Source organism: Zonotrichia leucophrys, chromosome 12, assembly GCF_028769735.1.
Source record: "Zonotrichia leucophrys gambelii isolate GWCS_2022_RI chromosome 12, RI_Zleu_2.0, whole genome shotgun sequence".
In the NCBI taxonomy this organism is placed as follows: Eukaryota; Metazoa; Chordata; class Aves; order Passeriformes; family Passerellidae; genus Zonotrichia; species Zonotrichia leucophrys.
The window spans coordinates 14,273,389-14,393,810 of NC_088182.1; the positions used below are offsets into that span (position 1 = coordinate 14,273,389).

Genomic DNA, 120,422 nt, shown 5'->3' on the forward strand with positions numbered 1-120,422 from the left:
TGGGTGCAGGAAAGGTGTGCAGGATTTTAGGAGATTCTTCTGCTCTGGAATTTGGTTAATTCACTCCGTTTTTCCTGGTGACTCTAATCAGAAGTGTGAGACCCTTTACTCACACACTGAGGTGTGTTGAGGGTTTAAAGGAGGGTTTAGAGGCAGATGTTGAGGGGGATCTGAGGGTCCTGGCAGCAAAGGGCTTGGCCTGTGCTCTGAGGGCATCCTGCCTGTCCTTAAGGGGATTTCTGTCCCAAAGGGACATCCTGCCCTGGATGGGACTCTTGTCCCACAGAGGCATTCTTATCCTGGAGCAGGGGATCCTGTTCCCAAGGATGCCCTGTCATGGATGGGTCCTGTTCCCAAAGAACACCCTGTCCTAAACTGAAGCCCTGTGCCTAAGGAACATCCTGTCCCCAAGGGTTATCCTGACCTGGGGGCACGTCCTCTCTCTGAAAGGGTTTCAGGTTCCATGGAGCAGCTTGTCTCCATGGGCTGCTCTTTCTCCATGTGTCCTGTGTGAGGATGGACTCCTGGCTGCCCAGCCCAGCTCCAAGGGATGTTTTCCACCTTGCTCACACCATGGCACAGCTGGGTATCCACGAACAGCCCTGGCCACCCAGCTTTCCCTAGGGGACCCCTGCTCACCCAGCCTCGCCCTCCCCACGGGCAGGGCTCCAGGTGCAGCTCACAGCTGGATTACAGCAATGCTTTGGGGCAGTAAAAAGGGGTCTTGGGCCACTCAGGGGAGCCCTGCTGGGGGACTGGCAGTCATTCTCAAACCTGGGGCTGTTAATTTGTTGTTGTGCAGTGAAAATAGGGCACTGAAGTGCATTTGGAGGTGAGCTGACACAGGTTTATTGGTGGTTGGGCCTCTTTGGGAGAGCATTTAAGTACTGCTAAAAGGATGCTGGGAGAGGGTTTCCAGCAGTGACATCTCTCATTTGTCCCTGAAGTACAGTGGGGGGCATGCAGCCCCCCTGGAAGGCAGCTGCCACTGCAGCAGCATTGCTGTTTAACCACAGCCTGAAGCCCCAGCCGTGTCCCCATCCCCTCCCATCTGCAGCTGGGTCCAGCATCCCTGCCTCTGACCCCTGTCCCTGCCACCAAGCAGCATTTCAGCACCCAAACTCAACAAAAAGAAGCTTTTTCCCAAAGACACCTTGGTCCTGGAGACCCAAGGGTGCTCCTGGGGACAGCATCCACCTCACCTGCCTCCCTGGAGAGGGAAAACCCCATGGCAGGGCTCAGGCATCGCCCCCAATCGGGCTCTATGTTTGTCATTATATTAATCTCTCATTTGAAATGGATACAAGGAGGGGGAGAGATAAATTAGTCCCATTCTTCTGGGAAGAATGAGGTGACCCTGCGAGGCGAGGGACGGCCGTGCCAGCCCCACCGGCCCAGGCAGAAATGCAAATTTCTCCTCTCCTCCACCAAAGCGGGAGTAAAAAATGCTAATGGGGCTGACGGCGGGCTGCAGATAAAAGTCTGTGTCTGCTCGTTCGCACACAGATGGGTTTGAGCGCCGCGATAAGCTGGCAAACAAGGTAATTAAAATAATTAAAATGCTAAACAAAGGGGAGGATGGAGACAAGCGGTACAAAGGGCTGGGAGAGACGAGCAGCTCCTGGGAAATGGGAACTGGGTGCGGGCAAGGAGGAGGGCAGAGGGATGGAGGTGGGTGGGCTGGGAAGGATGAAGGGCTGGGGGGTGCCCCAGGTAACCATCCCATCGGGGATCCCCATCCCTGGGCTGCAGCTGGCCCTGGCCACGGGGACATCTGCCTCCTCCATCCCCTGCCGGCCCCGGTGCCCCCAGTGAACCCAGGGGCACAGGCAAATTCCCTCTGCCTTGGCAAATTTTTCCAGTTCAAAACAAACTGCCCCCAAAACAGGCATGTTCTGCTGCTGGAAATTGCCATCTCAAAGTCTCCCTTTTATTAACAGCATCTATTAAAATCCAAAAGAAAAAAAAAAAGCGAGCTTGAAATTAAAATTAATTTTTGTTCCAGGCCATGAGAAACATTGGATATGAGTGAAGCAAACTTTTATTTAAAGCAAAGTCCTCAGGTGGCACAGAGCTTTCACGTACAAGGAGAGTTGGGGTCTGGAGCCAATCTAGGAACCTGTGTGCCATGCTGAGGCCACATCCCAGCATCACCAGCTGCAATTCCACACTGGTGCAGCACTCGGCAGGGATGTCACCACCTCGCAAGGGGCAGCATGGACTTGGGATGGCCGTGCCAGGTTCAGAATGCCCCGAGCCCGGCGCTCCTCCTTGCCCGTGGCTGTGCATCCATCCCTGGAACTGGAGCAAGGAGCCTGCCCGACATTTCCACAGGAGCCAGGAGGCTGGGGAGCAGCCGATGCCCTGTGAGATGCTCTGGGGGGTCGGGGCTGGGTCCCCCCTCCGAGCTTGCTGCTGTGGAGGAGCTGCAGCCAAAGCAGGCCGGGGGCTGGCAGCCTGCCCGCCGTGAGCTGAATCTCCGGCTGCAGTTTGAAGCTCGCAGACAGCTATTTAACACAAACAGCCAAGCTGTTATCTTTTCCCTTAGGGCCACCATCCCTTTCGCTTCTCAAATGCCAAATTACAGCCTACATTTAATTTCAATGCCACGGGGAGATGCATGTCAAGGGAGGGCAGCTTCGTTTAAAATTAGCCACATTAGATTAGTGGTGATACAGCCGGGGAGGAGGGTTCAGAGAGAGGAGAAGCATCCCCATGAACTTTGGGGGGATTCCTCCAGGAATGTTGAGGATTTGGGGTCCAGCAGAGCCAAGTCTGCCCCATCTGCTGCATCTCTGGCTCCACATGGATGCTGGTTCTGGCTGGGGATATCCCGTGTTTCACGGGGTCAGGGAAGGGATTTATGGTGTGGCTGGCACAGACAGCTACAGGGCACCAAGTGTGTTCCAGCCATCAGCCATGAATTATTTGACCAAGGGAAATTTATAAGGATCTTCAGTGAAAATAGTGTATTTTTTTCTGCACAGCACACTTGTGGGAGAAGGGTGTGAGGTGGTGTTGGCTTCCTGACCACAGCATTGGCATTGGTAGGATTTCTGTGAGTTTTTTGCCTGGATATGGGTTGAAGCAAGGGGGTAAAGACCAAAGAGCTCTGCTAGTGCACAGCTACATTCTGCTCTGGTCTGAGCCCCCAAAATGATATTTTTTGGTGGGGGGACAATCAGAGGAGCTTGAAACCAGCCACGCGCACATAGAAAGTGTCAGCCCAAATCCCAATTTCTTTTTCTTTACATTGAAATGCAGAAATGCTAAAATTGTGGGCAATGCTTTCATGGGGAATAGTGACAGCCAGGAAAAGAAGAGAGAGCCTGTAATTGCAGGCTTTCACTGACAGCAAAACAACCCTTTAATAATAACTAAATACAAGGAGCGCGCAGAGAGCAATCTTCTCAGAAAGAAACAAACACTGATTTTTCTTTTTTTTCTCCTCACCAGAAACATCTCTGCTACAAAAAGGCTGGCTGGCATCACCCACATCTCCTTCATCCCCAGGGATTCAGTCTGCCCCATCAAGGCTTTCCAGGCATGCTGGTGTGTGCAGGGCAGGATGAACCCTGGCAGTGCCCCTGTTCCCTCTAATCCAGTACCCAGCTGTTCATGGGGAGTATGATGGGTTCATGGCAGGGCCCAGCATCCCTGGGCTCTGGGAACCAACCTGTTAGTTTTAATAAAAGTGTTACAGCCTCAGAATCCCCTGGGGTAGAGCTACAAGGGATGGACACAGGCAGGCATTGGGAGTGAAGCAGAAGGAATATGGAGAAGGTCCCCAGCGAGTGGGGGAGTTGTGCCATGATCAATGCCAGCTGTGCTCCAGCTCCACACCCAGGGTCATTGGGCAGCCCTGTGGCACAGGGGAACTGCTGCACCTCCCCATGGCAGAGCTCCTTCTGTGTGTCCCCATCTCAGGGCTGCTCCTCTGGGGTGCTCCCACAGCCCTGGGGATCACTGGCTGCGTCTCTCTGGGCATTCACCTCACCCCAGGTGACACAGGGACAGGTGACACAGGGTGGCTTCAGCAGGGGCAGAGGAGATGTTGGTGGGTCTGTGGCTGGTCCTGTGTGGAATTCAGCCTCTCACATCAAGCCAGTCCTGCAGCACTCCCAGTTTCAATGGACCGCTCTGTCCTCCTCTGCCTCCCCAGACTCCCTGCCCTGTACAGCAAACCCAGCACCCTTGTTGTGGGCAGCTCTTCCCCACCCAAAGACCCCCCAAAACCCAGTTTGCCTTCCCATGCCCCCACTGAGCAGCTGTTTTTGCAGCAGGTGAGGCAGCGGCGGCGGGGAAGGGGGAGCAGGGCCGGGCAGAGCCGAGCCGAGCCGCAGGGATGCTCCATCAACATGCAGAGCCACGTGCCGCTTCCACGGCGGCCGGACAGCGTCTGGCTCATCCAGACACACTGCTGGGGGAGAGGTGGAGAGCCAGCCCCGGAAATAATGGTGGAGAAGGAATCCTCTCACCTGGAGCCCAGGACAATGGGCTGAACCCCACCTACAGGAACGGCCAGCGGGAGCCCTTTGTGGCCCTTAATGAGGCTGCAATTTAGGTGGTCGCTGCGTTCAGAGGAGCGAGGACAAATCTTGTACAGATCAGTGGAGTGCAGCCGGTGCTACCCCCCGTCCCCTCCCGCTGTCTCACGGGTGGGAGCTGCGATGCCAGGGCTGGGCTGGCCAAGCCGCCGGGGCCAGCCCTGGTACTCGGGAATCTGCCGCCTCGTGGGGCTTCAACTAATGTGACTTGCATCTGTAATTCACTTTTAAAAGGGGATTCTTGCTTTCTCTCTCTCTCTCTCCACACTGCCTGCTGGCTGCTCCTGGATTTTCCAAGCAAAGGGAAGGGGAAGAGGGGTATGAATAAAATATCATCATGACAGCTTTTATATATATATACATGAACCCGCTCTGTCAGGCTGCGAGCTTCATTTTTAAATAAGAAGCTCAGCTCCGTTCCCCAGAGGCCGGGAGAACGCAGCGGGCTTTTAAGGGAAGGGACCAAAACAGAAGAGCATTTTCCTCTTCCATCACATCAGACTGGAGCTGGGTTAATTACGCTTCTCTGTCCTGATTTAAGCACGGGAGCTTATTCAGTACAACTGTTCCTTTATTAATGAATTGCAACCCAATTTTAACTGGAGGAAGCTGGCGAGGAAGAAAAAAAAAAAATTGGAAACCCTTTTGCCAGCATGCTCTGTATGCCGCTGCCTTTCATTTACATAACTTCAAAGTGATGCATTTTTTAAACCAACCTATTTTCAGGTCTGGCTGGACTGCATGGGTGCATGGACATCCATGAGGATGTGGCATTTCTGCGTGTACGCCCACTGCTGCTGCGGGGTGCAACAGCTCCGGGGCAGGGCTGGGATCCGCCGTCCTGCTGGGCTGGGACACGGCTCTCCGCACGCTGCTGCTGGCTCTGGGGGAATGCCACCATGAGCTGATGACCTGGTGCCAGCCAGTCCCTGCAACATCTCCTGGCGTTCCCATCCTCCCTGGGATGGCCCAGGAGGCACAGGGAGGATCCCAGGGAGCAGGGATAGGTGCTGCTGCAGTCTGTGCTGGTCCTGCAGGCCATCCCTAGCACTGGGGGTCCCGTGTGCCTCCCCCAGCGCAGGGGGAGTCGCGGCATCGGCGCCGCCGCCACGCGCCGGGGATCCAGGCACATATGCTGCTTGTTCACGCCGAGGAAACACCACCTGCTCGGCTTCCTGCTCAGCCCCAGGCAGCGAGGGAGGGGAGCCCATCACCCCAGTGCCCCCCAGCACGTCCCCACGGCCTCCTGCGCCCAGCAGGGCTTGGCCTCTCCCTGCCAGCTGTGGGCACTCGTCAGTGGCGAGCTCTGGAGTGCCGTGGGATGGCACAGCTGATCCCCAGAGCTCTGCAAGCAGACAGAGCTGAGAGCTGAGAGCAGCTTCCCAGCCCTGAGCAGTGCCAGGACCAGCCCGGTGCCAGCACCCACCACTGCCCCCTCCATCACACGGGAGAGGTGCTGGGGCAGGGGGGAGCCTCATGGATATTCATGAGCAGAGGGTTTACTGATCAAAAGGCGCAATCCTGTTTTCCTTTATAATATATCTGGTTAATACAGACTTAATGAACAAATGAATAATAAATTAGACCAATTTTGTTTTCTTTCTTCTTGGAAAGGCAGGCACGAAGGGGGACTCTGTGCGGGTTTGATTGATAGCAGGGGCTTGCTGGGAGATCTGCTCCTCAAACCCTTATTAAATATGGAACAAATAATGGTGCAATTGGTTTAATCTTGTTGCAGTGGTGGACGCTGGCTGGGCAGGGAGAAGAGGAGGATGATGGGGAGGAAGAGGGATTTTCAACTGCCTTCACCCCACACCAAGGCGGAGTTCAAGTGTCTGGGCAGGGTGCTGGGCACCTTGGTGGTGGCTGCACCATTAACCAGAGCACAGTGTGGGCACAAGCTACAGGAGCAGCCAGCACTGCATGGCACCGGGGTGATGCAAAGGCATCCTCAGGGAATGGAGCAACACCATTGCCCCAGCTGGATCCACACAGGGGCTCCTGGGCTCAGCAGCTGATGTGTGAGGAGCTGCCACCAGAAGAGGATGAGATGATGAGCTCCATCAGGGAGGTGAGTTGTGGCCACGCTGTGATGGCCGCGAGCCTGGGATGGCGGGGGCTGTGGGTCCCTGCATGGCAGCACAGTCACTGATCACTGCCACGGCTCACTGCAGCCTCCAGGGTCCTGTCACCTTCCACTGCTGGTGTGAAGCACTGGGAGGAGGTGATGAGCCACTGGAGCATCCTCCACCTGGCAGGGCTGGGGGGAGCCCAGGGTGTTTCCCTAGGGAGCACTGGGGCTGGCATGCAGGTCTCCAGAAACACAAATCCCTTCAGAAACACCCTCCCGGCCTTCAACAGGCTCCAGGGTCTGGGCTTCATCCTGATCTGTCTCCACAATGTCCCACTGAGGTGCATGAACCTCCTGGACTCCCTGCAGAGGCAGTGAAGGGAGCATCCTCCTGCCCTAGGATGGACGTGGGTGTCATGGGTGGCTTTCCATGCCCAGCACCCCTGCGCCCTGCCAGGCAGCGAGGGACTCCAGGTGGGTGCCAGCACCCCAAACCCCCTCAGCACACACAGGTCCAGCAGTGCAGCAGGTGCTTCTTGTGGAAGCTGCTCCTCTCCAGGTAGCTTCCCCCTGCCATCATTTCAATGGAAAAAGAGAAGGAATTCCCAGCTGCTGTGAGCTTAGCGCCGCTCCAGCTGCCTTGGCCCAGCCTCCCTGCTTTTCTTTGAGCTCAGAGCCCCTCACTGGAGTCCTGGCCGTGGTGGAAAGCTGGGCTGGGGATAAAAGTGCCGCTTACCTGCTTACTTCTGCTCCAGCGCCCAACGAGCAGCAACACATGGATTACCAAAAATAATTCCCCCTAGAAAAGGAGGGAGGGAAGAGGGAGGGGGGAAAAGAAAAAAAAAAAAAAGAAAAGAAAGCCTGTGCTGTGGGAACAGCCAGCTAACCTCGAAAGCCTCTTACCTGGCTAGATTTAACTGCCTTTGTTGCTGCATCAGCCTGAAAAATCCCCTCTTGCACGGTGTCAGTGCTGCTGGCAGCTCGGAGCCGCTTCCCGGCCCTTTGTAATGAAAGGCGGCTCTGTGCTCGGCGCTCCGTGCTCGGTGCTGTGTACTCTGTGCTCGGTGCTCGGTGCTCGGTGCTCCGTGCTCGGCGCGGCAGCCGCGGCCCCGCTCTCCCCGCTCCGCCGGTTCTCCCGAGGGACCCAGCCCAGCCCGGCCAGGCGCTGCTCGTTTTCACGGGCTCGGTGTGCTCGGGGCTCCAGAATGGCCTGGGCAGGAATTGCCTGTATTAAACACTGGCCCTGGTATTAACTTATCTTCTGCCTCCTTGAACCTGCTTATCGCTGTGATCCCAATTGCAGCGCTTACATCTTGCTCCAAAGTGGGCATTTCTGAGCCGTATCTCCGATCTACTAATTAATGGCTTCATTAATGCTAGAGGAATGGCATGGCTTGGGACAGGGGGCATGAGAAGCAGGGGAGTTTGGGTGAATCAGGCTGCTACGGTAGAGCCTGAAGCTGTCCCAGGGAATTGGTCCTGGTGGGACACAGCTCCCACACACTGCCATCCCCTCCTTTTCCTGGGCAAGCCCCAGGGCCACCTCTACCACCGTGGTTCAGAGCCTGGCATCTGTGCCACGCTCCAGCCAGCAGCACTGTGGGGCTGGGAGTGAGCAGGGGATGAATGGGACCAAGCCTGGGTGACATCTGCACTTTCCCCTTGGATTTCTCTGCCACCTTGGTGCCAGCCCTCAGAGATAAAGAGGGAGCCAAACCAGAGGCGAGGCATCAAAAGGGGTTGTGTGTATGTGGATGGGGTGCAACACCATATCCCCCAATGTCCCCTTTGAGTTGATGCCACCAAGGACGGTGGGTGACAGCCACCTTGCCCAGGAGCGTTTGGCAGGGGTGGCAGTAGCCAGCTGGAGGACACAGAGGGGTGTTCATGTTTGTGTGGTTTGTGGGACTGAGTGCATGTTGGGGCCCAGAGCTGCATCACCAGCGCAGCATGCACCTGCAGCACCCCACTGCCATGTGTGTGGGGACAGTCACAGCCCTTCCCTGCACCTGCCACTGCTCAGAGGGAAGCCAGCGGGAAAGAGGACGGTGGCGATGCTCCATCCTGCCCGAGATGTTTGGTCTGTCTCCCAGGGTGGGCAGCCCTGCCCCGGGCTCCCTCTGCCCACATGTGTGCCGTGACCTCCATGGCGGGCCGTGTCCCCATCCCGGGCCGGGCTCCCCCTGCGCTCGCTCGGAGCCCGTGGGGGTCCCGAGGGGCTGTCGGGCAGCGGAGGCTGCGGAGGGGGCGGGGAGCCCCGGCCGGGCTGGGGGCCGGTGCCGGGCAGGGCCGGGGGCGGGGAGGGGGCGCTCGCCCCCCCTCCCGCTGCCCGCCCCCGCGGCAGCGCGAGTCGGCGGCGGCTGCAGACGGGGACGGCGGCGCCGCGCAGGTAGGACCGGCACCGGCAGCGGCAGCGCGGCCGCTCCAGGGGAGGGAGCTCGGAGCGGGGCAGGAGCGGGCGGCGGGGCAGGTGCGCCAGCCCCGGCTCGGCGGGAGCGGCGCCGGGGGCTGCCCGGCGGTACCGGGCCGGGGATGGGAGCGGCGCGGGGGTGTTCCCGCTGCTGCCGCTGCCCGGGGGCGCTGGGCCGGAGCCGGGGCTGGATCCTGCCGGGAGGGAGGCGGCTGCCTGGCCGGCCCGGGCGGAAAGGCTCCGGGATGGAGGATCGGTGGTCTTGGGGACGGCCCGGGGTGATGGGGCTCCTCGGGTGCCCGCGGGGAGTGAGGCCGGGGGATGGCGGGGGCTGGCGTGGGCGTGGGTCGGGCTCCGGCTGCCTGGCGGCAGGTGGATCCGGGGCAGGGACACCTCGGGGGGACCCCTGGGCCGCTCGCTGTGGCCCCCATTTCCCCAGCGGTCACTGCTCTGGCCACCCCGGTGGGGCCGGGGGCGCCTGGGGGAGAGCCCACGGGAGCGGGGACACCCTGGGAGGCAGGAGTCGTGTCCGGAGGGGCCGAGCCCTTGTCTGCTCTCCCCGCAGAGCCCCGGCCCGCGAGAGACTCCCTGTAGGTTCCCTGCATCGTCCCGGGTGGCCTCGGTGGGCTGCCGGGGTGGCCGGTGGCTCTCAGAGGATGTGATACATGTGACACGGCTGAGCTCCCTGCTCCTTTCCCGGCTGCCGCCTCTTCCCTCTGCAATTTTTCATCCTCCCATCTCCACGTCTACCTCTGCAGCCTCTGGTTTCTTTTTTATCCTTCCCTCTTGTTTCAAGATCCGTGGGTTTGTGTGGACTTTTTTTTTTTTCCAGCCCACTCTCCCCCCCTCCCTCTCCTGTTTTCTCATCCGTGCTCTCGCTCGCTGGAACCCTCGTCTTTGTTTCAGCAGGGAAAAAAAAAAAAATTGCTTCCCTTGTAAAGTTGGCCGTGGCAGAGCGAGCCCCTGGAGAGCGATGCTGCCCGGGTGGCGCGGGAGCCAATGGCAGCCCCTGCCGCCCCGGAGCCGCGGTGCCCAGCGCGGGGGGACAGCCCCGATAAATGCCTGCCACCTCCCGGTGTCGGGATGGCCCGCGGCTGGGGGCACTGCCGGTCTGACACAGGTACCTCCACGCAGCTGCTTTCCCCAGGGTGGGCTTTTCTCCCGGCATGATTTCGGTCACGGGCCCCGTGTCTCGGTTTGGGCATCTCTGTCACTCAGGTCTGTGTGTGCTGCTGGTCCCCGGCGGTCCCGTGGGGCTGGGGGCCTCTCAGCCGGCCTGGCCTCGCAGGGGGCTTGGGGTCTCAGGGGCTTGTGTTTCAGGTGTGTGCTGCTATGCCCAGGTTTGCCTTTGTTTGGAGCAGGGACCGGGATGAGGGACGCGGGGGGGCTGGTCTTTTATTTTCCCTTTTGCATGAGTCTTTGATACCGTCCCCAGGCGGGGATCCCATTTCCCCGAGCCGCCTTTGCTCTGCGTGGCTCCTCCTGCGCTGCCGGGATTCACAGCAGCCCCAGGTGAAGGGAGAAGCCGGGGCTGCTCCTGCCCGAGCCGCGGGCAGGCAGCCGGATCCGGCTGCGATCCCGGCATGGAGCCGCTTTGTGGCTGCCTTCGGCCTCGCCGGCTCGGGTATCGCCTGCCGGATGCTGGCGGCAGAATCTGGCCCCTTGTTTATAAGCGAGGGAGTAGTTTTGTCCTTATCTCCATCTGCTACGGAGGCCGGAGCTAAAATTTCAGTGGGATGCCGTGGATCACCCCGGGCGGCAGCCGGCGTGGGTGCTGCGCCCGGGGGAAGGTGTGGGCACCCCGAGGGGGCAGAGCGGCGGTGGGCTCTGCTCAGCCCGGAGCTGGACTCTTGAGGACCATAGGTTTAGCCATGGATTTATTGTCTGGCGTCTGTGTCTCCCCTCTGCTCTGTCTGGTTCCTTCTCCATGGCTAGGCTGGCTCTGGCGGGCAGGGAGGAGGTGACGCTCGGTGGGCAGCACACAGAGGGCATGCGGGGCTTTTCGGGGTGCGCACACAAAGCGCCCCCTCCCTTGTCCCCAGGAAGTTCTTACAGGATGCTGCCGTGGCTTTGGGCCCCCGATGGCTTTGCTCAGCTGGATGAACCCGGGCGGAGCGGGAGCCGAGTGTGGGGCTCCGAGCCCCGTGGGGAGGGAGCGCTGGCCGGGCCCCGCCGGCTCCACGGGCTGTGTTTGGAGCAATGATGTGTGCGGTGACGGCAGGGAGGGCAGCAGGGCACGGTCAGGCACTGGCCGCATCCCGGGGCTCGCGTGGACACGCACAGCCCGAGCAGAGCGTGGGGAGGGGGATGAACAAGGCATGGCGTCTCCTGTGCTCGGCCCTCGGCGCTGCCGAGCCCTGCCTGCCCCTGCCTGCCCTCTCCGAGCCGCTTGGACTCGGCCACACGGAAAGAAGGCCGGGCGTAGGGTTTCCTCCCACCTCCCCCCTTTTTTTGTGTGTGTGCTTTTAAACATGAGACATTCCTGAGTGGATATTCGTTGCCGGGGCTGGAACGCCTCCTGCCAGACAAAACTCATGAGAAATAGGGGAACTGGTTTGGGATTTTTTCTCTGGTGTCTTGACCCTTTGAGTTATTGAAAAGCCAGCTGCAGCTCAGCCCTGCACGGCGATTCCCATGTCTCCAGCCAGTCATTTTGGCTCTGTAGGTGGCCTGCAGAGAAGTCCTTGTGAGTACAGGAGCAGCAGCTCACACTGTTGTGGTTTCTGTGGCAGGTTACGCGGTTTTGTCTCTATTTCCATCCCCAGTTCAGATGTGTAACAATCAGAATCATCAAAATGTAAATTACAAAACAAAAAGCTGCTGTGACATAATTATAACTCTGCCCTCAGAAAGGTCAGCCTTTGGAGCTGGGAGGCCCAGAGGAGCACTGTGCCACTGTCCCATCTGCTGGCCACCATCCCATCACCCACCTGGCCACTGGCAGGGGACGGAGAGGGGAGATGTCTGTCAGGCAGGGAGTGGGTGACCTTGTGAGGTCCCCTTCGTCCTGCTCTACTCCACCACCTCTCGTTTTTGTCCAGGCACTCACTGTAGACATCTCTGAAAGCTCTAATCTGCAAAGCCCTGGGGGGCTCCACACTGCGCTGACTGCTATTATCCCCGAGACAAAGAGGGACAGGCAGGCAGATTACCTTGGCCTTTATTTTTTCAGCTGGGAGCAAAGAAAAGCCTTAAATGAGCTTGCTGCCAGGGCGGGATTGACGGGGCAGAGCCCCCAGTGCCCTGCACTCCTTCCTGTCCCCAGCTGCCGGGACCCCATTGCCCATCCCTCGGTCACTCCCTGCTCTGCTGCCCAGCCCCAGGGCAAGGCAAGGCTTTTCCTCAAGGCTGGACTCCTCTGTGGCTCCCCTGCAGTGTCTCAGGCCGTGTCACACCTGGGGCTGGCGTGGCCATGACCAAACCGGCGCTCACACCCACCTGGTGCCCACCATCTCTGTGCCCCTGGTCTCATTGCCAGGCTGGAGGGGCGGTGGCTCCCAGGGTCCCATCCCGGGCTCGGGGCTGTGTCCCACCCGGCCTGGCCCCGAGCCAGGGCCAGCTCCCCTCCATATGGTGCCCCTGGCCGGCTCCCAGCGCGGGGCAGGTGCTCCTGTCGGGACCACACAAAACCCCATTGTCGCCTTCCCCGAGCCTTTCCCTCCCGGGCAGGGCCCGTGCCAGCCCCAGCCCTGCCGGGAAAGGCTCAGCCAGCCGGGCACACCACCTCCTGCTCTGGGTGCCCTGCAGAGGATGCTCCCCGTGTCCCCCTGCGTCCCCAGCCCTGCTGGGTGGGCTGTGTCACCCGGCCGCTCAAGTGCTGATGGTTTTATGCCCAGCACTTCATTATTCCCCGAGTGCCAGGGCCATGTGCTGGCGAGCGGCGCTGGCTGTGACCCGCCGAGCCCAACGCCGCCGCCGCAGCCTGGGGAGCTAATGGCAGAAGCACACCACACGTGGAGTTTAATTATTGGCTTTCTTCCTCAACAGAGTACATTGGCTGACCTTAATGCAATTAATTACGGCTTAATCAACTTCTGGTGGCTCAGCACAGCACACAGCGATTCCTGCCTTTCCAGGAGGGTTTATAAGAGGTTAAAGCAGTAAAGGGGAGGGTGTGGTGTTGTTTGTGGGGCTGTGTTGATAAGTCGAGTTAAGTTAGTCAGGTATTGGGGTAGACTTTGTGTCCTCCCAGGCTGGGCTTGTTGCTGGATATTCTGGTATAGGCAGGGGAGAGGTGAGCTGGACTCAAAAGCTGTGTCTGAAGTGATGCCTCAGCACAGAAGTGCTTGTGTTGCTTGTTTTTGGCATCACACTGAGCTCAGGGGTGGTGGGACTGTGGCTGGGTTGTGCATCCAGCAGCTGCTGGTGGGTGGCTCTTAGGTTTGCACCCAGAGTGCTGGAGGGGATGTGTGGGGAGCCCTTTGCTTCCTTGAGCAGCTGACACAAGAAGTTGTTGGTCACTGAGTGTTCCTGGGCAAGAGGGAGGCTCATCCCCTCCCTGCCCTGCAGCATTTAAAAATTAACAGCTCTCGTGAATATAACAGAGTGTCGCCAGCACCCTGGCATGGGCCCTTGGCCTGCGCCCCATGGCTCCTCTTGGTTTGCCTGCTGGGTGCCCCAAAAGCTTTTGGAGCCCCTAAAAGGGGATTAGACACAGATGTCCAACACAAAGACTTATTTGCACACCTTGTGTTTCCAAGCCAGCAGGCACCTGTTGGCACAGCTGGTGATGGGTGCCCTGCCCTTGGGCTGCTGGGATGAAGTGACTCAGCCTTGGCCTTGCAGAAAGCCCTGGCAGGGGAGGTGGCCCTGTGCAAGTGGTGGCATGTCCTGGTGATGGTGGCAGAAACCACAGCATGTCCTGCTATGTACCCTCACATCCTGCATGCTTTGCATCCTCCCTGTGCCATCATCCCAGAGCAGTTCCTGTCCCACAGTGGCATGTGCCCCCTCTGCTGCTGTTTCTTTGGGTCCCCACGTCCCTGGCTCTGCCACCAAGCCCCTCGTGCAGGCTGCCCAGTGCTGGGACTGGGATGTGGCAGTAGGAGCTGTGCCAGGCACTGTTACTGCCTTGTTTGCTTCTGTGCCAAGTCATTAATATCAAAAAGCTAATTAGGATTCCACAGCCCTTCCCACCCAGGCCTTTCCTTTGGAGGCTGGAGGATCCTTGTCTGCAGGATTTTGCTGCAGCCCTGCGTTCAAAGGAGTCAGTTCTGCTCTGTCCCATCCCGGTGCTTTGTGTCCCTCCCTCTGTTCCTGGCTAATCCATGTGGCTAAAGCCCCTCCAAGCCTGGCAAATGGGAACTGATATTTGCCAATAATCCCTGTGCTCTCCTGGGCAGGCTTCTCATATTACAGGTTTATTAAAAAAAACAGAACCCAGGCAGCAATAACCGTGGCCCCAGGGAGAGCCTGAGCACAGATTGTTCCTGGTCAAACCCCACCTAAGAGGAGAGTGCAGGCCCGGCCCCATCTCCTGGAGCATCTCTGGGCAGAGCCCAGCCCCTCTTGCAAGCACAGGAGGAGTGAGCCACAATCCTCTTTCTCCCTTGGGAACAAGCAGGATTCCCATGAGTCACAGCCTAAATCCAATTTCTCCCTCAAAGGCTGTGGGATAAACCCTGCTATTGCTCACCAGGGCTCCCCAGTCCAGTGCCAGCACCCCCTGGCCTTGGCATCTTCCCCACTGCTCCTGCACTGGCATCTTGCAGGGACAGGACAGAGCCAGCTCCACCTGCCTGGCACCTGCTGGGACAAACAGACTCTACTACTGGTTTTTTGCAAAGCTTTTGAGGAAACTTGCCCAGAATCAGGGATGCTGTTTGCTGTTTCTTCCAGAACAGTAGTAGTGATGTTGCTCCATCCTTTCCCAAAGTCTTGCCTCCTTGAGAATGGGTTTTTCCTGTGGGAAATTCAAACCGCTAAATATGTGTAGCTGGGGGTGGGGTTTTTTTGTTTTTTTCCTGCAAAAAATATCAATTTCCCTGCAAGGAGTCTCACTTCAGCTCGAAACATTTCATTGCATGGACTGGGGGTTTCCTTCTGGTTTTAAGTCAACATTTCCCCTCAAAATGTCACTCAGGGAAAGCTGCTTTTTTTTACAGCAAAAGTCTGTGATGACATTTTAAGTGGAGAAGAAAATTGCTGCTTCGTTTCAAAATGTCAACTTTGAGTGGGGTGGGCTTAGAGTTTTGTTGTTTTTTTCTTTTTTTTTTCATGCTGGTGTTTCCCAGGGGAAAAGCAAAGCGGTTTCATTAGACTGAGTTACTGTTGCTCCCCCATCGTCTCCAAAATAAATCTGTTTGGCTTTTTTTTTTTAACCTGTTTGCATTTTTGTAGCAGGGAAACTTTTGCCGAGAGAAGTTGTGCTCCGGTGGGATGCTGCCTTGGGAAGGGACAACCCTGCTGCATCCAAACGGAGCCCTCTATGGCAAATTCTCTGCCACCAAACTCCAGTGAGGACCTGTGGGAGAGACTCCACTTTGGTTCCTGTGGGAAGGATTAACAGCACATCCAGGTTTTGAAGCTCTCCTCTCCCTGCTTTCCCTCTGCCTTGTGCTCCTGCTTTTATTTCATACAGCTCTCCTCGAAAATCGCTTGTTCTAGATTAGGCTAGAGACTGGAGTTATCTTCCTTTTATTTATTAGGGTAATTATACCTAATGATTCACATGCTCGGGGAGAGTAATTGCTCCCAAATACAGCGCTGGCAGTGTTCGTACCCAGCCGGGGTGCGGTGATTCACAAACGCATCTTTTCCTACAATTCATCAGCTGATGATCCCGTAATTGCCGACTCGCTCTGGAGCAGTGAAGGAGCGATCGGGACCCGGCGCTGCCCTCCGGTGTTGGGTCCCTGGGAGTGTCCCTTCCCTGCCACCCCAATGCCCGGCACCGTTCCGTTCCTGTCTGGGTTTTGCTGGGGATTTTGGCTGGGCCAAGCCCCTCAAACTGTGGGATTTGTGCTTTTGAAAGAGTCACGGTGCCTAATGTGGCAAATTCCGTGGCACAGCCTGGCCGAGGGAAAGCCAGGGCTGTCCCCCTCTCCATCCTCTCCATCCTCCCAAAAAGTGGCACAGATGTGGTTTGATGCTCACCTCTTCACAGCTCTTGGTGACAGCCTTGGAATTCTGACGTGGAAAGCCAAACCCCCCAGGTTTTGCACTGATAAAAGCTTCTGTGGGGATGGATCCCCCTTCCTTGGGGTCTGGCAGCCCTCTGCCTACACTGCCCAGGGAGGGGACATGTGGAGAGCCTTGCCTCAGGACTCTGCCCATCCAGTGTGGGCAGGGACATCCCACGAGGGATGATGGTCAGAGCCCACCCTTCTGCACAGCCCCAGCCCCTGGAGAAACCTGGGCACTGGGGTGGAGGAAGGCTTCTGGCAGTGTTTTGAAGAGTGTGGATGTTCCCAGTGCTATCCTGTGGCATGGAAAGGCAGTCTGAGGCTTGGAATTCCTCCTGCTGGCTTAAGGGGAGCCCGGGGTGATGGTTCTGGGATGGCTCAGCCCCTCTGGAGCTGCTTAAGACAACACCATAGTGCTCAGCTGGAGGCTGCTGGCTGGCTGTGCTATCTTGGGCCAGCAAAAAGAGTTTTTTAGTGCTGTGTGGCAACCAGAGAGTGTATTGCCACTTTGCTGGGGGGGTTTTGTTGTTCGGTTTTTTTTGCGGGGGAGGTTGGTGTGGAGTTTTTATTTGTCTGTCTTGGTTTTGTTTGTTGGGTTTTTTTGTTTGGTTTGGGTTTTTTTTTTCTTTTTTTTTTTTTTTTTTTTTTTAGCTAGAAGACCCTTCCCTTCTCAGTCTGGGCTGCACTGCATGAGCCTGCACCCAGCACCCATTCTCTCCTGCCCCAGGCACTGCTCCAGCTCTGCCATCCCGTGGATGCCAGAATCGCTGCTGGGATGTGAGCAGAAAGGCAGGGGGAGAGGAGGTGGCACAAACAGCCCTTTCTGCTGGCCACCCTTGGCTTCATCCCCAGCACTGCCTGGGTGGGCTCCCTGCCCTGGTTGTGCCAGTGCTGCTCTCTGAGTGTTCACTGAGGAACAGCTCCCTGCTTTCCCTCCACCCACATCCACCTCCTTAGAGGAGGATCCATGTTAGTGCCTGGTCCCCTGTCAAGAGCTCCTGCAGGCAGCCAGGAGCTGCTCCTAATGGGCTGCCAGGGGATTTGGGATCTGACAGCTGGGTGCTGACAGCTCCCTGCAACTGCTCGCTCCAGCTGCTGGGCTCCTCTCCCTGGTAAGATGGAGAAGGATGCTCTGACTGCCACAGGGAGGAGGCTGGCTCCTTTTTCTCCCCTCACCAGGTGTTTGTGATGGTGCTGGAGGGTTGTGGTGCCCACTGCCTTGGTGGGACTGGAGGGTTGTGGTACCCACTGCCTTGGTGGGGCTGGAGGGTTGCGGTGCCCACTGCCTTGGTGGTGCTGGTAAAGCCTTGGGGGACAGTGGTGGTACAAGCAGAGGGTTCCCAGCTGGAGGAGCTCCTGCAGGGTGGTGCTCCCACATGGGCACTGTGAGAGGGAAGGAGGTCTGGGTGCTGCACAGAGCAAGTCTTGTCGCAGCCCCTATCAGGGAGTTGGGATGGGAGGCCCTTCTTAGCTGGGAGAGCTGGGAGCAAGTGCTGGCACCTCCTGGGGCTCCCTCTGCAGCAGCTTTGGGGCCTCCCAAGCCTTCTCCTGGCTGACACATCGCCTCTCTCCTCTGCTTGATGCAGGGCTCCTGTGTGTCCCCACAGACCCCATGCAGGGGCTGGGGGGATCCTGGGGCTCCCTGGGGTCCGGCTCCATCCCAGCAGGGCCGTGGCAGCCCGGGCAGAGGGACTGTCCCATCATCCTCCAGCACGGAGCATCTCCCAGCCTGCTGTCTTGTATGGCTTTTTATTCCTATGTGATTATACATCCCACTTCATATAGGGATTGAAGCCGTGCACTACGCCGGGCTCCTGCGGCAGAGAGCAGCCCCTGTGCCACGGGAGCCGGCCTCAGAGGAGCCACCAGAGCTGTCCTCAGGGGCTGGAGGGGGACTGCTGGCCTCAGCCTGAGCTCATCCTGCACCCCAGGCTCTCCAGCACTCTTGGGATGCAGATGAGGGGTGCCAGGCTGCTTTGGGGTGAGGCCGGCACAAGCCCACTCCTTGCACTGCAGCCCCTTGCAAGGGTGGGCCTGGTTCTGCACCACATCTGCTGTGGAGAGCCCCAGTGACTGCACTGGTGGGCTGATCCCTGGGGAATCTGCTGCTCTGCTTTTGTCCCCGACTGTCCTGGGACATGCAGGCACTGCCAGCAGCACAGGGGAGGAGGAAGAGGAAAAAGATGCTGAGGAATGGCCACGACAGCAAGGGCTGCCCCAGGCACGATGCTCTTCAAGGTTTCTCAAGAGGCCTCAGCCACTCTTTCAAGGTTTGTGTTATATCTGTCACATTAGCGAAAATGGTGAAAATTGTGGCTTGTGGAGGAGATGAAAGGCAGCCCCTTCCAATGCCTCCATAAAGGAAGGGCCCCATTAACACCTAGTGAATTATTGGCCATTAATCAGGCTCTGTGCAAAATAAAACCATCCACATTTATCATTATTGGATCCTTAATGAAGTGATAATGGGAATGCTGGGGAGCTGTGATATTAATGTCTTCTAAGAGGCAAGAGCAGAGCCAAGGGCGGCAGCCAAGATTTTTAATTTACTGCCAGAAGCTCGTGCTGTTAATAACGCTGTTACTTCCCCCGGCCGTTAGCCCTGTTTGGCTACGAGCTGCCGACCTGGGAGAGCAAATCAACCCTGAACACACCCAGACTTTGTTCACCTGCTCCCCACACAGCATCTGAGCACGTTTTCCCCACCCACAGTCCCCTGCCCATGTGTAGGGATATGGCTGGGGAGCTGCTGGCTATCTTCACCCACCTGGCTCCTTCCTGAAGGCTGGCTGGTGTAGAAAGTTTTGCTTTTCTGATAAAAAGGGAAGGGACTGTGAGCATCAAGTCCCTGTGTCTGTTACTGTCCTCACTCTCTCTGTGACTTTTCTCCTTAGGCACAAGCACCAGAGCCAGGGTGGCACAGAGCTGGTCCCAGCACAGCCCACACACTGGGGCTGCTCAGTGTGACTGCAGCCACACTCTGGTGTCTTCATTTGCACAGCTTTACTCTCATGAGGGCAATATCCCATCCAGGACAAGCTGCAAAGCCTGCTCAGCTGTGGTGACTCACTTGAGTTCCCAATGGGAAAGTCATTGCTCCTGCCAAGCCCTGCCAGCCCAGAGGCAAATCATTACCAGGCAGGTAAGCGATGCTCTCTCTCGTGTCTTAAGATTTGTGTTATCTCACAAATCCTGTTAAACCTGGCCAGTGGGGCCCAAAGGTATGTTGGCTCATGCATGGGGCCTTTTGACCTTTTGTGAAGGCACTGCAGGTCAGAGGGAGCTGGCCTTGGGCTGGAGTGATAGCAGACAATTCCCTGCTGAGCACTGTCCAGAGGAATAAGATGCTGCTTTGTCTGGGAGGGCTGAGCACACTCCAGTGCTCCTTTTGTCCCTAGGCAGAAGTTGCACAGGGTCCACTAAAGCAACTCCTTGGAAATGGAGCTTTGAGTTATCCAGGCAGAAGCATCAGAGAAGTATTTCTGTAGCCTGGGTGTTCTTGCTGAACCTCCCCCTGGCCTGTCATCTCCTCATTAGGAAAGAAAGGACAAGAACAAAAATCCATATATGGCAGCCAAGCAAAGGTAGATGGGAAATGCACTTCAAACAGCTCCATCCTTTCAACAAAGCTTTTATTAGACTTCTCTCCTCCCCAACACACACTCTTTAATCGTTATGAAAAGCCACCATTCAGGAAGCAAGGACACTGCTGGGGCTACCTGGAGCAGGCATTTCCCAGGAGAAGCCAGCCAGCACTAGCCCAAGGTCCTCTGGAATTGACTGGGAGGCAGCACAAGCAGCAGCTCCAAGTCCAGGGTGGTGTTCAGCAGTGTGGCAGAGCTGTGGGCAGGGGGTTGTGGTGGCCCTGTGGCAGTGGTGGCAGTGTGCCCAGGCTGGCACACTGGTCTGCTGCTGAAGTGACCCTTCTGCCAGGCACCCCAGCCTGAAAGGGAGTCGCTCTGCATTCTGCTGGAGCAGAATGGCCCAGGGAGCACCCAGCAGTGTGGAGCCAGCAGAGTGGCCCAGGGAGCACCCAGCAGTGTGGAGCCAGCAGAATGGCCCAGGGAGCACCCAGCAGTGTGGAGCCAGCAGAATGGCCCAGGGAGCACCCAGCAGTGTGGAGCCAGCCTCACCCAGCTGTCCTGGCTGCAGCCCACACCTGTGGCTGTGTGGCTGCCCGTGTTAGTGCCCCGTGGAGCTGCCCTGCTGGGCACGGAGCAGGCGACCTGCCAGCGACCTCTGGAGAAAAACACAGGGCACAAAGCAGCTTCTCCTGCACAACCACCCCTGACATTACAGGGGGCACAGTGAGCTCTGTAATGCTTGGCAGATTTTCCCCAGCAGATCTCAGAGCTGTTTGCCACTGTGAGCAAGTTCAGGCATGTTACAAAAGACCTTCAGACTCTGAGGACAAATGAGATGCATGGATGAGTTTAAACCACCGGGCAAGAGTGGGGTTTTGAAATTCCCAGGGTTGTGCCTTATTCTGAGCCTGGGCTGTAGCCCAGAATGTCCAGCTGCCAGCCTGGCATCGACAGCAGGCCCCACGATGGTCCTGCTGATATCCCTACTTGTTAGATACTGGCTTCAAAACCAAAATAGGAGGTTTTGCATCCTCCACAAAACCCCACCCTCTGATCCACCTTGAAGTGGGGTGCAGAACAAGTGACTGTTCAGTGAGACACCACAGGCTGTTGGCACAAGGGTGTATTTATGTCACGAGATGAGATCAGGCACACGGAGTAGGTCGGGCTGTCTGGAAAGAGTCTGAGTCAAGCGTGTCCTATTACATTAGAGCTGGATTTTCAAAGGAGCTCAGCTCCCACTTAGGCTCTGTAACAAACAGACGGATATTCAAAAGGAGTTGGACGTGCTGGGTCATCCTGGCTGCTGAGCTAAAGCCCTTTGAATACCCAGCCAAACCGTCAGTGTGCCTGTTGCTGCAGGCAAAGCCCTCCTGAAATCCAGCCCCACTGTGAGCTCCCTGTCCTGGGAAACCGAGCTCATCTCTGCTCTCCCGCATACCACACTGCAGTAGGTGACAAAAACTGTGTCCTCGTGCATGTGGGGGGAGCAGCTTCCTGTCAGAGCACAGCTCTGGCAGATCTGCCCTTTGATCAGCTCAGCAGTATGGGTCAGGAGAGCTGAGCACGAAGGTTTCCTTGTCTTTTGTTCTGTGGAATTAGCAGAGTTAATCAGAATGACAGCAACTTCTGCCTCAGTGCAGAGGAAAGGTCAGTGGCTCAGGCTGGATGCACGACAGTTTTCTACAGCTGGAAAACAACACCATGAAAGCTCATAGCATACAAGCTGCTGGCACACAGGCTCTCCCAACAGGGACCAGCAGGGAAGATGTTGCTGTGGAGGAAAGGAGGCTGGAGGAGGACTCCACACAGATGGCTTGTCACTGCGCTTCATTCATCCCCATCCTTACACTGTACAGTGAAGGTATGTCGTCCTCTTTGTCACTGTGCACTGCTTGTGTCACCCAGCCAGTATCAAGAACTTCTCTGTGCCAATGTGCTTCTTAGCCACACTCCTGCTGTGCATCCTGCTGGGCCTGGGGTCTCTTGTCATCTCAGTACCCTGCTGTGGGAAGAGCTGCAGGGCACTGTGCTGGCTTGTGGAGCAGGTGCTGGGTGTCCCCTTCCCAGCACATCCCCCCAGCAGCTCCATGCTTCATGTGAGCAGGCCTTGCTGTAATTTGCTCCAGTCGACCCCTAAAACCCCACTGCTGAGCTGCTCTTAGCTGGGAGCACCACAAGTGCAACAGTGCAGCAAGGGCTCTCCATGGTAGCCCTGCAAATGGCCTCAACTTCCCTACATCTCTTAAATTAACCATAGCTGGAGCAGTCACAAGCCTTAAATCCAGTTTCCTTGTCTGTAATGTGACCTCTTACCTTCCTCTGATCCCACCAATTACAAGTGCTTGTTTTTGCTGTGGATGTCCACTGATGTATCTAATTAGTGGATTCTTTCTGTCAAAGACACTGGCAGCCTCAACAGTGAGCCCTAATTTAAGTAGTTTGCATTTGTCCACAGCATTGGTGCTTTCATTTACTCCTGCTCCTAATTAAGTGCATCTGGGTGTCTGCAGAGGGAGCTCTCATGATCTCTCCGTGGCTCTAATTAAAATGGCCTGGATGTCCATGACATTGGTGCCTGTCAAGCCTGTCACCAGGAGGTGATGCCCACCTTGAAACTGGCTGAAGAACGTGTAGGAGTCGTTGTTCCTGAGAAAGGCCTCCACATCCAGGCCCTCCTGAAGTGCCTCAGCCACCAGCCCTGGGCTGCAGAAGGCTCCTGCTGCCTCCGTTGGCCCATCCTGCCCGTCTGTTCCCCCACTGAGGAAGAGGATCTCACACCTCCCTTGGGGGCTGCTGGCTCCTGTGGCCTGGGCCCTGTGCAGCCCCAGCCCCACACGCAGGGCCAGCTCCTGGTTTCTCCCTCCCTTTCCTGTTCCTTGGAGCTGGACTGTGGTTTCTCCACCAGCCAGGATGCAGACTGGTCTGTCGGGCCCCAATCCTCTCAGGGCCTGTAGGAACTCCTCCAGGTGCAAGCCTGGGATCTGCAGCTCTGCTGCCAGCTGCAGGAGATTGCCCCTCAGCTCGTCCCCCAGGGGCCCTTCTGCGAGGCTGCTGAAGCCCAGGCAGAGCAGCTGGATCAGCTGGCAGTACAGGGTGGCAACATGGCCCACTTCCCCCTGCACTGCTGCACTCAGCACCAGGGCTGCATAGCCCAGGCCCTCAGCCTGGCGCCTGGCCTCCTCCAGAGCCAGCCTGTTGGAGCCAAGGATGATGTTGGAAACGTGGGAGTAGTTTTCTGGAGCAGTGGGCTTGGTGGGAGAGCTGGAGAGAACCATTTCCACTGACTTGGGCAGGCTGTGCAGCAGGTTGTATTTGGTGAGTATCTGAAGGCAGTCTTGGACACTGTGGGAGCTGGGAGCAGTGGGCCCACTCGCTATGATGTCCAGGGGGTCACCTATCACATCAGACAGGATGAGACTCACCACCTGTGGAAAGAAATGCCCACAGATTATTGCAGGAGGCAAAGACAGGTGACCACAAATGAGCCATGGCATAAGCACTGCTCTGAGTTCCATCCCCACATCAAAGCAGATGGAAACAGGGTAGGTCTTCACCCATTGTCAATTTATGGACCTGTGAGTGTCACCTTGCCCTTCTCAAACCCACAGATTTACAGTCCCCTTTGAAGCTGGACTGTCATGCTGGAAGATGTAACCTGTGACACTGCACTTGTCAGGCCCAACCTCGTGTGGTTCAGCAATGGGACACGCTGAGAACAGCTCCCAGGGGAGCCAAGGGTCAGGGCCAGCCTTGAAAGCACTGTGCTGAAGCACCAACACTTGGAAGTGCCTGCTGGCTGTGGACTGGGGTCTGCAGAGTGGCATGATGGGATGGCTGATGTTTCCCAAGTCTGAATTCCCACTCTCCCAGCTCTGTCTCCCTGAGAGTTTTGGTCCAAAGTGAAATCTCAGCCAGGGAGCCCCAAAACAGTGTGCAAAGCTGTTCACTCAGTATGGACAAAAACCTGGCAAGCTGATTTAAACCTCTGTTTTGAGGGTAGATGGGTGATGTCTGGGCAGACAGGGGCTTTCCCTTGGTTACCCGAGCAGGATGTGCCAGCTGGGCCAGCCCTCCACCCTTCAGCACAGACAGAGTCTTCCGGACGATGTTCAGCTCCTGTATGGCAGCTCCTCGGGAAGCCAACAGCTTTGTGAGCTTCTCCTTCTCCTCCAGCAGGATGGGAGGGATGGGAGCAGGCAGGAGGGCTGATCCACCCCCTAGGATGCAGAAGAGATGGCAAGGACATCAGGATAGCAGGAGAAGGAGGACAAAGGAGAGCAAGGCTTTAGCCTTTTCCCTCACAGGTGTCTGGAGGGAAGGCAGAGGCGGTTGGGGACCTAAGCTAACACCTCTGGGGAATTCAGTCATCCTCAATGGTGGGTTTGAATCACTGCTGTGCTGCACTCTCTGCAGTCAGCTACACTTCACCCAGGCAGTGTGAGCCTGGCTGCATGGGGGCACCACAGGCCTGCAGTGTGGTGGGGGTGACAGAAGAGAGACAGCACCCACCCTCACCTCTGCACTGGGCTGCAGCTGGCTCCTCAGACTGATACTCAGGGGTCACCTGGCTGGGTGAGCATGGAGCCATGGCCTCCATGGCTCACACAGCAGCCAGTGCTGGCCACATGGGGACACACATGCCTGCTTTAGTGCTCCATTTATCCAGGACAGTGTGTAAAAACACTGGCTAGGGATGCAGCAAGATTGGAAACTGCTGAACTGCACTCATCTAGGCCTGGGAGGAGAGAAAAGGGGGGACAGTAATGCAAAGGACAAAGAACACTCTGAGTCCAGGGTGATAGCTTCACTGCTGGGAATTCTGTCTGACACAAGCAGGCATTGGAAATGTGGAAAAGAAGGAAAGGTTCTAATGGAAAAGTGGAATGGATTGAAAATACAGAGGAGAAAAGAGTGAGGTCTGTGCACAGAGTGAACGTGCACAGAAGTACAGCTGAATGCTACTGTCAAAATGCAAAGCCTGCTCAGAGGTTTGAGACAAATCAGCATCAATAAAACATGATGAGCAAGAAAAACAAATGCAAATGCCTGTGTTTCAGTCAATAGCCAGGGATCTAGCTGAGAGGCAGGAGCAGTTGGGGACCGGCTGCTGTGTGGGAGTGCACATGCACAGGGAGTCACAGCCACGGGGAGATCCTGTTCAGGCTCCTTGAAGGGCTGAGGAGTCTCTTGGAGATCCCTGGAGCCAAAAGACAGGAGGAAGCCCAGGGGAATCCCCAGAAAGCACAGCTAGCTTCCAGTCACTTGGGTGTTTGCCTAATGGCACTGCTCTCTCTGTACTGGATCAGGCTGCAACATCCACAGAGGAATAAACACTGAGCAGAGGAGAACAAGGCCTTTCTGCAGAGCTGCTCCAAGCCCCTGCATGCTTCTGCCACTGAGCTCAAGATGAGGTGATGTCACTGCATCCCTCTGATGCATCTTCTTGCACAGCCCTGGATCTGGGGACAGCCTGGGGGCCACCAGCCAGCCCTGGGGGTGTGCAGGGCTGCCCCTGCAAGGCATGCAGCTTACTGTGTGCTACCTGGAGGCCTCATTTCCACTAGCTGGGAAGGAGCCAAGCCCTGGGAAAGGTCAGTCCCAGAGCTCAGCTTTCAGACTCACGCTCCTGCACAAAGGCGGAGCATGCAAATCTACCAGGTGCTTGCTTCTCCAAGTCTGCGTCCCCAAAGGTAAGGAGGGGGCAGGAAGAAAGTGTCTCCTTGCCAAGAGGTGGGAACAGCTGCCAGGCTGTGCTCAGAGGTGCCACTTCTCTGTGGTGGCACAGCTGCAGGACCCAGCCTGTGCAGCTCAGCCTCTTTCCAGTGCTGGGAGTGAGCAGCAGGAAGCCCTGTGCTCTCCCTTGCTGCGTGCCTGGAGGAAGGACGGCAGAAGGCAGAGGGAAAATCAGAGGTGCAAGTGTCTGTGCTGAAGGGGCTGGCACAGCACAGCACTCCCTTGCTGCAGGGTCAGGGGTGGGCAGGCAGCTGGGGGCCTCAGCAGATCCCACTCCCTGGGATCCCCACACTACCTGAGATGAGCACAAGGAGCAGGTCATCTGCAGTCAGACCCTCAGCCAGCTCCTGGATGGCAACTGCTCCCTTCAGAGCCTCTGCATCTGGGAGGTTGTTCTTGGCACCTTCGATGACCTGGATTCTGCTGTGTGGCTTCAGCAGCATCTCCCTGGTGAGGTAAGAGAGGCAATTACACCACGGATCTGTGCACCCACACAGGCAGCCAGGCTGTCACCTGCAGGTGCCTGGGGTACCAGTGGCATACAGGGAGTGACCAGGACACAAAGCCTTTGCTGAGTGTCTCTTCCCCACAGCCAGAGAGGCAGCACACCCAGCACAAGAGGTGAGCTGCATTACTGGTGTCACTGGGATGTGATGGTGGTTGAAGATGAGAACAGTGGGGTGGATGGGGTGGGCAGCTCAGAAGGACTTAAGATGTTCATAGCAATATCCCACAGAGAAAAATATCGCAGCTTATACCCCTCCTCCCTGCTCCCCAAAACTGCCCAGAAACAGTCCTTACTGCATTCCTGCTCGCTGCAGGCTCTCCTGGATCCCCAGTGGCACATTGATAATCCCCCGAGTGAGGTGCTCTCCCAGGATCTCTTCTGCTGCTGCAGCCATCCCCAGCACAGCTTTTCCAAAACCCACCAGGTACAGGTGGTCCCTCTTCAGTGGAAAGGCCTGGCCCTTGACCAGCAGCTGAGGGCTCCCATCTCCCTGGAGCTTCAGAGCCCTCCTCAGCATGGGAGCGGGGCGGACGGTGCCCAGGGCGCCGCGGAACAGGGACAGCGCGTGCTCGCGGAGGGACATGGGGCACAGGCTGCCAGGGCTGAGCCCCTCTGCCTTGTGGGGTGGGCTTCTGCACTCCTGCCACCGCTGGCAAGGCACCAAGGGCTGAAACAGCCAGCAGCCTCCGACCTGCAAGGGAAAGTGAACACTTTGGCTAGTAGAAGAGACAGGGCTGTCACAGAAAGAACAGAGAGGTCAAAACATGAACTGTGGAACTCTAGCTCCTGTTTCTCCTAGATTAAGGTGTCATACAAGCAGCATTTTCTAACTTTTCCCCAGGCAGGAGGAAGGGAAGGACAGTGTCACATTCAAACTATCTGTCAGCTTGTGATTCCCCTGCAATCTCATCACCTCCTGCAGGGAAGGTGAGCTCTGCCAGCCAGCTCCTCCATCACTGTAGATTTGCCACTGGCAAGCCATCATTTCTATTTGTTTAGCGTTTGACACATTTCCAAACTGTGGAAGCTGCTCTCTGTCCTGGAGAGAGCAGGGCATCTGGGTGGAACAGCTTTTCACTACATTAACTCCCTTCCCCATGCCAGCCAAATGCTGATGTCATCCTCTGGCTGTGCATTGCCCCATGTGTCCCTGCAGCATCAGACACGGACTGAGGAGAAACAACAGCCTTGCTGGCTGCCCCATCCCTTGCTGCTGGTGGCCACACAGAGACCAGTAATGAGGTTTCCTCACCAAACAGCAAATTAACACAAGGCTTAATTTACCTTTCTCTTTTACTCCTCATTATCCATTAAAATCACATTTAGAGCCCAAATAAGAGTTCATATCCAGGCAAAGTGTCTGTGAAAGCTGTGTCTGTGAAAGCCCATTTGAGCTGCTCTCCACTGAGCATTAGCATTATCTGCAACAGATCTGTGCATGGACCAAAAAATCTCAGCTGCTCAAGGGCAGATACTTGTCTTGACAGAGGAAAGGTGGCCCCTGCCAGCACACACACATCTATTCCCTCCCAGCATTTCTCCTTCCTTCTGTTAACTGGCAGCAAGTTCACTGCTGGTTTCTGAGGATCAAAGATCCTTGTGATCTGCATCTCTCCTGCTCATGGCATTTAAGGCAGGGTGCCAGGAGGCTGAAGCAGCCAGGGCAACACACTTGATCACAGACCCATTGAAATTCCCTGAGAGTGAGTTAATCCTCTCTCACAAGTAAAGGGATGTGTTTTGTGCAAGGGCTTCTTTTAGGAGAGCTCAGGAGTCCAGAGGTCTCTTTGTCCTGACACTCCCTAGCATTGCAAGGTGTTAATCATTAAGCTGGACAAGCTTTTCAACAGTTCCTCTGGGTCTAAATCTGCCTTACTTTGCTGCAGGGACCCAAAAGATCTACAGAGAAAACCTCTATACACCTTCTCAGGCATTGAAACCTGGGAACACTCTGAAATATTGGGACAAGGGACTTGTAGGTAAGGCTGTAAAGAGAATCAAAAGTTTGTCAGAGAAAGAACCCCAGGAAGTGGGGAAAGACCCTTAAGAACAAGGCTAGCAGTAAACGATTCATTGCTTAGGAGAACAGATTTTAAAGCCAAAAGCCAAGGCAGATTAACTACCTTTGTGTACTCCCTTTAGGTGCTGTCAGGACTGGCTTTTCAACCACGAGGAGACAGGAGAACAAAAGACAGGGTGCCCTGACCACTTTGTTACTAGATTCTTAAACTTCATGGCAGCTGATGCTGCCAGCAGTTGAAACCACTGACCCCACTCCAGTGAGGGCCAGAGTAACTGTGCTGGCTGCAGGGAGGTCAGCCCTGCACCTCTCAGGAACTGAGACAAGCATCTCTGCTCCCAGCAGGTCTCTGATTCACCTGGCCGCGGGCACTGTGCAATCAGAGGAAGGTGCTACAAAGCAGAGGTGCATCACACCCCAGGTCACCTCGTCTAAGCTGCAATACAGGTTTGCAGGAAAGGCTGGAGAACAAAAGCTTAAAGGGAGGCAGGGGAGTTTAAGAAAATAAAGCCCCAAAGTTTTTAACAGGCTTTGTCTCTGCCTTGATGTCTCTGCGCGCCGCTGACCCTGAAGCCCAGGGAAATGGAGCACAAGCAGACCTGCAGGGGAAACGGAGCACAAGCAGACCTGCAGGGGAAATACAGCACATGCAGACCTGCAGCCGTGGCTCTGTCACACGTGCCCTCCTGGCAGCTCCAGCTCCAGACACCACACAGCAGGCAGGAGTTCTTTAAAGGCAGTCCTCTCCTACTGGAGGTGGAAAAACTAAATGCCAGCTTAATTCATCTGGCACTTGTGTACATACTGCTAATGCTTACTCTGGAAAGCATTTCAGTACAATAGCAGGCATGTAATCTGTTTTCTGCACTCTGAACTCAGATTATATTTTAACCATCGAGGCCTGATCCAGAGCCTGTGGAAGCCAGCAAGTGCCTTTCTACTGCATCTCAGGATTTTGGAGTTCACTGCCTGGCACTGATCTCAGAGCACAGGTGTAAAGGCAGAGTAAATACAGTGTAAAACCCCCTAGTGCTCTGAGGTTATCCAACGTTATACCAGTGCAACAGAGAGCTGTATTTGGCACAGATCCATTTGCTTTGGATGTCTCAGTGTGTGACTCTGCTCCTTGTCAGCTCTGATTAGACACACAGGCTCACTGGAGACTCCCCTTGGAATGGGGGTGCTGCTAATGATACCACAAATCCCTTTTTATGTAATTTATTTATACAGTCTGAGGCACTGGGTACTAAATGTCATCAGGGAACAGCTATAAATCAGTGCTATGAAATCCACTGTAGATATTAACAAAAAATAAAACTCCTACTCATTTTACTAAGGCTTTAAAAACAAGATCAAGAGAACTGAATATCACCCCAAAACACAGGCAGTAGTGGAAAGAAAAATAACCCAAATGGCAGCTCTCATGCTCCCTCCCCAGATGGTGGGTTTAGAAGTGGTGTAATTGCCTGTTAACTGCTACATATTGCACGAGGGGAAATTACACCCTCACATCCCTGCCTTTTCCTCTTCCCACTGCTGGCTGTGAGGAATCTGGGCTGGGAGAAGGGGCTGATGATGTGACTCATATTACTTCATGCACTAATCTTAGTTTCCCAGTTTCTCAGGAAAATCACTTAAGGATGAATGAGCCCTCTTCTGTATGGATATAAGGTGACAAGCTACAGGCACAAGGTTCAGGTTTCACACCTTCTCTTTGTCCCAAGCTGGGATAATGTGGAGTTGGGATATAGTCTTTTGAAAAGTTTTCTGTAAGTTTGTACTAAGCTTAGGATGAAAATGATGCTAAGAATTGCCTGTTCCAAAGAGAGCTGGAGGATTGTAAGGGGTTTAGATTAATCCCCTTTAAATGAAAACTTCCTCAGCTTTCATTCATGAATAATCTACGCACTTATAATAATCTACACACACCATTATAAGCCCTTTCTTCAGAGGGCTCCTCCTAAGCCTGTAGAAATTTCCACTGTTAGCTCTCACACCAAAATGCAGCAAAACCCCAGCTTCTCATTTTCACCTTCTCTGGGAAAGAGGGAGGGGAAGGAGCTGGACTGTGATAAAATACAGGCAAAACGCTCGTTTGCATTACCTTTCATTAACTTTTTAATTAAAGCAATTCTGCAGGCAAGGAGCCAAAGTCAGAGGGAGACAGAAAGAATCCAGCAGTAGGGGCAGAAATGTGGTAAAGCTGCCAAGTAAATTGGATGGTGGCAAGAGACCAAAAGCATGGACATAGCAGGGCAGAGTCTGAGCCATAAACTTGGAGGCACACTGGGGAAGAAAACAGTGAACAAATGAGCTGGCCATGCCCATGCAGTGAGAAAAATGAGCCAGCACCTCACTCCATGGCAGGTACTTGAAAGCTAGAAAAATACTCCTTTACTCCTTTCTAGGGGCCAGTCTGCCATCACTGGGCAGAGCTGAGCTGTTCCAGGTGCTGTGGTTGGAGGTTTGTTCAAGGATTTGCATCTTGGGCTTGTGGTTTTTTTGAACTTGGGGCAATTGAGCTTATTGCAGGCCAACCCAACCACACAGACATCCTGCGCATTTCAGGTGCTGTGAGATCAGAGGATGCTGTGCCAGAATACATGATTTAACTGAGAACAGGGACCTAAGTTACTTTAGTTTCAATGCTGTCAGGATGCCTCTGGATTTCCTCCAGGACTGGTGGCTGGCACACCTTCTACAGGGTCAGCTTCAAAATCTCCGAGGGGCTAGGAAAATATTTGAGATAGCACTGGATCAAACCCCAGTTGTTGGAGGATAATTTTGAGCTCAAGCTTTAAGAGACAGATTACAGCAGTAAACTCCCAGACACAGCAAGTTTTAGCAGTGTCTCTTGTTCCTCGTTTTTCTTGCTGCGTGACTTTTTTCTGGCCTCTCAGCATGTAAATTACTGACAGGCTCACCAAGGCTCCCTGCTTCCATTCCTCCTGCATCACCAGGGGAATTTACCTATGAAGTACAACAAAGTGGAGATTTTACTGCCTTAAACTCCCCCGTTCCCACTTACTGACACATCTCCTCTATCATTTGATATATCAACTTTAATTCGCCTGGTGAGCCCTGCTCAAACCCAGGCTTGCTGCTCCACATGGTCCCAAAAGCATTACAAGAAAATTTTCCAGGAGATGCACTAAACCCAGGAGGGAAACAACGCACTGAAGGCTTGTTCCAAGTGACTATTCTGGGAGGATTAGATGGGGGATTTTTCAAGACTAATCTCTTTAAATGAAAATTTCAGAATTTGATTAATTTTTTAATCTGCACATGGATTTGCATAAAATTACTGCACTGCCTCATTCACATCTGGCAAAAGAGAAAATGTCTGCAGCAAGGATGGGCAGCTATGAAGGGTCCAGTGCACGAGTGGGTGTGCAGGGACGGGGTGAGGGGCCCTTTGCCCCCTCTCACTGCATCCAAAAGTGGGAAAAAGTATCAGGGTGGTCAGCAGCAGTATGATGAGTCCACAGGGTTTGCTAGGCAGGCAAGGGAGAAGGTAGGATGGAGCCTGGATACCTTTGTTTTAAGAATATGCTGAGCTCTGGGAAAGCCAGGAGTCCTAGTTTCCAGTACATGGCTTTCTATATGTTGCTTGGAAAAGAAATATGTTGCTCTCATGACTGATTTACTCACCAGGAAAGTGTCAACAGGGTCTCTCTGCCTTTGATGGGGAATGTGGCTTAAGGCCAAACACAGGGAAGATAAGTGTTCTATTCAGCATTTTATATATATAGATCAGTATCATTAGCAAAAAAAAATTAACTGGATTTGACATATGCATCTTACTAGTTTTTCTAGGTCACACTCCCTTCACTCCCTATATATCTTTTGGAAATGATTTTCCCATGCTCTGGGGATTGCAAGGAAGAAAAATTTTTCACTAAAAATTCTTCTGTAGCTCAACACAGAACACTACTACCCTGAAGCCAAGCCCATGCCAAGTTTACTTCCTTTCATGCTGTAATTTCTCAAGCTCCCTATTCTGAGTCAACTTGCCATCAAAGATGAGAGTCATTTAAAATCCAGGGAAGGATCACAGTATTCTAGAGAAGATGAAAAGCTGCGAGCCTTGAGGACTGGAATAGTAGAAAGGGGTTGAAATTCAGTGCTGCGAAATACAAGGTCATGGTCTTTGGGATTAATAGCAGAAAATTATGAGCTCCTCAGCTGGAAATAACATAAGAGGAGAAAGAGCCAGGAATCTTAATCAGTCACAGGATGACAATTACAGCTGCCCTCTGGGCTGAGACAAGAGGCTGTGGGGAAGGTGGAAAGCAGCAGATGTGAACTGCCTGGACTTTGCTGGGGTTTTTGACATCATTCAGTGAGCATGCTGGAGGGTGGGCTGGGCAATCACAGCTGGACCCCAGCCTGACCACGGGCTCAGAGGGCAGAAAGCATGGCTTGGGGTCCAGCTGACAGCTGGTCATCAACTGGGGCTCTGCTGGTGCTTGTGCTGCCCCACGGCTTCATTAGGGACCCAGAGAGCAGCACAGAGTTTGGGGAGCTGCTTATGGAGGCACCTTCCAGAGGAGCTGGGATAAACTCAAGGTCGGGGCCCACAGAAAGCTCAGGGCCCTCAGCAGGGAGAAGTGTGAATTTTTGCTGCTGAGCAAGCACAAGTGCCTGTATTGTGCAGGTTCCCTGGTATCTAATACAGAAATGCATAGGTAGAATAACTGCATTTGATCGATATTACTCAAGCAGCAATTAAACGTTTTTTCCATTAACTAATTTTGCAGGGGCATTATCCATAATTCCTACTTAATATGACATTTTTCTAGGAGATCCAATTATCCTGCCAGCTAAATTCCAGCTTGGTATAAACTGACAAACTAAGTTCCAACGATTAGGAAGAAAGGCAGAAGAATAAAAAGGAAGTGACAAAATATCAAATCAACAACCCACGGTGTTATACAACTCTAAAACTTAGCTAAGTATTGTAGGTGTTTTGAAGTAAATTGTCTTATGATGTTATTGGTGAGTCACCTCCGGGCCTGCAGGAGATAATCCAGGCTCTGATCCTGCAATTTAGGGTGTGCAGGAGGCACGACATTCCCAGCTTTTCTAAACCTCTTATCACAGGAAAATAAATCAGTTGTGGGTTTTGAACAGGCCTAACAAAGGGGCAGCTGACCCCAGACCCTCGGGAGGAATGCAGGCGTGTTCTGGTATCCCTGGACTCCCCTGTGAAAGTCTTGACTTTGTTTCAAAGTAAAAAAGGTAAAACATTCTGAGAGCCAAACTCACAGCAGTGTGAGAGGATGAGATCTTCAAACATGTAAGTGGGAGCTCCAGCGAGCAAACAGCGAGGGCAAGGACTCTGAGAAAAGAAACAATTCACTAAATCAGACAAAAATAAATGCACACAAAATAATTGAGCCCGCTTGAAGGACGTGCAGAGCTTTAACAGTCCTTGGACTTGCTGAGGTTTGACCACAGGAGGGCAACAGGATCCAAAAGCAAAATCAAACTCTATTCTGGACACCTTGAGAGAAAATGCAATTAACGTTCAGGAAGGCATCTACAGTTTATTTTTTTTTCTTTTGATTGTGTTTCTGGGGGATCAAAGTGACAAGATCTGCTGGTTTCTAAATTTAAAATAGCAGCAAACTTCGTGGGGTGAAATTTTCACAGCTACTCATAGTCCAAGAGCAGCTTTTTAAGGTAAGAAATACACAAAAACATGCACACTGAGCCTGTCATCAGGATTTGTGATAGAAAAAAGCAGTTCCAAGGTGTGTGTACTGCAGCAGCATCCTCAAAAGCCACGGTGTGTTTCTCAAAGGCTTAAGTGTGTGCTACCCACCTTTACCTGAGAGCCCACGAGGTGTGGGAGCACGGTGCTACAGCTGTGGTGTTGCTGTAATATTGCCAACAAGTTTTTAGAGGAATAAAGATTACTGGGAAATAAAAATGTGCTGAAAATTTTTAGAGGAATAAAGATTACTAGGAAATAAAAATGTGCTGACTGCTGGACTGAAAGTGGGAGGGGAAGGGTGAGAAAGTGATCACAGTGTGTTTCAAAGGAGAGGGAGCTGACTGACACTCCCTGGCCACCTGGGCTGCCCTGAGGCTGTTCCTGCCGCTCCCCAATCTGACGCTGGGCTGCCCTGAGGCTGTTCCTGCCGCTCCCCAATCTGACGCTGGGCTGCCCTGAGGCTGTTCCTGCCGGGCTCTGCCGAGATGCCAGCACAGCCCAAAATCCCCTGTGTTGGAAAAGAACCCTGAGACACCGAGTCCAACCCATGGCTCAGCACCACCGTGCCACCCTGACCCCCTATGGCCACAGCCAGCCTTTCCTGGAACACCTCCATGGACAGTGACCCCACATCCCCCCGTGCAGCCCATTCCAGCGCCTAAGCACCCTTGCTATGAAGAAATTCTTCTTCGTGTCCAACGTAAAACTTCCCTGGCACAGATTGAGGCGGTGTCCTCTCATCCTGTCAGTGGTTAGCTGGCCAAGGCCCACCCGGCTACAAGCTCCTTTGGGGGAGCTGTAGAGAGCATAAGGTCACCCCTGAGCCTCCTTTTCTCCAGGGTAAACACCCACAGCTCTCTCAGCCGCTCCTCACATGATGGTGCTCCACACCCTTCCCCAGCTCTGCTGCCCTTCTCTGGACCTGCTCCAGTATTTCAAAGTCCTTTCTGAACTGAGGAGCCCAGAACTGGACACTGCACTCAAAGAGTGCCCTCACCAGTGCCCAGGACAGGGAGACAATCACTGCCCTGCTCCTGCCTGCCACACTATGGCTGGTAGAGGCCAGGTGCCACTGACTCTCTAGGCCACCCGGGCACGCCTGGGCTCATGTTCAGCCTGCTGCCGACCAGTGTGTTTCTCTCTAGTTTCCACTGGAAACCCCGTAAAACTCCTCAAATCGCCATCACGCGGGGCTGTCCCGCACAGGGCGCGGCCGTCCCGCGCTGCCCGCGGCCCCTCACGGCCCGCGGCCCGCCCTGCCCCGCACCGGAAGTGACGCGCTCCCGCCGGGGCGAAGCCATTGCCCGTTTTACGGGATGACGTCATGCCCTCAACCCGGCCCCCAACGCCTCAATCGGCACGGGCGGGTGCGTGGGTGGATGGGTAAATAACGGATAACGAACCCCGGCCCCGCCATAGCCGCTCGACCCTGCCCTGCGCCGCCCTTCCCACCTCAGACCCCAGGAGCGGCGGGGACGGTGACAGATGCTGGCAATCGCGGCCGGCCGGGAGCGCGCGGGCCTCTCTGCTCTTCCTGCCACACTCAATATGGCCGCCGGCCACCCTGCCCTCCCCCGTCCCAGCAGCCCCCGCGCCCGCCCCCTCAGCACCCCCCCGTTCCCAGCGTGTCCCGCGCGGCCCCGCCGGAGCCGCAAGATGGCGGACACAATGAGGGGGAGCCGCCTCTCCGCGGCCTGACCGCGCCGAGCCCGCCGCCCTCCGCCGGCCCCGCGGCCCCTGAGCGCCCCTCACCGCCGCTGAGCGCCCCGCCCCGCCCGGCCCGGCCGTTCCCGCCGCCGCCCGCAGCCCCGCCCGGCTGCCCTCAGCGCCGCCGCCCTCGCTCAGTGCGGCCCGGCGGGCGGGATGAAGCTGACGGACAACGTGCTGCGGAGCTTCCGCGTGGCCAAGGTCTTCCGCGAGAACTCGGACAAGATCAACTGCTTCGACTTCAGCCCCAACGGCGAGACCGTCATTTCCAGCAGCGACGATGACTCCATCGTTCTCTACGACTGCCAGGAGGGCAAGTGAGTGGCGGGGCTGCGGCCGCGGCCTTCGGGGGCTGGGGCAGTGTCTGGGGCACGGGGTGTGAGGGGCCCTGGCGACTGCCCACGGTGGCCTCTGGGGACAAGCTGTGCCCGCACATCTGGCCCCTGAGCTTCAGCTTGAGCTTCTCTATAATTGATTTTCAGCGTAGGTTTCTGAGTAGAGTCCCAGCGGCAGGGATGGCAGCGGCGTGGGGATGCTGCTCTACGGGTGTACTTGTTATCGTTAGGCTGGAGACAGTGGTGATAATTTCCTCAGTGTAAGCGAAAGTTCACTTCTGTGAGAGCTGAACTGTTGCTAAGCCTAAAGGGTTCAGTCTGGTCACATTTGCAGGGTTGCTGCAAGTATGGAACTGACTTCTCGGGCTTCTCTCTCTCGGGCTCACGTCTCGCTAATTAGTGGAGATGTGGTTGTTGTGAGCAATGTGCAGATGTGCCCTTTTAATGCCTCATTTGAATGTAACTTCGTTGCTAAATGCTTTAAGCCAAAAGGTGCAGATAATGTGACTAAACTAAAACAAGAAAAACCTGGTGGTGTTTTCCGTAAAACCCAGTTCCTAAGTGGTGTCTTGGATCGCTGCAGGCAAACGTGGTCCTCTGTGCTTTGAATAATTTTCTCTAGTTGTGTCCTTATCTGTAAAGATCCGTGTGAATTGCCTGTGTCTTTGAACACTGTCTGTTTGGGTGTAATCGATCAGGGTGTTGATTGATTTCTGTTACCTGAGGGTAATGAGTTGAGGGTGTGTTTCTGTTTCTCATTTAACTGTCCGGGTTTATCTTTGTTCTACAATTGATCACATGCTGCTCATCTCGATTTTCGGATAAACCCTCAGAAATCTGCAGAGCACTTGAGATCTGGTGCTCCTGTTCAGCAGACGGAAACCTGCACCAAGGAAGGGCGTTTGTAGTCGGTGAGAGTTGGAACAATTTGAGCCAAACGGTGTCATTATGCCATTAAAGTCTTTCTCTGTACTTTCTCACACTCTGTACAAGTGTGCATTTGTCTGCTTTAAATTCCTGCAGGTTTTAAGTTTTACATGTGCTTATTGGTGTAGAGATATAGTTCTGAGGTTGTTGGTTGTTCTTGGTTTTTTTGTAAAGTCAGGGCTGGGAAGCATCACATCCACACAGAACGTGAAAGGAGGTGTGTGTGTGACAGGGCAGGGAATAGAAAGGTCAGGGTAGTGCAGGAATGAAAAAGAAATGGCTTGGGAGTGTCAGGAGAGAGATATGTCAGTGTTATATATATTTTCTAGTAATTTTTAGTAAAATTAGGTATTCCTAACCCTCCTGCTTTTCCAAGCAGGCCAAGACATCATACTTGCAGGGAGGAAAGATTTCCTCCTACATATTCTCTTTATTTGTGGCACACCTTTTATATATTATTTTAGACTTCTGTGTAGTTTGATTGCTTTACACATTAAAATTGTTGGTGTTCCCCATCTGGTAGAATGAGCTCTGACATAAAAATATTTAATTTTGATTTCTGTAAGAACAGGTAACTCTATACATATGGATTGTGCCATGGATTGTATCCCAGATCTTAATTATAGACAGTAGTAGCAGGGCTGAGTGATGTTAATGCAGATGGTATTGATTGCTCTTCCCCTTTCAAACATGTAAGGAATGGTTTGATGGGTTGGAAGCCATTTGGCCCTTTCATTCCTATCTCCATCTAATCCTGATGTGCTTTATAGTCAGAGGCTTTGCTTTAATTAAGTTAAATGTAGATCAGTGGTCTTCTACTGCAGTGCTGCATGGCAGTGAGAGTGGTTTCAAGGTAACTTCTGTGTCAGGATGCAGTTCTCTGGTGGTTATAAAATTTTAAAATTATTTGAAAGCTTCTCATGCACTATCAGCTGGCTTAAAAGTGTAGCTGTGATTTTTAGAGGTGGCTAAGGATGCAGGACACACTTGTTTTCTAACCTGGACAGTTTTACTTTGAATTACTTTGTCACTTGAAATTCATGTGAGGATGATATTTCAGGTCTCTGAGTGATCATTGTTGTGGCAGTTTCAGGCTTATAGTTGGTTTGTTTTTCCTTGTAAATCACAATTTCAAGAGCCTGGAACTCTCACCTGCTTAGATAGAATGGCTAGGTGGAAATGAAATGTGGTTCAGTGTAGGATACCCTGCTTCATCAAATGGCTGAAAATTAATGCCTTTCTCTGTGTAAAAGTGGGAAAATCTGATATGTCCTCTGTCAATGAGCAGTTCTGCTGGTAGAATTAAAATGCAGCTGTTTGTACTTTAGGAATATTCTCACCTGGTTTGCTTTGTTTTGCCACACCAGAATGAGTTGTTCAGCTCTATGAGAATGTGCCCAGCCCCATCTTGTGGGGTTGGGCACATTCTTCACTTGTGACAGTGTCAGGACAGTTGGGACAGTGCTGTGTAGCCAAGGGCTGACAGGACAGGATTATCTCCTTATCATGTATTGTTCTGGGCTGAGGCAGCTGACAGGAGCATCCAATGATTTTGGTCCTGAAATTCCATTTCTATTTCAAAGTGTGCAAACAACTCAATTGTTACTGAATTTGTAACCCATCCTGCATCACCGCCTCAGCAGGCTGGCACAGGGGCACAAGAGGCTCCCTGGTGTCTGTTTGGGCTTGAGGAAGGATTGTGAGAGCTGCTGTGTGTTGGGTGTTCAGCAGTCCCTGAGGCTGGGAACAGCCTGGCTGCTCATTGGTGACCCTGCAGTGGTAGAGAGGTGCTCCAGAAAGGCTTGGCTTGTGTTTTGGTGTCTCTCGGTTGTGTGTTATTGAAACAAATAAAGTGGCAGATCTGGACTCCTGCTTTACTGTGCTGTTTGCTGGGCACACCCACATTCCTGGTTGTGGTGATGTTTTACCCACAGCAGCAGTGATTCAAACCAAGGCATGAATGATGTTACAGACCTTGCCTGTGTTTTGTTTCATCGTTGTAGCAAATTTGCCCGAGATCTTGTATTTTTCTTTGTCAATATTGTTTTTTTGTAGGTGGGCTGCATAGATTGACCTTGACTTTGGAATTGTTTTAGTGATTGTGATTTGTTGTTTAAAAGTACTTAGTTTTCTTGTTTGTGTTTAAAATAGTTGACTGGCAACAGGTCTTGTGTGCAGTGGCACACTTTTGTTTGTATCAGTTTACATGAAAACTTCACCTTTTGTAGAATACAGAACTCTTTTGCCTTCTTTTTGTCTGTCTGTTGATCTTTATTGTCTCTCTCTATGTTAATTCATTCTAAATAGATCTTCTGAGGTTTAAACTTGTAATAGTAAAGGAAAGGCCAAACTAGGCATGGGAGAATCTAATACATATAATTATTTTGAGATTGGGGTTTTTTTTCTTGGTTTGTTGTTGGGTTTTATTCCCACCAGACTGGTCAACATCAGGTAACTTCAGAAAGCAGTGTGGGGAAATATATCACACATAATGTTAGAGTGTGTCAGAATTTAAATTAGGTGTTCTTTTTCAATGTGTGGCATGTTTGGATCTGAAGAATGATTTTAAAAAGTGCTGAGTAACTGGGGAAGAATCAGTTGAGATTTGCTCTGTGGTACAGGTGGTGTGTGGCTTTTCACTGCCCTTGCTGGATTGGCTTTCCCTTCATGGGAACTTGTCCCCAGCAAATTTGTTTGAAGTCAAAGCCCTCTGGCTTCTGGTGTTTGAGAATTGATATTCAAGAATTAATATCTTGGTTTTGTTTTGATATGTAAAGTCTCCAACTTGTGCTCTTGTTTGGGTGTGTCAGGTTGAGGCTAATGAAGAAGGAAAAAGTCCAGTGTAATAGAAATACCTTGTCTGAGGTGTAGTCTGACAAACTTTTCTCTTGGCAGCAGTTTTGGTTTTGAGTGCTCCTGCTGTTTGTTTCTGTTCCCATGCTGTTTGTCTTTGGCTGTGTGGGTAAAATATTTTGTGGGCCTCTGTAATAACCAGAGTTATGAGTTTGGAATAAAAATAGCTCCCAGAAGAGATGGCATTTCTGGTGTTGATCAGTGCCCTCACTGCTGCACTGCCCAGCTCTGAAACCTTCGTGCTCCCTCAGCTGGGGATGAAAGGGGAAGGAGGCTGCTGGAGACCTTGCACTGCTCAGGCAGGCACCGCTGCTCTGAGATCCCCTTATGAGGCAGCTGCTTCCAGGCTTACTCTGCAGTTTGAATTTCTAGTGCTAATTTACCTGCTTACCAGACCCCCAGAGATCCAGTTCTGTAGGTTGTGTTTGCTCTCACTAGTATTTTTCATTCTGTTGGAAAATGTTCAATTTCTTTCCCTAAGATTGGATGCAAGTATGATTCTGCAGTGGTTTGGAGAAGTCCCTCTGTTACTCTGTCTGTTAGAGATGGCTGGTGCATAGATGTGTTGGGGTTGGTACCCCATGAACGAGACACCCTGTTCTAGTGTTTGAACTAACAGAGAACAAAGACAAATTATACTCAGCTAAAATAAGCAGCAGATGAATGGGAGATTTGAATGGGCAAGGGCACAGTAAGGCAGGGCTGCTTGCTGTGCTCATTATGGTCGCTCCTCCTTCTCTTTTGGCAGTAGACGTCATAGGAAAAGGACTTTTGGAGGAGACACATGCATTTAGCAGGTGTTACAGAGAGCTCCTCAAGCCTAGGGATGGTTTTGGAGAAGCAACAAGATCCTTGTTTGCAAATAAAATACAAAAGCTTTTCTTTCTTTATATAAAAACATCTGACTTCTTGAAACAGTCATGTAATGCCTCAGTGGGAACAGGCCTTGTTGATGAGAGTTTTGTTTTGAGATTTTTGTTGCAGAGAGTGCAATTATTTCTGCTTCCTCCTGACAGACCAAAGAGGACCCTGTACAGTAAGAAGTATGGAGTGGACCTCATCAGATACACACATGCTGCCAACACTGTTGTGTACAGCTCCAACAAAATAGATGGTAAGTGATGCACTGGAGTGGAGCATATTAATCTCCTTACCCTGCATGTCTGGATAATTAGAGCTAAAGATTTGGGAAAAAGTTATAACAGCTCTTCAGTGATGAGAGCTCTGTCAGAGGCAGAGGAGGGAATTAATGTCCAACACTCATGCCCAGCTTGGGGCTAGTCCCTTGAGCTTCCTTACATGTTCATTCACTGCAGTAACTGAGGGGTTAAACATTGTCAGGGAGATAAAACTCAGGTTCTCCATTGGGCTCTTCACTTGGTGTTGGTGTCAGTGCTGTCATCGGCCTCTGCCCCTTCATTTCCTACGTGAGTGAGGTGGGAGCAGCAGCTGGGCCCGGTGCTGCAGCTGTGCCTGGTGCACACAGCTCAGCTGCAGAGGAAGGAGGGCAGAGCTTCAGGCAGCTCAGCACATCACAGCCCAGCCTGGAGGAGCTCACAGAGCTCAGTCCTGCTTTTGTTCATGCAGTTGATGTCTGAGGATTTTGCAGTGACCACATCTCTTAGCACAGCACTTCACAAATGGATTTTAACACTCTGCTTGTAGACTCATAATTTCTGTAGTAGAGGTTTTGGTTTGGTTTTTCCTTTGCGCAGATGAAACTTAACAGTAGAGATGCTGGTGCCTTGTGATGTGTGCTGGGCTACTAAAGGAAATGCAAAGGCTGTGAATTTAGAGAAGATGGAAGTTAAGAGTTAGGAGGTTGGGTTAAACTAGAGCAAGCTGGGCCTGAAACTAGAGGAACAAGGAAGTCTCCCAGAATTGGATTTAATGGTGTAAAAGGTTTAAAAATGTCACAGGAAGCACATGCCTTTTTAGTCTGTTTCAGAACCTACTTATTTTTTAAATTATATTATTACTATATGTCACATTTTTAATTTGGCTGTTATTAAATTTACAATAAGTAGTAATTAACAATCTAATGAAGCATTTTAATGCCATTTTGAATACTGAGTTTTTGTTTCTAAGCCATGGTAAGCCTTAAGACTTAAATCTTCCTGCTGCAGGGTAGCATTATGGTGAACACTTAATTAGAAGAAAAGAAAAAGAGACAATGTGAGAATGTTTGTTGTTGTTACAAATTGTAACCTTAATAAAACCAGCAGTGTGTTCTGTAGGAGTCCAGGAACTCTGTAGTCCCTAATGCATGTGGTCATGGCAAGGTGCATTGTATTAACCTGTTTTGCAGGTATTGGGAGGGAAAATTACCTCAGGAACATTCTATAGGAATGCTGGTGCTTGTTTGCAAGCTTTTTTCTGTTGAATGTTTTGTTGCTACCAATCTACTTGTGAAGATTTCCTCAAGACCTCTGGAGTTAACTCGTGTTGCCTGATTCCAGGCTGAGGTAGTAGTTTGTACAGTTTGAGGGTCTATGATACCACCCGGTACAGGAGATAACTGTACAGGCCACTGCCTTGCCTGGGACAGAGCCCTGCCAGCAGTGACATCGCAGGGAGCACAACTGCCCTGTGCTTCCTTGTAGCATGGAGCATGGAATTCTGCATGGATACTTCAGGTAATGACACTTCTTGCAGGAAACTGGAGATGAGCCCTAATAGCAGCTTTGGAGCATGTTGGTTCTATCCAGTGTGGGATGTGACGCTGGTGTTAGGGATTTCTATTTTGGATAATCACCTCAGGTCGCTTAGAGCTTTTCAGAACTGTCACCAGTACCACATTTCCAGTTCATTCAGGCAGCTTCAGTTTGCTTCTCAAACATTGGAAGGTAGTTTAGACCTCTGATTTCAGCTTGATGAGCAACCTCAGGCAACAATGAGAACTTGACAGTTTTTTCACAGACAGAAACTTTTGCTGAATGAGCCTTTCAAAACATTCTGAACACAGTAGCCCCTCTGACTGTCCAAACACCCAGTTCATGTTGCATCCTCTTGGCACATGTTCTTCTCAGTCAAAAGTAAAATGTCCTTGACCCTCAGCAGGACTGGTTGTTCCAGCAGTACAGAGTCTGCACATAAAGATTAAAAAGTAGCTTCTGTCTTGTAATAATTGTTTCCTCTTAGAAGGATTCTTTTAATTTTGGGGAGGAAGTCTCAACAGCATGTTCCAGAATCGTGAGCCACTCTTGGTATGTTCACTTATACTCAGGATAAAATTGGCACTTAAAAAATGTTATGCTACTGCTCTCATCTATTCAATTTATGTTTAAGGGTGCTTGAAGTGCACTGAGCTTTAGACTACTCTGTCCTCTTTTAGAGCTTAGTGCAGAGAAAGTGTGAAGTTGTTGATTGTCAGATTAAACAAAAAGAAGAGAGATTTGCTAATTTTTAATTATCTGATCCTGACTTCAAAGTTATGGTTTTATCATTAGCTGAGTGCCAGAATTTGTACATTTCCTGTGTACAAATGTGTATGTAGGAAAGAGAGCAATATTCATGCTGCAAAGCAATACAAAGTGGTATCAACTCTGTAAATTTGATACTCTCTGTTTCGTGAGAGCAATGGAATAAAACCTGCTGCTACTTAAATTTTAGCACCTTTGAAATTACCTTGCATAAATCACATGACAGTTATTTTTAAAATGTAACATGACTTCAGACTGTGAGAAGTATCTTTTCCTGTTGCCTAATTTTCAGTTCTGCTTAAGAACTGAGTTGGTTTATGTCTGTTTCAACTTGATTCTCTTTCCAAGTCTTACGTGAAATTAAATTACCAGACTTAAGCACTGTGGTGAGATTACTATTGCTCTTGGGAGCAAGTTGCTATGTGATCTCTTTCAGATAACCTTGGGCTGGTGATATAATGAAGCTTTTGGATTGTTTATGTTTCAGACACAATCCGATACCTCTCCCTGCATGACAACAAATACATTCGCTATTTCCCGGGGCACACAAAAAGGTGAGCTGTGGCTTGGGGACAGGCCAGGAGGAATTGAAATGAGAATGGTGGTGGGCTTGAGTTCATTACAGTTGCTTCATGCTGCTTTTGCTTAGTTCAGTTATGGGTTTTTACACACCTGTTGGGGTGGGTGTTGCTGCATTCACTTCTTTGGTTTGTCTCTGATGCTTGTGGGCTTCTGTATTGCAGGGTGGTTGCTCTTTCAATGTCTCCAGTGGATGATACTTTTATTTCTGGATCTCTGGATAAAACTATTCGTCTCTGGGATCTCCGCTCTCCAAATTGCCAGGTAGGTTATAAAATTCATGTGCACAATGTGTTGAATTTTCAGTTGAAAGAATAAGAAATGGATGTGTGTTTGTAACAAACTAAAAACACTGCCAGAAGCGTGTGCTGCTGATTTAGTGTTGACACGTTCCTGAAGGAGCCCGGGTCAGGAATCTCTGTGCAGAGTGTGTGTGTGTCACATTGTGTAACAGCACTTGCTCTCACCTGTGTCTGCTGGGGAGGGCAAGAAATAACACCCACAGCTGATGAAACAGGAGAAGGGCTGGGTGTCATCAGCTTGTTCATCAGGCTGCTACCTTATGCAGAGAGTGTTCTCTCAGGGTTGGCATCCCTCCTGTGTTGAGAATCCATCTTATCTGAGTGTTTGTGTGTCTAAAATTGGTGCCTTGATGCAATTAACTTTGATGAAGAAACTGGTGATCTAAAGTAACACAGCAGCCATATGGTCTGCCACCTCCTTGCATCACCTCTGTTGTTGATCAGAGCTGTTTGTGAGCAGGTTTGACTCTATAGCAAGACAGCAAAACTGTTTTTGTTTACTTATTTTTGTAAAATGCTTTACTCTTCTTAGTGGAAGCAGGCTCGTAAGAGCTGAGAAAAATACAAGAACTGGCAGCAGTGGCAAGAATAAAAGTTTAGAAGTAGAATCTCTACCTTTAGTGGTGCTGAGTTGTTTTGTCCTGGTATCTGGGTACACAGTGTTGTGCTCTCATATTTCCCCATCTCTCTGGGACTGTTTTGTTTATGAGAGAGGGCTCCTTGCTTGTTCCAGATGATGGAACTGTTATGAAAGAGAAAGAAAAAAGTTACATTTCTTACCAAATATTTTATCATTGTTCAAACCAAGCCTTTTCTTAATTTTTTCTTAATTCTGCTTTTTTTTGGGAGTATGCCTTTAACTCCAGCAGGTATGTTTCCCTTGGGATGAATCTCCATCTCCAAGTTGCTGCACATGAGACAGGGTTGTAAGTGCAGTAGCCATTCTGTGACTTATGCTAATGCCTGAACTTGTAAGAATGGTAAAACTGGGACTTGTAACTGGAAGCTGCATCCAGCCAAGTTTGGGAAACAGGTGGAGGAAGTGTTACTTGTAGTTTTCAGTTGGTCCGTGAGATGGCAGCCACACTGCCTGGAAATATTCCCGGGAAAGCAGAGCTGGCCCACTCACCAGGGCCCTGAGCACTGGCTGAGCTCTCTGCCTCACCTTCAGAGAGCACAGGGAAAACTGACCTGTGAGGGAAAGAAGAGAAGCAGTAAAATCTCCAGATTTAACTAAAGGGGAATGCAGAAAGAAATAGAAATGCAGAAACTTGTTAAATGTGTTGTGGATTTAATCAAAGATGGGTTCTTGTTTATGTGCATACAGTTTGTGAAAATGTTTGACATGCACAGACTGGTAGTCAGGATACAGAAGATTACATATTTTGTTGGCTTTTAACAAACTTTCTCAAGTGTTTTCTATGATGTGATTTAAGGAAAAGGTAACATTAAAAATAAGCACTGGTAGTAACCTATCAATTTTAATATGTGTGAAAAACACCATTCACTTTTAGTTAAAATTTTAGAAGTTTAATAGTAATGAAAATAGTAATAAAAATTAGGACTATAAGAGACAATAAAAAGCAAAGAATTATGGATGTCCATGTGCCTGGCACTCTACCACAAAGCACATCTTGCTAATAAAGGATAACTCCTTAAAAGCTATAGCCTATTGCATATTCATATATCTCATACATGATTCAAACATTCCTTTCAAACCAGGGTGTTTTTGCTTAATTTTGGCTTCCCTCCCCCTTATTGTAAATCAATCTTCTTGGTTCCTCGAAGTCTGAGATTTCCTGATAAGGAAGCAATAATTCTTCTCTTGGGATCTTGGTGTCTGTTGCTGTTATCTCTATCCAGATAGGACAATGTGAAGAATTTCTTGATTCTTTTCCATTCCTTGAGCTAGTTACAAAAAGTATCTTACATCACAGTTTCTTTTTTAATATTATGCTATAGCCTAAAAACTATGCTTACCACACTACTTAAAGAGATTAATACAGCACTACTTACAAGAGATTAATACAGCATAACTGTCCAACATAACACATAGAGTATTCATTTTAATATTTGCAAAGAGCCAATATTATAATATGTATCTGTAACATATGTAAGGTCTGTTGGCTTCCAGCAGGTATGAGGTTTCATTAAACAGGCATGTAAAGCTCAGCAGTGATATTCCCTTGCTTTCAAAGTACTTTTTTCCCCCTTTTGCAGCCATAAGTGGTGGAGCATTGCTGTTGATGCCAGCAGCAGTGTTTTGTGGTGCTGCCTGGTGTGGTTCTTAACACACCCATATGAGCCTCCCTTCTCCAGGGACTTTTGGAGTGCATGACACCTTGAATGGGTTTTTGATTTGTTTTGGTGTGAACTTTGTCACTGAAGCAAATTGGAAGCCCTATATGATGGCCTAAAGTTGAGAAAGCTGAGTTCTGAACCCTTGTAAAACCTCAGTATTTACAATTCAAATTAATTTGTTCCATGCCTAGTGTGCTGTCTTGCTCACAGTGGACTCAAGGGGGTGTGGTAGAAATGTGAGCATCAATCTTGGAAAATAATTCTGGCTATTTCTATTTCTAGGGTTTAATGCATCTCCAAGGGAAGCCAGTGTGTTCTTTTGACCCAGAAGGGTTGATTTTTGCTGCTGGAGTCAATTCTGAAATGGTGAAGCTTTATGATCTCCGTTCTTTTGACAAGGTGAGGTAGCCTGACTTCACTTTTTACAGCTTTGATCTTGCAAGAAGTAATCTAAGCTCAGTGCTCAGAGGCTGGATTTGTGTCCTTGAGTTTGCTGTCTGGGTGCCTCCTTGGCATCCAGAGAGTTCTCATTATGCACACATTTAATGGACAGAGGCACAAATCCTGAGGTACACTTAACCCATGTTCAAGTGCTAACTCTTGAACCTGCTCCAGACTGCAGTTCAGGCTCTTTGTTGTATGGTTTTGGCCTTTCTTTCCTTGCTGCCTGTTCTGGAAGAACACTGGCAAAGGTTGAGCCAGGATTGTCAGAAGGGATGGAAATTTCAAAGGAAACTGTACTGGTGTGGTCAGCTGAACTGAATAAAACCTGAGCATAGTTAGGTCCATGGTTCTCAAAACTCAGATGATGATTACACTGGCTCAAATTCTTTCTCTAACTTCAATAGCAGCCTTGTTCAAAAACCTGTTCCTACCTTAATTTAATTTGTGCTGTTGATTGTGGTGAATATGAAACTGTTGGATTGAAACAGCCTATTGCTCTCTTTTTTTGTTTTGGAAACTAGATTCATATATTGAAACTTACACATGGAGAGTCACGTTTGACTTAACACTGTCTTTTGGTATCTTGAGGCTAAGGATTTTCTTTTAAAAAATCTGAGCTGTTTTCCTGCACTAAGGTGAAAAGCAGATTCTTGTTAACAGCAGTATGAACAAACAGGCTCCATGTTTCCCATTTTCTGTCTGCAGGGGCCATTTGCCACGTTTAAGATGCAGTATGACCGAACGTGTGAGTGGACAGGCCTGAAGTTCAGCAATGATGGCAAACTCATCCTCATCTCCACCAACGGCGGCTTCATCCGGCTCATCGATGCCTTCAAAGGAGCTGTCTTGCACACGTTTGGGGTGAGCCTGCTGCCTCTGGTAGCTGCTGGAAAACCTGCTGTTAGTTTGGGGTGCCCTTGGGTTGTGAGATTGCTGTGGACACACTCTCTACTACATGTTCTCCTGTTTTGTGCCATAGGGTTATAACAATAGTAAGGCTGTCACGCTGGAGGCATCATTCACACCAGACTCTCAGTTCATCATGATAGGTAAGATAATTCTTGGCAAGAATTTCAGTGCTCTGAAATGAGCTGTGTTATGTAGGGCTAAAGCTGTGTCTGTTGGGAAACAGAAGGTATTTAAATAATACAATGCAGCTGTAAGCTTTCTTTGCACTGACAGTGTTCTGTTTTGTTAGATTGCTCAGTGTTGTCTAGACTGAAATATAAAAAAGCCTGCAAGAAGTCTTTTCTTCTTTTCCTATATATAAATGCTGTTCCAAAATAGATAAGAAACCAGGGAACTGTTGTAGTGTGGGAAAACTGGTCACACAGTTTGTTAGTGGTCCTCTCCCTGTGGCTAGGGCACCCTCATGCGCTGCCTCACAGCATTTTGTGGCTGTGTTGTGGCCATCCCCTGATGACCAAAGCACATATTTGTGCTTGGGAGACTGGTCTTGTAGCTTGGTACATTTGTACAGGGCTGCTCTCACTGGTGACATTCTGGGGCTGCTGCAGTTTGTTCATGTGGCTCTTGTAAACCCCCATGTCTGTGGAACAAGTTCTTAACCCTTGATGGAAGCTGTAGGCATCAGTCTGGTGGCTCCCAGTGTATGATTCACCTGGCCCTCTGCAAGTTGGACTCCTGAGGGAGGCAGGTGGCAAAAATCAGCATGAAACTCCTGCACAGGCTGGTGCTGCACCTTGGGCACCCCACAATGAGCACTTCAGTCCCCTGCTGCACAGCCGGACCTTTGGACACAAGTCAGATGAGTCTGTATGGTGCTGCCCCATCCTAGAACTTTATCTTATTTCTGTGGCTGATATATCAAATATGTTTAACCTAGTGGCAATTTGATATCCAGATCCTCATTTTTCCTGTATGAGTGATGGTCTTGGCAAAAGTCCCTTTCTTTTGTTCTGGCTGAGAACTTCCTGATTGCAGAGAAGACGGGTGGGGTTTTTGTTTAGTTTGTCTCTGGAGAGCACTTTATTGCACATATTTACCTTCCTGTTGTGCTCTTCCAAATTAAAGCAGTAGTAGAAGTTCCAAACCACTTATTCCTGTTCAGTTTTTACATATGGTTAAGTTGCAACTTGTGCTTCTTAATTTTTTCCTGAAAGGCTACAGACATAAATACAGAAGGAGAAGAAAATGCTTTGCATTTTTATTAGGAATCCTATTTAAAATGAGTCTAAAGCAGAACTGAATTTAAAATTTCTAAGTTCTCAGCCTCAGAGTTTGAAAAATGTAATTTTAAAGTGAAAAACTTGTTCCATTATAGTAATGTGGAGAGTCGATATCTCCATGGGAGCTTCTGATATTTGGCTTAGTGCATTGAAATCTGGTTCCCTTCCATGGTGAAAGCTTAGGCTTGATTCTGTGCCCACTGAGTGAGACACTTACCTGTGTCTGAACTGAGAACTTGTGTGAACAATGACTCTTTCCCCAGCACTTGGCCTCTGCACATTGGTGCAGGTTGGCCAGGGTCTCTCCTCTGCAGCTGGAGGTGTCAGGTCTCCTTTCCTACTGGGTGACAGTAGTTAACATCTTTGCCTGAAGAGTGTTTCAACTCTCTGATGTTTTGTACCTGCCCTTGTGGCACTTGGAGAACTCTAAAGGTTGTATTATGAAGTTGGGACCTGCCTGTTCCTAAAGTTCTGACAGAAAAAAAAAAGTTCTTTCTTTCCTCTGCTGACATCTCCAGTGCATCTTGCATATCTTGTTTTCCGCTCCTACCTTCAGGTTCAGAGGATGGGAAGATCCATGTTTGGAATGGAGAAAGTGGGATGAAGGTGGCTGTCCTAGATGGAAAACACACAGGTCCTATAACCTGTCTGCAGTTCAATCCAAAATTCATGACTTTTGCTAGTGCATGTTCCAATATGGTAAGGAAATGGGCATTAACTTCCTCTGAGCTCCATGAGGTGCTGACCCTTCAGAGATGAATCTGAGAAGGCTCAGTGCCTCTCGTGTGTGCTTGCAGAAGGTGGCAGCTCCTACAGGATGCTGTAGGAGAGATTTGTGTTCTGCTATCAAAAGATGTTTCTTTCCTCCTCTCTAGGCATTTTGGTTGCCAACTATTGACGATTAACTCCTGCACTGCGGCCGCTGTGGATGGCTCCGTACTGCTAACAGCAGCACGTCACTGCAAGCATAGTTCTGGAATTGCCTCCATCTCCTAGACTGTTCCTGCTCCTGTGTATTTTCCATGTCTTACCTTTATCTACAGCATTCCGTTGGGAGGACTGCTCCTCTTGGCCTCCTGGCACGCTCCAGAAGCAGTATGCTACAAGTTCTTACCTTCCAGGCCCAGCAGGCTTTAGCCTAAGATGGAACTGACACAGTGTCATTTCTTAGAGCCCTGAAGTCTGTTTTATCTACAAAATGTTTGTGGCATTTTTTAAAGCTGTAATTATGTGTTTTCCTGCTGTAAATGCACAAGGCTATTGATGTTCCAATGTGGAGCGTGCAGTTCCTTTCCATAAGTGCATGTTTTTAACGTCTGGGATCTCTGGTTTCACTGCAGTCCACAGATGCAAATACTTCTGTGCCAAATGTGAACACTGACAGTTTTCAACGGCAGATGCTGGATTCTCTTGCAGTGGAACATGCACCAGAAGTGTGGGTAGCTGTGAACGTACCTCATACGTCTTCTCATCCTTTGTTTTTGGCTATTTAGTGTGCAGCTGCACAGGTTTCATCCACTGTCAGAGATTGCCAAAGCCTCACTGCTGTTTGCTGTGTCAACATCCTGGAGGTGCAGACAGCACTGCTGAGGTCCAGCCAGTGTCCTGAGCAATAAAGGAGTCTGTCAGCAGAAGATGGAGAAACCACACTGAGACTGAAAGCACAGTCTGCCTGTGTATCTTCCTTATGTACCATCTTGGCTGATCCTACTTGTAAATATCATGGGGTGGGTGGGCAGTGGGAATGGGCCATATTTTTTTACTTTTAGATATAAAAGAATATTATGTGGGCCAGTAATGTGAGGTGTCTAGGCTGTTTACTTTCACCGATGCAGTTTTCCGCCCCTGGTTTGTAAATAAGCTCCATGAAATTCATCCCACAGCAGGCTTAGACTGGTATCCCTTTGTTGGTAAAACTGATGCAGGTATTCCATCACACAGCTTGGCACTGGTCTGCAGGTTTTTGGTGATAGCTCCAAAAGAGCCATGCATCCTTTGTCATATGGTGTCTTCAGAAATGAATTTTAAAATCTTAGGCATGACTGTGCTGACTCTGCTTTGCTGTGGCCCTGCTCCAAGGAATGCCCCTGCAGAGTGATGGGGAGGGACATGATCTCCTGCCTCAGGGGCTTGTAGCACTGAAAAGCTGGCTGGCTGGTCTTCAAGCCCAGTTCCAGGATTTTTTTCCTGAAATGCTGCTTCAATGGAATGCATTCACCAGCAAGCTGGGACAGGCTTGGCAAAAATGTAGTGTTCACTGTATTTTTGCCTTTCCAAACACACTTGGGGTTGTGCTTGAGAAGTCTGTTCTTTCCCTTGCCCAGCCACATGTGCTTCCCTGCTCATAAATATGAAAAGCTGGCAAGGTGACAAGGCAGTAACAAGCGTGTTCTCTCTGCTCTCCAGGGCCACTCCATACTGGCAAACCATGCTGGAGCATTTTCCTTAGGTCAGTTTCCTGATGTTCCCCTGTTACAGCAAAGTTCATCTCAGCTGTATACGGTTCACATCATGACTCCCTGGAAAAGTAAATGCCTTGTAGAACAGCTGCTTCTGGTTTGCTGTTTCTTGCCTTTGTTTTTGCCCAGGGAAAGGTGCTGTGCTAAGAGCTGGGGACAGGCACTGAGCATTTCTGTGCTGCTGGGTGGGTTCAGGTTGCAGCACTTGGCTGTGGCAGTGCAGGAGCTGTGCCCACACGGGGCAGGCTCACACTGTCTGTGCTGTGGTTGTGGCTCTGCTGCTGCTGCTGCCACACAGGGCATTTCTAAGCACAGCTGTGCCGTGTGAGTTGGCCATCCTCCAGCAGGGTGATGGATGCTTTCCCTCTGCCACACAGGCCTGCTGCTGGAGATGCAGATGAGAGGTTCATGCCACCCCTCTCCTGTGCTGTCCCACCGTTGCCTATAAATAAAACTGGCCTGTGCAAAGGGAGGTGGTTTTGTCGGGCCTCAGTCACTTTAACTCAGCAGTGTTGCATTTCAGGCTGTTTGGTGCTATTTTACCTTCGTTGGTATTTGCAGTGCTTTGTAAAATACAAATATTTGGGGTTTGTAGTGTGTTTTAACGGTCAAACTTGAGCGTCCAGTAGTAAATTATCTTTGAGGTTTTTCAAGTCTTTTGCCTGAGGAAGTGAACAGATACCCTCTGGCCATATTCCTTGTTACTTTTGACAGGGAAGCATTTGCAAGTCTTTTATTCTATAAAAGCTCTCTGTTAATGTGGTTTTGAGCGCTTGTCTAGAGGTTGTTGTTCAGCTCTCTTCTGCTTGCAGTGTTGTAAAACATGGTGTGTTGTGGCATGGAATGTTGAAGGAAAAGGGAACCAGAGGAGTGGTTTAGGAGGATGCACAGCAAGCACATCGTGGCTTTCTGGAGTGAAGAGGGATGTTCAGGCTCATGCAGTAGTTCTCCATTCAGGGTGGCAGCTGAGCACCTTCCCAGGGCCCACTGCCACCCAGGGAGGCAGAGACAGCTCTGTTGATGTAGCATGGAGTGCTTTCCATCTGGCTTTAAAAGAGGGGAATGTGCCAAGTGTTGTCAGGGAACATGAGGATTGTGTGTTTCAGACAGTTGGACAGGAAAGGTGAATAAGCTTTTAGCTTTCAGCTTCTACATGCTTCTCTAGGAGTCCCAGGGCTGCAGTTCCTGTGTTCTTTAGGGCTGCCAGCTAATGAGAAACAGATCTGATGGAAAACAGCCTTCCCAGGTCTGACAAAGTGGCCAAACAGCAAACAGCATTCCCCCTCCAAATCTGACATGTAAATCCTCCCCATGTTCTTTGGGATGAATTAAGGAGCTTTCTTCAGAACAAGGGGGAAATGAGACTCAAGAGCCCACCTCTAAGTGAGCAGTGTGGTGGCTGAGCACATCTGCCTGGGCTGTAGGAGATTTCAGGTGGAATTCTCCAAGTCAGTCTTGAAAGATTTTTTTATTCCTTTATTGAAGCTCGCAGGTCCTGGATTTGTGCCCCAGTCCCTTTGTGCTTTGGAGAGTGCAGGAGCGATTGAGTGACACATTTGGAAGCAGCAGGGTATTTTTTTCCAATGCCTCTTGGCTATTTTAGCACTTTAAGAGACTTCACCTTGGTTTTGGGTCAGGGGCAGGAACCTGGTGAGCCTTTCACAAACTGGTCTCTGTGGTCGTGAGCTGCTCTAGGGAGTTGGACTCCTCGGTGGTATCTGCCAGTGAGTGTAAATACATAAAGTCAAATTATGCTTTGTCACAAAATACTACCTATGTGGAGAATTCAATGTTGTGGCTGTGACCAATAAATATTTTGTAGAGAGACCACTTGAGTGCTGTAAATTCTGCGTTTGTCCAGTCTGATACAACTTGCTGGTTTCTTAGAGGGGGAATGTTAAACCCATCCATTTTTTTTAAATCTCCCTTTGTTTTGCAAAGTCAGAAACTCTTTAGTGGAAATTGTGGTTCTTTGAAGTTACCCCTCCATAAATTGCCCATTTTAAGAGGGTTTTTTTGCCTATGAATGTATCAGCATAGGGAAGCCTTGTGACAGCTACTTATGGAGCTATGGTGCCTTAGGTAAAGAGGTGTTCACAGCAGCCTGTGGTCTGAGCTCTTTCTCAGCAAGGTGAGAAAATAACTTCCTGAATTTGGGTGACAGGAATCTTGGGTAATTACAGTTAGTGCATATAAATGTGTTACAGCTACTGGAGGGAGGACAGCAGCCAGTATCATTACCATGGCTGAATCCTCATGTGCATTGTTTTCAGGTCAAAGTTAAGAGGAGGGAAGGAGAAAAATGTTTTTTATTCTACCCCTTGCCTAAATCATGAGCAGATAACTAAGAAGGCTGGCCCATTCCTGGGGGGAATTTCCTCCCACTGCTGGAAATAATCTTTCAACACCAAGCCCTGGCAGCAGTTCTAGTCAGGGGATGCTTCTGGTGACAAGCAAAGACAAATTAAAAGCAAGAACTCCCCAGTGATTTTCTGAGGCTGTTTTCCTCCAGCCCAGATCTATGTAAAACCCCCAGCAGGAATAACACTACAGTAAGATGCATGGGATAAAAACAAAGTACTTTTATTTGGACTTTCATCCTTGCAGAAACTTAAACACACACTGGAGTTTGGCTGCTTCTCTAGGGAATCCTGGAACCTGTGTAATGAATAATGAAACTTGGGGAGGTGGGAAGCTTGTCCAGACCTGAATTTGCCTGGCTAATAAACAGGTTAGGAAGCAGATCCTCAGAGTTTAAGACAACTCTGGCATGTCTGCTGCACTGTGTTTCTGCTGGAATAAGTGCTTGAAATTCAGCACTGCAGACAAATTGCAACAAACTGGTTTTATTTTACTTGGAGCTCTTCTACTTAATCAGCTGATGCACTGAACACCTTGGTTCTCATGAGTGCTACTGCTACAAAACCTACTTTGCTATCAGAAATTACCTGATTAGAGAAAGTGTCAGCAAGTGTGGAATAAGGTTTGTTAGAAATCTGTACACTGTGTTACTAACACACTTCAGTGTTCTTAAATAAGAGTAAGGCACACATCTTTGCACAGGAGCCTTCTGTACCCCAGGGTGAAGCTTCACCTGGCTACATCCTCTGGGTTTGAGGTGCTGCCTACAAATGGCAGCTGTCTCAAGGGCTCTGGGCTACTGCTCCAGCATTCCCATGCCACAGGCAGGGCTGTGCCCAGTGCTGTCTTGGCAGCAGCTCCCAGGTTTTCAGCACATCTCACATTACAGCAAATGGATACGAGAGATGCTTTAGCTTATGCATCCAGTTCAGCTTAGTTCAAGTCTGATTAAAAGCCAGCTCTTCAGACTGGCTGGATCTCAATTGATCCTTATTGTTCAGTGTTAAAAAGGGAGAGGGATCAGTAGAAACATGGATCTGAGTGTCACTGTACCGCAAAGATCTTAGGAAAAGTGCCCTTTGGTGTGCATGGCCCCCTTTGCAGGTTCTCCTTGGTCCAGCAATGAGAAAGGGGAGTCATTTGTTTCCCACTGTGCTTCTCTTGCATGTTGTTAAGGAGCTAATCTTGTTCATCCTGTGCCAAGTGGTGGCTGTGCAGTTCAGGTCCCACTGCAAATGGGTTTGCTGGAAGAGCAGCAGAAGTTCCTCAGTCTCTAGAGGCTGATGCAGAATGGCACCAGAGTAAGGGAACACAGAGATGCTGTGTCATCCTGACAGTCAGTCCTCTTCCCTGTTGTGTAGTGGGATGACAAATACAGAGATGTCATCGTAGGATGCCTCGTGGCTGTCATCCAGCATCCACTGGTGGCCTCTCTTCTTTCCCCTTGCCCTGCAGACCAAGCACTTGGCCAGTTCTGAAAACCTGGGAGTAGAAAAATGCAAGGGCTAATATAGCAACTATTCCCCTTAAGTTGCTGATGAGAGATGTGCTTTATGTTGTCAAAATAACAGGGGTTTTTAAGACATCAGCTTTGTAATTGTTACTTTAGGATGGGAACAGATTATAGGCAGTTTGCAAAGTCACAGAAAAGTGGTCATGCCAGAGCTGACCTGGAAGCACTGGGGTCTCAGCCTGCTTTAGGTCTGACCAGGTTCTTTGGAAGGGAAAACAAAGGCAAAGCTGGTATTACCTTTGAGGATCTGTCCTGTTTTCCACAAGGAAGCTCCTGACCACATGGGCCACCTCATCATTGCACAGAACATCCCAAAGGCCATCAGTTGCCATGATGAGGACATCATCTTCCTTAATGTCATGCACAGCAAAGTCAAATACATTCACCTGAAAAGCAGAACAGTAAATCTGTGACAATTCCTGCAATGTAACAGGGGTCAGGGAGATGGGACTGCCCCTGAGAGATGACACACTGGGACCAGGGTGCTTGGAGAAATGCTAAGACCTGCCAGGTCTTTAAAAGGTGCATCCTTCAGAGGAGCAGCTTGTTCAATTCCACCCTCCAATTCCCATGTGCTGTGACTGACCTTAGGGATGCAGGAGAGGAAGGGTTTGACTTCAATGTTGGTGTCAATGACCTTGAGCTGATGATCCCCCAGGCCTCGAGAGACAGCCAGAGTGCCCAGCAGGCGAGCCTGGCCCCAAACAGCAAAACAGGATTGAAATGTCAGGGTGTGGGGCCTTCCAAGGCTGGTGTGTGGCTTGTCCTGACTGATCTATGTGTTGCTTCAGGACCTTCCTCCAAGCCTCACCCAGAACAGCCTCTGGAGGCTTTGGAGATGGAGGAATGATCAGAAGCAATGTCCTGATGGGAGTGTGGAAGCAGCCTGACAGTGAATGTGGCCCATGGTGTGCTCTGGAGTTAGTACATGTGCTCTGGGTAATGCTGCAGACCTCAGGAGGCCCATGGTGGCATCTGCTCTTGGTTTGAGGTGGCAGGAAAGACAGTTGGGCTGGTTTGGGGGTGTCTGTTCTGGCAAAGAGGGTTCTGCACTGGCTAAAGGGAGTGGCACATGGGTTGTAGTGCTGGGGGAGTGATGGGACTTCCTGCAGGCAGATGCTGGATGGGTGCAGTCACTGCCTCTCCCTGCCTCCTCCTTCCCTCTCCAGGCTCATTGCTCAGCCTCTCCTCGAGGAGGACAGTTTGTGGGAAAGGCACTAGAGCTAAAGGAGACAGTCCCAAGTGGGAGCTGATGAAGTTCTCATCTGAATCGAGTTCTATGTGCAAGCCCTCAGGGCTGCCCTCTGCTCTGCTGTACTCTGGAGGAGGGAGCTCCAGAGGGCTCTGGGTTACACCAGCCAGGCAGCAAAGGAAGCTGCTGTACCCAGGCTGTGGGACTGTGCTGTGCTGGAGAACAGAGCTCCAGGTCTGCTCTAGTGCCCCAGAGTGTGACATGAGTGACACTGAGGACCCCCAGAAGACTTGCCTGTGCCTTCCCAAGGTGTAAAGCATTAAGCTACCTGCTTCCCATGACCATGGACCAGAGGATACTTGAGGTCAGCCTTCTCCACCGTCTTGTACCCCCTGGAACAGAGAATTCACTGTTGATTTGGGATTTGTCTGCCTTGATAGTACAACCCAGCCAGAGCATTTTGACTCTGATTGACTCTTGTGGTATCCCCATGCACAGGCAGCTCACTGAGGATGGGGCAAGGTGATCCTCACTCTCCCTCCCCAGCTTCTACCTGCATCAGCTTGGGACTGCCTGCAGCAGCCCCGTACCCATGGATGCCAGAAGGACCATCCTGACTGTTTCCTAACCACCCTGCCAGGGCCAGGGTCCCTTGGAGGGAGCTGCTCACAGCTTCCCTACCATCGTGCTGCTGCTCTCACTGGCAGGATGTGCCCCTTGTCCCCTCACTCCCCCATGGGTGTGAGCAGATGAAGCTGCCCTGGCTGCAGTCCTGCAGGGCAGGAGGGACTCACCAGCCCTCCATGAAGTAATCCCGGTACAGCACTTTGTGGCCCACATCATCTCCCTTCAGCCTCCGAGGAAACTCAAAGCGGGTGAATTCACCATCCAGGAGCTTGGGGAAAAGGAAAGCCTGGAGGAGGGAATGGAGAGCTGAGCATGGACCTGTTCTGCTTCAGTGGAGTAGGGCATCAGAGCTGCTTCTGCCTCAGGACTGGCACTCCCAGAAGCAGAATGGGGACCAGAATTGGGAAAGCACATTCCAGTGAGGACATGAACATCTCCCAAACTAAAGACTGTTGGCTGAATTTCTACCCCAGCCCTCCATGGGTGGTTCCAGCTGACATTATGGCCACACAGTGGCTTTCAAGGAAAGCTGGAGGTCCTCTTGCCACAAGCCCTGTCTGGCCCAGTGGGATGCCTGCAGCTGGATTGTGTGGAAGGAGTCACTCACCAAGTGCTGGATTCGCTGCCTCTCTGACTCGGGGGTGAACTCACTGCTCATGGGCACAATGCTGTCCTTCAGGACAAGAATTGCCCTACAAGGGGGAAGAGGCAAAGCTCAGCTGTGCCAGAGAATAGCTGTGCACCCAAAACTGTTAAAAATACCAGTGTATTTCAAATAACTCCATTGCAGTTGCACTGTTGCAGCAGAGAACTGTGCTTGCCTGGTTTGACAGTGATCAAGCTCGCTGTTAGAGGAATGGGGGGCCACAGCCAAGTGAGGGAAATCACCCTTCACTTTGAAACACCTGCCAGGCTGAGTGGGCTGCTGCATTACCACCCCAAGGCTGTGTCTGGGCAGCTTTAGTCCCTTGAAATCCCCAAACTGTTCCAGAAGGCACGAGAGCCTTTCTTCCAACAGGTCCCGTGCCCGGCAGGAGGGGGATGGCTGGGCTGCACATTTACTGTCTGTAGGATTAAATCAGAGCTGTGCTTTAACCTGGCAGCTAAACACCACACAGCCACTCACTCACTCACTCCTCCACACCCAGTGGGATGGGGCAGGTAACTGGGAAAAAGGAAAGTAAAATCTGTCAGTTGAGAGAAGAAAAGTTTATTAGGACAGGAATGGAGGCAAAATCATAATGAGAAAAGGATTAGAATATAGAAAAAACCAGTTACACAGTGCAGTTACTCACCACCTTCTGACTGATACCCAGCCACTTCCCCAGCAGTGGCCCCAGGCCACCTTTTCCCTGAGTTCACACACTCAGCATGGTGCCATGTGGTCTGGAACATCCCTTGGGGTCAGCTGTCCTACCTGTGTCCCCTCCCAGCTTCTTGTGCCCCCAAACCTCCTTGCTGGTGGGGTGAGAAGCTGAAAAGTCCCTGACTGTGAGCAGCTGCTGAGCAGTGCTTTCACAACTCAGACATCAGTGGGTGTTCAACAGTGTTCTCTAGAACTCTGTCCCAGCTGAAACCAGGACAGAAAGATGCTGGAAACCTTGCTAAACTCCCAGCTCTCATCCCCAGCAACTTCCCCCTTTATTATGACTCACCTGCTGTCCCCAGCATTGGCCACATAGAGCTTTCCCTGGAAATAAAGGGCAGCCAGAGCAGTGCAACCTCCTGTCTGGTTTGTAGCTTCCATCTCCTGGCCAATGACTTCATCCTGTTGGTTTCAACAAGTTTGGAGACTGGTGTGATCTGGGCTGCTGCTTTCTACAGTCTCATCCCTCCCAGCAGAAATCCAGAACCAAAACTGACTGTGGATGGGCCACAGGAAGCCAGCAAAGTAACAGGCAATGTTGCTTCTGTACAGCCTACACAGCTGCTGCTCCTGCACTATGGGTGCTTTGGGAGGGTGATGGGGAGAGCTCAGACTTGTAGATGCTCTATGAGTGTGACACCAGCCTCCTGCCTGCCCTACAGAATTGTTCAGAACTACTGCAGCTTTGCTCTGGGTCAGCTCTGCCAACACACAACCCTGACACAGGCCCTGGGCTCTGACCCAGTGTGATCCCAGCACATTTAAAGGTTTGGCCCAATGCTCCAGCCTACTCAGTGAGCAGAACAGCAGACCCTGCCCTTGCAAGGCTCAGGGAGGATCAGGCTGTGGCCAGCAGGAGTGGTGCCCTGCATGGGTACTCACACATTCCTGGAAGGCATTCTCCAGGGCTCCCACCACCAGGTCTGCAGCGTGGATGTGCTTCTCCTCCACGAACTGGGGGTCACTGTCACAAACGCAGCGCCCGCTGAGGTGCATGGGGGGCTGGGCCTCGGTGATGCCTCCCACAACCTCCTCCAGCTTCTGCTTGATGCAGTAGTGCAGATAGTTGGAGGCGATGATGGCAGCGTCTGGGCCGCCGTGGCCATCAAACAGCGCCCAGTAGTGACCAGTCAGGAACTGAGGAACAGGGACAGGACAGGGGCTGAAGGGCCTGTACAGATGGCAGGCTCAGAGCCAGCATGCCACTGCATGTGTTTTGTTTGATTTTCCACCCCAGCTTCCCTTCCCTGCCACTGGTGAATCTCCTCAAACTCAAGTGATGCCCACGTGCTGCTCTGCCTGACCCATCATTTGAGCATCTGGATTTGCACCATACCCCTCATGGGCTGTATTAGGGGAGATGGGGCCATTTCACCAGAAGTGCAGCACAGCCTGGTGAGAGCATCCCGTGTGCCCAGCTCATGCTGCTGGGCAACACACACTGGTGCTTGAAAGCACAGGGAGGACAGGAAAGGTGAGGGCACCAAGAGCTTGGATGACCTCAAATGCTGCAAGTCATGGGCCACAGAAGTAGAAATGGTATTTACAGAGCTATGTATTTGCTGGCCATAGGGTACACAGGTCCCCTAAATACATCCAAGGAAGGGTTTCAGCACTTGGGCACGTAGGACTGATGGAGCAATCTGTGTTTCCTGAACTTGCATCCCTGGGTGGCAGCAAGAGGCTGGCAGCAGGGTGAGCACAGTCTGCCTGGGGGCAATACCTGTGTGGAGCACAGGATCAGCCATTCCTCATCCTCCTCCAGGCCTGGCTCTCTCCTCCGGACAGAGATCTGACAGCAGGCTGCCTGGTCCTCATTGAACTCCGACTTCTCGGCATTGATAACCCTGCAAACGCTCAGGTAAGGTGTGGGGACACACTGCACCTCTGCTGCTCCCAGCCAGCTGTGCTGGCTGCTCTGCAGCCCCTGCAAACAGCTGCACCTGGCCCCTCCTTTCCAGCCCCAGCTCCCTGCTGAAGGATCAAACTCAAGGATCTCTCTGCTGATGACTGAAATATTAAGTCATTTATGTGCAACAGGGGAAAGCCCAGCTGGGGACACAGAGACCTGCACCCTGGCCTCAGGCAGCCCTGTCAGCAGCCCACACCGTGCCATTTCCTTGTTGACACAGTGCATTGCAGAGCCACCACCCTTGCTTTTCCTTCCAGCCTCGGTGATGTTTGTCCCTGGGTGGGAGCGGGCTCTCCTGGCATTTCACGCTGTGCCATCCCAGCACCGCGGGGTCATGTCGCTCTGGCCAGGACGTGGGGACAGCTCCTGCCTGATCCATCCCTCCGCCACTTAAAACAGCAAACCAAGAGGTTTCTAAAATCGTGGCCATGCCCTTCCTTCGCTTTAAAGCCACTGTGCCAGGAGCGGTGCTGCTCTCGGGGCTCTCCCGGCCACTGTCCCAGCGCTGGAGCCGGCACGGGGCTGGCAGGGGGTGGCCAGGGCTGTCCCCGCCGGCCCCGGCAGGACGGAGAGGGGCCGGAGGATTCACCGCCCCGCCAAGCCTGCTCTGGGGCACAAAGCCGCTCTCTGCTGGCCCGCAGATGCTGCAGGAGGGCGAGCTGTGCCTGCGGGCGGCCCCTCCGGCCCGGGGCGGCTGCAGCCGAGGGGCGCAGCCAGGGCAGGTGGGGAGCGACCGCCCGGGCACCCCTCCAGGAGCCCCCCAAGCCTCCCCCGCTCCCTCCACCCCCTAAACCTGCCCTATTCCCCGGTACCGGCCCCGGCAGCGCCCCCCGCCCGCCCGGAGCCCTCCCGGAGCTGCCGGCTGCACTCACTCGGCGTATCCCGCGCCCCAGGGCAGCGGCCGCTCGGGCGCGGCTCCGCGCACGGCCCGCCCGCCCCGCGGGGCCTCCTCGCTGCCGCCGGGCACGAACTTGGGCCGGCGGTAGCGCAGGGCGGGGGGCGGCGGGCCCGGGCCAGGGCCCGGTGCCGGGGCTCCGCTGGGCCGCTCCGCGGGGCCGCCCCGCCGCCAGCGCCGCAGCCACTCGCCCGACATGGCGGGGCAGGTGCGGCTCCTCCCGGCCCGGCCGCGGTCCCGCCCCGGGGCGGCGCGGAGCGGAGCGGCCCCGCGCTCCGGAACGGGCGGTGCTGCCTGCCCAGCCGTTTCCTGCCCGGGACGCGGCGGAGCGGAGCCGAGCGGAGCGGAGCCGAGCGGAGCCATGACTCACCAGACCGGCATCCACGGTGAGCGGCGCCCGCCCAGCGCTCGGGTCCCCCGGCCCGTCCCGGAGCTGCCCCCGCCGCTCGGCCCCCGCCCGGGCCGGGCTGCCCCGCCGCGCCCCCGGCAGCGGCACCCCCGGACCGCGCCCCGCGCATCCCCGGCCCCGCCGCGGCGGCTGCGGGCGCTGTCGCGACAGCGGCGGCGATGGGGGCGATAAAATGAAGCTTCGGGTTCATCGGTTCTCCGGTGGAAGCCCCGCAGGCGGGTTTCCTGCGGTTGGCGGGGGAGGGGGACACTGAGTCAGGCTCGGAGGGAGCGTTTGGGTGCCGGCAGGAGGGGCGGGAGGGGCTCAGCCCCGGGGTGCCGCCGGTGCGGGGCTCTCCCGCATCCTTTGTCTGGGCTGATGCTCAGCACCCGCCGCGACGTGCTCGGACAGATGTGTCACGCTCGTCTGCCTGGCCACGGCCCCGGCCACCGCTCCCTTGCCCACGGGGATGCTCGGCCCCAGTTGCTCCCCAGCCCGGGGGAGCGCCCGAGTGAATTCCTGCTTCCCGATTTCTCCGCCCGCTCCCCACAGGACCCAGCCAGCACCCCGACACGGCGGCTTCTGCATTTCTGAGTGTGCTTGGTGCATGACTGACTGTGTGTCCTCACGGTATTTCCCTCCTGCCCCTCGCCTCGCCAGCTCAATTAGCAATATTAATCAGGAGTAGAGGTGCTGCATAATTTATGTAACCGAATCAATATGCGAGCAGGGATGTGAGAGCCGCTGCCCTGGAGCCCTGCTCTGTGCGGTCGGGTGTGAATGCAGCCCGCAGCGTGTCCCGGGAGGGAGCTGGCACAGTGGCCCCGCAGATCCCTCTGGCCAGCACCTTTGTGCCGGGGTGGGAATTTGTATGTGCTGGTCCTTCCTGGCAAGAGCATCCTCGTTCCTTCAGCATGGTCGAGAACATCCTTCCCCTCCAGTTGCTTCTGGAGGGGCTGTAGCTGAGAAGTGGCCAGTGTTGATGCTTAGATGTTCCTCCTGCTTGTGCTCAGGAGAGCTGGTGGTCGTTGATGGTGTTTGGGTTCTGGTTCATTGCTTCTGGCTTAAACTGAGATCCTGAAGCACATGCTCTAATTAAATCTTCCTTGTTTTGTAAAAATATAACAATAATTTTAAAAAGTCAAAAATCAGCAGGATGGAGCCCTGCACCCACCTGAGCTCTGGGGGTGCTGACCCCATCTGCAGAGCTGTCCATGGGCTTTGGGCAGGCAGGGCCCGTTGCACAGTGTGCCCCCGGAGATGCTGCCTGTTGCTCTCTGGCCATGCCCTGCTGCTCCTGTGCTGCTGGTGCTGTCCTTCGTGGCACCCCGCAGCTGCCAGGGAGGGAGATGTGCCAGCTTGGCTCCCTCTGAGAGCCCTGCCCTTGGCTGACCTTGGTTGCCCACTGTGCCCAGTGCTGGGAGTCACCGTGGGATGTGACGTGCCCTGTCAGCGGCAAAGGGGAAGGGACTCCACTTCCCCCAGGGAGCTGCAGTGCAGGGAGGGGATGGACCTCATGACTCTGCCCTGGCAGCAGATTCCTGGGCTGGGGTGGTGTAAAATCCCCCCTGTGGTTGTGGAAAGTAGCTTGTGTTGGGTGGTCTGGCTGTCCCAGCATCCTGGACGTGTCTGGGCTCTCTCTCCGTGCCCTGTTGCGCCGTCTCTCTTCCCGGAAGCTGCTGTTTCCTCTCTGAATGCAAATCTGCCCCTCCAACACCTGTGATGCACAACTGGGGTGCCCCAGGCTTTAAGGGAACGCCCCCTTCGAGGTGGATTTGGGATATTTCAGTCTGCCCCACCCCGTCATGGTGATTGAATTTTTCTGTTTGCTCAGCAAAGAGCAGATTCCATACCGAATGAGGAAGAGCAATCCCACTGCTACTTTCATCCCCTCTGCTGAGGCACTGAGGTCTCTTGTTTGCTGGGAGGAGGAATTATGCACTTCTTCCTGGTTTCTGGGGCTTCGCTATGTTTGTGTGCACCCAGCATTTTCTGTTTCTTCATTCCCATTTCTCCCCCATTTTCAGGAAGACATCTGCTCCCAGGGGAGTTGTGATCAGGTTCTGCAGCTGCCTTAGGGGAGGTTGCAGACAAGCTGGGAGGGATTTTGCTTGACACAGAGCTAGATCTGTGTGAGGCAGGGTGACGTGGTGGTGGGGAACCCCCGAGCTGAGACGCTCCCACGTCATCCCTCCATCCATCCTCATTCAGCTTTTGGGGAGAAACAGGTGCAGGGGAAGCTCTGGCAGGGAGAGCTGGGGGGTCAGGGAGTGCAGTCAAGCCTGAGCCTTTCATGCAGGGGCAAGAGGCTAATTATTGTTTTTTTAGGTATCTCAGGCAGCTCTCTTGAAGGTGCTGGCAAGAAAACCAGGCTGCCATGGAGACTGCCGGGCTGGGGAGGCGGTTGGAAGCTCTCAAAGGGTGCTGTGGGCTTCCTGGGGCTGGAAACCTGCTTTTTAGCTGCTGCTGGGAGGACTCATTGAGTGGTTTTGTGGTTCCTATTTTGCTCTGAGAGCATTAGCATTAGATTGGAACAGCATTTGCTGCCTGAGCTCAGAACCTTGGGCAGGCAGTGCTGAACCGGGCTTTGATGCTGGTGGGAGGTCATCTGCTTTCAGCTGCTTCTGGGAGCTCTTTCAAGACCACTGGGTAGAGAGAAAAAGTCTCTTAGAGGGTATTTTTTCATCTAGAAAGTGGAGAAATCAAATGCATTTTGTTTCTTTAACCTAAAAATAGAGTTTGGTGCCTGCTCTTTCTGGGGGAGGTGGTGAGATCTGGGGGTAGGGGAGAACCTTTGTTCCCATCCTCAGCTGAGCTGCCACTTTGCCCCAGGATCTTGGTTTGGGAATGCATCTGGTAGGAGTGGATGTTTGCTTCAGGAGGAGCATAACCATGGTGCACATGAGCAGGAATGCTGTCAGATGAGTAGAAAAGGAGCATAAGGTGGGACCCAGGAGCTGCTGGGTCTGCCAAAGTCTTGGTGGAAAGCAGGCAGATTCCTGTCTCTCTAGTGAGAAGAAGGAAGGAGCTTCTCTGCCCATCAGCACACCATTAGCCCCTCTCCTCTGGCTGTGCTGGGAGGCAGCACTGGCTCCTGAGGCACCTGGGTGCACAAATTTGGGGGGCAGCTTTGGAATGCTGGAGGCACCCCCTAAGCAGAGACATGCCACAAGGTGCCATCAGTGAAGGAGGAGAAGGAGAAGGGATGGCTGGTTCATGGCCCCTTTTGTCCATGGGAACAGAGGGCACTGGGCTGCTGTAAGGATATTTTTGGGAAGCCAGACCCAGTCTCTTTTCTGGGGCCACCTTGGAGGTTGATGTCCCCTGGGAGTATGGCCCATATCCAAGGGGCAGGCATGTCAGGATGGCCAGGGCAGCAGCACTGGTGGCAGACCAGATAAATGAGATGTCAAACCCCTTGAAGCAGTGATGGGATGGAGGAAATCCTTTGGGAAGTGTGCAGTGAGACTAAATGCAGTGAGGTCATGGTCAGGGTCTGTCCCTGGGTGCCTGTGCACAAACCAGTGCTGCACTGGTGGCTTGACTGGGCGGAGAAAAGGAGCAGCAGCAGCTTCTGCAGGCCAGGACAGACCATGTGTGCTGCACCACCACTGTGCCCCAGGATCCAGCTGATGCTGCCTGCAGGGTCAGTGCTGCCTGCCCTGGAGCAAGGGAAGGGATGAGTAACTCCAATCCAAGGTGGCAAAGTGCAGACAACACAGGTCCTGGGCACACGTGGAAAATCAGGTGTTGAGAAGCAATTGTCTGGTGTCAGGCAGGTGGCTCCAAGTCTCTGGGTGGGATTTGCACCAAGGACCAGGAGCTGTCCATGTGAAATCCTGCAGGAATACAGTCTAGCCCCACAGAAAATTGGGAGAAAAGCAAAGCTTTTCTGCTCTCTTGCTCCCTTTCCCCCCTGCCCCACTCCCTTCTCTCTCTTTTCTTCTGACATCTGTAGCTTTTTTCCTCAGAAAAGATTCCCTGCAAGGACATATTTATTTTTTCCATGGTGAGGAATAAAATCCTCTTACTGCTTAAACTGGCCAACCGTGTCCATCGGCAGCAAAGCTCCCTGCAGCAGCGAGTTGAGCAGGCACTGCCTAAAGGAGTTACACTGGGATAGACTGAAAAGAAGGAATGTTAGCAGCAGCAAAAGCTATTTTGTGCCTGTTGCAGTTGTATCCCTTCCTGGCTGCCCAGACCAGGAGCTGGGCAGGGAGAGTGTGGGTAATGCAGGTATAACCATGTTTTATTCATCACCGTCCTGACTTCTGTCTGGCCACGCATCCCTGGAATTTGGACAAGTTTTGCCTGGGTTTGTGGCTGGATTTTTGGCTGAGTTTCCCTGTTACATCCCAGGCAGGCTGTGCCCCAGACAGTGAAAGGGAAGCAGTTGCATTGAGTTGAAGAAGATGCCCAGGGAATGAAAGATTGATGGCCCGGGGCTCGGGTTTCCCGCTGGGAGGGCAGGGAGACTGCGTGTATTGGGAGAGGCATCTGTTTCAGGGAGCATCTATTATTGATCGGGGAGCTGCGTGGGGCCACGGGGAAGGGTCAAAGCAGCAGGAACCTGCTGTGCCCCAACACGTGGGCAAGGGGCTGCAGGAGGGGGGGATGCTGTGGCTGTCACCTCCATCCCCGTTCCGTGGTGCTTCCCAGGCATTGCACGGGTGGCAATCCCTGGGAGAGAGGGGCCCTTGCTGTGGCCACGGTGTCACCAGTGCCTCTGTGCCCCCCTGCAGCCCCTCTGTGCTCACAGAAGCTCCCTGGGGCTGTAAACAGCAGGAAAAGGTCAGTCTGGGGCAGCTTTTGGCAGGGTGGTACCCACAAGCAGCATCGTTCAGCAGCTTCAATAAGAGCTGTGCTTCAGGCTCTGGAATCTCCTGGGGACTGATCCAAAGGGGCCCATCCCAGCACAGGGCACCCTCTGGCTGCCAGCAGTGTCTGTCCTGGTGACATCCCTCTGTCTGCCAGGAGGTGCCAGGGTCTGGCTGCCCTGCTGCTGCCTGGGCTGGGGGAATGCAGGCTTTGCTCTGAATGCACCTTGTGGTCAGTGCTGCCCCAGGGCTGGCTCTGTCCTGCCCTCCTCCCACAGCTCCAGTTCTCCTCTGGCACTTTGCCTGCAGGGTCAGGGCCACCTGAGGGCCACTGCTGGCCAGCCACCACCTCACTGTCGCACCTGAGCTGCCACCCCAGCCTGGGTGCCATCAGCTGGCTCTGCTCAGCCCTCCACCCCAAATGGAGGTGCCACTGAGCTGGAGGCTGTGTGGGACCTGGGACATGCTCTTATCAGCTTCTAAAGGCTGTTTGTGCCCAGGGGACAGCTCACTGCAGCCTACAAACAGGTGGGACAGGGAGGAGCTGCAGGCTCAGTGGCTGAAGGTGATTTTGGACAGGGGTGTGTGTGCCCACCAGGTCTGCCATGGGGGTCAGCAGCAGGGCTGCCCTCTAGAAGGGCCAGAAGGTTCCTCAGGTGCCTCTGGGCTCACACTGCCTCAAAGCAGCAACATCCATTTTTCAGGGCAAGAATGGAGTCATGCTGTCCTTCCCAGGGTTTGGGCACCCTCATCATGAGCTTTCCCAAGCACCACAGTGGGTCTTGATGTTCCTGGCTGGAAAACCAGTACAGACTGTTCATGATTTTTATTCTGTTCCTGGGCTGACCAGGTGCAGCTCCTGCAGGCTGTGCCCCCTGGCCCAGGTGCTGTGTGTGCTGTGCCTGGCTCCTTGCACGATGCTGGGTGTGCTGTTGGTGCTGTGCCTGCAGCCTTGGCAGCGCCAGATAACGTGGTCCTGCTCTTGTTTGTGCCTGCAGCAGTGTGAAGTGACTAACCTGGACTTGGCTTGTCACCCACCTCTCTCTGGAGCTGCTGGACCCTGCCCTGTCTGGTCCTTTCTCCAGTTATGGTACTTTGCCTTCTATTGAGTTTCATCCTGTTTCTTTTCTTCCCAGCCCATTTCTCCAGTCTCCTGAGAGAACGCTGAGTTTTTCTGCAGTGCACACTTGCACCTCCTGTAGCTTCCCACCTTACAGCTGCAGGAAGCACTGCTGCAGCTGCCAGAAGTGTTCATGGAGATGTGGATAAAGCTGCACCCACCCCAGGTGCCCAGGACACTGCTCCATCCCAGCTCTGGTCCCTCCCTGAGTGAGTTACCCATGCAGTGCTGTGTCTGTGCCATGGAGGCTCAGCACTCCCGTGTTCCCAAGCTGGCATCTGACACTTGGAGACACTTAGAAGCTGAGCTGAGAGCCCTGAAGCCCACAGGGGTCTGGCTGTGCTGAGGGAAGCATGAGGGATCTCATGCATCTTGGCCTCAGCAGATCCACACTGGCTGTAGCCCAGCTGGGATTTGTTTCTGGATTATTTGTTCCAGGATTTTCCAGGAGCCCATGTCTGGAGGGTGAGTTGGATCTGTGGGTCCCTTTCAGTCCTGTTGCTCCTCCCTCTCCCTTGGTTTTTATGGGTTTTCAGCTCTGGAGTTGTGTCCTGGAGGCTCCCTGGCAGGGGATGCCATGAGGCACCATCTCCTCCAGCTCTTCCTCCAGAGCCAACTGTGGACTTCTCTATTAATATTTCAGGCACACAAGCCATCTCATCAAGTCTGCTGTGCCAATTAAGTGGTAATCATGCCCTAATGAAGCAGTGCTGAGCTCGTGCTCAAACCTTCCCTGGTTTATTCCTCTGCCTCCTCGCTGGCTCTTGGCTCTGCGTTGTGAGAGGCAGAAGGAGACATTGGAGACACTCTGGTTTTTATGTAAATGAAATTTGCTTTAAAAAAAACCCTCCAAACCAGCAGAATTAAATTTTGCAAGCCTCCTGTGGGGTTTTTTGAAAGCTTTGCTGCTGTCTCCTCTGGAAATGTTCTCCCTCCTTGGAAGACCTTGTGGTATTTCCTGTGCTTGGCTTCTCTGGCAGCATCCAGGCTTTTCCTGGGATCCCTTCAACCCCTGGGTACCTACACAGACCCCAGTGCTTGGCTGTCATTGTCAGCCACTCACCTGCCAATCATCCTGGCTGTCAATCTGCAGGGCACTCCCAGCATTTCCAACTGGGCTGCAGGGTTGCATTTGCCCAGACTCCTGATTTTCCAGTTCTGGGAAGGATGGGGTCACACTGGAGGGATTTGCAAGCAGGTTAGTGCTGCAGAGCTTTCCTATTTCTTCCCTGAAGTTGATGCTGTAGAAACATCCAAGAGTGGTGTTATTCTCTCATAGTTTTGCAGTGTGATAGGAGTTGGTGAAACTTGATGCTTATTAAGAGTTTTGTCTCCTGCATGAGGTTTCCTGGGTGTTTAAATGTCTTTTTCTCTTCCTCTTCCGCCTCGTGTGTGTGCAATAACCACAGATGCTGCCAGGAGGAAACTGCCACTCTCAACAGGGAAAGGGGCTAAAAATACCAGAGTATCCTTGGCTGGGCACAGCAGGAGCAGGCTGAGCTCCCAGCTGGCACTGGGTGAAGGTCTGCCCTGGGAGCTGGGAGAGCTGCATGCCCTGATGCTGCTGGAGGGAGCCTGCTTGTGGTGTGATGGGATTACACCAGCAAACCTTCTGTTTGTCCCCTGACGTGCCATTGAGGAGTGGCATCCCTCTGCAGGGGTGTCTCTGTGCCCATCCCTGCAGGCTCCTGTCAGGAGGGCATCTCTGGGTCAGTGTGGGAGCTGCTCTCCCTGCTGTGTGCCTCTCCTGTCCGCGGGAGAGAATTCAGCATCCCCTGATCGGGGCAGGCTGAGCTGGGCACCGTCACCGAGCATCCCTGTGGGCACAGGCAGGAGAGCCTGGGAGCTCCCCAGGGATCCCTCCTGTCCCAGAGCTCTGGAATGCCCCAGCCCGGCTCTGCCTGCACTGAGGGCAGCACTCAGGGACAGTCAGGGCTGTCCTTGTCCCTTGAGCAGTGCTGGGGACACCAGGGCTCCTCTGGGGCTGTGCCAGGGGTGGCATCCCGTGCTGGAGGGCCTGAGGGATGGACATGGCCCTTGTGGGGATGGCTGCCTCTGCCATGTGCCTCTGCTGTGGGTGCAGTCGGGCTCCAGGCTCCTCCCTCTGCTGGCTCAGCAAAGCCCCAGGAATGGAGGGGCTGCTGATGGAGATTCCAAGCCCAGATCCTGATGTAGGCTAAGGGATGTCTGCCCAGGTCTCTGATCTTTGCAACATCAGTTCCTTGAGTATTTCTAGCAGCTTTTGAAGCCACAGGCCCCCTTTGCTGTATCCAGGAAAGGGCTTGGGTGGCTTTAGGGGGAGCCAGGCCAGGAGACGATCCTTGTTGGGGGTTGGCCTCTGGCAGCCACATCTCCTGGGCTTTGCCTTCACACGGAGCCTGTCCCGGGTGGCACGGGGAGCTCTGGGCCAGTGCTGCTTCAGGGAGGGCACATGAAGCCTCCAGTGCCGGCTGGGGCTGCTCCTTCCCTGTCCAGTGCCTCCAGCTGCCTCCTGTAGGATGCTGCCATTGCCTGCTGCTCAGGGAGCGGGATGACTCCTCAATGCCCCCAAAACTCTTCCCAAAGCCTTCTGCAATCCAGGCCCCGCCAGCTCCAGAGCAGAACCCTGGGACTGTTCCTTTCCCTTGCCCACGGGCTCAGCCCCACCAGCCTGCCCAGTGTGGAGCTGTGCAGATTCCCAGCCGCTGGGAGCAGCATCCTGCCGTGTGTCACCAGCCTGTCAGGGCAGCACAGCCTGCAGGACATCCTGCAGCCACCCCTGCTGCTCTGCAAAGCCAATCAACTTGTCACTTGAGCTCTCCCTGCCTGCCCTGGCCAAGCCATCGTCTAAATTTGGGTGATTATGTTCACCCAGGCCAAGTATCAGGTTCTCTGGGTCACATGTGCTCCCTCCCAGCTGCTATTTAACTCTCTGCCGCAGGGAGACGCGGCACTTCTCTCCCAGCTTTGGGGTTTTCTGTTATTGTTATTTTTTTTATTAGAATTTTTTGGCACCAGAGATTTAATATATATTTTTTTTTAAGTTTTAAAATTCTATCCTGCCAAGTTGGTCCCCTTTCTGGTCAGCTACTGAGCAACCCAGCACCTACTTTGATTGCTGAATCTGATCACGATGTTTTTGGTTCTTTCAGCCACCACAGAATTGAGGGACTTTTTTGCCAAAGCCCGAAATGGTTCAGTCCGGCTCATCAAGGTCATCATTGAGGACGGTAAGTCCCATTTTTGAGTGCTTTGATTTACACTCTGTGTGTTCTCTGTTTCCTCTCCTCCTTTCTTCCTCACCACTGCGGTGCCAGCTTGTGTTCTTGTCAACCTCTAGGAAAATGCTGCTGGGGCTTGTGGCAAGCCAGACCTGAAACACAAGCCCAAACTTTGGCTGTGCTGGTGAGCAGCTGGTGAGCCCCAGGCCAGCTGCAGGGGGGAGCAGTGACTTTGCCAGCAGAGCAACACCAGCCTGGGGTCGGTGCACTGTGGGGACTTCTGCTGCTGCTGTGTCATGGTTTATTATGGGATCCCTGAGGCAGGCTGCTGCAGGGACCCTGGGACCTTTGGGATGTGCCATCCCACAGCTGGCAAGGGGATGCTCGGGGCAGGGGGTGCTCGTGGCTCAAGGCCTGCAGTGGCATTCTGTGAGGAATGCCACACTCTGAGACCCATCCCATCCCATCCCATCCCATCCCATCCCATCCCATCCCATCCCATCCCATCCCAGGGCTGCCCCTAGCCCAGGATACAGGCTGGCACCAGCCTGGCCCGTGTTTGTGCCGTGGAATGGGTCCTTTGGGTGGCCTCTGCATGTGTGAAGCAAGTGAGCAGAGCTGGGCACTGATTGCATGTCCCAGGGGCGGGGAGCTGCCCTGGTGTAGGTTTTCCATCACCTCACACTCGTACAATTGCATATGAATGACTTGTTTCTCCAGCAGCAGCAGCAGGGACATTGCTGCCCTGCCAAGCTGCTGTCACCACCTGCCCTGGGTGGGCCACCAGTGCAATCACCGAGGTGGATGGGGTTGTGAGGAGCCTGTGGTCATAAGGAGCCCACCTGACCTTTGGAGAGGCCACAACGTCCTGTTCAGAAGAGCAGCGTGACTGGAAATGCATGGGACACACCAGTGGAACTGCAACAGGGCTCAGCAGTGTTGGCTTTGGCCTTGGCAAGGTCCCCACTGTTGGGGGGTGAAACACCCACATGGTTTCTCTGGAGTGTCTTTGACAACAATTTTGTGCTCTCAGCTCCTTTTGGTTTTCAAAAGTGGAGTCAGGTTTGTGTTAGGATAATCATGCCTGTCCCTAAGCCTGGACTTGGGATGCTTAGGGTTTGTTCTGCTGGTTTTGGGTTGTGGCTGCTGATGCCAACAAGGGAGACTTCTTATCACCAATGGAAAACATTTCCCACCATTTGTGCTGTGGCTGAAAGGGCTTTTTTATCTGTGCATTGCCAGCAGCAGGGCCAGCACTGTGCTGTCACACAGGGGACACCAGCCTGTGGTACCCAGCAGAGAAGGACCCTTGGGCACTCAGAGTGGCCAGGCAGGTGTGACAGACAGACAGACAGATGCTCACCCTGGGGAGGACATGCCAGCTGCCCTGCGTGGACAGGGGATGTGCAAGGGGAGCCTCCCTCTCTGCTGGGTGGCTGCAGCACCTTTTGCCTTGTGGAGAATTTGTCTTGGGGCATTTTGGAGCAGGCAGCAGTGAGTAGAAGAGGAAGATGGTGCAAGGAGCCTCATGGCAGATGCTCTGTGTCCAGGCAGCTCCAAGGCACCATTGTGCAATTTGAGAGGTTGTTTTTCCTTTGGAGAGCTATTGGGAAGAGCTGAGGTTGGATGGAGGAGGGAGTAGGGGAGCAGGATGTGCACCAAGGCTCAGCAGCAGTTTCCCAGCTTGTGCCCCAGCTGTTTTTAGATGATGCTCTGCTCCTCACTGCCAGGAGGATCTGGGACAAGATTGGCTTTATGGACTCCCTGTTGGACGCATTTCTTCACTCACAGGTGATGGTGTGCCCTGAGTTTTGCAGTTGGCACCCAGCAGAGCTGCAGGCAGGGCTGCAGAGGCGTTTCAGAGCAGGGCAGGAGTGCTGGGGGCACCTCGAGGGCCAGAAACGCTCCCGGCTCTGCTTTTCCAGCAGCAGCTCCTGGGACAAACAGAGCCCGACCCAGCCAGTGTAACTCTGTGTCACTCTGCTGAAGGGCGTCTGCTCTGAGTTTCCCCTTTCTGACACTGCCCAGGGAAGAGAGTTTGTCCCTGAATGGATTGAGCAAACTGCAGAGAGCTCGGGGAAAGGTGAGGGCTGCCAGCTCCCACCGGGGTCCGGCTGAGTCACAGCCCGGAATAGCCCGGGTGACTCAGCGCTGATTGCTGTGTGAGAGGTGTTGGTTTGTTTTACAGAGATACCCTCGAGCTGCCAGTGGGCTTGGCTCTGTGAAATCCCCCTGCAGTTTCTTCTTTGTGATGCCCAAATCCATTCGCAGAGCTTTGTGTTTATTTTAGGAGTACACAGAGGTTTTTGTGCTTCCCTTGCTCCAAACAGGTAGTTTTGCAAAAGGTAAAGTATTTCAAGCACCAGTAACTGGATTGAGCAGTGGTGGCAGATGCCAGGGCAGTGCTGGGCACGGGAGGGCATTGCTGTCACAGGGCATGTCCTGCCTGGGTGGGAACAAGGGGTGGGTAATTCCCCCCAAACCCTTCATTCCTCAGCTATTTTCCTTAAAAGCTTTCCTGCCCTGAGATCTGGAGCTGCTGAGCTGAATGGGTTGGGAGGGAGAGGCTTCTGCCCCAGCCAGGGGGCTCCCAGTGGGCAGAGGTCCTGGCAGGCCATGCCCTCAAGTGCTAATTGCCCAAAGCCCCAAAACATTTTGCTTTGGCTCCCCCAGAATTTCCTACATCTTGTTCTGAGTGCTGTAATCTCCCCCCAGACCTTTCTGCAGCTACAGATGGAGTCAAAATACAGGCTGTTTTCCAGCACCCCCACTTTTCCACCCAGCCATCCCAAAGCTTGACTTGGCCCTTGCCAGGGTGTGGATTCATGTCTGTAGGATGCCTGCACCAGTGTTAAATCCCAGCTGAGCAATGCCCAGCTCACAGGGCTCCTCCTGCCACTGAAAATGATGCCCTGAGGTGTGCGTGGAATGCACAGGTTGCTTCCAGAGGCTGGGGCTCTCCTGCAACATGGTCCCCTCCAGGCTGGGGACTTTGGGACATCCCTGCTGCCCTCAGCCATGGACTTTGGATATCAGCTCTGATTTTGACCCCTGTGAGGTCACAGGGAATCCAGTGAGAGCAGCTTTGGCTCATCACCCTGGTTTCTGCTGAGACCATTACTGTTCTCAGCATGTTGGTGGTTCTCTGTGTCCCTGCTGAGGTGTTCTAGAGACTCCAGGGTTTGTCCAGATGGGGTAGGGGAGCCTTTGTGCTCCCCTGTGAGCGAGGAGGGGTGGGTGGGACTGCAGAGCTGGAGGGAGCAGAAGGGAAGGAAGCCACAGGTGATCGCCAGAGAGACTTTGCTGGTGAGAAACACAGGAGAGGAAGAGATGGTTGACAGGAAGCTGGCAGAAAACCAGCCCTACAAACAGCCACAGCCCCACGGTCTCTCCTGGTGGGAATGTACACTCCTGCACGTGGCTTGAGGTCACAATTTGTTCTTGTGCAGTACAGATCACTGTTGGTGGTGGAGCTGCAATGAACCACCACCTGGTCCTGGAGATGAGCCTTGCTTTGGTGTGACACCCCCTTTGCTGTGTTCTCCTTGCAGAGCAGCTCCTGCTTTGGTCTGACACCCCCTTTGCTGTGTTCTCCTTGCAGAGCAGCTCGTGCTGGGAGCCCACAAGGAGCTGTCCCGGCGCTGGGACACCGACTATGACACCCTGGTGCTGCCACTGCTGGATGAGCAGCAGCCCTGCTACGTCCTGTACCGCCTGGACAGCCAGAACGCCCAGGGCTACGAGTGGCTCTTCATCTCCTGGTCCCCAGACAGCTCCCCGGTGAGCCCCGGGCACCCACCTGGGGACAGGGACAGGGACAGGGGGTGCTGGCCAAGGGAACTGTGTGTGCCCTGGGGCTGGGGAGGAGCGTTCACACCCTGGTGTTGAGAAATGGAGGCTTCTGTGGGCATGGGGAATTTTTAAGACACAAAGAAATGCACTGGGACTGTGTCTCTGTCCTGTTTCAGTGCTAGTGAGGAGGTGGAGGAGCTGGGATGTGGAGGGGGAATGGTGTGGACCATGAGGCCAGGATGGACACATCCCACCATGGCTCTGGCCATTGCTGGGAAGAGCTGACACTGGCACTGATTTACCTCCAGCCTGGCCCTGCTCTGCCTGAGCCAGGTGCAGAATGGCTGCCAGCCCTTCTCCAGGCCTTGCTCCAAAATCACAAATCAGCTGCTGGAGAGTGACACAAAAGGGCTGGTTGGAGGGGGAGCAGGTTTAGAGGATATCAGTGATGATACAGCTTGGAAAATATTTGTGTGTGTATATATATATATATATATATATGTGTGTGTGTGTGTATATGTATATATATACTTACATATATCTATATATACATGTATACATATATATGTATACAGTGTAAATATATATGTATTCCTATGTATTTATTTGTTATATATTTATTGTAATCTATAAGCTAGATAGATTTACTGCCACATTAATACATGCACTGGTCACATATATAAAAATATAAAAAAATATGCATAAAGGATAGGAAAAGTGAGGCCAATACCACAAGCAAGCATTTGCTTTAAGTAATGAAAACAACTAAATTACAAAAGGCTAAATTACAAAAGTGTATATAAGTGCACCAGTGTATATAAGTGCACCACACATATAAAAATATGTATACAAGTGATATATATGCAATTTTATATGCATGTGCACATTTGTGCATGTGTACATGTACATATACAGGTGTATATGTAATAATATATTTTTTTAAATATGTAAATCTTTCAACAAACCACAGAGGCTCTCACTGCAGAAGCACAGTGTGCCCAGGAGCACTTGCCAGAGCTCTTCCCTGCATTTTGCAGAAGGATGCAATAGAAGTGCCAAAGGCAAAAGTCACTTTTGAGTGGGTCTGTGGTATTTGTGCCTCCTCTAACCCAGGTGCTGGTGGGAAATGGTGCTCTGGAGCTCAGGGACTGGAAAGCAAAGCATGGAATAAACTGTTGGGTTGTGGGCAGCTCTTGGCAAGGCTGCAGCCCCAGAAATAGTGCTGGTGGGTTTTCCCAGCTGATCCCTGCCCAGGGATGCTGCCATTAAAACTCAGACCCAGCCAGGAGCTTGGTGGGTGCTGCCAGGAGAGGCTGAGGTGTGTGGAGCCTGTGGTGGGGTGGTGGCTGTGAGCACTGGGTCCCCTCTGGTTCCCTGTGTGCCAGCAGTGTCCCCTGTGTGCCAGCAGTATCCCTCTGTGTGACAGCAGTGCCCCCCTGTGTGCCAGCAGTGCCCCCCTGTGTGCCAGCAGTGCCCCCCTGTGTGCCAGCAGTGTGCCCTGTGTGACAGCAGTGTCCCCTGTCCCGGCAGGTCCGGCTGAAGATGCTCTATGCTGCCACCAGAGCCACGGTGAAGAAGGAGTTTGGCGGGGGGCACATAAAGGACGAGATGTTTGGCACAGTGAAGGTACCGTGCTGGCTCTGGGCAGCCCTGGGGTCTGACTGAGCTCAGTGTGAGCCTGCTGGGTGTGGGGTGCTGGTGTGTGCTGAGGGAGCAGCAGGGTGCTGGTGCTCCACACTGCTCCCTGCGTGGCCAGTGCTGCTCTCTGCCTGCACTGCCTGGTCTGTGACAGAGAGCTGGGAAAGGTGGGAGGGAGGCTGTGAGATGTGGAGCTTTGTGCTGAATGGCAGAAGTGGTGCCAGGTGGTGGCAGTGTCACTCCAGCAGCCAGAGCTGCTCCACACCAGGGTTAGCCCTGCCTTGCATGGAGGTTTCTCCTCCCCTTCCATGGGCAGAGGGAGCTGCACAGCCAGGGCATCAGTGCTGGTGGGAGCCAGGGAGCATTCCTGCTCTTCTCCAAAGCCCCTCTGCTGCTCCTGGGCTATGGGCTCTGCCTTTCCCTCTCACTTCCATGCTCATGAGCCTCATGAAACAGCCAGAGGAGCCCACTGCCACAGCCATGGGTGACTGGGGAGGGGCAAGGGGGGTCAGAACAGACAAAGGGAGTGTGGGATTTGCATGGAGCAATCCGAGAGCCTCACGGTTGGTCCTCCAGGTCAGGAGGGAGCCTGAGACTCTCTGGGTCGCTGAGACTCAGCTGAAGGCTGGGGGCACAGCCAGCCCTGCAGCAGTGACCCCTGTGACACTGCCCTGTGCCCTGTCTGCAGGAGGACGTTTCCCTGAGCGGGTACCAGAAGCACGTGTCCTCCTGCTCTGCCCCCGCCCCGCTGACCGCAGCCGAGCAGGAGCTGCAGCAGATCCGCATCAACGAGGTGGGTGTGCTGCAGGGTGTCCAACAAGGATGGGTGTGCTGCAGGGTGGCCAGCAGGGATGTGTGTGCTGCAGGGTGGCCAACAGGGATGGATGTGCTGCAGGGTGGCCAACAGGGATGGATGTGCTGCAGGGTGGCCAACAGGGCTGGGTGTGCTGCAGGGTGGCCAGCAGGGATGGGTGTGCTGCAGGGATGGTGTCCAACAAGGATGGGTGTGCTGCAGATGGTGTTCAACAGCTGGGGTGGGTGGTGTACTGCAGGGTGTGCTGCAGGGATGGGTGTCCAGCAGAGGCGGATGTCCAGCAGGTTGTCCATCAGGATGGGTGTCCAACAGCCCTGGGTGTCCAGCAGCCCTGGGAGAGGAGCCTGAGGCCCTCTGGGCACAAAGGGATGGAGGATGGAGGGAGTGAGCATTCAGCTAAAAGGGATGGCTCATTTTTACTTCACTCTCTGGCATTTAAACCATTCCTTCTCAAGGTGGATGAGCACCCTCACAGTCAGACTGGTAGCATAAAGAGGAATTTACACTTTTATTTTTTTCCTCTTGCTTGGACATGAGCTCAGGACTGTGTTTTGCTGACAGTCACAAGTGATTTGGGGCTGAAAGCAGGTCTCTAACCTGTATTGGGTATTGGAGTAAAAGCAGAGCTGAGTTTGAGGATAGGGAAGGCAGGAAGAATTGAGGCTTATCTCTGGACTGCAGCAGCATCCTCTCCCATACACTTCCTTTATCTCTATGAGGGGTGCTGTCCCAAGAAATACAGATCTTAGCCTGTATTTGGGGGTTATGTGCTGGAAGGATGTGGAAGTGGCACAGGGTAGGGCTGGGGGCACACAAGGCTGTGTCACCATTGCTCCCTGCCGGCCTTTCACAGCCTCTGGGGTGCTGTGACACACTGAGGCACAAAATGGGGTGTGCTCACTGTTGGGGAGACCACTTGGAAGCAGCATTTTGTTTTGGGATGGGGGAATTTCCCTTTCATCTCTAGAGGAGCATCCCTGTCCTGTGCCTGTGCTGGGGCTGTGGCTCTCAGGGTGGCTCAGGACATTGTGTGAGGTGTGAAGCCAACCAGCCCCATGGCATTCATTGATAGCACAGGTGAGGCAGGAGGTTTCTGCCCGTGCAAGCAGCTCTGGGGGTGATCTCCACCTGCCAGAGCAGGTCTGCAAGGGGCAAAGTTGAGGGACATTTGGGAGATGCCACCAAGGGGTGCTCTCCACCAGGTGGGTCTTAGGGGAGTTATCCCAGCTCCCAGCCGGGAGAGCAGGATTTGTTCTGCAGGATCCAAGGAGATGCTCATGGAGAAGAGAGAGGTGCTGATGGTGACTGTGGGGTTTGTTTGGCACCTTGGGACATCTGAAATTAATGATCCTTGAGGGTCCCTTTGGACTCAGCTGATTCTGTGGTCTGCCATCCCCTGGTCTGGCCTGTGCTGCAGGATTGAGTAGTTTGGGGGGCTGCTGGGTGTGTCCTACAGGGCTGTATGGCCCAGGTAAGTGGTGCTTGTGGTGCTCATTGATCTGCCTCATTCTCCTTCCCTCCCACCCTTGCCTTTGGGAGGTGCAGCTCCTGGATGGAGGTGCTGCTGCTGTTGGGGTTTGTTGGGGGTTATTTTAAGGGTACATGGGTACATGGTCCCCTGTGTCAGCCTGGGCCACAGGGAGGAGTCACTGACACTGAGAAAGAGATGAAAATGGACATATTTTTGCCTGTGGGTTTAAAGGTGGGAAGCAGGCACGTGCTGGGTGTGCTGAGGGGTCTCTGTGATGGTGTCACAGCTTGGGCAGACTTGCAGCCTTCACCCCGCTCATGGCTGTGTTTCTGGTCAGGAGCAGCTGCCTGGGCTCCTCCCCAGCCACCAGGTGAGTGTGGAGAGGGCATGGGAAGGGCAGGACAGCCCAAAGGGAAGGTGAGGGTAGCAGAGTGGCCTTTGACACTGAGCAAGGAAGGACTAAGGTTGGCACATCCCCAGGGAGCTGCCCAGCCTTTGGCACAGCAGGTTTGAGGACTGGATGGACACAGGTGATGCCATGAGTTACCCCCTTTCTGATAGCTGGGTGGGAGCTCATGGAAATTTGCCACTGCTATATATAAGTGTGTATATTTTTACTAGCTGGAAAATGCCAGCATCACTGAGCTGATGGTTGTCACAGACCGTGGGCTAAGAAACAGCTTTGGGCTTGGCACTGAGCTCAACACCCACGCCTGGGGGGGCTTTGTACAAGCGGTGCAGGTTCAGAAATGGCACATCCCACTGGTGTGCCCGTGGGGCAGAGGAAGGCAGCCTTGGGGCTGGGGAGGAGGCAGGAGAATTGAGGAGAAACAAAGCTGGGGGTGCCATTGCAGTGTGTCCTTCACAGCTGCCCCACAGTGCTGCTGGTGCTTCACCAGAACCCTCCCGTGAGGAATTTGCCATAACACCGAGAAATGCTCCTCAGGCAGGGTCAGCACCACACCAGGGAGGAGGGAAGAGGAGGAGAAAATCTCACCTAAAGAAAGGGAGATAAAATAACCTCCAGGCAAGCTGCTGGCAAGGTTGGGAGGCTGGGATGTGGCACATGCTCAGCTGTCCCATGCACTGCTCCCAGGCTGTGCCCTGGGGAGTGCCCAGGCAGCCAGAGTTTAATGTTTCTGAAAAGGGAAGGAGTAGAAAATGCAGAGATATGTGGGGGAGTTGATGTTGCTGGTACAAATTTTTATTTCCTGGTGTTTTCGGACTTCAGTGGGCTTTGTGTCAGAGCTGAGGTCTCTGTGGTCCCACTGTAGCTCTCCTGGCCTTCCTGCATTTATGGGAGACAGAGCTGGTGTTCTGGAGGTGCTGGCAGTGATAACATCCTTGTGCTGCACCTCTGCACAGGGTGGGACCAGGGGAACTCGTGTGTGTCCTGACCCCCTGAAGGGGTGCTTGCCTCAGGCCCTGCTGGTGCCAGGGCACCTGGGGGATGGAGGTCAGCTGGACTTGGTGCCCACCTGAGCAATCATTTCCCTTTCCTGAGAGCTGCACATCAACACCCTGCTCATCCTCCAGGATGCTTGGCATGGATAGAGGCCTGGGCATGTTTTTCCAGCACAAACCTTCCCTATATGCTCCTTAGTGGAGGATAACCCAAAAGCTATTGCTGCAAGTGCTGGAACTCCTCCAGACCCTGGAGTGAGGCCAGCCTGAGTGGGGATGGGGCAGGGATGGGCTGTGCACAGGGGTGTTCCTGGAGACCCTGCATGCCAGGCTCGGGGCTGCCCTGGCATCTCCTGTGTTGTTTTTGCTGCTGTCCCTGGCCACACGGCTGGGCTCAGCCTGGCCTGTGCTCCAGCAGGGGTGCTGCTGCTCCCTGCTCCTGGCACATCGGCGTGTCCCTCCCCTGCTGCTGTCACACCCCCTCCTGTGCCATTGACAGTGTGTCTCCTCTCCCCACGCTCCCTCAGGATTCCTGCTCCCAAGGCTCGAGCACTGAGATGGTAGGCAGCTCTGCCCTGCTCTGCTCTGCTCTGCTCTGCTGGCTTGTGCCCGGTCTCTCCCCTTCCTGGCAGTGTTTTCCTGCATGCTCTGCCCCGGGCACACATCTGGCTCCCTCCTGTCCCCAGGGTGTGGGGCTGTGTGGGGCTGTGGTGACAGAGGGCAGCCTGTAACAGGAGCCACCTTGGTGCTGCCCAGTGGTTTGGAGATGTCAGCTCCAGCTCTTGTGTTTCTCTTGGCATGCCTTGACTTCTCCTTTTCTCTATCAGGGGGAGGGAAATGAAGAAAGAAAAAAACCCCATAAAGGTTGGACTCTATCCAAAATCCCCAGAACTGATCCCAAAGGAAAGGGAGCCACGCTCACTGCAGAGCACTGGGATAGTGTTGTGGAGTGCTTCCCTGGGAGGGGTTCTGGAGGTGGGAGGGCTCCTCTGCCGTGGGGTGACCCCGTGTCCCTGTATTCTGTGGCAGATGGTGGGGGGCTGTTGCTGCTGCCCATCGCTGGTAGAGTACCCCGACCCCGAGGAGGTATGGTGTGCCCCCGTGTCTGCCCTGCTCCCCACCCTGCCTGGAGCCACCTGCAGCCACTCAATGTCTCTGCAATCTCCTTCTCTCCCCTCTCTGAAGTGGGGTTTGGTCTCCGGACGAGGGCTTTGCTGGGGATATGGCTGGCAGGCTCTGCCTTGTAGGGGTTGTGGGGAAAACAGCGGCTGGGCTCTTTGTGAGCTGTGGATCTCAAATCCCCAGCTCTGGCGTTGGAGGGATGTCTGTCTGCTGCAGTACAGCCCACTGAGGAGGGTGGGGTGCCCAGCTGAGGGCTGTGACTCCAGGGCTTCCCCTGTCACCCACAGGCTGCAGTTGGAGATGATCAGAGAGGAGGTATGCTGGTCACAGCATCCCTGCAGGGATTCCCTGGGGAAAGTTGGTTTTGAGCTGGCGTTTGCTGAGAGTGAAGCAGGAGCTGTGGGGGTGCATGGCTGGGCTGGGTGATGTCCTGGAGAGGTGGGATGGTGACAGGCACCGCCATCCTGAGCCTGGCTGACTCCCATGGTTTAATGCCATGATCCCTGTGGGACAGGTGTCAGACACCTCCTTGGAAGAGAAGCCTTTAGCTGCAGAACCAGCTGGTTTTCCTGTTCCTCCCTTCCCCACCCTTTCTCACTGTGCCCTGACGCTGGAGGTGTCTCCATCCCCAGGTGAAGACGGAGATCAGCGTGGAGAGCAAGCACCAGACGCTGCAGGGCCTGGCCTTCCCCCTGCAGCTGGACGCCCAGCAAGCCATCCAGGCTCTCAAGCAGAAGAAAATCAACTACATCCAGCTGGTAGGTCCCTCACATGGCTTCTCTGTGCCCCACTCCCCACGTCCTGCTGCTGCTGTCTCTCACTGCCACCTGCTCCCTGTCCCCTGTGTCCATCAGAAGCTGGATCTGGAGCGGGAGACCATCGACCTGGTGCACACGAGCCCCACGGAGATCTCTGACCTGCCCAAGAGGATCCCCCAGGACTCTGCTCGCTACCATTTCTTCCTGTACAAGCACTCACACGAGGGAGATTACCTGGAGTCTGTTGGTGAGACCCGCAGCACTGGGAAAGGCCACTTGGAGCCTGTGCCAATCCCTGTTTTCCCTGGATCACTGGTTGCATGGGGAGCGAGCAGGGATGGGGATAGGGATGGTGCATAGGGAGCCTCGAGTCAGTACCCTCTCATGGTGGGTGCTGCAAACCCTTTGGTGCCATGTGCAGGGCAGGTCTCTGGGTGCTCCAGGGCACTTGGTGGTGGTGGTTTGGTTTCCTCCAGTGTTGCCAGGGTGTGATGGTGTTCACAGGGGTCCCAGGATGAGGAAAGAGACGAGGATCTGACTTCATGTTTCAGAAGGCTGATTTATTATTTTATGATATATATTACATTAAAACTATACTAAAAGAATAGAAGAAAGGATTTCATCAGAAGGCTAGCTAAGAATAGAACAGGAAGGAATGATAACAAAGGTTTGTGGCTTGGACTCTCTGCCTGAGCCAGCTGGGCTGTGATTGGCCATTAATTACAAACATCTAACATGGGCTAATCAAAGATCTACTTGTTGCATTCCACTTCAGCAGATAATCAATTTTTACATTTTGTCCTTGAGGCCTCTCAGCTTCTCAAGAAGAAAAATCCTAAAGAAAGGATTTTCTATAAAAGATGTCTGCGACACAGGGGCACCAGGGGAGATTTGGGAGGGGTGATGGATGGGATGGCTCGCCCTCTCTTTCTGGATGTTGTCTGGCACTCTGGGCTGGAGGAGCTGTGAGCAGGGTGGGATGCAGCCAGTGCTCCCTGGCCATGGGCCTGGGCAGTGCCACAAGCCCTGCTCTGTTTTTGCAGTCTTTATCTACTCCATGCCCGGGTACAAGTGCAGCATCAAGGAGCGCATGCTCTACTCCAGCTGCAAGAGCCGGTTGCTGGACACGGTGGAGCAGGAGTTCTGCTTGGAGATAGCCAAGAAGGTGAGAGTAACCCCCCCAGAGGTGATGGGGCTGGGCACTGCCAAGGAGCTGTGCTGCAGCCTTGGTCCAGCCCCTCGGATGGGCCTGGGGGGGAGCTGGGTGCCCCAAAGTGGTGTCTGTGCCTGTGTTCACAGGGGTCGGAGGATGAGGGAAGAGATGAGGATCTGACTCCATGTTTCGGAAGGCTTGATTTATTATTTTATTATATACATTATCATATTAAAACTATACTGAAAGAATAGAAGAAAGGATTTAATCAGAAGGCTAGAAAAGAATAGCAAAAGAAAGAATGATAACAAAGGCTTGTGGCTCAGACAGAGTCTGAGCCAGCTCACTGTGATTGGCCATTAATTAGAAACAACCACATAACACCAATAACGAATCCACCTGTTGCATTCCACAGCAGCAGATAATCATTGTTTACATTTTGTTCCTGAGGCCCCTCAGCTTCTCAGGAGGAAAAATCCTAAGAAAAGGATTTTTCACGAAAGATGTCTGTGACATGTGTGGAAGCCCAAGGGAGCTGCTGAGCCCCGTTTGGTTTCCCATGCAGATCGAGATCGATGACGGGGCAGAGCTGACGGCGGAGTTCCTGTACGAGGAGGTGCACCCCAAGCAGCACGCCTTCAAGCAGGCCTTCGCCAAGCCCCGGGGGCCCGTGGGCAAGCGGGGACAGAAGCGACTGATCAAGGGCCCGGGCGAGAACGGCGAGGACAGCTAGATTCCCGGGCAGGGCACGGACACCATCCATCCCTGCGGCGCTTCCCGCCCTCCTTCCGCTGACCTGGGGAGCTTTCCCTCCATCTCAGCTCTTCTTTGGTTTTTTTTACCTTTTTTTTTTTTTTCCTGTTTCATTCCTTTTTTAAACATCTGGATGGCTTGTTGCACCTGGGGCAGGGCGGTGGGGAGGGTTCAGGGTGGGTGGTCGCTGGTTCTGTTCCTCGTGTCCTTGTGCGAGCCCCGGGGCAGCAGAGCCGTGTCCCCAGCCCTGCTCCTGTCCCCCTCAGGGTCACAGCCACTGCTCTCCGTGTCCCCTGGGTGACTGAAGGACACACCCACCTGAAAGCTGCTCTATGCAAAGGGAAGGGGGTTGGGGATTCCTGTTTGAAAAGAGAAAATGCTTCTTTCCCTGTCCCTCCCAGCCTCCAGACTCTGCTCCCCTGTCCCACTCTAGGTGTGCACAGCCCCTCTGCCCCAGGCTGGAGTGATCCCACACCCCCTCAGGGTGTGGGCAGGACCCCCTGTGGGGTGGGCTTTGCCTCCTGTGGGATGGGAGCTTCTCCATGCAGAGCCAGGCAGCGGGAGGTGGAAGTTCCCCACTGAGTCCTGAGCTCAGCGTGGACCTGGAGAAAGGTGACCCTGCCTTTGGGTGATGTTTGCTTCTCCTTTTGGAACTGCTCCAGTAAGGTTTTCCCCCTCAGAAGGAGCTGCTACAGCCCTGACTCAGCCCTATCCCTGTTTGGGATGGGATCTGGGGGGTTCCTGAGCCCTGGTGCCCCATCTCCATTCCCCAGCCCCCACTATTTCCTTACCCCCAGATTCTCAGCTGGGTCTGTGGGCTGGGGCAGCCCCATGTCTCAATAATCACATGGGCTACTCCAAATCCTTGTGTGGGGGAGCATGACAGCCCCTGTGTGCCCTGGGGGTGTCCCCAGCCACCAAGGGCCATCATCAGCTCCACGCTCTGAGCCTGGCACTGTGATTTGGGCTGCACTGGGGGCTTGGGGGGAGAGCACCTTGCTGCTGGGTACCAGCGAGGGCTTGAGAGCCACCTGCCTCCCTGAGAGGATGGCAAAGGGGCCAGTGAAACCTGCCCTCTGCTTTCCAGCTGTGGCAGTGAACGTCCAGATGTTGCCTCGGCCTCGGTGGAGTCAGGGGGTTGAAGCTGGGAGGAGCAGAGCACACTGTACTGAACGCTGTATTTTCTAAAGAATAAAGTATTTTTAAAAGAGTCTGATGCTCTTTGGAGATCCCCTGGGTTCCCCATGTTTGGCATTTAGCAGCTGTGAGCTCTGGAGCTGCAAAGCAAATTGCTTGGACATCGTGAGCTGGGATCCAGCAGCACTCACAACCCACCTGCCCTGGCTGAGTGCAGACCTCAGCACCTTGAAGGACATCCACAATCCAGGGCTCTGGCACAACCACAGTGCCTGGCAGAGATTTTTACACTGGGCCACTCCAGCAATGCCCAGAGACTGAGCTGGCTGCAGGAGGCAGCATCCCTGCTCAGCCCAGCTTTCCTTATTTTAATGGCTGGTGATTCTGCAAGGTTGTGAAGGTGCTCCTGGGGCTGTTCTCTTGCCTGGAGTGAATTCCTGCCTGGCCATGGGGAGGGAATGCAGGAGGATGCAGAGCCAAGAGAAGAACTGGGAATGCAGTGGGGTCTGCCTGCATCCTGGGCTCCAAATCCTCATGCTCCTCACCCAAGTCAGGGCATTGCCATGGCTTTACCCTCCATGCCCAGGATGAGGTGGAAGATTTGCAAGGCCTGCTGTAAAATGTTTTTAAAGACAGGTTTAATGCAAAAAAAAAAAAAAAAAATCCAGCCCTGAATCAGTTTCTTTTTGTCGTGGAGAAGGAGGGAAGATGCTGCTCTGCAGGAAGCAGCCTCGGTGCAGGAAAGCTCCCTCGGTATATAAATGCTAATAAGCCTGGCTGATGCCACCAGAGTCATTTGACAAGCTGAGTCACCCTTCTCCTTCAGATCTTCCTCCCCTTCTGTGCTCAGTAATTTTTAGCTTGCCCAAATACTGAGGGGGAGTGAGGGCTGTGCCCCTTTTCCCACCTGTCCCACACACTGCCCCCAGCCCCTGCCATGCAGCTATCCCAGGTAACAACCCCTGTGCCAAAGGCCCAAGGTCATGGCAGAGATGGCCAGGAGCAGCCCAAAGGCTGGGCACCCTTCCCCTCCTCTCTCATTCTGTCTCCTGTCCCATCCCATGTCCTTTCCTATCCTCCAGCCCATTCTCCATCTTCCATCCCCTCCTATTCTGTTCTCACCTGTCCCCTCACATCCTATCTCATGTCCCCCATCCCTTGCCATGTCATGCTTTCCTTTCCTGTCCCAGCTTCTCTTTAAGGTTGGAGATTAAAGTCTCTGCTGCTGCTGCAGAAGACCTGGGGTTTGAGGGGATTCTTGGGAAAGCCACATTTGGCCAGCAGTGGCTTGTGCCACTTCAGGGCACGTGGCACTTGCCTGGCTGGGCAGGGGACAGCGGGGCACAGCCTGTTTCTAACAGAAGGGGCAGCTGCAGGGGCTGTGGCTGAGCACCACACCCAGCCCCAGTGCTCAGGGCTTGTAACATTCACACACAAATGTTCATGGACTCCACAGCAAACGACCTGCAGAGTAAATGATATGACTGTGATGCTTTTCTTTATGGGATTCCCACGTGGGAAAGGGCAAAATCTTAGAGGAGCTGATAGCTTTGGCTTGCACTCCCCTGAGATCTGGAGCAGAGGGGCTGCAAATGAGTTACACCTGGGTTGTAAGCTGAATGTGTGAATTAAGAGTCAATTGGCACCTGGGCTATAAAACCTCAGGTGCCTGTGGGAAAGGGAGATGAGCCTTTGTCCTCCCTCCAATCCTTGGGGAATGGCAGGAAGCAGTAGAAGGGAGGGAAAGGCTGTTTGCCTGTGGGGTAAGGATATCTGGGATCAGCCCCCTGGGATTGTGCAGGGTTGGGGGTCTAGGTTGGAAGGAGGGTGTCTAACCTAACCTAAACCTAACCTAACCTAGGTGATGAGGACTTGGGATCAAGCTGGAGGGTGGCTGGGGCACAGAACACCCTAAATATTCAGAGTCCAGCTGTGCTGTGGTGGGCTAGCAGCTCTGGGCCAGGGCCTACCTTGCATGAGGCTTTTGCTGCCTTGTGCCAGTGTGTGCCCCAACAGGAATGGTTTGTGGTGAATCCACACTCACATCCCCCATCCCAGCTGCTGGCAGCAGGCCAGGGCGCAGTGCAAGGGTGTGTCCCAAAATAAATGGGCGCAAAGCACCAGGATGGCAGAGCTGTGGGTTTGGGGGTGCCAGTAATGCCATGGCAGGAGCAGAAGCCCCTGCAGCTCCTCCCAGCAATGGGGAACATGTGCTCCTGCTTGCACTTGGAATGGTTTAGCTGCTCCTGTAGCACCTGGGGTTTCTCCTTTGTGTAAATAGGTTGGGAAATGGAGGGGGTGTTAGTTTAGGGCTATGCAACATTTAACTAGATGAATTGTTTTGGCCCAGACAAATGTTAGCTGTGGCTTTATGGCTGCATTCCTGCTTCCTCCCTCTGCCACTGCCATTGTCTGACCTTAAACATATTTTACTGATTACTTCCTCTATTATTTTTTCCGGGAACCAAACTGAAGTTTGCATAACTTATCCCTACTTATACAACCCCCCATTCAATTTTTATTTGCTGGGAAACAATATGTGTTTATTTTTTCTTTCTTTGTCCTTTCCATTGGGGAGAATTTATCTTTTCAATGTGCCATTGGATTTGTCTTTTGCAGTTAAGTGATGGACATCTGCTGGCCCCTTGCTGTGCCCTGGTTCTGCTTTCTCACTCTTGCTTGCCAACAGTAGTGTAAAGGTAATTTGTCACAGCTGATGTTAAAGGTGGGGAGGCACTGGCTGCCACGTGCTGAGGTTATTCGTGTTCCTGTCATTTCAAAGGTTGCCAGCTTTGAATCCTGGAGTTTGGTTCTTTCCTGATTAATTTGGAGACTTTTGATAGCTGGTACCTTCCTATGTCTTATTTCTTCTCCTTGGTAGAAGAAAGTGTTGAGTTGACATTATTAAAACTAGGGAGAAAAACTGGGCTTATGAAGTGGTTTGTAAAATGGACTGGGCCAATTCTGAAAGCTTTCAGTGAAAAAAACTAGAAATGTAAGTGGCCTGGTACTGTCAGAATATGGCCATGTGTGAGTCAACATGTTGTGTTATCTCCCACACACACAGATTGCTTACAGCTGTTCCCTGATTGTTGCCAGAGTTTGCAATGACATTGTTGGCATGTTGTGGTGCTGGGGACAAAGTCCTTGGGAGAGGCTGATGAAGGAGCTGTGGCTTGTTATTTATGTCTCCAGTTAATGCAGGAATATAACCTAAAAGATAAGGGGAAGAGCTCTGTAACAGATGCACATGCATTGAGTCCTGGGCCACAAATGGTTCATGGCAAGGCCAGGTAGGTCACATCCTCTCTTCTACAGAGCACCTGCACATGGCAGAGGCAACAGCAGCCCCTTGGCTGGCTGGCAAAGAGCTTTTTCAAAGTAGCTTTACTAATTGGAAAGTTAAATGTTTTATAAAAACTCTTCTGAGAATGGCAGGGTGCTTCAGTACATGCTTAAACAACTGGTGACTTCCCAGCTGATGGTTTTGCCTTAATTTGGGATTGTATCTCTCCCCCCACATGGCTATTTGTGATACTTTAACAGATCCCAGGTGGGAGGGAGCCTCACAGCACACACGTGAGTGCCCAGCAGGGGGAAGTGCCAGGCTGGCTCCTTCCAGCCACAAAACAAGAGCCCCTGGAGAGAGTGGCTGCTCAGAGGCAGTGAAAGCCACTGCAGCAGGGCCTGACGTGCCTGCACCTGCAAGGAGCAGTTCAGTGCTCTGCCTGACTTTGTGCCAATACTGACCTCTGAGCAAAGGCACTCACCCAGAGAATTTACTTCCCCCTGTTCAAAGCAGGCCTTTGCTATTTACCAAAGCATTAAACAAGATAGGCCTGTTACACCCAATTGCTAAGGTTCCAGAAGGGTTGCATGGGCAGTACTGATGCCATCCCACAATGACTTCTCTCACAGTTCTGAACTATTACATTGCTTGCTGCCAGTTTTTACTGCAGCTCATGGAGACCTGTAGAGACACAGGCAGCCAGAGCCCACCTGCAATGGTGAACACATATTCCTTTTCCAGCCCCTGCCAATCCACCACCTTGGTTTTCTGTCAGGTAGCCAGAAAATAGCACTTAATTAATGCCATTAGCACCTTTTCCCTCAGTGTAGTCAATGCCAGAAGGGGAATGCTTGTGCACAAACTACAAAGGAAGAAGAGAGCAGCAGGGGGAGACAGCCATTCTAAACCCATTCTAAATGCCTGCCTCCCAAGCTGCTATCTATATAAGCAGCACTTCTCAAGGTGCTTAAGTATTAGTGGGCATGTAGAACTATCCTGCATGCTTTCAAAGGCTTTCAGGAAGAAGCCCCAGAGAAGCTATTTTCTCTTTTCATAATAAATAAACCCCGTGCAGGAAGCACTAGTGAAGTTCTTTGGGCAGAGTCATTGGACAGGCAGTAGTTCAGCTGAGGGGCACAAAGCTGTAGAGCACTGTTTTATTCTATCAAATGCCATCCCACCCCCTGAGACATCAGTTCCAGTTCTGGAAGGGACACAGAGAAGCACACAAACACAACAGGGCATCATGGCTCTTGACATTTATTTTCAGAGCGTAGTGCTTCAACTACAATTAAAATACTTGAGCAATTAAAAAATGCTACTGACTCCATACTAGAGCTGGACAACAACTGACACTGCTGCTCTCATGCACTGACAGATACTAGTTTGCTCATGCCACTGAAGTAGGCTCGTTCTCTTTCACTCATCACTTCAAAATGCAGGGGTCGTCGACAGAAATTGCACTCAGCTGAGGAGTGTGGTTTCAGCTCCAGACCAACATCCTTCCACGTAGCCAGCAGTTTTTCTGTTAAGAAAAGTTTATCAAGATCAAACCTTAAGACTGGATTGCTTTAGAGAAGCAGCAGAAGTTTCAGCACGTTTATTCTCCTAACAAGGGAGCAGGGGATAATAGGATTACACTCTGACACAATCTACCTCTTGAAACAACTGGGCTGCAACTAAGTCTCAGCTATCCTCATATCACCTCTCCTGACAGGATCAAGGAGGATCTACTTTCTCTGAACAGATCCATGTTTAAGACAAGTTAACAGCTCAGCTGAGGACAGCTGAGTTTGGAATCCATGTAACATGTGAAGATTGGTTTGGACAATGCATGAGCAGAGCCCTGGCTGGGCTGCAGTGGCCTTGCACCCTCTGCTCCAAGTCACAGTGCACTGACCTTCACACCTCACACTCCAAGCAGGGAAGTGTGCAGGATGTGCTGCAGCAGTGCAAAGTCACTGTCTAGCTCATGATATCTAAAACTTAAGTGCTTCCTGGTCTCATCTTCAGTACAAAGGCTGCACAGACAGTGGGATCTGCACTGCACTGATGCAGGAGTCCACTCACCGATGAAGTAACTCATCATCTGGGGGGTGTGGTGAGGTGTAGGGGCGATTCGGAGCAGCTCCTCTCCACGGGGAACCGTTGGGTAGTTGATGGCTTGGACGTAGATGCTGTGCTGGCTCATCAGCTTGTCACAGATTTCTGTATTTTTAGCAGCATCTGCAACCTGAAGTTCAAAATTTTAAGTTACAAGATCAACCAAAAGAATGAGAGTTGGTAAAACTGTCAGTCCAACTTAACAAGGTGTAAGAATCCAATGAACTGGTAAGTAATGTGTATGCCAGAAAAAAAGGCTAAAGGTCTGTGTTGTAGATGGATCAGACTTTTTCAATAGCGCTCAAAGATGGTTGACGTCATTATGGCAAAATATATGTGTATGCCAGAAAAAAAGGCTAAAAGTCTGTGTTGGGCATAAGAACACCACTGCAGCCTGGGCAGGTAGCTGTTTACAACCCAAATCTTTTAGCTTGTAAGCATTTTCCTTATTTTCTGTATACTGTTAGTGTATGAAACCCACGGTCTTTCTCCCTCTATTTTATATTTACACCAGACTTAAGCTTAAGCCAGGCTCCTGGCACACCACTGCTGAGCAACAGGGTGAGTTTGAATTTTGTGAAGGCAGTAACTAATTGTACATGTAACTAATGGTATGTACGAAACCCACAGTCTTTCTCCCTGTTTTATATTTACACCAGACTTAAGCTTAAGCCGTACTCCTGGCATACAACCACTGAGCAACAAGGTGGGTTTGAACTTTGTGAAGGCAGTAACTAATGGCACATGTAACTAATGTACCTGATGGTACAGTGTGCTCACAGACAGCAAAACGGGCACCACAGCCCCCCCAGCGCTCACCCTGATGGGAATGATGTGGCTGGGGCAGTGCACCACGGGCAGCCCCGCATCCATCAGCATCTGCCTCATGAGCTTGACGTTGCGCTGGTGCTGGCGGCGCAGCGCCTGGCCCTCGGCGCCCTTGAGCGTGCGCACCGACTCCAGCGCCCCGGCCAGCAGCATGGGCGGCAGCGACGTGGTGAAGATGAACCCGGCCGCGTACGAGCGAACCGTGTCGATCAGGGAGCTCGTGCTGGAGATGTAGCCTCCCACACAGCCAAATGCTTTGCCTGAAGGAGAAAGTAAAAAGGTAAGTGATTGGATTTATTCTTTCCACCTATTGAAAAGCTCCAAGGCTTCAAGCTGTTCCACTTGGAGGAACGGGTTATTCTGACCACACATGTAATGTGGTCATGGCATGTGCCAGCTCCCCACCCAGTAATCTTGTATTTACTCAGCACATGGTACAGCTTTGTTTTTAAGCTAATCTTGATAATGTGGATCTATTTGCTGCAGAGGAAGGACAGTTCATGCCTCTATCAAATACACAAGTTTTGATTTTGGGGAAGACCTTCCAAGCCAAATCATCAAGCAGGGACTTGAATAGTGACCCCAAGTGATCAACACTAAGTCTCTCAGCAGATTTAAAATAATCTGTTTCAGAGATGCTAGAAATAGCCTGTGATCCTAAGGAGCACACAAGGCTGTTACTGTGATTGTGCAGTTGATACCAGCCCTTCTTTCCAAATGTTTGGAGTGCAGAACACAGCCACAGACAGAACTAGGGTGTCTGGCGAACATTTCTGTTCCTATTAGGCTTTAACCCAGGACTTTAAGTTCCAAAGAGCATGAACTTTTCTAGTAAATTTTATTTATGTTTTAAAAGGTGTTTAAAAAACCTTTCAAATTACAGCAGTAAACTTACTCCTTAGCCTGCATTCTACTCAGATAATAGCAGTTGCTTCAGTACTTGCCAAATCTCTTTACATAACTCCCCATCTCAGGTTTCTAGATTAGGAGCACTCCATTTCACATAAAGGAAACTAAGTACTACTAAATATAGAGAACTGCTCTACTAGCATTCTCACCTGAATTTCTTCTTGAGTTGTATAACATGCCACTGGAGGACTTTTTGCTAGCTTGCTTAAAAGAAAACCTCATTCAAAGCTACCATAACTATTTCTAAGGCAGCATAAGTAGCTTAACAGAAGCTTTTCAAACTGTGGGGCACACTTAAATCCCTTGGGATTTCTGAAAAATCCTAGGCCCCAGCAGCCCTTAACAAGTTCATTTGACTAGACTGATTTTGAGCTAACCCAGTTAATTTGGCAGCTCAGCAGCTTTGCAGCCTCAGCTCCTGCAGGAGTGCCAGGCTGTGCATACCCAGCGTTCCAGAGATGATGTCCATCTTGTGCATGACTCCGTCCCGGTCTCCTATCCCGCCTCCTCGGGCTCCGTACAGCCCCACAGCGTGCACCTCATCCACAAAGGTGATGGCCCCGTGCTCGTGGGCCACATCACACAGCTCCTCCAGAGGACAAACAGCACCTAGGAACCAAAGCAGTGACTGGCAGTTTAGGATTTTCTGTAGGACTGGATAAACCTCAGAAGTACCCCCAGACAACCCCTACAACACTGTACATGTTGAGACCTAAAACAGATGATCTGAGAAGTAATTGCCCCAGAAACTGAGAGGAGGCTTTGATGTCAGCTTACCATCCATGGAGTGAACAGTTTCAAATGCAACAATTTTAGGGGTGGATGGATCAGACTTTTTCAATAGCTCTCGAAGATGGTTGACATCGTTATGGCGAAATATATGTTTTGGCACCCTGCTGTTACAGATCCCCTGGATCATGGAGGCATGGTTTCCAGAATCAGAGTAGATCTCACAGCCTGAGGAAACAGGTTACAGCCCAGTTACATTAGGAGTAAGTATAGAAAGCATTAACTGCTTCTTAGCATTGCATTATGTATGGTAAGAGTTCAGGAAACAAGGGTAGCTTGTTCTTGAAAGTAATGCTCTTGATCAAAAGAGCAAGTTACAGATCATGAAGCAATAATAATATCTGAGGTTTATTTTAGGTGTTCACATTAACACAAATGAGAGCTTGAGAAAATAGTTATCTAACTATCCTAACTTCTGAAGTGAGAGAGAAGTTCACCCTTCCAGTGGGAAGACAGTAAATTCTGCTGTCTCATTTTCAGGTAGAGTTTAACCACAAGAATAGAAGACTCAGTTTATGTAATTCCTCCAGCAGTTGCCAGCTCACAAATCTCAATCTCAATAGGTTGATACTATCACTTGTACTGAACATAACTCAAATATGATATTAAAACCAGCAAACCACACTCTGCAAATGGATTAGGGTGAATCCTCACTTTGGACAGCTTTTTGTGAAACATACTCCCAACAGCCTGGGGCAAGGCTGTGTTTTTGTGGCAACACAGGTGCAGTTTGAGATCTCACCTGGCAGCATTTTAGCTAGAGTGAAGAGAGTGGAGTCATTGGCTACAAAGCAAGATGAGAACAGCAGTGCTGCATCTTTTCCATGAAGATCAGCTAGTTCTTTTTCCAAGTCGACATGGAATTTACTTGTTCCTGATATGTTTCGGGTGCCTCCTGCTCCAGCACCATGTTGTTTCAGTGTTTCCCTAAAGAAGGCCCAAGAAAGGCATTAGCATTGCTGTGGGACACACAGAAGAGTAAAGGATCATTGCTGAAAACATTCTGGTACATAATCAGGACTGTTCTAAAGAAGAATTGGCAGCAAAAAGCAGCTGCTGGGTCTTGGAGCAACCTGCACACTCAGGAGTCCAGCAAGGTCAGATATCAGTGACCAAGCACAGCTGCAATATACAATCCAGTTTATCTGGTAACATTTGGGGCTTTTAGAGAAGATCCAAGGAGCACAATCAGTGACCAATACACACAGAGTAGCTCTGGATCTGAACACTAAGGGACCACTCAAGAAACAAGTGCAACCTTAACTGCACACCAAGAATCACATCAGAAGCAACTTATATCCCACAGTATAGAAATCAGTTTTTCAGAAGCCTTGCCACAAAACACAGCTTGAAAACCCCTCTTAAGAGCACAGGAGCACTCACATCACTGCTCCACAGACACGAGGGTGGCGGCTCATGCCCAGGTAGTCATTGCTGCACCACACTGACACCTCCTTCTTGGTGATCAGGGAGTCGGTGTAGTCGTCTGCCATGGGGAAGATCTGCGCCTTGCGGTTCACGGTCTTGAACACCCGGTAGGTGTGATCCTTCTTCTTCTCATCTATCTTCTTCTCAAAGAACTGATCATACTGGAAGGTGGAGACAGCTGAAAGGAGACAGACACTTCAGCACACAGGAAATAATCACAACAGACCAGGCCTCTGGGGGTTTTCCAGACATCCTTACATTTTGGCAAGTTATCCTGAAGCAGATGAGAGACGCTTTCCGGTTTTTGCTTCAGCATAATATCCTTAAACTTCTCGAGCAAGCCACTCTGCTCTGCTCCCTCAGCCTCAATCTTTCTCACTGTGGAAGTGCTTGGTATTTTGGCAAATTCTGTACCTACAGATATTGTAATAAATTCCAGTGAGTTTGTTTGGTTTGAAACAGAGTGAAGTAGGTTGAATTCAGCAAAGCAAACATTTTAAGTAAAACCAACATTTCAATCTTTAGGAAGTACATGCCCAAAACCCCATGTTGATCCTGCCAGGATGAACTATTTTATTTGCTTACAAATTTGCCTTTCACAAGACAGAAGGATTAGCCTTGCTAATCAATCACAGTACAACAGGCAATTTCCTTATAATGTATTTGGTTCATCATGACTCAGAGAATCACACTATACAGCTACAGCACTCATCTGAAAGGATTGCTACACACCTAACTGAAAGCCGAGCTCTAGTCAGCTGCTTCCTTTTTGTTCTGTTAGCACAGATTTTTTTTTTAAACCATGCCACAGAAGGCAATCAGGAAAGTAAAATAAGCCTTCTGAGACAGGCAGCAAGGCTTTACTGATACTGCTCAGAAGTTCCTTCCTCTGAAGGATAGCCCTTCCACGCTACCACTGCAAGCCAGCCAACACCCTTTAGTTCCATAAACAGAAAAAAAAAACCACCCCAAAACCATTTGCCTGCTTTCAAGCTTGGATTTGTGCTGGTACTTGACACTTTGCTCCAGCTTTAGATATAAAGCCTTTGTCTAAACCAGCACTGTGGCAAAGCTCTCTAGTGATCTAAGCATCTGCTTGGGTACGAGTGTACCAGCTTGACTCACACATCTAGAGCCAGCTAGCACATCAAAATACAGCTCACGGTATTCCCACATCAGAACCACCCAGGGAAGCCCTGCACAACGTCACAGGTATGTCATTAACACCTACATTCTCCAGCAGCTTTTCCCTGCAGTCTCCCTAATCCCAGCTGCATCATTTCAGTGGTGCCTGTCAGACCAGGCACGCTCCACATCCAAGTCAGGCACCAGAAGCTCTGGGGAGGAATCACTGCTTCAGTGCACAGAGAACATACCTTTCCTGTCAGCCTGCACTTCCTGCACATCCTCCTGCAGCTCCAGGCTGGCTTTGCAGAAAACATTGCTCTTCTTGTGGTTCATCTGAGCTGCCAGGAACGGGCATTTGGTAGCTGTACTCTGGCTACTGCTGGCAGGTGGGTGGCCAGCAGGAAGCTGGGCTCCCTCTGCATTCTGCTGGGCCACTTCTTTGACATTCTTGGCCTCTGAGATGGGGCAGAGAAGAGAAAATATGTCAACTTCATCATTTTAATACATTGGTTTCAGTTTCTTGATCCATTACTTTTGGAACTAATTTGGCAGGACCCATTCAGAACTATTTAACTGAGCAGTCACATTTTATTTATACAAGCACAAAATGCCAGTAACACCCAAGGGACATCTGAGTTAAGATGCTAGATCTAGCACTGTACCCTTTGAGGGGCAGAAATATCTCTTTCACTCCCAACGGGAATATTTAAGGAAAGACTGGATATGGCAGTAAAGGCCATGGTTTAGTAGACATGGCAGTGTTCAGCCATAGGCTGGACTCGACCTCAGAGGTCTTTTCTAACCTAACAGTGATTCTGCGACCTTCTTTCGAGGACTTTCTGAGATTCTTCAGCCGTGCAACTTCCTCTGCCGCAAGCCTCAGCTCCTTCCCCTGAGTGCCTGGGGAAGAATTCCCTAAGGAATATTCCCGGGTGGCGTGAAGGGCCACCGTACCGTGACAAACACCGCTCCGAGACCCAGGATCGCGGATCCCACCCGAGACTCGCCGCAGGACGCCCCAACAGGCCGGTCCCTGATTCATACCACGGTCACAAATTTCATTACCGCGGACATTTCCAGGATTAAGCAACCCCTGCCTATTCCAGAAGTTTTCCCCCGTGACATGCAATGTCTGTGTTATTTTTCCCCCCTCAGGGACCCACTCGGCTCGCTCCCCGGCCGTACTCACCGCGGCGGCCTGCGGGGGTCTCCTCCTCCGCCTGCTGCCCGCGGGCGGCGGACGTGGCGAGGGCGCGGGCGGCCGGCGGGGCCGCCTCCATCATACGCGGGCAGTGCTGGGCGTACAGCAGCAGCGACGGCCCAGCCTTCTGCAGGAACGCCTGGGACACACGGGCCAGGAACGGGCAGCGCCGCACCACCGCCTCCATCCTCGCTATCGGACGGGACACCGGAGGTGACGGCAAAGCGACACTGGCGACGGGAAGGCGACACCGCGCTGCGTTCTCGCACTGCCGCCTTTATAGAGCCGGGGGCGCGGCGCAGGCGCGGCGGGACTGCGCAAGCGCGGGGAGGGGCCGGGGGCGGCGCCCGGTGGCTCTGGGCTGTGCTGGGGTGTGAGGGGCTGGAGGTGGAATGAGGGTATGGGGGGGAAAGCTTTGAGGGAATGGGTGCTCCCGAGAACAGGGAGTGACCTCCGGGGGTTGTGAGAGACTGGAGGTGTCCTGAGCATGTGGAGAGGCGCAGGGGTTCGTGAGGGGCTGCAGGCGTCCTGAGGATAGGGAGATACCCCCGGGGGTCGTGAGGGACTGATGGCGTCCCGAGGACAGGGAGAGACCTCAGGGGTCATGAGGGGCTGGAGGCATTCAGACCCCCAGGCGTCTTGAGGGGCTGCAGGCGTCCCGAGGATAGGGAGAGACCTCCGGGGGTCCTGAGGGATTGGAGCAGGTTTGGGAGCCATGGGGGAATAGGGAGGGGCGCTGTGAGGGTGTGCGGGGTCTGAGCCGCTCCCGCAGCGCTGTGAGGGCACGGAGGGGGTTTGGGCACTGCCGGGGGTCTGTGAGGGGATGGGGCAGCCGGCCCTGAGCGGGGGCTGTGTGGGCATGGCCCGCACGGGAAGCGCTGCTCCGGGTTTCCCCAGAGCCCCAGGCTGTGCAGTGCCTGTTTCCCAGAAGGTTTGGGCTCCCAGCGCGCCCGTTCGTGGGAAAAGGCGAGCTCTGGTTCAGCTGCACTGGGGGAAATCCAGCGCTGCTCGGACGAGTCTCGATGTCTTGTTCCTAAATGCCCCTCTGACTCCCTGCAGAACCCGTGCCTGGGGCTCAGGTAGTGATGGTGGGATCCTGAACTCCCCTCACTTTTCCCACAGCTGGTATTAATCTAACAGCTCCTCTGTAAGTGATGCTCAGACTTTCACCATTGCATTTTTGCCAGGTTTTGAAGGGAAGAGCAACAGCAACAAGTAAAACAGTACCCTTCATCTATGGTTTGCAATGGACATTAAAGCTTGTGTGCTTACAAGAGTATTTGGTGGGGAGAGTAATGGTAAAAGGAGTTCTCCTTACGTGTGTGGCCATTCAAACCACAGTAGTGCTACTTCCTGTAAGCGCTGACTGCTCAAGTGTGGAAAGAATGGAGAAGGAAAAACGACAACACATTTTTTTCCCTCATCTTGTGAAACAATTTCACGGAAGACAGGATTTGGGTAGAGAGCCAAGAGCTGTCTTGGGCACTTTGGGGCAGGAGTGGGTTTTGTAACAGGTGTGGAGTTTGGAGGAAAGCTTTCTTAAAGGTCACTCCTGGCTCTTACCTTGCATGAAGTCACGTTGTTAGTTATTAGAAGGTGCTCATGTAGCATTACTGGAGAAGTACAAAGCCTGTATAGGACTGTGGCTGCTGAACACAAATTTGACTTTAAAAAACACTTCTTTAGCATTTAGGTACTGCAGATTAATGTGGGGGACAACCAGCAAGGTATTTGCCTGACCCTCTTTTATTCAGCACTGACTTGCTTTGAGGATGCTGCATGCAGTTTGTAAACTTTGGGATCTGAGTAAGTTGTTCAGGAAGAAAACCTCTTAGTCAAATGTCTGTCTTAGTCAGATTTGATGTCAGCTCCAGTGTGTTACTAAGCTCTGAGGCAGGAAATGGGACAGAGTTCTGCCCTCATGTACTACTTACAAAGCCCTGGAAAAGTTAGCTGGGGTTGTATAAGGCAGGGTGTGGGATTTGGGTTTTAGTAGGGCTTTAGTAGGAATGTTTTAAGCACAGTTTACTTCTTGCTTATTAGAAATTTAAGACAGTGTTATATAAGAAGTCTCAATGCTCAGATCCTAACTCAGTATTTGTCAGTGTAATGCATAATTGGTGTCATTACACCAGATATGTGCTAGTTTTAATTTGTTCTGTAGATAAATTATTAAAGTAGGGCAGTGGTATTTGACCTCAGCCTCTGTAGCAGTTATGATAGCAGGAGTCCTGGTCATTTGGTAATACCAGGGTAGTGTTTTGAATTATTAGTTCAGTTGCTCATTAAGAATTTATTTTTGTTTTTTTTTTTTTTTTTTTTCCCTCCCACAACTGTGTTTTGGGTAGTGTTACATGCCTCAAGTATTTAGCAAAATAATGAGTTTAAAGGCACCTGATCTGTGTTTTAGATTATTGCTGTCCCTGTTTCCTGGAACATCAACATTTGACTCTCTACCCCGAAGTTTTGTATCACATCACTTATTCTAAAGATTGAGGGAACATCATGGCATTCTAACTTGTGGATACCTGGCAAGTGTCCTTAGAGCACAGTTCGTGTGTCTGGGCCCAAGGGACCACTCCTGTGCTCCTGGGGTTAACTGCAGTTTTAGCAGCAGAAATCAAGCCCCATAAGCTTGATTTATAGTATGTTGAGAGTATTTTTCTTTCTCCTCCTATTTTTCCTTAATGTTTGTCCATGATCTTTAGCTCAGAGGGAACGTGTGTGTTGCTGTAAGAGGCACCAGAGAAAGGTGTTGAGCAAATGAGCACAAATCTGCTGCAAGAGGCTGCAGAGCTTGTCTGCCTGGACACCTGCCACAGCAGGTTAGATCCCTCAGAAATCTGCTAATCCTCCTTTATCCTGGTAATGTGAACAGCAGCATCCTGCCATGGTGTAGGGCTCAGGGATTGTGTGTTAGTCTGCTTGGTTGCAGGAATGCAGAGGCTGCTGGGTTGGTGTTCAGCCGTGCATGTGAAGGCTGAAGAGCATCTGCTTTTTACACAGACATCATTCAAGGCTGGCAGCTGAGACACTGTGACCTTGGCTATGACATGGAGATCTCCAAATGGAGCAGAACTCAGCTTTCCTGTCAGACTCCTCTCCAATCTGTGCTGTTCATCACACACTCCAACAACTCTTCTTTTGAAGCTTGATTTGGTGAATTTATTTAACCTTGTACACGCCAGGAATTGCGCAGAGCAGCGGAACGACGTTAACTTGACCCTCATCTTGGAGGGTGAGGAAGGAACTGTCCTTGTCAGTGCACAGAGCTGGCTGCAGCTCTGGGAGCAGCAGAGCAGGGAAAAGTCAGGAAAAGGGGGTCTTGTCTGCTCTGCCAGTGTCCTTCCTCCCTTTGCAAATACTGCCAGAGCTTATGTGTTGGAGGTGAAGTAAATACTAATAAAGCTGCTGTTAATTAAAATTTCTTAGGGCTTCAGTGGATTAATTAAACGGTGTTTAAGGATGTTAATTGTGGCAGTGTATTACTGCCATCCTACAGGGCTCAGGAGAAACAAATGCTGTTTGCCACACTGCAGGAGGAGCACAGTGTGCAGCAGGAGGGAACAGGGGGCCCATCCTGAGAGGGGAAAATCAGGCTTAGCCCAGAGAGAGGCAGCAGGTACAGCCGGCAGGGGAGAAGGAATGGCTGCTTGGCACTGTGGAAAGGGCAGGGGAACATGGAGGAAAAGGGTTTAAGCAGAGGGGGTAGCACTGGTGTGAGAGCAAATTTATTCAGCTGGCCTGACAAAATGTACCTCAGGGGGTGAGTATTTCCTTACTAAACCTATGTTTTGGAGCAGCCTTTACAGCTGGCCCCTGAGACCAGATGGATTGAGCACAGGAAGACCAATCTGCCTGAAAGACCCCTGTGTTGCTGTGGCAGAGGAAGAGAAGGGAAAACTCTTGGCTATCCTGAGAGCCTCTGCTGATTTCAGTTTCCAAAAGTCCATTCTGTTCTGATGATTTGTCAATTTCTTAGCTCAATAAAAGTTAAGGGAAAACAAGGTTAAATTCCAGCAGTTTGAGTGGAGAGTGAGAAGCCACAGAAAGTGCTTCCCACAGAGAAATTGAAATGGGAAAAATCTCCTGCCACAAGATCATGTTAATGTCTGCAGATGTCCCTGAAGAGTTGCTGGTGAGGATGATCTCTTTCCATGTTGCTGGTTTACATGTAGGGTCAGGTGTAAGTTACCTTGACTACTTCTCTCCCATCCCTCTTCTCTCAAGCATGTTTGCACCAGCATTCCTGGAAGCAGAACTGGGTTCACAAGTTTGTAGCATTCATCTCCCCTTGCATTTGTCTGCAGGTAGCTCCTTTCATAGAATTTTCATGAACTTTATGCTTTGAAGAGAGCATTTACATACTTAGCAGAAAAGCAAGGGTCAGAGCCCTTCTGCATCCAGCCTCTTCAAATGAAAGGCTGTAACTGCACCATAATTAGCAACATCTAATCCCTTTTGCCCACTTCTGAAGTCAGGACTGTGCATTTTCCTAATTTTTTCCCATCCTGTCAGTGTCAGAGAGGGCAAGCCAGAAAAACAATTCCCCCTCCCCATGCACAAACCCTTGCCTATACTGAGATCTGAAATTTCCGAGGGAGTGGGTGTGATCCTGACATCTGGATTTAATCCAGACTCAGATTCCAGGCTTCATCTGAGAACTTCCACCTCCGGCCCTGAGACCAGCAGTTCTTAGAGAGGATTTAGTTTATTTACCTTTTAAGGGAAAATTGGAGGCTTGTTCTAGCAGCTGCATAGTGACAGTTCTTCCCATGGTGAATTTCTTTAACACGTTTCCTGATTTGGAGCCAGTGTCTTCTTTACATGACAGAACAGGAAATCTCATTCCTTTCTAGGACCCTCTGAGCAGCAGAGACTTGGAGCAAGCTGGAGGAGCTGCTGGATGCTGGGGCTGGTGTTGTGGAGTGGCAGAGCAGCACTCCTGTCTCACTGACACAGGCCAGGCAAGATCTGTGCCCATCTCATACAAACCAGCGTGAGTTGTTTTGTTCCCTACTGTAATGGATCTCCTCAAATTCACAGGCTGCTGCTGGGCCCTCCCAAGGCTGTTGGGTCAGGACACTTTTCCTGCCTGCCAGGAGCTGCCCACTGCTGCAGAGGAGTTTGGTTTCCTGGCAAAATCCCATCACAGGGGGTGAGTCAGGCTCAGTCCGGGCAGTGGAAGCTGTGGCCACCCTCATACAAGGTACCCTGCTGTCCCACTGAAGGGCACCACCCCACACTGCTGCTGCAGTCCACAGCCCAGCTGATTAACACATCCACCAGTGGCTTATCCTAAGTCCAGAATATCTCTCCAGTTGCTTCAGATGTGGAAAATCACATAATAATTTTTTTTTCATCTTTCATTGTTGAGTTTGTCTTGCTTTGTGCAACACATAGCAGGAAATGATACACTAATCCTTCCAGCTACTGTGTGCTTTGCTGCACTTGCCATGACTTGCTTCCACACCCTCATTTCCTCCTCTCTCCCACAGTTTTCCTCCTTCTCTTAGAAAGAACCAGTAGATCCCAACCAGTATACTTTTAGTTATGGTTATTGAAGTTACTCAGCCTGTCATTTTTCTTGCATATCTCAGCCCTCACTTCTCACTAGGTACTCAGTCAGAGACAGCACCTTCTACATCCAGTTAAGGAGCTCTACTCAAAGAGAGCAGAAATACCTTAGAAAATGGGAATTCAAGTGCTTCCTATATTGAAGGTGTGAGAGGGTGGGGAAAGGATTTGGATTTTTAGTCAGAGCTCTTTATATAAACAGAATGGAGTTTTCCAGAAAGTATTTAAATAGATAGCCTGCTTCTCTATAGGAAGAGCAGCTGTCAGAGGACAGAAGTGTGTGTCTCTTCTTCGAATTTAAGTGCTTTAGGCCCAGAAAGACACTCAAGTCATGCTTATGTAGCAAAGCATCTTTGAGATAGCAGGTATCTCTAGTGAGAGCCCTGAGTCTTGCTCATACCTGTGCTACTGTGGGCTTTGGCAGGCAGGTGGAAGTCAAAGCAGAAGGGGAATTGTCCAAGTCTTTGAAAACAAGAAATCAACCCACAGCAGTGGAAAATGCTGTGCTGGAACCTGTGGGCTCTCTCCCTTAAAGCAATGTCAATGTTAGGATTTTTCTGTCAAGAAGATTGCTAGAAAGCAAGCAGCAGACGTTGTTCTCTCCCTCTTGTCCTCTAAAAATATGCTGGTGTTGGCTGGGATAGAGTTAGTGTTCTTCATAGCAGCTTGTGTAGTCTGTGCTTTGGATTTCTGGAGAATACAATGATAACAGAGGGACATTTCAGTCATTGCTGAGCAGGGCTTGTGCAGTGTCAAGGGCTTTTCTGTTTCTCACACTGCCCTGCCAGCAAGTAGGCTGGGGGCACACAAAAAGTTGGGAGGGGACAACCCAAACTGAGCATATTCCACACCATATGACATCAAAATCAGCAGTTAAACTGGGAGGGTAGAGGTTGGCTGGGGCTGTCATAGCTCAGGGACTAGCAGGACCTCAGTCAGTTGGTGGTAAGCAATTGTTTTCTTTTGTATCACTTGTTTTCTCTCTGTTACTTTTGTCCTCTTTTTTACTTATTAAACTGACTTTATCTCAACCCTCAAATTTTTACACTTTCACCCTTCTGATTATTTCTCCCCCATCTGAGAGAAAAGGGGGACTAAGTATGGGCTGTGTGGGGATTTGGTGCCTACTGGTGTTAAATCATGACCAAAAATCATCTCTCTGACTTGTCTACCTGTCCCATGGGCCTGCCATGGACACCTGAGAAGGCAGTAGCATAATAAAACTGCCTTCATTTCTTTGCAGTCACCACAGACTCAGATTGTTACAGGAAGTGAAATCCCTTGTATAAATTGATGTCCTTTTTTGTCAAAATGAAGATTACCTGACTGGACAGTTTTTAATCAGTACTATTTCCTGCAGCCTGTACATGCTGCCTTTCTGTTCCCAGGTGTAGCAATACAAGTAAGATTGCCTTTTCAGCCTGGGAGTAGGGGTAAAGGCATCCAGTGGAGTCCTAATAGTCACATTACACCTGCTAGTAAGGCTTGTTGTTGTTGTTGTTTGTCTCAGCAAAGGTTTGTAATTCTTTTACACATCTGGTAATAGAATTTCTGCTGCAAAGGTCAGTGAAATCCAGTGAGGTAAGGAGAAGCATTTCAGAATGAAGTACCTGCTGATGACGTGAGAAGGTGGGGGAAAATCCTGCTCCTGGCTAGAGCCAAGCTGGGCGTTTCTGTGTAGGTGTTATCCCATGAACGAGTACCCTGTGAGGCAACAGAACTCTGCTAGCTGGTGCCTTTTCTCCTTATCCAGTCATTCCATAGCATTACATATTGCTGGCTGTGAGACAGTTTTAACAACTATCTTGGAGAAAGCAAGCAGTAACAGAGTAAAGTGTAAAGTGGTTTTATCTTTCATTGTTTCCATCAATGGCTAGGGAAATGTTATAATTTTAGAATGAGTTGTCATAGTTAATATTGGATGTTAGAGTTGTACAGTCAGAGTTAGCTCCTTGCAAGGCATAATCCAAAGGATTGAGGCAAAGTGGCCAAGCAGTAGAGCAGAAGGATGCCTCACATTTAAGTAGAGGTTTTCCAGACATGAAAACAGCATGAGAGTGTGTGGTAACAGGGGGTATAAAACCTCACAGAGCCAAACTCTCCTGTGAGTGGAACACCATAGCCTGTGTATACACCAGGAAGGTGGAAGAATGAGTTTACAGCCTTCTTAGGATCCAGCTCCAGATGCTTCCAGCTCCCAGTGTGCATTCTGCCCATGGCATTTGCTGTGCTGTTTTGCAATAGCTCCTGTTGCTTAACCTATGAGATGCAAGACATGCTATTCCTCCTTATGCACTGAAGATTACAGATAGAGGGTGGTGATAAGTTATTGAAACGAGAAGAGTGTCAGCTATAGGGAAGAAGGGGCCTTGTGCTGAAACATGAAGGGAGGAAATTAGCACACTGTATCTCCAAATCTGAACTTGAAAGCTGCAGATCAGAGAAACTGTGTGACGTATTGAGATTATTGGAGTATGCAAGGCTTCCATTCCTTGTTTGCTTTGGTACTGAACTCTCCCAAAAGCTGCCAAGTGCTCTGTGTGCCCTGTCTTACAAACAGCCTCAGTCATGCAAAGCTCTGACTCCACTTCCAAGGCTCCCAGGCTGCTCTGCCTGCCAAGAGGCACAGGCAGTACCAGGAGCAGTGAGGGTGCCAGGACAGCTGGACTGGGAGGTTTCTTGGGGTACTGTGACCCTGCTGGCAGCCTTGTCTGCACTGGTTTACTAGACCTGATGGTTCTGCAGCTGCTTTGAACTCATCCCAGCTGAGATCTGTTGGACTAGATGACTCAAAGGAGTGAGCTGTCTCTGGCTTGGTGTGCTGAGCAAATTCAGTTGTGTTGTGTTGGCTTGGGGTGGTGGTAGTGGTGGGAAAAAGTGGTGCTCTTGTGCCTCCAGGAGATGTGGTAAAGAACTCTGAGCTTTTAAGGTCTTCTTTTCAGGAATCTCTCTGCTTAATTGGGGGTTAGGCATGTGCTCTCTCTTGGAAATGCATCTTGTCCCAGCCCTGGGTAAAGATGAAAACTGATTCTAGAGAATGTCCTAGAAAGAGATGGAAGTGCAAACATTACATAACAAAAAGGTTGAGAGGGGTCAGCTGAGACATTAATATTGAAATGGCAAAAACACAAACCCGAGGTTAAATCATTGTCTTTACCTCTGTGCCTGGTTTCTCATGTCCCACTGACTGTAAGAGTGGGAGGGAGAGTGCATCACTATTGCTGGCTTAGCACTAGTGATTGACCTGTGTGCTGTGGTTTTATAGAGAGCTCTGATAATCTTATGGATATATACATTAGATAATTTAGGCTCTTCACACTTTCAACCCAGAAATCCTGCAGACATCCCTCAAGCTTTTAGGAAAACTGGAGTGTAGTTCTGATGATTTAGTTTTGTACTCCTTATCTTTTTTTTTAAAGACCTTTAGTCTTGAAAAGTCTGTGCTTCAAAGTTTAATTTGAAAAGGCAATTCAGAATTCAGGTTCTCAAAAAGGTGCATTGTGTTTTCACTGTGAAGTTTAAGAATGCATTAATTAATACAAAATAAAAATAATTCTATGTTACTCCAGGTGACCTGTTGTGAGACACCCTCTCTAGGCACTGGAAAGGATGATTGATCACATGGGAAGGAAGCACTGAGTGAGGTGTGGTGGCTCTTGTGGAGACAGAACTCAGGGCAAAGGATAACTGGTGGTTCTCCAGCCCTCAGTAGCACCAGACAAATTTCAAATTATCTCCACTGCACAAGGCTCTTGCTGGCCAACAGTGGCTGAATTGTTTTCCCAAAAGCCCTGATGGCAGTTTTATATTTCCTTGTAGGTCTTTGGCCCTTTGAAGTCTGCAAATATAGCACATAATGATGTATTATTGCAGTGTTTAACAAGTAGAGGTGTGGTTGGGTTGCTTTGCAATGTTTTTCCATAGCCCATTCACTACTTTAAGGTTAGTTCTTCTGCCTCTGATGGAGTGTGCTGAGCAATCTCTGTGTCTAGGTGGGTGTGAGGTTGGGTTTTTTTGTCAAGCTGAATTTTTTGAGGCAACAATATCTTGCAAGGAGTAATTTTGGGGAGAGATGCCATTGTGGGCCATACACACTTATTGGCCAGGCTCTGATATGGAGCAACTGTTCATCCTCTCTAAGTGTTCATTCTTTCCAACCTGCAGCAAGAATGAGCCACTGTAGTGGAGGGTGTGGTGCCAGAGAAGGGGACAGCCACCATTTCAACCACAAAACAGGAGCCAACAGTTCTAACAAGTGAAGATGGGCAAACCTGCTAGATCTTTGTGCTCTCTAGTGCTGAAATCCAGAGGGATCTGCAGGGCTTGTGTAGCACCTGGCCTTGCACTTGGGTTGGAACAGGCAGAGAGGAGGCTGCTGCTTAGCACAGCAAACAGCTCTGCTGTTCTTTGGGGGGTGTGATGGGGGCAAGCTCTGAGTGCACTTGTGAGCCTTTGAGGCCATGGATTGTTCTGTGAGAGCTGTGCTCTCTGTACTTCTGTCTTGGAAAGGTGCTAATCTTTCCTGTGTTTCCTTCAGCTTTGTTCCCAAAACTGCCTGCCTCCTCCACAGTAAAAACTCTGTCAGGATTGTTTACCATGAAGAACACTGAGATTTTGAGCAAGTAATTGAAATTTAAAGCTCTAATTACAAGAGCAAATAAACTAGAGATGCTTCCTGAGCTCAGATTTTAATTAGAATAAGTGATTTCAGTGCATCCTTCCCCAAGTCCTGGCACTGTCTCTTGGGTTTGATAGCCAGTGACCCAGTTTTCATGGAATGATCTCACTGTAGTGCAGTCCCTCACCCAGCTGCACTTGGATCTGGGAGAACAGTGCATGTCTACAGGGATGCTGCATATACTGTGAATTTGATTGCTCTGCTTTTCAAAGTTTCCTTGGGTAAAAATACTGTTTTATGTTTACTTGGCAGCTTTTCTCCTTTCTGCTTGTCCTGGTTTAATTGTGTCTGTTCCCTGGCGTGCTGTCAGTTGTTCATGTTGGGGAATACAATGCCTTTGGGGGTGGTGGTGAGCACAAGTGACACTTTAATAAAGATCCCCAGAGACATGGCTTCAGTACTAAGCTGCCCCCCTCTCCCAACAGTTGTCAGTGTAGAGCTTATTAGTCATCCATCTCTCCTCTGAAACACTATTTTTAATGCTTCTGCTCTGTGCTGAGTCCTCAAAAGCTCTGTTAGGTGTTGCTGGTTTTGCTGACAGTGGCTGCTTTTTAATTGCTCAGGTAGCAAAAGCAGGGCTTGAAAACTCAATCAACATTATCCTGTCTTATCTCCCTGTCACCAGTGGATTTAAACAGATCAAGATATTTGTATGGATCATGTATAGAGGCAAAACACAGCCAGCTGTAGAGGCCAGGGCAGGTGACATTTACCTAGACTGCTCTCCCAGTGCCAGCCATCCATGGCCTTGCCCTGTCAGTCTCTGCTCCCTGTTGGCAGATGTGTTCTCCACTGTCCTGGGCAGGATCAGCTCTTCCTGCCAAGTGAACAGCCTGGCTTTGCCAGCAAGTGACCTCTCCCAGTGTCAGCTGCAGTGTCAGGCCCTTTTCTCCTCTGGCCTTGATGCCCCTCTGCAGCACCCAGGGCTGTGACTGCCTCTGTGCAAGCTGAGGCAGCCCAAGCAGAGCAGCTGCTATCTCTTAGCTTCTCCCAGAGGAGTTGTGGGAAGTGACTTGGGACAGCACACCCCACCCAGCACAGGGATGTGCAGAGGAGAAGAGCAGGGCTGCAGGTGAAGCACAGCCCAGGATTCAGCTGTCCATCAGGATTTGGTACAGCTCCTCTGCTGCAGCCTCATGTCTGCCTGCCCTGATCTGTTTTCAATCTCATCACCCTCCTGTGTCATGGATTATGTCAGTGTGGTTTGGGCAGGGGCTTGTGAACACGCTCTGGGTTGCTGTCACTTCCTTAGGGGACATGGGGGTAGCCTGGTGTGTCTGCTGGCTAAAAGCTTGGCAGGGAGCAGGCTTGGCAAAGCAGATGCTGCTTGGCTTGGGTCTGGCATAACCCCATGCCTGCTTTTTTGCTTAATGAGCCACCTTATCTGTCATGTTCCTCATGGCAGATGGGGAATCTTCAGGATTAATTAAGGATCATAACTGTGACCTAGTTACCAGACTTGCACTATTGTCACTGGAGCTCTCTGAGCCATCAGGCTGTCTGAAAGAGCTTCTTACCCTTGCCTTCTCTGGTTACTTGCTCTGTGTGTCCTTCTGGGACTGACTCTGAGCCCCAGGCAGGATCTCATTACATTAATTTCTCTAATAGATCCCTGCTTTACCCGTGGGTAGGTAATTCTCTGCTTCCTGCTTGCAGTGCCTCAGTTGGTGTGGGGATTGGATATGCTGACATAGACCTTTCACAGAGCTGTCTCCTGTTTGGGAGCAGGGGAGGGATTGGCTGCAAGATGAAGGAGGATGGTGCTGGAGACAACATCCTGAGACAGTCCAGTTCCATGCTGCCATACCTTAAACCATATGGATACTGAAAGGTTATCCCAGGGCCTCTCTTCTCTTGGCTCAAATCTTTCTCATTTCTAGCTTGTGCTTTGTTGTGGCAAACCCTTAGGGATACTCCCCTTATGAGGAAGCAGCCATGATGACTAGAGCTTGAGAAGTAAACTGAGTTCAAGCTCTTCTAACCCTGCTTTAACCTGCCAGATTTTCAGGTAGAGCACTGTTCCAGCTGGTACTGTCTGAGCCCTGTGCTCCTGTGCTCTGCAGACCTGCTACAGCCCAATCCCTCCTTCTGCTGGGGAGGGCTTTACACCACAGGGACCTCTTGTTCTCTCCCCCCTGTTGCTGCTGGTTTGGGGGCAGCTTGCCTTGCCCATGGGACTGAGTGCCACACAGCCAGGCCACTGCATGAGCTCCCAGCCTCGTGCTCAGGGACTGCACATGGCCTCTGTACTGCTCATGTGAGGGAGGTTTGTGCTCCTGAAGCTCCCCTCAGTCCCCCGTGGAGCTTTAACCAGCCTGATGTTCTGCTCAGGGTCTGTCCATAGCCCCAGGATCCCAGCAGCTCCTGCTGGTTTTGCACAGAGGAGCATGAAGGAGGCTGTGGAGTGGGACCCCAGGGAAGCAGCCCTTTGTCCTCAGGAGCCCACCTGGAGGGGGACCTGCCTGGCTTTTTTCCTCTGCCTCAAAAACATCTCTCATGTTCCAGTGACCTGCTTATTATGTAGGTCAGCATCAACAGGAAAAGACAAACAATTTCAAAAGTAGGAGAAATCCAGCATGAATCCTCCACACAGCAGTTTCTTTCTAGAAAAGCAAGGAAAGTTTTCCTGGAGGAGGTGGCAGGCAGCGTGGCCTGTTCTTCCACCCAGCCAGGGCAGAGCAGCTGGAGAGGGAAAGCTCTGAGGCTGTAGGGATGTTGATACCCTGAAAGCAAGCACAGTGCCATGTGATGGGGAAACAGTGCATTAAGTTAGGCAATAGGAACTTGACTTGGGTGGGTTGTTTGTCCTTTATTGACTTCCTTGGCCTTGGTTTGGGTAAAGAGGAGGCAGTTTCTGATGGTCTGCTTGGTCATGTGTCTGCACAGCACACACTGGTGCCATGTTGCTGGAGGAGCATGTCCCTGCTGGGACACAGCTGTCCTGCCAGGGTGAAAAGGGGACACAGAACAAGCAAATGCCTTTGGATGCCAAAAGCAAAACTGGGACCTCAACCAAAATTCATCTCAGTGTTGTGCTGATGCCATTACCCTGGGGCTGCTCCACTATGCTTGTAGCAGAGCTGACACCTTGTGATATCCACTGAGGAAAGAGAAAGTCCTCAGCATAAACTCCTGACTGTAACCTAAGCAAGGGACAAGTTGCTCTGTGTACAAGAGGTTTGCTGATGTCCAACTCTACTTGTACTTGCCACTGATGCAGTAAATCTTAGTAAATCTTAAATCACTATGCTCATTTCTCTCCCAAATCACCTATGAATATCAGCTTGGTGGCAGACACCCTGTGCCCTGGCTAATTCTCACTTGGGAAAGTGTGAGAGAGAGAGAGTGTGTGTGTGTGTGTGTGTGTGTGTGTTCTTGCTGGCCAGCCAGCAGGCAGGTGAGAGCTGCAGCTTTTTCTTGGCAGAAGCAGGAATGTAGCTCCCCTCTCTCCTTGCTCACTATGGAATTTCTCTTCCCCTTCAAACATGTAGAAACACCATGTTTTTGAGACAGCTGAGTTTGACAGGAGAAGCTAAAATCACTCAAAAGCTTCACTCATAATCAAGATGAGGCAACACTATCTTGTAATTGTACAATGAGATTTCAGTATGCTGCATTTTTGGTGATGAAAAGGTGTGTGGGGAGGTGGGTTCTGCAGTGAGCAGATGGCTCTGCCTGCATCTGCATTGCTGTTTGCTGGGTCCCCTCCACATTCACCCAGCTTAAAACTGAGTGTCTGAGGCCTCTCCAGCTGCAGGAGGTTCTGGCACCACCTCTTGTGCTTGAGGGTGCACTGACTTTTTCCCACATCACAGGTTCTTACAGAGCTGCTCACTCTGTTTCAGATACAGCCTCCTGCAGCCTTTGCTCCTTGCTTTATACCAGCATCTGCTGTGCTGGCTTGATAAAGCATATCTGTCTGTGACTGGACTGTCCTTTCTCTTCAGTGGCTTGATCCTGGTGGTTTCTATTTAGTATTTGAAGAGCTCTCTGCAGATCCCAGCTCTCCCATTGTCTCACCCAGGGGCAGGCAGTCCTTGCCCATCACACCATGGTAAGCCTGGAGAAGTCAATGCAGGAAGCACACAGCAGTGACATTTTGAACAGAATGATGTTTTTTCAGCTGCAGTAACAGGACATCTCCCATGCTTTGTGCACTCACATGGAGCAGAGCATTAAGGCAGCAGGCATGTGTCTTAGCTGGAGGCACTGCCAGTGTACAGCACACAGCTTGGAAGTCTCAGTCAAGATGTAGAATTAGGGTACATTCCTAGCACAAGATTTTCTGTCTTAGCAGGGGATGGGTGCCCTGAGGCTGGGATTGTCACACTGGCTTGGTGGGTCCTTGCACAATGAGGCTGCTGTGTGCTGGAGACAGCAGAGTGCTGGAGCTGTCATGTACTTGTGGTGAGAGTGTTGAGGATGACTTGTTATCTGTGCTTGGAGGAAGGATTTGATTAGAAACTGTCTCATAAATGTGTGGTTATTGAATGAGCTGCTCCTTTAATATGCATGAGCCATCTCCACATACGTGACAAGTGCATCTGTCCTGGGCAGGCAGCTGCTCTAAAGGAAAGCAGATGAGCTTTCCTCATCACAAGCCTTTTCTCATCAAGCTTTTTCTAAATTGCTCCCTGCATGGAGCAATTCTTCAACAATATTAAACACAGCAGCAGGGGTGAGTCAAGCAGATCTTGTCAAAGCTGCCCTATTTTTTCTCTTTTTGGTTTTATTATAAATTGAATTCACTGTGCCACAGGGAACAGTGCTGTTCTCAGCATGATTGGTAGCAACAAATAGCCACCCAGGAAAAATATGTATTGTGTGGTAACTGGGAAGAACCTCCTGTTCCCAACATCTCCAGCCTATCTGGGGCTTGTTGCCATGAAATTGTGGAGCTTAACTAAAAGATGATTGGGCTGTGAGAAAATCCTTTTAGCCACTGGTTAGCTGAGCTTACTTGTGTGTGTCTCATTGTCTTCAGAAGTTGGTGAGACCATAAATTTAGCAAGATGGAGTGTCCAGCTCATGTTTTTAAATGGAAAACAAGGCAACCTGGTGTTGGAACCAACAGTAATGCTTTTGTGAGGGAAACTTGGGTGTTACTGTCCAGACATAAACCAGTCCTGAGGTGCTGGAGGCCAGGTATGCAGGAAGTCTGTGGTTCTTGCACCTCTTTGGGAAGTGTCTGGTGTTGGTCTGGATAAGAGATGAGGTGAGGTGGCCCTTGGACTTGGCATGGAGGCCTTGACAGCACTCTGCCTGGCCTGGGGCTCTGCATAGCTTTCTGTTGCGAGAGCACATCTCCCATTTGCTCAACTTTGCTTTGCTAATATCAAGATAAGTCTTGGTATTGTTCAATGTAGGTTTTTGCCCAAACCATGAACAGCAGTTAAACAGTTACTGTAGCCTCAGATGTTGTAAAACTTGTGGGCAGTGGGTGAGCTGTACTGGAACATGGAGGGTCTTTGAAGCAAACACCAGCCTGAGTCTTGGATAATTACTTGGGTTGCTAGCTAGTAGTTGTCCCACCAGTTACTTGTCTTAGAAGCTTCAGTTGTCCTGTGGATGAAACAGCTACTAATTTGAATTAATGTTAAAGTAAAGGGTGCCTGAAGAAATAAACCACAGTGGCTGTTTGTGTGGCAGTGGATTCTCTGCAGCCTGGGGTTGTTCTTTCCTGCACACCCCAACTTGCCAATGCTCAGACCTTGGCCTCCACCTCCGGGGTGGTGCAGTGACCCCAGCACAGACCTGGCCTGCCCAGGGCAGGAATGAGTGAGGAGCACAGCTGGGCCCTGCTGGGCAAGACAGGGAGGACTTGGAGATGAGTGTGCACCTCTGGGTGCAGGCTGAGGGAGGAAAGGAGGCAAGAGGAGGCTGCTGGAACCTCAATGCAATGGTCTTAGCATCCTCTGCTTTTTCTGCAGCCTGCAAAGGAGGCCCTTGCAGACTTGCCCTGCACAGCCTTGCCCAGACACTGCTGGGTAAAGCAGGCAGGACATCCTCCCTAGGAGGTGATTTAATTACAACCAGACAAAGCCTCAGGGATCACAGCCTCCAGTAAGCCTCTGCCATCTCTCGTTGCTCAGCCCAGTGGAGTGGCACTGTGCAGGGAATTGGTTTCACAGCTCTCTTGTGCTGGGTGAGATCGTGCTGTGGGGACAGAAAACAGCCCAGTGTCCCAGCATGAATGAGGCATCCATTCACAGCCAGCCTCTCCAGCAGTACCAGGCAGTCCTGCACGGAGATGGGCTGCAGGGATAAAGGACTGACTCTCCTCTTGTGACAGGGGGGTTCATGCCAGGCAGTTGTGGCTGGCTGCTGTTGGTGATGGGAGAAGGAGACTTGGACTGAAGAGCTTCCCTGTGCTCTGGGTGTTCAGGGCTGAAGATCCAGTCTCTAGATCATGAGTGTCCAAGTGCTTTGGTTTGGAGGTTCAGGCTACATCTCTAAGAATGGAAATGAGCCTACAAACAACAATCTTCTGATCTGGTGCCTTTTCATATTTGGTTTTGCAATTCTCTTGTGCTTTAAAGGATTTTTGCCAGGCTAGGATATCATTGCTCTTGGCTTCCTTTTCCATTTGTTTCAAGCTGAACTCTGTGAGGGCACAGTGCTGTACTGGGGTTGTGCTGACTGCCTGCCAGTGCCTTTGAAAGTGGTGGCCGTGCTGCAGTTCAGTGAAAAGCTCAAAGAACAGTAAAGCTTTTAAAGGTTCCTAAGAGAGCTCTGAAACCACAAAGCCAGTTGATAGAGACCTTGCCATCCACTGACCAAGAAACAGGCTGTAGCAGACTTGAACTGTGGCAGCCATGAGGAAAAAAACCAAACCAGAAACCAATTATCCAAATACTAAATCCCTGAGGGACGCGGTTTCCTTAGGTATGCTCTGATGGAGCTCTTTGCATGGCAGAGGAAACAAAATCTCTCACCAAGTAGAAACTAAATGAGTGGAAAATAATTTCTGGATTGCTTGCAGCTATTTGCCAGTAGTGTAAGGCAGGAAAAGGTTAAACATTAATTTCTATTTATCTTTTCTGCGCTTTTTTTCACTTGGCCAGTGCTAATTCAGTGTGGCAGTCTGGAGGGTGAATGGCACACGCAGTGCTGGGGAAAGAGGTGCTTTTGGGTGAGGATATAGTGGGAATGTTCACCTTTGGGGGATATCCTGCCAGGCCAGGGCTGCTGTTGCCAGTTAGGCCAAATGTCACTGAGCTGTTGGGGCGAGGGTTTGGCCTTGGCAGCCAGGGTTGCTGTGCTGTGGAGTTGCCCTGCTGCAGCCAGGCCCATTCTGTGCTGTGTGCCTGGATAGATGAGAACGTGAGGACTTAGCCTGGGCTATAACCCCTGCCCTGGGTTTCTCCAAGCCTGTCATTGTGAGTCATTATTTGTTTATTTACAAAGTGCACACAAATGATATCAATACAGAGTCAGGCTGTTACAGACACTGCTGTTTGGACATCAGGCTGTGTTTGCAGAGCACAGGCAGAGCAGTTGCACAATCTATGTAAGTAGTCAACCATTCCTAAGAAAACCACTTAGATATCTCATGTTTTCTACCTGATCAATTGCTTGAGCCCAATGACCTGACTCTCTGCTTGCTTTTACAATGTAGAGGGTTTGATTATCCTGCTGCAAAGGTGTTTTACTGTGTGTAGGCTTTGTGTCATCTTTCCACCTCCCCTACTGCATAAAAGCATGAGGTCAAAAGCTGTAAGAGCACCACATCCATACAGGTGCATTTCACTTGGGAAAGACAGGGGTTACATAAAAGATATGTTCAACTTAATTTAATGAGGTTACTCATGATTTTATTTTTTAGTGCTAAAGCTTCCTCTCCACAGTACAAGCCCAGAACCCCACTGTGGATGCTGGTTTCACCAGCACAGCAGAGACCACAGCTCAGCTCAGGGGCAGGGTTTTGTACTGAACAAGGTATAAGAGGTTATGGTGGGGTTGGCACCAGGAACCTTTACCTAATAGTTATGACATCCTGAGGTGATATGAGGGTACCTCTTTATAGCAGCAGGGAAATCTTTCTATAACTGTGCAAGAAACATATATTCAGCAGTAACAGTAAAATGCTGCTTTTGCTGTTGACCTTGTAAGATCAAGGCAGCCCCCTCCAGATATGTGGCAGAAAATCTGCTCCAGCATAATCCTCAGCTAAAATAACAGGCCACAGGTAGGTGCTTGTTGTTTGGCCTAGCTTAAGAGAGATGGGAATCTCTGTTTATAATTAGAGTAAATAAACCCTGATGGAAAATTGTCATTCTCCTCCTCTTTGGGTCATTTTTATCCATGACACCCATGATTGCAACACCAGTGTGATTAATTCCATGCAAGGGATTTATCTAAGATATCTTTCCATGAGAGGTTAGACCATTTGCTTGCACAGTGTTGTAATACTTTCCAAACAAGAAGCAGAGCAGCCCTGTGTCTGTCCTCCTCAGGGATGGTGGTCTGTCTTTTCAGGCTAACAGGAGACAGAAGGAGGAACTGAACACTCTGAGATGACACTTTGAGAAACCCCACACTGCCAAATGAGGCTTTGTTTTGCACAAACAACACTGACACTTGAATACTTCAGTCTTGGCTGACTGGATGAGTCAAGTGAGTCAGAGCAAATGTCCATCCAGCTAGCAGCAGACTCTAAAGGAAGAAAGGAAGATGCTGGTGTGCACTGTGCTCCTGGCAATCCCCTGAGCCAGAGGATATGTCCCAGGAATTAAAAAAAAAAAAAAAAAAAAAAAAAAGAGAGAGAGAGAGAATTGTTAATCATTAAAAGAATAAAATTTCTGGTGAACTCTGCCTTGATGAACTTTTATGAACTTCACAGAATCACTAGGTTGGAAGAGACCTTCAAGACAAATGTGCTTAGTTTCGAGCTGAAACTTGGCAATGAGTTAAACAGTTCTGTGTCATTTGGAAACGAACTTCCTTAAAAGAAAATAATATATTTGTGTTCAATGTCAGCTGCACTTTCCTGCCCTCTAAACTCTAGGATAGCATATCACACTGTCATGAAACTTGCTGGTCTTTAAACTCTCAGTTTGAAAGCCATGTGGTTTTGCTTTGGCTGAGTATCCTGTAATGTCAACAGCCTGCATTTCTGACATCTTTTGTCATGGTGTAAGTATTTATGGCAACCATGTTGTGCTAGAGAGATTTTTCCCTGAAGGTCAGGACAGCTGCAGATGAAATAGCTGATCCCTTCCTCTGCTGGTCCTTTACTGTACCTCTGCAATTTCTAATAAATGTTTATTGATTAGAATAATTACTTTTGGGGAAATTTGACAGAACTAAATACTGCTAACCCTAATTGTTGATTTAGCAAGTGAAGTACTTTGCCTTAGGACCTTTTTGGTGCACCTAAGTTTGCACCACTAGGTTTGGACCACTCTGCTTAAGTAGGAAAACAAAACTGGATGTTCTTAGCATGAAGTTTTCCTACCTCTTGAAACTGGACACCATCTCTCTTCAGGTTAACACAAAATACTGAAAGTACTTCAGGTTAACACATATTACTGAAAATAATAAAAATAACAGGAATTAGAAACAACAGGTTTAGCACCTCAGCTCTAATTATAATAGTGTTCAACCAGTGCCTGCATTTGGCAGAGGTACTGGCTTCTGTGATCAAATCAGGCAGCTTGAACAAGGCCTTGGCCATTCTCCAGCTTTAGTGGCACTTTCCTGGGCAGGCAATGCCTTTCTCGTTCTCTGGGGAAGTCCCTCACACAGAACAAGTTTCAGTGGATCACTTCCTCATTCTGCTCCTCAGCCTCTGCTTGGCACAGGCTAGAAGTTGCCAGGAGTTGACAAGTGGGCAGTGGCCATAGAGCCCTTGAACTGGAGCCAGCATGAACAGAGCTATGGCACAGCTGTGGGGTCTGCTCCCAGCTCCTGAGGTCTGCTCCTTCTGTGCAGTTGTGGTCATTCAAGGGACCAAGCAAACCCTGAGGAGCAGCTGCGTGTGATGTTCCCCCTGTTCTCCTCCTGGCTGCTTGGAGCATCCTGAAGCCCAGCAGGTGTTTTCTGTTCAGCTGTAGTAGCAGGCTGTACTAGATAAATATCTACGTACTCAGCAGGCTCAGGAGGGTTTGTGGGTGTCTCTGTTTAGGCTGGTCTGGACTTTGTCATGTTTTGCTGCCCTTCCCAGATGCTTTCTTCTGCACTTAATGAAGAAGGCTATGGCGTCACTTTTGGTTTTGTCTTTGGAAGAGTAAACAAAACAGAGACCAAAAGCCAGCTACTTAAAACATATTCCTCTGCTGTAACTGGGGAAAATCTCTCCTTCAGATACAGGCATCCACTGTTTGGATTGCTCATCCTCCTGGCAGGGGTTACAGCTTTGTCTGCCTCACTTGGTTCAAGCCTAACCTTGCTGATCTTTCTATTTTTGAAATGCCTGAAATTCTATTGCTTCCTGTCATGCATTCTGGCTCCAGCTGTTTCCCACATCTCCAGGAAATAATGAAAAAATAACTCATCAGTGGGTCAAGGTATGGTGCTGGACAAGAATGTGCTTGGTTTTGCCAGGGCTTGGTTTATCTGTCAGACACATTGCAGGCCTGGCATTGAGCTGAAAGGCAGGGGCAGAGGAATGTGCCTGGTCTCCAAGAGGGAGTAAGCCCGACCAAGAAATGCAGAGCTGGGTGACTTGCAATGGGAAATAAATTCTTCTGAGAAGGCCTGAGGTGTTGCAGGAGGCTCCTACACCTGCAGGCTTTTCCTATAGCTCGGGATAACTCAAAGCAGCACACCCCAAACTCACTGCAGCTGTAGCACCTCCTTTTTTTCCCTTTTTTTTTTTTTTTTGACTTGTCCATCTTCCTGTGAGAACCAGCATCTTTCTTCACCTTTCTGCTTTCACAGGAAAAAACACAACAACTTACTTCCTGTAGGCTGAGTTGGGAGAGGTGGTGCTGTGATCACTGGGTGCTGGCTCTTCACCCCAGAGGGTTTGTCCTGCTGCCAGCAGCTGCATGTGGCTGCTCCTTGTCTTCTGTGAATGCTTGGTGAGCTTTGCCCTTGGAGTAAGCCTAAATTGCTGAGGATTTTCTGGAGATAAAGCTGAAATCAAAAGCTGAATATGGACACTTTATAAGGGTCAGAACCTGTTAGGAACTGGCTTGTTGAATCTGTTTTGAATGGAGGATTCACATTCATTTGCAAAAGACTGGAGCTAGACAGTGAAATATCCTCTGACCCTCCAATTTTCCAGCCCTTAATAGAGTATTAAAGCCTTGTTGCAGCAGTTTGAGGGATTCACAGCTAGATATGAACTGTTCTATAGAGGAAATATAATCATATTTATACTTCTCCCTTGTGCTCCCTCTGTTGACAAGCCCTTCATTCATTGGCACGACCATGACAAGCCTGCTTTTAGCACTGTTTCCAAACTTAGCCAATGTTTAGAACAGATTGTCAGAGAACAGCAACCTGGCAGTGCTAACAAGGTGAGCTCAGGGGTTGTTCTGGGCTCTCAGCCGTCTGCTGGGTCTCTGTCACCTCAGAAATAGCCTCTCCTCTCCCAGAGACCACAGAATGCTGCAGCCAAACTGCCTCACCCTGGGCTGCAAGAGAGAGACAAGCAGCAGCTCAGAGCTGGGTACCAAGACAGGTTGTTTGTATTGATCCTGCTGGCATGAAGAGTGTTTACTCCACACAAAGGCTTGCTGCAATGTGTTTCAACACAGAAAACCCTTTCCCCTTGCTTGGCAGAACTTTTCCTAGCCAATTAAAGGCTAGTTTGTTATCAAGGAGCTTTGTAAGGTGTTTCTCCAGTGAATCACAAAAGGTGCAGACTGCCAGGGTGTTTCTGCAGGTGTCAGAGGGGTGCAGCTGGACAGGTTTCCAAACGGGGCCCTGGGATGTCCCAGGCTGCAGCTGTCCCTGCTGTCTTTGGGGAACCACTCCTGGGTGCAGCTGAACATGGCCCAGGCCTCTCCTTGCCCACAGCACTTCAGGACAGCTCTGTGGACTTGCTCAGGTAAAAACTCAGGGCTAGTTATCAATTAATGGAACCATTTTGTAACATCTGAGCCAGCCCAGGTTTGGATTTTGGCCAAGACTAAAGCCTTAGTCCTTATGTATTTTTGTTTTTCAGGCTTGAACTGGTTACAACTAACTGTCCTTCTCTGCACTTTCTAGCTTCTATGATTCTGTTATAGCCCAGCTTTAAGATGAACCATCCCAAGGTGCTGGAAGGCTACAAGCCAAGAGTGAGCCACAAAAAAAGAACCCCAGCTGCATTGTGCCTGGATGAGGAGCTGGAGGAAAGCTGCCCCTCAGGAAGCTGCCAAGATCTTTGGCCTGTCCAGGGAACCACTGCAGGCATGGAGAAGGAGGTGCTCACAGCAGCTCCTGCACAGGACACACAGGTGTCTGCACACAGGAACCCTGTGCTTGCCAAGGTAACACAGCTAACCCCTAACACATGTCCCTGCATATGCAGACCCTGTACATCTCGACAAGCAGCTGCTCCCCCACTTCCCAGCTGTGCTGGAGAATGTCTGGAATGCCTCATCTCTGTCACCACCACCCAGCAGCCAGGCCCTGGCTGGCCTCCACCTTTGGCATCAGGGCTGGGCTTTCCCGCATTCCCCCTGTGCAGCCTAGTGCAGTTCCTTGGGCTGGCCTCTCTCTCTGATATCCACAAGGACATTTCTGCAGGTGTGAGAGGGGCCCAGCCAGAAATGTCCCCAGACAAGGCCCTGGGATGGCCAAGGCTGCAGCCATCCCAGCTCCTCCCTGGGAACCCACTCCTAGTGCAGCCAGACGTGGCCCAGGCCTCTCCTTGCCCACAGCCCCCCAGGACAGCTCTGTGGGCACTGCTGGGCTCTGCACTCCCACCAGACAGAGAAACAACAAGTTCTCTTCAGCAGTTTCTGCTTGGGCTGCTCCCCCTGCCAGGGCACCACTGAGATCAGTGGTGAGATCAGTGGCAACCATCACTGAGATGTCACCTGCCATGTCCCCACAGCACAAGCACCACAGTGACATGCCAGAACATTCCACTGGAACCCACAGTTAGCCATGGCCAGTTGGCTTTTGCCCACTGACTGGGAGAACGAGGTATGGCTGTGCAGGGCGATGGCCAATGAGGGAAGCTTCAGGCCACCTGTGAGAATAGAAAATTGAGCTGATTCCCCCAGAAACACCAGCTCTTTCTGTTCCAGGTGGACTGGGGCAGTGGGCTGACATGGCTGCTCCTGGCCTTCCAGGACCAGGGGGAATTGTGCCCTGTGACACTGCCATGCAAGCAATGGAGGATGAGCAGGACATCTGGAATGGCAGTGACACACACAAGACCAAAGGAGCTCCTGCTGTTTCCAGTGAGAGCACAGGCAAAGACAATCTATTCTTGCCTCTCTGCTTTCCAGAGAAGCTTTGGAAAATGCTGGAAAGTGACCAGTTTCAGTCCATTTGGTGGAGTGAAGGTGGAAAATGTGTGGCCATCAACAAGGATCTCTTTGAAGTGGAGGTGCTGGGCAGGGGAGTTTGCCGGCGGGTTTTTAACACGCAGCACATCAGGAGTGTCATTCGCCAGCTGAACCTCTATGGATTCACCAAAGTGCAGCGGGATTGCCAAAGATCTGCCTCCCTGCCTGAATTCCTATCAGAGGAAGCAGCAGCTTCTGCTCACAGCCAGGTACAGCAGCTGCTCTGCACAGCTACTAATGCTTGTGATAATCTGGGGGGGAGAGGGACCTTCACAGCAAATAAGGCCTTGCCATAGAAGAGGTGGGGATGGGAGTGAGTGGTTTGGTTTTCATTCCTTTCTCAGCCTGTGCTCAGGCAGATTTGAGAGAGT

General features: G+C 51.4%; 5 protein-coding genes and 2 long non-coding RNA genes across 10 annotated transcripts; 3 read left to right on the forward strand and 4 right to left on the reverse strand.

Annotated features, from left to right (window-relative positions):
• Positions 1-5,285: 5,285 nt before the first annotated feature.
• LOC135453253 (uncharacterized) lies at positions 5,286-7,643 on the reverse strand. The gene is made up of 3 exons (XR_010441815.1): positions 7,522-7,643; positions 7,355-7,417; positions 5,286-7,188 (listed from the first exon to the last, which is right to left on the reverse strand). It is a non-coding gene; the product is annotated as an uncharacterized LOC135453253 (long non-coding RNA).
• Positions 7,644-11,553: 3,910 nt separating this feature from the next.
• LOC135453263 (uncharacterized) lies at positions 11,554-22,353 on the forward strand. 2 transcript variants are annotated; one of them, XR_010441819.1, is made up of 3 exons: positions 11,554-19,294; positions 21,490-21,600; positions 22,250-22,353. It is a non-coding gene; the product is annotated as an uncharacterized LOC135453263 (long non-coding RNA). The 2 variants fall into 2 exon arrangements; XR_010441818.1 differs by having other exon boundaries at positions 22,195-22,308.
• Positions 19,592-35,272, reverse strand: GLYCTK (glycerate kinase). Of its 3 annotated transcripts, none has more exons than XM_064724098.1 (6): positions 35,172-35,272; positions 33,269-33,341; positions 26,274-26,671; positions 25,768-25,919; positions 23,781-23,956; positions 19,592-23,164 (listed from the first exon to the last, which is right to left on the reverse strand). In XM_064724098.1, exons 3-6 carry the CDS (start codon positions 26,561-26,563, stop codon positions 22,259-22,261), a joined length of 1,524 nt encoding a protein of 507 aa, XP_064580168.1. In that variant the 5' UTR covers positions 26,564-26,671; positions 33,269-33,341; positions 35,172-35,272; the 3' UTR covers positions 19,592-22,258. The 3 variants fall into 3 exon arrangements, with proteins under 3 accessions (XP_064580168.1, XP_064580167.1, XP_064580169.1); XM_064724097.1 differs by lacking the exon at positions 35,172-35,272 and adding an exon at positions 35,123-35,151; XM_064724099.1 differs by lacking the exon at positions 33,269-33,341 and having other exon boundaries at positions 35,172-35,266.
• On the forward strand, positions 35,147-53,067 carry WDR82 (WD repeat domain 82). Its single transcript, XM_064724100.1, has 9 exons — positions 35,147-35,743; positions 40,558-40,655; positions 43,451-43,517; positions 43,707-43,806; positions 46,428-46,544; positions 47,295-47,450; positions 47,569-47,638; positions 49,335-49,477; positions 49,654-53,067. The coding sequence occupies exons 1-9, from the start codon at positions 35,583-35,585 to the stop codon at positions 49,681-49,683; spliced, it is 942 nt and encodes a 313-aa protein (XP_064580170.1). The 5' UTR covers positions 35,147-35,582; the 3' UTR covers positions 49,684-53,067.
• A 743-nt stretch (positions 53,068-53,810) lies between these two features.
• PPM1M (protein phosphatase, Mg2+/Mn2+ dependent 1M) lies at positions 53,811-61,301 on the reverse strand. Its single transcript, XM_064723706.1, has 10 exons — positions 61,081-61,301; positions 60,020-60,143; positions 59,179-59,433; positions 58,586-58,698; positions 57,538-57,622; positions 57,098-57,216; positions 56,632-56,695; positions 55,698-55,805; positions 55,349-55,497; positions 53,811-55,080 (listed from the first exon to the last, which is right to left on the reverse strand). Exons 1-10 carry the CDS (start codon positions 61,299-61,301, stop codon positions 54,936-54,938), a joined length of 1,383 nt encoding a protein of 460 aa, XP_064579776.1. The 3' UTR covers positions 53,811-54,935.
• A 36-nt stretch (positions 61,302-61,337) lies between these two features.
• Positions 61,338-84,744, forward strand: TWF2 (twinfilin actin binding protein 2). The gene is made up of 9 exons (XM_064723707.1): positions 61,338-61,489; positions 70,560-70,637; positions 74,230-74,408; positions 75,951-76,046; positions 76,747-76,851; positions 81,502-81,627; positions 81,724-81,874; positions 82,671-82,792; positions 83,346-84,744. Exons 1-9 carry the CDS (start codon positions 61,465-61,467, stop codon positions 83,511-83,513), a joined length of 1,050 nt encoding a protein of 349 aa, XP_064579777.1. The 5' UTR covers positions 61,338-61,464; the 3' UTR covers positions 83,514-84,744.
• A 4,459-nt stretch (positions 84,745-89,203) lies between these two features.
• ALAS1 (5'-aminolevulinate synthase 1) lies at positions 89,204-96,637 on the reverse strand. The gene is made up of 10 exons (XM_064724144.1): positions 96,334-96,637; positions 95,393-95,599; positions 94,275-94,430; positions 93,972-94,194; positions 93,331-93,515; positions 92,577-92,756; positions 92,244-92,408; positions 90,882-91,150; positions 90,030-90,192; positions 89,204-89,484 (listed from the first exon to the last, which is right to left on the reverse strand). Exons 1-10 carry the CDS (start codon positions 96,530-96,532, stop codon positions 89,324-89,326), a joined length of 1,908 nt encoding a protein of 635 aa, XP_064580214.1. The 5' UTR covers positions 96,533-96,637; the 3' UTR covers positions 89,204-89,323.
• Positions 96,638-120,422: the final 23,785 nt, after the last annotated feature.

Coding starts and splice junctions, on each gene's coding strand:
- GLYCTK (XM_064724097.1), bottom strand. Junction 26,672..33,268: donor TCTCATCCTCTCACACTGCT/GTGAGTTTGGCT, acceptor TTTCCCTTGCAG/GTCGGAGGCTGCTGGCTGTT. Junction 23,957..25,767: donor GCTCCTTGTGCTCATCTCAG/GTAGTGTGGGGA, acceptor TCTGCATCCTAG/GGGGTGGATCAGCCCTCCTG.
- WDR82 (XM_064724100.1), top strand. CDS start 35,583: ATGAAGCTGACGGACAACGTGCTGCGGAGCTTCCGCGTGGCCAAGGTC. Junction 46,545..47,294: donor ATCTCCGTTCTTTTGACAAG/GTGAGGTAGCCT, acceptor TTCTGTCTGCAG/GGGCCATTTGCCACGTTTAA. Junction 49,478..49,653: donor CTAGTGCATGTTCCAATATG/GTAAGGAAATGG, acceptor CCTCCTCTCTAG/GCATTTTGGTTGCCAACTAT.
- PPM1M (XM_064723706.1), bottom strand. CDS start 61,301: ATGTCGGGCGAGTGGCTGCGGCGCTGGCGGCGGGGCGGCCCCGCGGAG. Junction 60,144..61,080: donor TGGGGCGCGGGATACGCCGA/GTGAGTGCAGCC, acceptor GAGCGTTTGCAG/GGTTATCAATGCCGAGAAGT. Junction 58,699..59,178: donor AGAATGCCTTCCAGGAATGT/GTGAGTACCCAT, acceptor TGAAACCAACAG/GATGAAGTCATTGGCCAGGA.
- TWF2 (XM_064723707.1), top strand. CDS start 61,465: ATGACTCACCAGACCGGCATCCACG. Junction 76,852..81,501: donor AGCAGATCCGCATCAACGAG/GTGGGTGTGCTG, acceptor CTCCATCCCCAG/GTGAAGACGGAGATCAGCGT. Junction 82,793..83,345: donor GCTTGGAGATAGCCAAGAAG/GTGAGAGTAACC, acceptor TTTCCCATGCAG/ATCGAGATCGATGACGGGGC.
- ALAS1 (XM_064724144.1), bottom strand. CDS start 96,532: ATGGAGGCGGTGGTGCGGCGCTGCCCGTTCCTGGCCCGTGTGTCCCAG. Junction 95,600..96,333: donor GACCCCCGCAGGCCGCCGCG/GTGAGTACGGCC, acceptor GCCCCATCTCAG/AGGCCAAGAATGTCAAAGAA. Junction 91,151..92,243: donor CATCATCTCTGGAACGCTGG/GTATGCACAGCC, acceptor TTTCTCCTTCAG/GCAAAGCATTTGGCTGTGTG.